This window comes from Uloborus diversus, chromosome 5, assembly GCF_026930045.1.
Source record: "Uloborus diversus isolate 005 chromosome 5, Udiv.v.3.1, whole genome shotgun sequence".
Taxonomy (NCBI): Eukaryota; Metazoa; Arthropoda; class Arachnida; order Araneae; family Uloboridae; genus Uloborus; species Uloborus diversus.
Window position 1 is genome coordinate 141752983 of NC_072735.1, and position 144179 is coordinate 141897161.

A 144179-nucleotide genomic window follows, 5' to 3' on the forward strand; every position below is an offset into this window, starting at 1 on the left:
TTTCAATTAGCGATCTACTAAATCAAAGATAAATATACCAAGTTTTATTTTCAAAAAAACGTTCAATTACACAAACGTGCAAAAAAAATTTCAATTTCAAATGCTCCAAGATTAGGTGTTTTGCTAAATAAGAAAATCTAATCTGTAATCCGTTTCGTTCCACACATTTTAGAGTACCACACTGTCAAGTATTCATATTGCTCAAAAATGAAGTCATGAAGCTTTTGTAGTGTTTTCAGAAAACGGGAGTTGTTAAAAGTTGCTTTTACACACCCCATAAAACGAAACCTTATAGCATATGAAACAAACACGATTTCAGATTAAACATTTGATGTGTAAGAAAAGGCACACATATCAAACATTCGTCAGTTGTGATTACCGTGTCTAATGTAACTTAAAGAGAATTTGAAGAACATTTCTAAGAACAGTCTTCTAGTTTTATATAGCTAAGTAATTAAATTGAAGAATCCTACTGTTTTAGTTTAACGTAGTGTAGCTTAAAATAAATATAATGGACCAAATCTTAGAATTTAAGAAGATTAGTATAATCTAAGTATTAATATGACATTACGACAGAATGAAAATTTGACAGCAGTTTTAGATTTTTTTCAAAGTGAAAAATATAATCCTTTACTAAGAATCGATTATTATTTAAACATAAAAAAGCTAAATACTCCTGCTATAGTGTGCTATTTCGATACTTTTCTTTAACATAGAGTATGTTAGTTTAGTATTTAACTAATTTTTCAAATCTTTACAACTTAAAACAACAAAAAATATTTTTTATCATACATTTTTCCACTCTTTTACAATTTTAAAAACTGAAGCAATTACTTTTCCTACCTTATTATATCAAATTATCTTAAGAACACATTTAAACGTATATACATATAGTTATTATAAATATTTTACTTTCTCAGTAATACGGTTTTATTGAAAAATAATTTAAAGCATAATAATTTCTCGAAAATGTGCTAGTTTAATGCAGAGCGTTTAAAATAAAAAGAACTCTATTATCGTTTTCAGGATCCATTATCATTTTTTATCAAAACACTTTCGGAACAGGAACGAATATAATTACATCTAAGTTATTTTTAAAGACAGAAATTACATTCTGGATGAATTTTAGGTTCAGTATAGCATAAGAAAAGGAAATTGAATTTTCTTCAAAGTAAAAGTTATAAAAGGATTTCATTTTTTTCGATATTTTAAAAGCAAATTTTGCATTTTTATAGTATAAGCAAATTTAATATTCTGTAGAAATTAAAAAAGTGTTTCTTGAACTCTGCCAACACGTTTTATTTTAAAATAGCGTTACTTTCATTTCTAACAACCTACTTGGATATTTAAAAAAATTATAAAAAATATTAATTCTTGACTTATAAGTAACGTCTTTTACGTATCTTCCTTTAAGCGTCAGTTCTGCAAAAGTCTTGACTCATGCATATGAAAATGAACGTAATTTTAACTTTATCTATGTGACACTGACCCAATAAATATAACTCTAAGTCGGACAGTTTTCACTCTACCCCAGCCCTATTCGTATTTTCTGTATTTTGTGGATAGATTAAAGAATTAGGGCTCACACACACATTGGCGAAGCAAAAAACTAACTTTATATATATATATATATATATATATATATATATATATATATATATATATATATATGTGGGACGTGCAGACTGGCTCGATGTCCTATGATATTTGGATTACGGAAAGACAATGGGTTTTTTTTCTGATGCTTTAACATATGGAGAAATTAGATGATTTCGAATTGTAATGATATAAAACCGCGGGAGCAGTGAGTTTTAAAATCTTTTGTATGAATTAATCTTCTCTCTCCTTTTGCCTTGCAGGTATGGGTGGGGACGTTGCGATTCAGCAAGTTGCTTTGAAACATTTTATTCAACTGATGCTATTTTTACGTTAATTCAATTTAAATTGATATCATCTTGTCATTTTTCAAAATGTATTATTAATTGTTTTAAAGAACATTTGTTCTATATTTACAACAACTTTTGCATTATACTTTAACAATTATTAGTTCTGTATCTATTGTGACTTTTGGTTTATAATGATATTATCTGGTTTACTTGCTGACTCGCGACGCGTTCCGAAACCTGTGAGGCTCTGCTGAGGGTATGTTGCTCCCACCCACTGACGAAACTTTAAGGAACAATTCATTAACCAATGATTTTTAATTTCATCAAAAATATATCTACTTAAACCTACTAACAATTTTTTAATAATAATTTTTATTTTAGTATACTTTTGGTTCACAACATGTGAATTCTCCCCTCCGTGGCATGTCACATACCTTGTGTGACTGTTTATGTTGCATATTAACCTGTTTAATTAAAAATATATACTTACTTATTATTTCTTTCACATGTGTCTAAAATACTAATTGTTTAATTTTTTAGCATTGTATTTTAGTTCGTTTTAGTTGGACAAGAAGTTATGTCGCACAATAAATTATCACCTTCCACAAAACGCCATTCCTCATTAACACGTAGCAGTAATGAAATCACATTTTATTTTCCATGATACAAGGGAGCTCCCTTGTTTATTTTCTGCCATAGTTGACGTTGTGAGATTTTTGTCGAAAAACAAAAAGATAGATTTAACTTCAAAAACTTCTCACCTCCATAAACTTGAATTTCAGGGATGTTCCTTAATGTAAAAAAATAAGTAAACATGTTTTGATATGCTTAACATGTACAGATTGTAGCAGCGAAGAAAGAAAATATTCCCCTGAAAAATATATTTATTAGGCCTATATTAATGGAAAATTCTTGATCTCCGTGAATCTTACCTCCGTGACAGCCCTTATCAATGTCATTATTTCTGAGGTAAAAATAAATGATGGAGGAGAAATACATTAATAATAGGCATTCTACCAAAATTATAAACTGAGAGCATATCCTCAAATTCACTTAATGCTAACATACATTTGAAACTACTAACTAAGCCGTACTTTAATATGGAGAGCCTAATATTATATTTCTACAAACCATTAAAATAGCTGATTGTTTGCGCAATTAACAAAATTGCTACCTTAATATTGAATTGGCTTCGATTTTTAAATATTAAAAAAAAATTTCTTTTTTTAATTTCTACGAACAAGGCTTTTTTTATATATTTATGAGTAAAATAATTTGTTCTTAGCTGGGCCATTGTTTATGGTTACTTCTAGTAAGTAACACTTTCATGTAAGAACGAAAAAAAAAAGAAAATGAGAGATTTCGAAATTGAAAAATATTTGCGTTCAAAAGTTACGTTTTCTGGAGAATGCTCCATAATATATATATATATATATATATATATTACATATATATATATATATATATATATATATATATATATATATATATATATATATATATATATATATATATATATATATATATATATATATATATATATATATATATATATATATATATATATATATATATATATATATATAGGGTGGTCCTTATTTATATGGGAATTTTTTTTCGGAATTCAACAAGTGACGCCCCCTAGTTTTGTGACACTATAATAAAAAGTAATCGGTGCAAAATTTGAGCTCGATCGGTCAATAATAACACGTGTCCCTATGACGTTGAACTTTAACACTTTTGATAATTTTCTCACAAATCTTCGAGTTTTTACTTCAGACCCCTTACATCGTTTCTCCTAGGTTTCCAAAATACTTTTACAACGAGGTTGCACTAAAATCAATCTTTTTAATTACTTCATATAATCTAAAGATTTTACATTGAATAAGAATGAAATAGTGCTTTAGAAACTGTACCTTATTCGTACGCTTTTCTCAATGTATTTCGATTGTGTGCATTTTGTTCCCAATAGCCTTGGACTGTCTGTAAAATACTAAATTGCTTTTGTGACTTATATTTGGTAAATTTAGTGGGAAATTCTTCGGTTAATTGTGCTCCTCTTTCAGTTGTATCATTCACAACTTTCAGCATTTTAACGATATCTCTTCCCTTTAAATAGCTTCCTTCATTTTGCCATGAATCAGGATCAAATAGGAAAACATCTTTTGGTGTTTGTAACTTATCAAACACTTTTATTGACTTGTAATTGATTCTATAAAGAGGGAGATCTTTACTAAGAAAGTATTCCAAATCATCTATTGTTATCTGAATTTTTTTATACAGTCATCAGTCACGTCTTCCTTTTCAGCAAGCATTGTTTTGAAGTAGTCTTTTTCTATCTTCAAAGTTAATTCCTTCAGCCAATACGGACAAAGCTACTAGTTCATTCCCTAAATACCATAAGTGATTTATGAATTTTCCAATCACTGCTTCTGCCGCATGTTTGTCGTCATTTTGTACACTGCTAGTTTTTCAGACACATTAATTTAAAGGCCTAGATTGAGTTGCTGCGAAAAACCATATCTTCATACGACATTATATGCAAAACAGCATTTACGGGCATTCTCTTCATGTGAGGTGAATATGAATTGTTTCCTAAATATATAAATATTCAAACAATAAATTCCTTTTGCTGTCCATCTGTCTCAGGCATAAGCTCCAGGTTGCTGAAAACATATCCCTGTAAGAGGTACGACTTCACCAAGAAGTACTATTACAAGTTATGAGAATTCTCTGGAATGTTTCTCAATTCCGCTTTCTACGAACAATAATATGTTATCAACTTCGTCTTTTAGAATTTAAGTGATATGTGTACTTGATTGAAATGTTATACGTTTTGAATACTGGAGATCTTTCCGCAAAATTTTGAAGCGCTTGAATAATGGAATATCAGTCTAGAGAACTAAGAAAGGCAAGAACTTCTTTAAAAACACTCTACAGTACGATTTCAAGTGCATGATGATGGCAATACAAATGTAATATATCACCGTTCAGCTTTTTCTCTAAAAAATTACATGCACAATTTATACGGTCGATATTATAAGCCGTTGTATCAAACAATACAGCTTGAACAGTTAGCAATAAAGAGTAATAATCTAAGATATCATATACAACTGAAGAAATATCTCAGGAATTCTGAGTAGCTTTTCAACAATGGGACCTGAAACTATCACGACGAGCCTATCGGCGTTTTTTTTTTTTACAGTTACATCTGGATGTAGCTTTGTATCCCAGTGAATAACTAAAAAAATTTAAATCTAAATTCATGAAATTTAATTTTACCTCTCGAAAATTTTCTCTTGCTCTCTTAAGGGATGTACGATTGATCACAAGGTCATTTGGATTTAAAGTTACTGCATCTACATAGGCTGTTAATAAACAGCATATTTTTCCCAAATATGGCATTTGTCTAACATTGATGAAATGTGAGCAGATATCAAAAGTTGCCAAGCTTTTTTGCGTTGTGGTAGATTAGATATAGAAAAAAGGTTCAACAGGTTAGGATAGATATCAATTTCGATTTCTAAATCTTGTGAATTGCAAGAAGAATTTGACGATAATAAAGAACTATGTACTAAAAAGGCGACAATTTAAAGTAAAGATTTTTACATTATTCCGATCTGTAATTTTTTTTAGATTTATATTTTAAGAATGCATAAACATTCAAGTATATTTATAACAAAAAAACAACAAATTAAAATATAATTGCTATTACTTATATTTATACCATTCAAACCTAGCAACCCTATATGCCTCACCTATTAGAACACAACATACACAGAAAATTTTCTAAATCAACACTCCGAAAGCCTGGAGGAGGCAATTTGTTGTTGTCAAAGATCATTCATTAATGGCCTAGGCCATTCATTAATGGCCCTTAAAATCTCTTGTATCCATCTTGGTGGAAATAAATGTCTCCTTGCCGCTTGGTTTGAAACGAGCGCGAATAGCGGTATGCCTGTCCCAAGGCCATTGGTGTACATGTACCATCTGTAATATGTAAAATTTTGCAGAATGAAAGTGAGAGAATGGTTGGTCTGGAAGTAGCAACATCTATTGAGGTTCAAAATTACTTTAAATATGAAACGTAAGAATATTTTTACATAAAAATGAGAAAATCCGCAATTTTTTCTTCGAAACTCAAAAAAGGGGGCCCTAGGGGCACGTGTTAATATTCATGGATTGACTTAAAATTTTGCATGGATCATTTATTTGTATAATGGAACAAATTGAGGGGGCGTCGCGTAAAATATTTACAACTTCAAAAATAAGGACCACCCTAATATATATATATATATATATATATATATATATATATATATATATATATATTTGATAGCAATATAAGGATTGAACAAGAACGAAGAATTCATTTAAAAGAAGGAAAAAATGAAAAAAATGAAAAAAATCCAAAATACCCTGGGCCTCATCAGGGGGTACCTCCCCATTATAAAAACAAAATATGATAGTGTTTCTTTATTTATATATATATATATATATATATATATATATATATATATATATATATATATATATATATATATATATATATATATATATATATATATATATATATACCACTTTTTTTTAACCTCTGTATAGCAACTGGTATCACTACTTTAGAAGTGGCATCAATACCAGACTGCTTCAGTTTACAAATATTTGAGGTTATTCCAATTTTAGTCTCTAGTGAGAAAGAACTTCTGCTGTGGTGAAGATATGTTTGTGTATTCTAGAATTATTTCTTTGAAAGTTATTGTGTCTGCTACAGTTAATACGTGAGTAAGTGAATTCCAGGGAAAAGGCGACATTACACTTGAATTTTAAAACTTAATATTCTGTCACTTGCCATATACCATTCTCGTCAGAAACAAATGAGTGTCTGGAATCTTAACTTGTTTTTCTCAATTAGTTTGATGACATCCAGAAAATCAAGGAAAAAAATCAAGTTCTCTTTTTTTTATTTTTACAGAGCAAAAAATATATCTTTTGTCACATAGTGTAATTTCAATAAACTTGTTATCAGCATATAATATTTTGGTTAACTTTTATCTTTTGAATGCCTAGTTACACCTTTTGGTAAGTAATTCAATTTTTTTTTAAACCATGAAATAGGTCCATTACTAAGGTGAAAATTTGATGTCCTTCCGTTACTAAAATACTACGTCTCGGTTAGTTCACCAAGAACCTATTGAGTACAGAAACTAATTTTTTTATGCAAAGCAGAATTATTTCCCACGTCAAGGAGGCATGTTATAATTTTAATGGATATTTAATTTATATGATTTTTAATGGTAACGGAAGGCCAAAAAAATACTGTAACGGAAGGACATTTAAATATAAACTGATACAGAATAAAATTTTAGAATGCTAGTGTAAAACAAACTATTGTTTAAAGTTAGTAGTCACATTTAAAATACATATAAGTAATATTTGTGAAAAAATTATGAATGTTTTTATTCATAAAATAAATTTTATTTAAACTTTAAAAATGTTTTATGATTTTATTTCTTCTATTGTACATGATAAAAAAATATGAAAACTACACTTAAAAGGTCCTAAGCGTGTGAAAATCAATTTGCTATGACATGTTTGTGATATGACAAGCCAATTCAAGCAGAAACATTTGTTTAAGAACTTGAAATTAATATTGGAACAGTACGATAATGAAACTGCTTTCAGATTTGTTGCCACAAGTCACAAGAAAGTACTGTTCAGATAATTGCTTTAACCACCAAACGTACTGCGAAGAGATCAGTAAATTCAAACATCAACTTTCAAAAAGACGGAGAAAAAAAGATCCAAAAAGATCCATTCTCATCCTGACACATAAAATATGCACTAGTTCAAACCTGTAATAAGTTATGTTATTGAATATAATAAATACTTCAACAAATCGAACGAGATTTCATTTGAAAGTCAGCAGGCTCTCTGTTATAAATAATGTTAAAAATGAAGATATTGCTGAATCAAAAACACCAAATCATAAGAGTATGCCAAAGGATTCATTAACGTTTGGACAAATTCTGTTAGTTGGATCGAAGGAAAAGAAATTAACAAAGAGCAATGTTGGACAGGTATTTCCTATAGAAGATGACGGAATAGAAATAACTTGTTTGAAAATGCATAATAACGTGGGAAGGATCTTCGTGTTTGCTGAGAAAGAAGATAAATGGTTTATGGATTATGATAACATTATTGAGTATTTAAAGAATTCATAATTGTAACAGATGGCTTAGGCATTAGATATAATTGATTCAAACTGGTGTATTAGCTGAATAAATATTTGTAAGTTTAAATTTTCCAAGTTTTATTGTTTTGGACTTCTTGTCCTTCCGTTACTCTTAACAAATACATAATGTATATGCTTAACATAATTATTTTTTAAAACTAGAGGTGGAATTGTAATGACTGAATACTCCTGCTCTAATTTTTGTAGAATTTTCCCTTTTATAGTTTAGTTGAACTTTTGGGACGAACATGATAGCGTGAAAATCATGTCGCAAAGATGTCCTTCCGTCGCCGTTTTTTAAACTTTATTTAAAAAAAAGTTACTAACAAAACATTTTCGTCTTTAGCTTTTTTAGCAACTTACTATGACATGCATGAAAGTCTATGCATCAGTTTTTGAAAAAAAAATATTATATATATATATATATATATATATATATATATATATATATATATATATATATATATATATATATATATATATATATATATATATATATATATATATATGCATGTATGTATTTTGATATGCTCACAGACAGAAATGCATCGATTTTTTTTGTAAAACTGTCCTTCCGTTACAACTGAAATTCACCAGTAACACTTATTAATAAAGCCATGTTGCTACATTTTGCGATTAAATTCCAGTATTTGTTTTGTACTGTTGTTTGATACAGTCAAAACTTTTTTTAAGAATGGGAAAGGCTTATGACATGCCCGCTAGAAAATTTAGGCAAATAAGAGCATTACTACTACCTTCCTTACATGTCTAGAAAGCTATCGCAAATATAACAGGCGTTTCTAAGTCAATAGTTGCACGCATCATAAGCTTAAAATTGACCAAAACAAATCGCTGAAAGCAGTTCGCGTAGACAAATGTGACAGAAAACGCACCATTGCTCCCTTGTACCAGTCGTAGAATGAGAGATTTTTCGGATATTTCACTCTAACAAAAAACATTCTTGATGGAATAGCTCCCTCAAGTGTCGTCGAACCCCGCCGGGGGGCACTGGTAAAACAAACTTTTTTCGACCAAAATGCTATAAGTGGAGTCATCAGAGAAGCATTTGATTAGTATAAAACATTAAACTAATCAAAATAATAACATTATTTGAAGTGAAAAAGGTGGCGCTTGAAACGAGCGCGAGCACTGAGACCACTAGTATATTGTACTGTTAACCATTATTTGTTAATAGCACTGCTTACGAATAGTACTTACACCATTCCACTCCTCAATCGTCCTTTTTTTTTTTTTTTTTTGGTTGCTTTGCCCACTGTATAAGTTCTTTCTCTGCCTCGGTGCGGCGTGTATTTTTTTTTTTTTCCTACCAATCACCTTCAGAGAGTTTTGGTGGATCTGGTGGAATCTTCAATGCCCTGTTCATTCATAAGTAAGATAGACTACACTCCTTTGAGATTTTTGAAGAAAATCTGTGACCGGTACGAGATAAGATAATATGTTTTCTGTCACATTTTCCTAAGTAATCCACTTCCAGTGGCAGGTTTTGGGTAATTTTAATTTTGATATATCCAACTATTGACTTAAAAACACCTATTATTATTGCAATAACTTTCTGGGTATGTCTGGATGGAAGTAGCGATGCTTGTATTTCCTTAACTCTTTCTGGGAGCCATGTTTGAAGCTTTGTCCATTCTTAAAAAAACAGTTTTAAAAATATCAAGCAACAATATAAGTCAAATATTGAAATTTGATCGCAAAATGTAGTAACATAGCTTTATTAATAAGTGTTAATTACGTATTAGCTATAGCAAAGACGAAAACTTTCCAAGAAATAATTCTAGAATATTTAATAAAACCTCACGACAACACAGTAATTTTTTTCTCATTAGAGACTAAAACTGGAATGACCACACATATTTGTAAAATGACGCAGACTGGCAGTATTGCCATTTAAATAATAATAATAATAATAATACTAGCAGCAATTCAAAATTTTTAAAAAAAATGTGGTTCATGGTTTATTTCTTCAAACAGTGAGCCTAAACTTGAGAATAAGAGAATTTGAAAAGAGTCTCTAATAATTTAGCCACCTTGTATATATATATATATATATATATATATATATATATATATATATATATATATATATATATATATATATATATATATATATATATATATATATATATATATATATATATATATATATATATATATATATATATATATATATATATAAAAGTGAAAAATATTGAAAAGACCACACCAAAAGTCCATAGATGCGCAAAGCAGCAAAACTAAAAAGCCAAGTAAATATAAAATAAGCAAACAAAATTTTAAATACTAAACAATTATATAAAAATAATGATGATAAAAAGGAAAATAGCAAATAGCATTAAATAGGAACAGATAAAGTATGAATCCAGAGCTCATCAGCCGTGGAGGATTCATTAATTATGGTCAAAAGACCAAAAATTTAACTATGAACTAGAAGAGAATGTTTAAGCTCCAGTACATGCAATATAGAATAACATTGGGCAAATGCACCGCTTGCTAAACTATAAACAATAAACAAGAGCTCAAACCTAAAACTAAAAGCAGGGGGTTTCGCCTCGACTAATTAGGAAAACAAGTTCCGATAATTAGCCTTCCACGGGACAGTACCTGCCAATAACAAAATTGTCTTATCTTGAAATCCATATAAAAAGAACCAATTCCGATGTTCAACATGATAGAAACTCCTTCCAGTTGTCAACGTAAAAAATAAAAAGTAAAATCATATCCAAAAGATTATTCCAGAACCATGCCAAGTCGTCCGTTTCCCACGTGTAAAAATCATCCACCCCGGTGATCCACAAAAAAAAAAATGGTTTGTCACGGTTGTATCATACATTTACACAGTTACACAGTTTCAAAAGAAGCGAAATGCTCATCGAAGGCATACTTAAGCAAATGTTTTCAACCAGATTTTTAGGGAAGTTATTATTAAAAAGTATGTTTTTGAGTACTGAAATTTCTTGATCAAATGCAGAAATGGTATTGCAAATTCCTTTTATACTGATAGCTTGCGAAACAATGATGCCAATAAAAACCTTTTTACTTAAGCAGGAGGAAAAATCTTGTAAGCTGTTAACTGTGAAATTAAACTCGCGCCTTTTATCATAGATTGTAGTGTAACAATTTGAATGAATTTGTGAGTTGATATCCAGGAAATTAAAGCTGTTTTGATTAAAACTAGTCTTTTTGAGCGTTAATGAACTATGATAAATTGTTTTGCTGAGTTCAGAAAAATTCGGAAAATTTATACACAATAGATCATCGATGTACCTGCAACAAAGAGGTGTAGAGGAAGGATTGTCAATTAAATATTTTCTCTCATAATATAAAAGAAAAAGGTTGGCTAATGTAGAGCTAAAATTAGCTCCCATTGCAATGCCATTAATTTGTAGAAAACATAAATTACCATTTTTGAAAAAATTATTGAAAATACAAAATTTAAAAAGACCAAGAAAAAACAATTCATTGAAATCAAGGGAATCCTTGACCGAATTAAAAAGTTCTGACACAGAGGAAAAAAGTTCAATGAGTGGGATATTGGTGAAGAGGTTTTCAAAATCAAATGTATCCAAGTTATTTATATCAAACATATTAAGTAAATTGATCACTTCTACACTATTATTAACAATCCAAAACCAATTCTTTTGTTAAAGTTTATGTTGTTCGAGAACTTTTTTGAGAAACTGTTCAAGTTTTACACTCAGATTTTTTCCGATGGTGTTGATGGCAGAACATCAAGAAATTTCAGTACTTCAAAACATACTTTTTAATAATAACTTCCCTAAAAATCTGGTTGAAAACATTTGCTTAAGTATAGCCTTCGATGAGCATTTCGCTTCTTTTGAAACTGTTTAACTGTGTAAATGTATGATATAACCGTGACAAACCATTTTTTTTGTGGATCACCGGGGTGGATGATTTTTACATGTGGGAAACGGACGACTTGGCATGGTTCTGGAATAATCTTTTGGATATGATTTTATTTTTTTATTTTTTACTTTGACAACTGGAAGGAATTTCTATCATGTTGGACTTCGGAATTGGCTCTTTTTATATGGATTTCAAGGTAAAATAATTTTGTTATTGGCAGGTACTGTCCCATGGATGGCTAATTATCGGACTTTGTTTTCCTAATTAGTCGAGGCGAAACCCCCTGCTTTTAGTTTTAGGTTTGAGCTCTTGTTTATTGTTTATAGTTAAGCAAGTGGTGCATTTGCCCAATGTTATTCTTTATTGCATGTACTGGAGCTTAATCATTCTCTTTTAGTTCATAGTTAAATCTTTTGGTCTTTTGACCATAATTAATGAATCCTCCACGGCTGATGAGCTCTGGATTCATACTTGATCTGTTCCTATTTAATGCTTTTTGCAATTTTCCTTTTTATCATCATTATTTTTACATTATTGTTTATTATTTGAAATTTTGCTTGCTTATTATATATATATATATATATATATATATATATATATATATATATATATATATATATATATATATATATATATATATATATATATAATAATGACTAAATGCAGCACTGTCTTAATGGTTTTAATTTCCAAAGTTGTATTCTCAAAACACAGTGGATGTTTTCATGACGGCTATAACATACCTCTTTTCATCTGCTGCAATTACATTTTTCATCTATAACCCTTGTACAGTCGAGCCCACTTAATAGAATATTGGTTAAAAGAATATACCGATTTGTGTAATTCACTTTCAATGTACCAAATCAATGTCATGTGTTATTTTGATTCCGGTTAATGGACTACCCCGCTTATTAGAATATATTTTCGTTTAAAAGTGGCTATTCCATTAAGCGGATTCGACTGTATTTGATAAAACCAATGTGATAGCTATTGCTTACAATGTTTTTAAGTAATAGATTCCACTATGTATGCCTTACATCGCAACAGCCACATTAAGACAACGTCCGTACCACTTCAGATTACTATCCTCGTGTCTAAATTACCCAGCATATGTATAAGCTCCCAATTTAAGAAATTTACAGTGTTAGTGTTAAATATTCATCACCCGTAAATGGAATGGTAAACGCAATGCACCATACCAAGTAATTATAAATACTGAGAAATGGCCAACCGCTGTTTCATTATCGTTTGTTAACTAGCTAAATTAACCTGCCATTAACATTCCCGCTTGTACACTATACATTCCTGCTTCGCTTAAGCGTGATCTATAGACTGGATATCAATGAATATAAGCACTCCGTAGTAAATCTGTGCAACTGTTCATATCACTATAGTAATGAATTATTAAAGTGTATGTTAAGGATTCGCAACATAGTAATCATCGCATCGCATGAAATTATTATCTAGTGAATATATAGTACCTCATATTTTAATCACATAATAACACAGCGCAGATTTTTTATAAAAATAATGTAGCTAGAAAATCACTTGCTTTAAATTTTGCTGCATTTTTTGTGTAACTACGTATGATACTTTTTATAACCAGGTACACTACGCTTTAATGTTTCTCTTCAGGGGTTTTACCAGAGATATCTCGTTTGACTTTTTTTTTTCCTAAATTGAAGACGATTGTAAAACAGGATGCGGGTGATTGAAGAGGGTCTTGGAAAAGAAATTAAAGAAGCAGTGTGCATGGCAGAGGTCACGAATAAGATTTTTCTATCTCATCCTACGCTAAAAAAAATATAGTTTTACTAGAAAATCTCTAGAAAAATAGGCTCCCAGAAAAACTTCCAGTAACTATTCAGCTTCCTGTTAAACAACTAAGTCGACCTTATTTAAAAAATAGCTGTATCGTTTCTAGAAACTTATGTAGGAGCCCAATTTCCTAGATATTTTCTAATAGGACTGCTGTTCATTCTTCGTGAACTCATTTGGCTGACAAATTATTGGATTTAATAACATTTTACTTTTATTTATGCGCTCCCCGGCTTATATTTATGTGTCCCTAAATGAGCCATTACCACCTTTTTTATCATCTTTAATAAAATATTAATTAGCAAAAGACGATAAGGATTTATACACTCCCCTTAGAGAGGCAAATTACAACCTCTAAATACTACCAACCTACAAACACTAACCTGCGTTATTAATTTATTAATTTTATACAAACAGCAATACTTATGGATGTTTACAGTACAGCATCATTTATCAGGCTTAACTGCGATCAAAGAAAGTCTGGATAAACGAAAATTCGGATAATCCAGTTAACATGATTATTATTAAAACAATAGACGCATTTTTAGTTGAAGCAGAAAACAATACTTTGTAACAAAATTACATAGGATGGTTTCGGTCAAACACTTTATATTTACTTTTCCGCTGCAGTAGTGTGGGACGGCCTTCCAAGCACGACGTGATGATTTTGAGATTAAAATAATTTATCGTACGCTCTATGCAGGAGTTTAACATTTAGTCAAAATAAAAAGTGAATGTTTAGCATATTTTTATAACTCATCTATAAAAATTTAAAATATTTATTTACATGAGCTTAAACTTTTCTTTAAAAAAATTACAAATTCGATCCAGATTAACAGGAGCTGGACAAATAGCATCGTTCTGCTTTACTTTATTTCAAACTAGTGGTACCCGCACGGCGTTGCACGTAATTGAAAACTAAAAGATCTTTTGGTTTACCTGTATATTTACAAATATTGTATGGTGAATTTCTCTCCAATTGGCTTGTCCATGTTACGGTTTCACGTTATGATAACTTGGTAATTTACTCGTCCATCTTATAATAATTTTTCTTGGGAAAATGTTCTGAAAATTGGAATAGAAAAAGAACAAAATCGAGTTTTCGAAAAATCGCTTCGAGGTGCACACCCCCATGCTACAAACTAACTTTGTGCCAAATTTCATTAAAATCGGCCGAACGGTCTAGGCGCTGTGCACGTCACAGAGATCCAAATATCCAGACAGACAGAGATCCAGACTTACAGCTTTATTATTAGTAAGGATGTTATCATTAAGGCATCAAGTGCAACATTCCTTTTATTTTTCGCAGACAATATTGTGTTTTTAAAGACAGTTTCACCTTACTAAATAGTTTTGTGGATAGATATTTTGCAATGTGCTTAATATCGGACGCTATAACTCATCAAATATCAGTCATTCTTTTAATTTCGCTTTCGTGAGCTTAGTACTACTCACGCACTTAATGTAGTGACACGTTATTTTCCTGCTCAAGTTATTTATAGCAATAGAACGCACTTATAAGCAATCATTCCCATATGAAATATGCGTATGCATTTATATTCATAGATTGGCGGTAGTGCGTGTACAAAATAATGTTCAGCAATGGCACGCACAGTAATGTGCATAGCGTTCGAAATAAAAAAAAAGTACGAAAAAAAGGCAAATTCAGTAAATATCGTTTCTTAGGAATATTGAAAGAAATATTCCAAATACATCCTGTAACGTAACAGATTTCAAGGAGAACATAAACAGTCATATACGCATGACATGCTTTAAAAAGCTCTGAGAAAGAAATAGTTTTAAAAGGTTTATACAGTGAAACCCTATTACAACGAATACCAAGGCAACGAAATAACCTTTTTAACGAAATACACCCAAACCTATTTTTATGCAGTGGATATGGACCGCATTAAAAAAAGTCTCATGTAGAAAATAACCCAAAAACTTACAAAATGACCAGAAATTGCTCTTTACACGAAATGAAAATAAACCAAATCATGATAACTTTGCCGAATAGTCGGACAAAATTTTTCGAATAAGGAAATTCATGGGAGGTCCCAGGGACCTCCCATTGGGGTGCTCGTGTCGTCACTTGAGAATACTACCTTGCACTCGTTTTATAAACAAATTCGTCACTTGAGTCCCAATCTGCTTGAAAATTTTATATACCGCTCAAAAACAAATCACGCAAAAAATAAAAAAAATCGCACGCAAAAACAAATCACACATAACCAGGTTTGAGTGTAAATATTCAGTCCAAATTAATTTTCATTACATTGCTTGAATTCCATTACAACGAAATTACCGTTACAACGAACAAAATTTGCGATCCTTTGATGTTCTTAGTAACGAGATTTCCCATATTTTCCTCTCTGTTTTGAATTTTTATTTGTATTAAACTATATTGTATATTCAGTAAATTACCGCCCATTAGCCACAGGGCTAAAGCAGAAATACATGGAATACACCGCCAGCTCAGTCATTTCCAGCCGAGGCCAAGAGTGCAAACAAACTGGTGCTAATACAGGATTAGCAGACCTGACGAGTGACCGAAGCAATGGTTCGGTTCAACTCGAAGATTGAACAAGGCAAGATAAAATGAAAATGGAAATGACTGAGCTGGAAATGACTGAGCTGGCGGTGTATTCCATGTATATTGTATATGTTTAATCCCTTTCTGACAGTGAATATTTAATTCAAGAAGTGGAACTCAGCTTTTTAAAAATGTAAATTCCCAACTCCAGAGCTCAAATACGCTACCTTGCTGTGATTAACAATACTAAAGAAAAATGTAAAACATTCCATTCCACGTGTTTTCTTTGAGGTAAATTACAGGCTTCAGACAGTTTATGGTGTGATGTAATTTCAGAAGAATAGAAAAGAAAGTTTCCCACAAACACAATGAAAAATTACTGTTATTCACTAAGCGTCACAACAAAAAAAAATTTGTTCGAATCGGACTATTCACTCAAAAGTTATTAGGGGAGGGGGGCAGACAAACAGACCGATAGACCGACCGACAGACATTTTCCCCCATCTAAATACTTTACTTTCCAATTTTTAAATTTTCGATATTTATTTAATTACTAGCTGCGTTGCCTTGCTTTGCGCGTCTACTTTGAAAATAAAAATTTTCACAAGTGACGTATATTCAACAATCAAGCATAAATAAAAAAAAAACATCATGCAAAATTTCCTCTCCAAACAATGACGACAGATATTAAACTACTTTTAAGAAATTAAAACAGAATGAGATAAATGGATTTAAAAAGCGTAATCATGGAAACGCAAAATAATATAAGTTTAAGAATTGAAAATGAGAAAGATGGAAATAAGCAATGGATTCAAAAAGCGTTACCGTGGAAACGCAAAATAAAATGGTTAAAAACTTGAATAGAGAACAGATTTTTCAACTTCATTTAATTCGCTTGTAACTTTTTTTCCAATGGAGATAGAGAGTTAAATTTTCGACCGTAGGTCGAGTAAAATCTGGAGTAAAAAAAAAGCAGTTCTTTTGAATGGTGTCAAAAAGAAAACTGTGGGACAATTCCTTCCCTTTTTATTGATTGATTTAATGGAGAAAGTAGTGCCTAAACCTTCTCAGAGCTTAAAGGAACAAATCGTGAAAATTTCAGCAAAATCGGCCGGGTAGTTCTCGAGTTTTGCGAGTTCAAACACGCAGACACTTTTTGTAGACTTCATTTTATACTATTACTATGTAGAGATTTTTTATTTTATTTTTTTTTTTTTTGACTTTTTTATTTTTTTATTTTTTTTTTCGATATTTTCAAGATGCATTAATCTTCTTTCATCCTTTTTTCTTCTCTCTCTGACTTTAACTGGGAAAGTAGGCTTAAAACGGAAAAAATATTTGTTTTCCTAACTGGAGGCAGTTTTCTGAACATAGTAGGTACTTTCATTTCATTAATCACTTCAAGTCAACTTTTGATTAGTATTTCGTTGTTATAAAGAGCAAAAATATAAGATATGCATGTTTGAAGAACTGAAGCATAAAATCAAAGTAATTAACTTGCTTTTTGTCGCATCATAATGCATTTTGAATGTAAAAAGAAGAACGTTGAAACAAGTCCTCATTTTATAATTCAATCTCGTTTCCGACGGTATAAAATTTATAACTTTTTTTGTTTCAACTTTTTTATATCCTCTTTGTGGATGATATGAACATCAGATTGTCAATCATCAATTTTCAAGATACAAGAAAAAAAATGTGTGATAAAATTTATTAAGTCACTTCGTTCTCCGCTGCACTACGTGTGTTTTTAACCACCCATGTGAAGCTAGTTCATTGTTACACCGGTTCCTGGCACAAAAAATGTCCATTCAACTGACTGGTCAATTTACAAACACACTTAAGTAGCAAATGAAGCAGACACCAGGGAATCAAAGGTTTTTATGGAAATTCGGACGCATTGAAGAAAGATGAAGACAAGGGTGAAGAGGTACACTTCTTCGTCCAATCAGTTATTAGTAACTTCAAAAACATATTTAAATAAATGACTTGGGTAAATTCCCTAATAATTTAGTTATAGTTGAGGCAAACCTAACCTGGCTCATTGTGAATTCTACGCAGATCCTTATTGCAACATTACAACGTTTCCAGATTAGATTTTTCCCCAGCTGTGATGAAAAAGGAAAATACAAGTGTAATGTTAATATTATTTTTCAACACAAAAATGCGAAACCAAATGGTTTACGTTTTCAAGCGCTCAAATTCCACTAAAGATGGCAGTTAAAGTTTAGTGCTCTCAAAATAAATGTCAGTATTTTGACTGAAAGCACAAGCTATTTTAAGGTAAATTTTCCATCCAATAGTTTTAGCTTCTCAATAGCTCTTTGGGTTTTTGTTTCTATAGAAGCTAAACATGGTAAAATATTTACATTAAAACAGCATTGTTTCAATCTTTCAGACAATACCTCTCTTTGACTAAGTTGAATGCTAAAAAAATAAATTAAAAAATTATTTCGCTCGTTTGGAAGAGGAAGAAAAGTGCCACAATACGATTTTTTTTTTTTTTTTTTTTTTTTGTCTTAAAGACCTTTAAAAGACGTTATCTTCTTTGGAAAATAATGACAGATTTTTTGTTTTAATATTAACCACTGGAGAGCACACCAAACTTACTTTTCGTAATGCAATTTGCCTGAAGAGTTCAACTTCAAATGCTTCTCCTGTAACAAGGCTGTATGCAAGCGGATGGTTTATAGGGTTCTAACCCCCTCCGAAATTTTTCACCCAAAGAAATGCTTTCCATTATTTATTGAATTAATTTTTTTATTTATTTTTTGGTGACAAAAATAATATTGTTGGTATTATTATTATTTCAATTTTATTTGGGAAATGAAATTAGTGTGATTGAAAAATTGTACAATCTGGTTGTTTGTTTATGGTAGTTCAGTGTAGTTATTGAGAAATTCATTTCTTATGTAACTATATGGCGTTTGTAAGAACAGCCCCTCCTTCCATTTAGATAACCTATTGTACCAAAAATAATTAGAATACATATGAAACCAAATTTGATAGACCATATAAATGTTTCAAAAAATATGTTTGGTAAAACCCCGTCCGAAACAAAAGTCTGGTTACGGCCCTGTCCTGTAAAATTTTATTTCTTCGTATTGTGGCACTCTCTTCCAAGTGAGCGATTTATTTGCCAAGTTTTTTTTCTTTAATAAAAACCACTAACAACATACCGAAATCTATTTTTAAACACCTCGATTACTACACCTAAATAAATATCTTTTGTGTCATCATATATTGATTCTAAATAAGTGTTTCCCAACTGATGTGTAACATAGAGTATAATTAAAGGTGATTGAATTCGATTACATCAATCGAAACCGAATACCTGTTCTGAAACAGTTTAGACTAGAACATTTTGTGAACACAACACAAGGTTTTAATAGAACTTGAGATTTGCATATATAGATGTGTCGCTCACGTAGATGTTTGCGTGACGCGTTCCTTGTGGATTCCCAGCACGTTGCCAGGTGGCTAACGATATTTCTCCCTACCTTAGTATGCAGGGGAAAGGTGTTGCCACCCTTAGAAGCACTAAATACGTTGGAAAATGCATCAAACTTTACCATCTACAGAGGTGAAGGAAACTTCGTTAAATGCTGAAGTGAATATTTTATCAGTTCAATATATTTCATCCATAAAAAGGTTTAAGATGTATTTTCAGTTCTAATCAATATGAGCTTTAAAAAAAGTTTTAACTGTATGAATGGAATTATAGGTTTTTTAAAGATATTATCCTTAAATATATAAAACTCATCTTAAGTGCCAGCAGCTTTTAAAAAGAAATTTGAAAAGAGCTAAAAGCAATAGTAATCTATAATTTGTCGATTGAGTGCTACAACTAGGTGCATTTGAAAGAAAAAATAATGTTTTACTTTACAACAAGCACGAATAAAATTTTTGTTCGAAAGGAGAGACATAAGTACTTAACATTAAAAATTTAGAGTTTTTCGCAAAGCAGGAGGAAAAAATCTGAATTGTAGTTGCCTACGCAAGTCTGGCCAAGGATTATACGGAATCGCCAAACGCCCAAGAAGACGAGTCTATCTGAATGTGAAGGAAAAATATAAATTTTATGCGCTTGTCCGCTCATTTGAATGTGAGTATTTAATTTAGAGGCTAACATACATCTGCAAAAGCTGACAATCCTAAAAACTAATAGATGCTTCCATTTCCACCTGTAAACCGGAAGTTTGCCTTTACATATCATCGGTGGTCAGACTGTAGTAGCATTCCCTGCACGAATTAATGTCGGTAATGGTGCACGAATCTGCCGTTCTAAAAAAATATTATCCCAAAGTAAAAGGCATGATAAAATGCATTACCAAAAGAAAACAACATCTGATACAAAAAGATTTCTTCGCAAAATGTAATAATGACGATGAATTTAACTAAAACTATTAGCTATTGATATTAAATAATTTAAATTAGTTATCTTTTTGCATCCTTAAACGGAAACCTTTTTGTCTAATGCAAATTTTTATTGTCTATATAAATATCGCATATTAAAAATCACAAAAAAAGATAGTTGCGAAATCACCATTAAAATTGCATAACAATATCATTGAGCAATAACGATTGCTAACTGCTTTTAGTTGATCATTAATGACGTTCCCTTAATTTTTCAGATTACCATGACGACCAGAATTTATCTATCTCGTTGTTTTTTGCCTGCTTTCACAGTAAAAGTCACACAAAGAAGAAAAAAACATAAGAAAAGGCTTAATGCATCTTGAAAATATTGCGAAAAACAAAAAAAAGTACAAAATAAAAATAATAATTAAATAAATATCGAAAAATTACAAATTTGAAAGTAGGGTGTTGAGATGGGGGAAAATGTCAGTCGGTCTGTCTGGCTGCCCCCTCCCCTAAAAACGTTTGAGTGAATAGTCCAATTCGAACATTTTTTTGGGGGGGGGGGGGGTTCGAAAGATCTCGACGAGGAAACAGTTCAGAAAACTTAACACCAGCGCCTACGGGAAAATTCAAGGCAATTCCGAACTTAGAGGCGAATTTGCTTCAAACAAACTTTGCAGGAAAAAGCTTTTGATGAAAAACATGTGCAAATACTTGTCCTAATCGGTCCATGCGTCTGCTAGTAATCGGGGAGCATAGTACATAAAAAAATTCCGACGAACTCTGTTAATTAGTATTGCCATAACATGAAATATTAAATCTAGAATACTTGTCAAAATTCAGAAACCAGACACCAGTTACGATATATTTATTAGGCAGTATAAATTTAATCGTCAAAGGAGGAGGGGATTTTTGTCTTCAATTTCCCTTGAATTGAAAACGAAATATATTTAGAAACTGAAATATTTAAAAAATGAAAAACTTTAATGACTAAATCAAACGTAGCCACAACGTATGAAATTTGAAGTTTCTTATATTTCTTCGAGACCCCTCATCAGATTCAGACAAAATTACCATGGGACCATCTCGAAAGTATACCCTTTCAAACAAAAAAAGAATTTTTCAAATCGGTCCAGTCCTCTTGGCGAAGTCAGAAAAGATATATAAAAATCTGCAAGACAAACACATAACCTCCTTTGAAGTCGATTAAAAACGAGTTAAAACTCTGTAAAAATTTGTTACTTAATCGAAAGCTACATATGCGTTACGTAATGTGACATAGTTGTATGTTTATAAAATATGATTAAAAACCCAAATCCTGTGGCACGACAGCCCGTGGGAGCCAAGGCCTACTGTGCCCAACTCAGTTTTCCTGACCAGGTGCTCTGGGATGCAAGGCAGATGTTCCAGTTACGTGGTCAGCCTAACGTGGAAACCCCAGTGTTTGGTTCCCAAGAATGCTTGGTACCTATTTTATCTACCCATTGAAGAGATGAACTGCTGAGTCAACCTCGCCCTACTCGGGGATAGAACCCGTGGGAGCTGGAAGCGATACAACTAATCCACTGGACTTCATAAAATATGATTATGAAACCCATATTTTAAAACCACACACTTGACTAAACTAGAAGATATTTTATTTAATTTAATGATCAAAAGAAACCCGATTAATATGAACCGTACGTAACAGCATTCTCGAACAAGTCCCCCTCTCCCTCCCCCCCCCCAATCGAAAAAAATAAACCAAAATCATAATCGGTTATTTGTTTCAGAGCTACAATGTCATACACAGGCACACATATACACAAATGTGAGACACACACAATGAATTTCTCAATATCCACTTCTTGCGTCAATAGTTTAAAGCTATTCACTGAAAGCAGCAAAGCATACCTATAATAGCACAAGCGAAAAAATAATTTCACATGAAATTCACTGCTCATCAAAATTAAAAAAAATAATAATACGTTAATGTTAAATTATAAAGAACAGTTAAGATAAAAGATCTTAGCCACTTAGAGCAAAATTCCTTACCCTGGCTACATGCAAGCTTCTTTAATTACTAAATGAGAAGAAAGCAACAAAAAGTACTCCCAAAGTCTTTTTTCAGAATAATTTTACATCGCCCTAAATAGCTTTCTTAAATACGGCATTCACTTGTGAACAAAAGTTTTATTTTCTCATTATGAGAATGTGTCCACTAAAGACAAAATCTCAAACACGAAACAAAGGAGAAAATAACGAATTTGCATGCTATTGTTTGAAAGTGCGCAATTACTTGGAAGAAAGTATCCACTGGTTGCCACTATTATCTCGTTTAACTTCTTTTCAAGAGAAGTTATCTAATTTAAATGCTTCTGCAGCATCTATGCGTGCGGGAGTTTTTTTAAAACATTGCTTCTAGTCTCTGAAATTGGGATTTAGTTAATTCTAACTAGAGGATTTTTTTTAAATTATTCTTAATCATGAATTTAGTTTTAGAAAGAAATCATAAAAGATAGATGTACAGTAAAATTCTGATATAGCGAACGTCTCTAGAGAACTTTTATGAATCATTTTTTCCAGAAAAAAGCGGATTTTCAAACAAACAAACAAACTTTTATTCAAACAAACTTTTATTCAATAAAATTTTTAATGTAAGAAATACATATTTTGCTGACTTGGTGTTGATACATTTAGAAATGACATGTGTTACAAATTAAAGCATTTTTAGGACAGACAAAACGTTTTAATCAGACTTTTAGTTCTTATAATGACGTATTTTTTGGTGTAAGTTTTCTTCCCATCAATTCTCTTTCATCTTTCGTAGCTATCATTAAATATTTAGCTAAGTTTGTTGTCTATCTACCTTTACCCGGGTACATCATCAGCAAAAGCTTTGAAAAAAACATCCATACTACACCAAGATGCAGCAGATATTGACATAGGAGAGGACATGACATTATGGTACTATACTTATGAAAAATTGGGCTTTTTTAAAGAGCTGTTGCACAAAAGCTTCTAAATATTATTGAAAAATCTAACAATGTGCTTAAAAGAAGAAATGCAGAATTTTAAAACTATTAAAGAAGAATCCGTTGTTTTTTGAAATTAAGACAACGTGTACAATTACAAAGAAGAAAATGTAGCAATTTTCTCCAAAACAACTGTAAATGAAACAGCAAGATTAAAAAATGCTTTTGATTTAAAAAAAAACGCTTAAGTCCCGTTACTTCCATCGTGCTGTAGCCTTGAATACAACAGAAAACTAAACATCCATTGATAAATCATTTATAATACCTTGCTTGAAAAATTGTTTTAGGATGGCATGTATTAAAAAAAGAGAAGATAGATTTGTATAACAAATACTAATGCCAAAATTAGTTTTATTAAAAAACTAGTGGTACCTGCATGGCTTTGCTCGTATTAGAAAATTAAAAGGTCTTTTGGTTCGCCTGTATATTTACAAACAATGTAAGGTGAATTTCTCGCCAATTGGCTTTCCCCATGTTACGGTTCCACGTTATGATAACTTGGTAATTTACTCGTCCATCTTATGATAATTTTGCTCGGGAAAATGTTCTTAAAATTGGAATAGAAAAATAACAAAATCGAATTTTCGAAAAATCGCTTCGAGGTGCACACCCCCATGCTACAAACCTAACTTTGTACCAAATTTCATGAAAATCAGCCGAACAATCTAGGCGCTATGCACGTCACAGAGATCCAGACAGAGAGACATCCAGACGGACTTTCAGCTTTATTATTATTAAAGATGAGTGATTAAAAGTAAGTACGTAAATGTAGTAGTCTCGATTTAATGTGATCGCGTTTTATGTTACCAATTGCAATTTGTTGAAAGAAAGATTCGGTTATAATTTTCTCTATCCATTTGCAGATTGAAATTATCGCTTTATGTGATGATTACATCTTCTAATATTATCCATTTTAGATTCAGAAATCAGGTTTCTGCTTTAAATAATCAGAAATGTGTTCGCTTACTAATGGTTTTGACAAAAAGGTTTTCATAAAATTAGAAGAAAAAAAAGTCACAGTAGAAATTTGTCAGACTATTGTAAGAAGAAACGGGGAACGACACTGATGAATCAAATGAAGAATGACCTAATGTTGAGCGATCTACAACAAATGCTGAAATGATGAATGCATTAAAGGTGCTCGGTGACTAAACTACGAGAAACTGAGAATTAAGCGTCTATGAAATGTTAATCTTTTGTTATATTGTCTTTACACTGTATTTGTTTCTAAATACACTGTAAACAAGTGAAACGTCACTGATTATTTCTATGGAAAAGTTTCGGAATTCCACTGGTTTTAATTAATTTCCTGCTAAAATATCAGTATCTTTGTTGAAACATTTTCTCAATTGCTACAAAATGCACGGACGCAGACTTCACGAAAAAAATTACTTTCTAGTTTAATTAATTAAACGTAGTCATTAAATATATCTGCATCAGTTTGCTTACTTCCAGTTTAGATTGACAAAGCTCCAATGAGAGCTAATAAGTATCTGTATTCCGTAACTTTGCAGACAAGTGAGATTTTTTGTACTTACTTGCAATTCTGTCTTAGCTCTGGCCATGGTAGTATTAATGCATTTGAGCTTTTTTGGTAAATCAGCAAGGTCTCAAAATCGTATTTTATCCCTACCTGAGTTTTATCTGACGAGTACAGACATGGCTAATTTAAAATTTCTGAATTTTTCAGAATGATTCCAGGACAATTTAAAGATGGTTATGGAATTTCAGCGGAAACCGTTCCTGTTTTTTGAAAAACAAGTTGATGGCACAAATTGAGCACATTAGCTACCCATTAGTTTCCAGGAATGTTTTTTTTTTTTTAACAGTTTAGTGTTCAATCTGTTTTGTATTCTTTGAACAGCTTGCGTTTTTTTTTTTTTAAACCTTCTGAATAGGATTTCCAATCCTGAAATCTCAATCCCAAATATCGTGGGATCCCTCATAATTTTTAGCGGGATTCAGAGCTAATTGAGAGATTTCCAATCCCGGATTTTTTTCCCATTCAAACGTTTTCCAATTTTTGCCGCTCATAAAACGACTATTTTCGAAAGCACCATCTGAAGTTTGAATGACCTTCCTCATATATCTGCAAGAAGAGCAGAAAAAACTGTCTCAAATGATGGATGGTGAGCTTACCACCAAGAACACAATAAAAATAGGGTATATTTTTCTGAAAATGCATTGGTATTCTTATTCAAGGTTTCAATTTTCATGCATTCCACAATGAGAAAATTTATAAACATTTACGAAAACCATCACTAAAATTTACAATGCAAAAAATTATGCTTTAGAAAAAACAGAGAAAGTGTATTACAGATTGCGAAACCCGCTGGAGTAGCCTGAATGCAATTTTGGAGCACTTTTGTAAGTTAAAAGAATGCATTTAAAACCGTTAACTTACAAAAACTGCACAATATATTTCTCCAAAGAAGATGAAAAACCTGCCGTTATTCATATATTTTGCACGAATATACACTGCTTGACAATTGCTAAGGAACAAATGATTTATGCAAATTTGTACTTCAATCACCTGGCCAATGGAAATAAATTCAAGTTCAGATGGCGTGGTAGACCAAGCCTCGTTATCTGTACAATAGGCAGTGCATACACAGAGTACAATAGGCAGTGCTCAAGATTCGTATGGAAATTCACGCTCTTTGGTTTTTTACGAAAATAGTGCTGGATATTAAAAAAGATTTTTCTCGGAAATTCTGTTTGATTATTGAAATACTTAAGAGTAAAATGTCAGTAATACATTATTTGAGTATCTACGATCGTGGACGAGCGGTTGGACGACTGGAAGCAGGTCAAAGTGTCACCACTGTGGCTGCTGCAATGGGTGTATCAAAAAGTGCCATCTCCCGATTAAAGAAGGCCCCTAAAGGTGGAAATGTTTTGCAAAAGCATGCCGGGGGTCGTGGTAGGTGCACCACACCTTCAGAGGATCGCTATGTAGCCAACGTGGCAAAAAGGAACAGAAATTTCACACCTGGACAGATAGCTGCAAATCTAACAACCGCTACCGGTACGCATGTTTCTGCAAGAACCATTTCACGGCGAGTAAATAATGTCGGTTTGTATGCACGGAAGCCCGTACGTTGCATCCAAGTACAACCACGCCGTCGTCGAGAGAGATTACGCTGGTGTAAGGAACACGCTGGTGGGATTGTCAAAATTGGTCTAGAGTGATGTTATCTGGCGAATCTCGTTTCAGTGTGGCAAATGATTCTGGCCACCAACTACTGTGGAGAGAGCGTGGAACACGTTATGCACAAAAATTTGTTTGTGAACGTGATCGGTACGATCCGGGCGTCATGGTGTGGGCAGGCATCATGCACAATGGCAGAACACCGCTTCATATTTTTGAATAAGAAAGCGATACGTCGCAAATGTATTGCAGAGCTGTTATGTAGGACCATGTTCATCTTTTTAGGGGGGCTGTAGGTCCACACTTTTTCTTTACGGACGACGATACACGGTCACATTGGAGCATTGAAGTGTCAGGCACACTGCAAAGTGAAAACATGCTACGTATGCACTGGCCTGCTTACTTTTCCGACTTTAATCCAATTGAACTTGCCTAGGAGTCTCTTGGCAGACGTGTTGCGCGAAGAACCGTCCCTCCCAGAACAGTACAAGAACCCAAATCCGCATTGAGAGAGGAGTGGGAAAACATCCTCCAAGCACTCCTCAATAATTAGTGGCGAGTCTGGAAAACAGATGTAAATTGTGCATCAGTGTCCCTGGTAATCTTACATCATATTAAGGTTCTCATTTCTCCATCATTCTGACCTTGATCATTTTTTTGTGGTTGTATGAAAATCATTTAAGTAGGATTATTTTTTTATTTTTGAGTTTTTACTTCATTGATGCAGTAATATCTGCATTATTTTGTACTTATAATAAAGGCACATCATCCCTACTATCTATATATTTCGTTCTGTTTCTTTAATCATTATCTATTCTTAACTATTACAAAAAACGTAATTGTTCCTTTGCAATTGTCAAGCAGTGTAGAAGAGGCGACCGAGAGATATTTCGATAAAACAGGGCAGTGCTCTGCTCAAATTTTTAAATGTCTCTTTAAAGTGAGAGGTAAAAATAGCGATGTTATCCAAACATTCTTAGGTGAAATCAAGCAGCATTCACCCCTTGCTGAAATGAGTCAAATTCACTGATACAATGATTAACGTGAATAAAGCAACAACGGTATTCTCAAAGCAAGTTAAATTGGATAGCAAAACACATATCCAATATAAATTGTTTTTGTTCGAAATTTTCATTCCATGAACAAAAGTCAAGCGCCAGGAAAAGAAAAATCTATAATTCACAACTTTTTCTATTTGACATTAAAATTTAATTTTTAGAAATATAAAGTCAATCCCGTGTGATTCCGTGATCTCGCGTGATTTGGTCCTTACAATCATGAAATTGAGCGGGACTGAATTCAGCGCGCGATTGGAAACCCTACTTCTGATATTTTGTCGTTAAAAAGACGAATAAGCGTACCTCACTTTTAAACATTTTGCAGAAAACCGATTTAAAGATTTCCAGTTTTCCTGTATCGCTTGAGAACCGCCACCAGCGTGAGGGACTGTAACTATTTTATTATTTATTGTAGAGATACGCCCATTGGTCACATTATGAAATCGACTTTGGACAATTATGTGGTGCTCATAACTCATTTTTCGACTTTTTTGAGATACGCCTATTCGTCTTTTTAGCAACAATTTAGTAGTAACTTCTGTTTTCGTTAAATAATAATAATATTGTTTTTCAAGATACCTACATATATTGGGCATATTTGAAACTTAGCCGCCTACGACAACCAGTAGATTAGCCGCTAATTCGTCAACAACTCGATTATTTGCGAGAAAGCACGTGACTTCAAAATTGAACAAATTAGTGCTAGTTTTACTGTAATACTTTATTTTTATACATTTAAACTTCCCCTAAAACTCTGGACAGGTATGTCTGCACAGGGGTTACACTTTCCATGTTAAGAACCCCTACTGTAAAGTACTACCATTTTTACTAGTACCGTATTTAATTGTCAAAAACTTGATATTCACTATATGTTTATAACACGGACAAACTTTACTTGAATATGTTTTTTAAACCTATTTCGATACTCTTCAAAGAAACAATCATTTATTTTATTTTTTAATATATATGCAGAAAGGAAAATGCGTATACCTTTGATAAAACAGTTTTTCTACAGCAGGTTAGAAAAAAAAAACATTGAAACTGAACCAAATTTTAGAGAAGCATAACGGAAAGAATGAAAATGAGTTTTACGCAAGTGATGCATTCTCTCTTCATTGTTTTTTGCTGAGTTTATTCACACAATTCTCGAAGCTCTGAGCTGAGTAAATTGCATGAGGTTGATAGCAGGTATATTTACATTTGAAATCACTCGTAATTCAAGCATTTGCGTGATAGATTAGCAACGAAATTCAGAAACGTTTCCCAGCAATCTATCGCTTGCGGATTCCGTGTGGTCATTCTCTCACATCCCTTCACTGATGGGAACGTTCGAGCAATTCGAGAAAAGTTTTCAATAATAATGGCATGAGTCGTGCCTGGCAAACCTGCTCAATAAATCAACGTTGCTTTTTATTTGTATTTTTAAATTATCCGGTTTATTCAAAATGGAATTTTTATTTGAGAATTGTATAAATTCTGTGCTGTATTTCAAAATGTTATGGTGCTTTTTACAACTTTAAATTTGAAAAAATAAAGTTTCATACACATAACTTTTTGAACTCTCAAGTTATGAACTTCGGGGTTAAATAAAGGTTAACGTTTATACAATTAGCGTTTAGTGTAAAAAAAAATATTTTCTGCCGGTATAATTAATTATTATAATGAATATGTTACATTCATTATAATATAAGTCAATTGCCAATAGTACATGAATAAGAAATGAACTCTGTATTAAGTAAAAATATAATTTTAATTAAAGACATTGAATGTTAGCAACAACGTAACAAAACAGGGTTACATGCTAGTTGAATTAGAGCCGCTTTATAGATAGGCCGACGCATCAGCTTAAGTTGAGCCATTTTGGATCGGATTTTTCATTGTTGCAGAGCTAGGGTTACCACAGCAAAGTTTCGGGTTTTGCCAAAAATAATATTTTGTTTAATAAACAATCCACGTGCCGCAAATAATCGCTCGCAGTGAAAATTCACCAAACGCAATAACTTGCCAGAAGAGACAACCACTCAAACACGCGCTCCGATCCAAAATGGCTGATATTAAGCTGATGCGTCGGCTCGTATATATAGGGGCCTTAAGTTGAATCAAATATTTCAGAAAAGGCGTAAGTCCAACGATTGAAACTTTTAAGGACTAAATAAATATCGTTTATTAGATTTATTATTTAACTAACTTCTACCAGAATTTTAATGACTAATATAGATATAATCAGGATCATCAGATCACCTTAAATTATGTTTCATTTCGTCACTGATATTTTTACATTTTATTTTAATATTTGATTTGTTCCTTTTTTTAGCCTAATTTCCCAGTAAAAACCAGAAAAAGAAGAAAAAAGCATGAAAAAAAGCATATTGCATCTTGAAAATATCGCTCAAAAAGAAAATAAGAAGTTCCGTAAACAACTAAACGAGCCTACTTTCCCATATACACTTTCTAGTATCTGATCAATATTCTCAAAAATAGCTAAAAGAACAAATTGATTCAAACATAACTTTTTAATATTTTAAACTAAGTTCTAGAAATAACATTTGCCTCACTCATCTAAAGAATCAGATTCATAAAAAAATATATAAATAAACAAACAAATATAACAGCAGCGTCTTTTAAATAAAGCTGTTAATCCACTTATTTCCATTAAAAAAATTTTACACTGCTGTTAAAAAGGGGAAAAAATTAAAAAAAGAAGCTCATTAAAATAAAGACATCATATCGAAAAAATTCGTTTGCTTTTCTCCTTGTTGCCAAAAAATAGTTTTTTAAATGAACTAGTGTGCTTTCAAAATTAGATTAAAGCAATAAAATGTCGACTTGGAGAAATAATTTTCATTGGCCAAAAAAAAAAAAAAAAAAAAAAAAAAAATCTGCTCATATCTTTATGCAGAAACATAAAGGACTCCGAATTTATTCGCAAAAAAACTGAACACCTAAATTAAACTTTGGAGTGAAAATAAAACCAATCATATTGGGAATAATGATTTCTCAGTAATAGCTGTGGAATCGGAAATTTGGCACAAAAGAGTCAGATTCGGGAGCCGAAGGTTTTTAATTCAAAGACTTGGAGTTGGAATCGGTCATTTTCCCTTTAAGTCCTGAACTCTGCCAATGTTTGCTGAGTCGGAGCCGGACTTATTTTGAGACAAAGGAGTCGGCGTTGGAGTCGAATTTCCAAGACTCGGAATCAGTCATTTTTCCTCCATGTATAAATTGTTGCCAAAGCTATGACGTCAGAGTAAGACTAATTTTCGAGCACAGGATTCGGAGTCAAGTGCTCTCAAGAGCTATGTGCAACAAAAGTTGTTTGAAGTAATTCCGCTTTTAAGTTCGGAACCTACATTGATATTCAGTTTTCGCGTAGGCGCTAATGTTAAGGGATTTCAACAGTTCAAAATTGAATGGAAAATCGTTCAAATCAAAAACATATTTTCAGTGCATGTTCTTCATAAAACCTTTTTTCTTACAAAGTGTTTTAAAGCAAACTCTCCTCTAAGTTCGGGATTGCCTTGAATTTCCCTGCGCTAATGTTGTTTTTTTTTTAACTGTTCGAAATTGAACGAAAAATTGTGCGAATCCAAAAGATAAAATTAGGAATGAGGTTTCATCGCCAAGATCTTTCGAACAAAAGAAAAAATGTTCGAATCGGACTATTCACTCAAAAGTTATTAGGAGTGTGGGGGAGACAGACAGACATACCGACGGAGAGATGGACATACAGACAGACACACCGACAGACATTTCCCCCCATCGTAATACCCTACTTTCAAATTTTTAATTTTTCAATATTTATTTTATTTATTTTTTCTTTCTTTTTGTTTTTTGCGATATTTTTAAGATACATTCAGTCTTCTTTCACGCTTTTTTCTTCTTTCTCTGACTTTTACTGGGAAAGTAAGCTAAAAACGTCAAAAATAAACAGATTAATTAAAATAATATCGAACAATTAAAAATTGGAAAGTAGGGTACTGAGATGGAAAAATGTGTCTGTTGGTCTGTCTGTCTGCTGCCCCCCCCCCCTTAATAACTTTTGAGTGAGTTGTCGGTTCGAACAAACTTTCAACAAAATAATCTTGGCTTGTAACAAACTATTACAATATTAGTATCAATTTTTGAAATTGCATGCATTATCATATGATTTAATCATCGACGGTATTTTTTTCCTGACTGGAGTAGACTACATGTGCCACTACTTAGTTGAAATAGTACCGTATATGTAGACAGAGTAAATATTTTACTACTTCACTATTCTCCACTAGTCCACTTTGCCCCACATTCCTCTTTTCTTGAGTTTTATCATAGGTTAAATTCAAAACTTTCTAAAGCTATGAAGTTTTTTTTTTTTTTCTTTTTTTCCTTAATTCGTCTGAATTAAAATGGACTATGTCATAAGTTAATTAAGAATGTTTAGTTTTAGTCTAGATGATAGTGTAATTTTAAAATACAAAAACACTTAGTCATTCAGACTTCTAATTAAGGAAAATAAACATCAAGTGCAAGTTTTATTGGCTCACATGTAATATTATATTTGAAAACACAACAGTTGATATTCTATAGTAAATAATAGTAAAATGTTTTACCAGGGCCAGGGCAAAACAAAACCCATAATGCTCATAAATCTCACAGAACGCCAGTAAAACTAGTTTAAATGCGGGATGGTGAGCTTCTGTGCTCGTGTGTGAGTCATAATTCAGTAGTCAATTCAGTAGTCTTATGAAGTACACCAAAATTCAGTTTCATTACCTCCGATGCATTTTAAAACTTCAATCTCATTGCATGAAATAACTCCCGAGTTTAGCTGAATTACCACAATAAATTGAAGAAGAAAAAAAATATCGCTGATTTTTTTGCCTTGTCTGGTAAATTTTTAACGTATCTCGAATAATCTGCCTAATGTTCAAAAATAATTGTTAATTGAGTAATGCATAAAATATTAAGATTACTACATAGAGTAACAATTTATATAACTACCTTAAACTTTCTAAGTTTAAGTTATTTCTAATTTTACGCGCTTTTGATCTTCTAAAGTGTATCGAAGCCTGGTGAATAAATGCCTTTAATTATGTTGCACTTTTGAAAATTTAATTAATTTACTTCTTTTCAAGTTATTTTCAAAAAAAAACTAAAAATGCAATGAAAATATTTTACATAAAGAAAAGAAAATGGAAAATCTTATTACAATATTCCGTACTTTAAATAAGCCTTCTTAACCCACACCCAATATCAGGTATCCTGTTACATAAATCAACATACTAGCTCCACATCTTCGACTTCGGAGCCGATAAAGCCTTCAAAAATATCATCTCTTGTTTTGAAAATCTTCATCTAGAAGCCGCGAGAGCAGAATCAATCTATCACCAACTGCAGCTGAAGGAGGTCAAAGAAGAATGCGCGCCCTGCGGGTGGAAATGTTCTTTGATCCTTGATCCCTGTCATTCGCATCCAGAGATATAATTACTTCTGACAATAGACGCGAGAATTCCTGTCCAGACGCGAACAGGAGTCGCCGACAGGTGATCAACAACCTGGTGTCCCGCCATTAGACAAATGATGGTAATGACTCAGAACATGCCCGATAAGCCCAATGTCACTTTTCAGGAATTGGATGTATGGATGTCTCTAATCTCCGTGAAAGCTACGAAGCTTTTGCATCATTAAATTATTCCCTTTCGTCTTAGACTTTGTAAAATATTAGGTAAGTGTCGAGATGACGAAGTCAAACACACTGGGTGAGATGGGTTTTATGCAACGAATGAAAGGCTTTGTAATATTGCTTGAATATGCTATGTGCAATTCATTTGTAGTTGTAAATGTTCAATATTGTGTCGCATGATCAAGCAGCTACGTCTTACTAGACGACAAAGAAATTAATAGTCTCAAAACTGTAATATAGTCATAGCTCTGTCTCTTGTATTGGACGTGGGTGTAAAATTTTAAATATTTTAATCGGAATCCAAGAACGTGTCTTAGACATGTTACATACATACGTAAATATGTATATGTGTGCGTGAATCTATGTATATAATAGAGAGGCTTATTAAAAAAAACACACAACACATTTGTCAATACATTTTTGACGGTTATTTTCACTATGTATTTATTCATTAAGTCATTTAGAATATTTCATGTGCAATGTTTTGCACAGCAAATAATGACTTCGTTTTGGTACAGTATTGACGAATATAGAAAGCATTAGTTCGCAAAATATTCAGAATGTAGTTTCATTAACAGACATTTTCTAACAAAGAAAATACTTTAACGTCGTTCGAGATTTCTAAGATCACTTTTATTTATGTCAAATGCAAGAAAAATATGAAGTAAACGATTATTAAAAACTATAAATAATATCATGACACCCATATTTTCTTTACATGCGATTCGTAAGGTCTTATCCGCGTAGTGACTGCAATACCGGTATACCGAATACCGGTAACTGAAGCGATTTTGTAATTTCGTAATACTGGTATTTGCTGCGGTAGAATACCGGTATTATCGGTATTAGCTAAAAATTACAAATAGTTTTCAATTAAAAAGTTTTCAATGTAACTAATTAGATATCTGCTGTTATTTCAAACATAAATTCCTTTTTCGATGAGACAGTACTAAAAGCAATCTACTGAAGTAAAAATTTGGCTTCAAGCACGAATTTAAAGAACATCAATGAAGAAAAGTAGCGGAAAGATTACAAAACGGTATTTTCATCGTTAGATGGTGTGATGAATCGCACTATTGTGAGTTTATGTGAACCATGTTTTTATTTTCTCCATTTCCTTGACTTGCCCTCTTGTGAACATTAATTTAAGTGTCATTGCGAATGTGTTTTTGCTATGAACAATTTATTTATTCCATATTTATTACAGTAATTATTTATGATATATTTTTTAAAAATATGTCTTAACTATACTGAATTTTGAGAAAAACTTTTTCTTGTTAGTGTAAGAAAAAAACAATAATTTGTCGTCACCGGAATTGATATGCTGTTCTGTCTCGTTATTCAGTTCTATAACAAGCGAGAAAATATTTATAATGACTTGAACATTAGCAAAGAGGTAAAGCATAAATAATTGAAATATATTTTTAGATATTTACATAATTGTAAAGAATTTCGAGGAAAAAAAACACGAAAATAAAATAATAAATAAAAAAACAACATCAAATTTATCGTAAATTGAAACCTAAAGATTAATAAAAGGCAAACACAAACCTATTCTGACCAAAAGGAAACCGTTGAAGATGATGTTCACATTGGAAAAGAATTGTCGCTCGAAGAACATTTACAATTAGCTATAAATAATAATGATTAAAAAAATACTCACAATACAAAGAAACACTCACATTCGGAAAAGTGATTTTTTTCAACACCAACAAGTTAAGGGCTGAGTTATTTGAAGATGAAGGACTTTCATGCAACTGCAAAAGGTGTGTGAGCATTATTAACAGTACCATCGGCCTGAGTAAATTCAGAAAGAATATTTTCAACTTCAGGAAATTTGTTCACTAAAATGAGTTCCAGGCTCAGTGACCATTAAATAGATCCATTATGTTAATTGCTATTAATAATTTTTTATTACGATATGCGTTCCTTCGTTTTATATTTGTTCCCAAAAATAAAATAATCCACTTTTTTGCGCAAAATAATAAAATATGGCAACGAAACATTATATTTTTGAATGTTTTTTGGGAAATTTCTGATACCAGCATTCCGGAATCACGTTAAAAAATACCAAATACCGGTATTGCATTTTTGGTCCGGTATTGCAATCACTAAATCTGCGTTTTGATGAAATTTAGACGAAAATAATTTCTTATCTGAAGCACAGTTCGTAATCTTTTTCTAAGAATTGACGAAGTACTAACATTTTTTTTTTCTAAATTTATGATACAGGGTGTCCTGAAAAAGACTGACTGTTTCGAAAAATTTATTATAGAAAAACGGTTAATGATAAACTCTTGCAGAAAAGTCATGTTGCAGGCCTTAAATTTTCCCCTCCAAAGTAGCAAATTTTAGTTCAAAAATTTTCCAATAGATTGCGCTGCAGATAGTAAGCTCGTGAATCAGAGAAAGATTGTGCATTACATCATAATTTTTCGAAAAAAAAATTTAATGAACGAAATTACATAATATTTTTTTCAAAATTTCGATTGTTGGCTGCAATCATATGTCAAAGTCGCAATCGAAGGAAAAATCGTTGAATTTCAATTCTTCGTTTTCGACTTACAGGCTTACTTTCTGCAGCGCCGTCTATTGAAACATTTTTGAATTAAAATTTGGAACTGTGTGGAGAACGGCCCACCACATGAATTTACTTCAAGAATTTGTTTTTTATCATTAACCGTTTTCCTGTTCTAAATTTTTAGAAAACAGTTAGTCTATTTCAGGACACCCTGTATTTTCAAGACACCTTCACAAATTAAAATACTTAGTAATCTCAGTTGCTAATGAAGAAGCTTTTCATACATTTATAACTCTGACTCTTTCATATGGTACTTATATCGGAGATACGAACTAGACGCTTACATTTTCTGCACTTTGAAAATCCAACGACTGGAGCCGGCTTTGAACCTGGGCTTTCGAACATAAAAAACCAACTTCATTAACAGATTTCAGCACCTTCTTACTTTGAAAATGTTTCGAGCCTTTTCTTGTTGGATCGTTTTGTGACATTTTTTTGAACTTTGTCAATGTTAAGGACCCAAGAAATAATTTTTACATTCATAAGGTACCTTTCTTTGTTAAAAGAAAATAAATAAATACATAAAAAATTAAAAAATTCTATCCATTCAAAGATAACAACATAGACGCAACTTCTCATTTGCGATAAACGACAAAAAATTTTAAACTGCTTTATCTACGGAGCGGTGCAAAATATTTTGTTGCGTTTGTTTATTTATTTATTTATTTACTAGAAAATTGCCCGTCATGGTATGACGGGTGAAAGTTGTTTCTACATTTGAACGAAGCAATTGACTGTTTGGTGATATTTTGATTGTTGAAAATTTTAACCCTAACACCAATGGGTTAACATTAAACTCTAGTAGATATTGTTAATTGTTTTATTTCCTTTCTTTTCCTAAAATGAAAGTCTTACCAGTAAAAGAGTTAAGTTACCGGATCGAGTTCAGCCTTGTCACAATGAAGCGTTTCCCTGCATAAATTACTAAAATATATTATCAAATTATCAAGAGGCGGCGCGGATTTTATTGTGGAAGCACTCGGGTTACTCGATCATCGGCTATTACTGTCTAACCACGGATTGTACGGAAAAGCAAACATCCAGTTTACACGCGGAAATGGACTCATCTATTAGTTTTCAGGGATGTCAGATTTTGCAGATGTATGTTAGCCTCTAAATTAAGCAGAGTCTCATTAAAATAAGCGGAATACGCGCATAAAATTTCTATTTTTCCCCTTTTTCAGATGGAGTCGCCTTAACCGGATGTTTGCCACTTCCATACAATCCGTGGTCAAACAGTATTTATATAAGGATTTGAAAGAGAACAACCACACAAACACTCATGAGGAATATCCAAAAATGTCCCAATTCATTGGATCTTGATTTTTGGGAATCTTTCCACATCCTGAGGAACCGTTCTAATTTAGTCAATGATCTTACTGCAATTCCCTATTTTTCTTCTGTGTGGACTCCTTTGTTAAAATTGGTTTAGTTTTTATATCATTTTTTATGTAAACGCCGTACATTTCTTACTTTTATTTATTTATTTTTTTTTTTCATTTTTTGCTTTCTTATTTCGTTTTGTGATTAACTAATTCCAATATGTTTATCCTTCACTTTGTTCTTAAATGCATTTCTCCATTTGATACATTGCTTTCATACATAGTTTTTCCCGCTGGTAAATTTATTGCTAATTTATTCAGAGTGGTTTCATTTTTGGACTTTTTGCATTGTTTATGGGTTTTCTTGGAAAATTTATTACTTAACGGTTTTTTTCCTGATGGAATTATATAATAAATTTTGCCTCCAGGTGTCATTTTATCTTTTTTGTTTTGTTTAATTTCTAGTTTTTGATATTTATACTATCTCCTGTTCCACCGTGTTGCTTTTCTCGGATGACTTTTCATTCAGAAGCTCACATTTCTTTGCATTGAAAAAGGTGTTCCTTGTAACACCGAAACACGTGTCTGCAATATTTTGCAATATTTGTGCTTTCTGACGTTGGATTACTGATTTTTTGAATTTTCAGCACAAAGGTATTTATTCGTTAAATTTTAAGAAGTTTAATTAGATGTTTTAACAGCAATATTATAATGATAAAATGATTAATTTAAGTATCAATATTATCTAGTCACTTTTCGAAATGTACAAGCTTATTTTTATTTTATGGCCTTGGTTTCTATACTGTTCAAACTAATATGGATTTTGTAATAAAATATTTGAAATTTTATCTACAAGGCAAAAATTATCCAAGCTATGAACCCAATTTTTACTTAATAAGAAATGTGTAACTGATATTAAAGTAATGTAATTTAACTATCACGAGTTACAATGACTTATACCAAAATTTTTATGTCTACATAAAATAAGATATCTGTTAATAAAATCTAGTTTTTTAATCACAAACTTTATTAATGTTGTCAAACAAGAGCTAGTTAATTAAAGCTCAATTTTAATTTCAGTAGGCTTGTTCTAAATGATTAATGATTTTCAGGGGAGACATAAAAACAGTGTTAAATATGCATTAATTAAAGATGCTATAATTAACGATGTGTTTATATTTCAAGTAAACTTTAGCTAACATCATTATTCAGTGTAATTCAGCTCTTTTCCTTTTTTCATTAAAATAATTGAATATGCATGGACGAAATTAATACCAGAGTTAAGATAATTTAGAATTTGAAAAAGGTAATTCATGTATAAATTTACATTTTTGAAAACAAGGCTAAATTGCGTTCGATCGAAGTGAGAAAGAAGTCCATTTTATGGCGTTATAATCGATTTTTATAAAATGTGAAGTTTTCGTTATTCAAAACGAAAGACATGTCATATTGCATTTTTTTCATACAATTTAGCTTATCTTTGGACACGGTTGAAGCGTGACTTTCATAAAAAGAATAACACATATATAACAGCATATTTTTCATTTTCCTCTATCCCTATTTGTTTAAATGAAGCAACAAAGCTGGTACAGAACCTGTCAATTTTCTGCTATGCTTGTCTCATTAAAAGAGTAACAGATATGTAATCACTTACATTAAAGTTTCTTGTATTAGAGAGCACGGTATTGATAATTTTGAAAAAACAATGAGCTATTCAGTGATTGAATCAGAATTATTATTTTTTTTTAATGTTGCTGACTAATATTAAGGAATTTGTTTTTTGGAATGTGTAAGTATGTTTGGATCGGCAATTTACCAAACATAATGTAAAATCTTTTTTCTTTAATTTTATTTTTAAATTGCGTTCACAGAAATAGTAAACCTAAAGTATACATACAGGTTTACCCGAAGTTTTGCCATTTTGCTACTTATGGGGATTTTTTCCTGGAATGAAATGAAAAAAAAAAAGTACTGTAGTACTACTGTTTGCATATAATCTCTACTTACCACCAATAAGTTCTTCTCCTCCAAAAACATGATTGATGTTTCCAAATGGTGTATTTCTTTGTTTATGTCTAGTCTATTTTTTCCTGAACGCTGTCTATTTCAGCCAAATTCGAGAACGATATTCGCTCTTCAAAACCGTTTTATCAATGTGAGTTTGTCCTCTTTTTATTTAAATTTCAAGCAGACTTTTCAAATAAATTCGCTAATGTGGTGACGATGAAATTCTTGTACTTTTATCCATTTAAACCAGATCAAACTGCCCAGATTTTTCTGCTTGATATGAATTTTGTTCTTAGCTTCCACGTTTTGTAGAACAAACTTAAAAAATGTAAATAAATAAAATCAAGAGCCATTCGGCACAAATGATTTTTTAGCGAGGGGTTTCAGCAACTTGCTCGCTGGTGCTCACCAACCCCCGAAGCTTACTTCGCATTCTTATTTCAATCGCAAAAATTTAAGTCGTCTTTCAGAAAGAATTAGACTAAAATACGCGTTTCGAGCTCTGCTTCGAATAAAATGAAAATTCCCCGTAGAAAATGGAATTCAAAAAAAGAGCTCATAATTAGAACGCAATCCCCTCCCACCCGAAGACAAAAATAAATTGAGATTAATATGCACAACCGAGATATTAAAAAGAAATGTACTTGCAGAGCTATAGGTGCTAATGGGCTCCTGAGCACTTCAAAACGATTTTTAAATAGACAGAAAGGTACTTGGGCACCCGAGAAGGAACGTTGGGGGATTTTCGAACGCCAAATAGTACCGAACAGTTCGAATTTTAATTTTCGAGCCCGAAAATGGCATTAAATGGCTCTTTCTACCCGAAATAATTATCCGACCAGTTCAAATTTAGCGCCATTTGAAAGTCCGCGAAAAATACCCATAGAGTTCACTCAGTTTCTACGAATTCCAAAAAAAAAAAAAAAAAAAATGCTTTGAAATCACCGGGAAAAAATTAAAAAGCACTTTTAATGGAATTAACTAATGGAACTCTATTTTCATATCGGAAAACTATCGTTTGCGTGATCTCATTTTAAATTAGTTTTCAGAAGGTTGCCACATTTTTTTCTCGACTGTGACTAAATAAAATAATAAAATATCGTTTTTGTTTTTAGGTAAAAACTTCCCCTTTTGATTATTATTTGGCGATTTATCTTCTTTCTTTTTTTATTTCAGTTGTATTTATGGAGGGTTGCGTTTAATTTATTCGGGCATTTTCGATTTGCCGTTTTCTTTCTTTGAGAATGATTATTTTTACGGGAAATGTTAGTTTTTTTTTTTTTTCTGTAATTGAAGCATGGTTGGTCAACTTGTGTCACTTGACATGAGTTCTATTTTTAAGATAGAGCGTGCGAAGTCGGGCAATGCAGCTAGTCAATAAAAATAAATCAGAGAATATATATGTTTGTATGAGTGTTTATATGTTCCCTATACAAATCCACAGTTTTCGTTGCATCTCGACCAAGTTTAACAGAGAGGTACTTGGGCACCCGAGAAGGAACGTTGGGGGGGGAGGGGTTCAAACGCCAAAAAAGTATCGTACCGTCCGAAATTTATTTTTAGGGCTCAAAAATGGCATTAAATGGCTCTTTTTACCCGAAATAATTATCCGACCAGTTCAAATTTACCGCCATTTGAAAGCTTGCGAAAAATACCAATATAAGTTTTTCGGTTCCTTCGAATTTCAAAAAAAAAAAAAAAAAAAAGGTTGTAAAGTCACCGACAAAAAAAAAATCAAAAGCACTGTTAAGAGTAATGGAACTCTATTTTCGTATCGGAAATTTATCGTTTGCGCGATCTCATTTTAAATTAGCGTGAATAAAACCAATCAGAAGGTTGCCACATTTTTTTCTCGACAATGACTAAATAAAATTTTGTTATGTTTCGAGGTAAAAATTTCTAGTTTTAGTTATTATTTGGGATTTATCCTCTATTTTTAGTCGTATTTATGGAGGGTTGCGTTTAATTTATTTGGGACTTTTTGATTTGACGTTTTCTCTTTATTTGAGAATGATTATTTTGATGGGAAATTTTAGTTTTTTTTTCTCTAATTGAAGCCTGATAATTCACATGCGTCACTTGACACAACTTTTATTTTCGAGGTAGACCGTGCAAAGCCGGGCAATGCAGCTAGTACAGTAATAATATTAAAAAGTCGCATGGAATTTTCCTTTTAAAACAGAAAAAATCAGTTACCTCGAACTCACAATACGCAAGCACAAGTAACCAAAACGGTTTGTTTGAACATACTCAGGACACATACAAAACTCTCTCTCGTAAATCTTACCAACTCCGCTCCATGAGCATTTTTTTACAAGTCAGGAAATACAAATGATTTCAAACTAATGAGCATATTAGGCAACCCCAACATTTTACTTTCTGGAACATTGTCTACGAAGATATTCCAAGCAGAGAAAGATGTGAAGAAAATGAAAGACGCTTTGGAAATTAATGAGTTAACGCTGGTACTCGCAGTGGGGATTGATAAATAGCGTTCTGATAGTTTACCGCTTACTTTAGAGACCGTTGAGGTATCAAGTGAAAAGTTCGTCTTTTTATGAAGTGGCTAATTTGTTCTGAAACTAATTTGCTGAAGTAAAATAAATGAGCAATCTCTGGAAAATGTACATATACTAGACGACAAGAGTTACCATTTTTAACTGTGTTGCAGAATGATGATAAACTCGTGTTTAATCCTTATGTACATGTTTTTCCTTTTTTTAAACAACTAAAAATATGTTTTTGTGGCTTTTAACGTATGTTCAAATCATGAGAAAAATACTTTTAAAAATCGGAGTTTATTTTAAGTATGGTTTATGGTAAAACAATCACTTGGTACTTTTGGGTTTTAACTGGAAAAAAAAACAAATAATTTACCATTAAATGTCCCAAAACATTGACAAAAATTGTAAAAATGCCTTACTATTTAAGTAATAGTAAAACTTAAGTAATCATGGAATTAAAAGTAGGCATTTTCAAGCGCACTAAACTATTAAAAATAAGTCCTACATCTGAGAATGTCGAAAAAGAAATATAGTTTTGTTTTTCGTCAGATTGGTGCATTTACAAGTTTAGAATTTATTTAATAGCATTTTCAGTATTTTCTTGGTCATTGGCAACTACATAGTTTCAATTTGTTCTTATAGTACTTAAGGGATAAATTAGGTATGTTGCCAAATTGCAACCCATTGCATTTAATCTATAATAGGATGTAAGATAAATGAGAGAAAGGTAGCCAATGTTTCTAAGGTGGACTTCCATCGAAAAGGAGAACGAAACTGATTTTGAATGACAAAACGGCAATACTGCATTGGATATCTGCAGCACAAATGGCATAATTTGAAGAGATTACCTTGATCTGTCACTACTGTGTGCAGTGACTGCTTTTGAGGAGGAGTAGTTCTAATTTTCAGGCAACAATATATTTTACTTTACACTAGTGGTACCCGCACGGCTTTGCCCGCAATAGAAAAATTAAAAGGTATTTTGGTTCGCTGTAGATTTACAAATAATGTATGGTGAATTTTCTCGCCAATTGGCTTGTACCCATGTTACGGTTATACGTTATGATAATTTCGTATCTCGCCAATTGGCTTGTGCGCATGTTACGGTTCCACGTTATGATAATTTCGTAATTTGTTCGTCCATCTTATGATACTTTTGTTCTTAAAATTGGAATAGAAAAAAAAAACACATCGAATTTTCGAAAAATCGCTTCGAGGTGCACACCCCCATGCTACAAATTAACTTTGTACCAAATTTCATGAAAATTGTCCGAACGGTCTAGGCGCTATGCGCGTCACAGATATCCAAACATCCTCCAGACATCCAGACAGAGAGACTTTAAACTTTATTAATAGTAAAGATGCGCCTAAACTCTAAGAACTTTGAGTTACGATAGGTTTCCTGAATTGTTGTTTCTTCCTCCTTAACCACATTCACTTCAACTTACTTTATCTCTTATCTTAACAACTCTCTTAATTTCTTTAAATGTTTATTTTAAGTATTTTACTTGTACTTTATTTGCAGTTAAAGTTTTATTTTAATTGAACATAGTATTTCTTTTCTAGAAGTAAAATACATTTTGTTTATGCCATTTTCACTTTTAAAAATTGATTTGATTTCAACACATGGGACACGCTTGGAACACTGTTCTCCGAAAATAACGCACAAGCTACGAAACTGTATTTTTTTTTTTAAATTAAAGTTTTGTCCTACAAAGTATTTTACTTGATCTGTATGACAGATAGGTGTAAAAGACAACATTAAAAAATGTAGTCAAATACACTTAACCAAAAAAAAACGAAAAAAACATAAAAACATAACTATAGCCAACTTTTGCTCACTTACTGTAAAAAGTCGAACTGATGACATCTTTAACTAAATGTTTCATAAGAGCCCGATTAAGTACATTGTTATGTTATCTCTACATAGTATAAAATGAAGTCCCCAAAAAGCGTCTGTTTGAACTCGCAAAACTAGAGAACTACCCAGCCGATTGCGCTGAAATTTTCACAAATTGTTCCTTTAAGTCCTGAAAGGGTTTGCAGACCAGTTCGAATAAAATTCGATGATTAGTTCTTTTTTTATTCCAATTTGCGTCCAATTTTCACATAAATCCTCAAATATGGCGGTTAAAAATTATTTGCACATATTAATATTACATATCGTTAGAAAGGGTAGAATTTTCCGAGTTCTACGCAATTTGATTGAATGCTCTAACTTTGTTACGGCGGGAGTTATTAACGTTTTTAGCTAGAATTTTTTTAGGCTTAGCTGAAATTTAGGCACCACTTTCTTCATTAAATACATCAATACAAAGTGAAGGAATTGTCCCACAGCTTTCTTTTTGATGCCATTGGAAAAAGCGACCTTTTCTACTCCTGATCTAACTCGACCTATGGTCGAAAAAAAAAGCTTTTATCTCAAAAGGAAAAAAAGTTACAAGCCCTTTTAAATCAAGTTTAAGAAATCTCGATTCTATTCAAATTGTGAACCATTTTCTTTCGCATTTTAATTCCTTAAACTTATTTTATTTTGTGTTTCTATGGTTACGCATTTTAAATCCATCTTTCTGGATTTAATTTCTTAAAAGTTTTTTAATATCTGTCGTCATTGTTTGGAAGGGAAATCATGATGTTTTTTTTTTATTTATGTTTTACGTCTGATTGTTGAATATACGTCACTTGACACAATTTTTATTTTCAAAGTAGACCGGGCGAAGACGGGCAATGCAGCTAGTAATGCATAAACGGCATGCTAGTGAAATAAATAAAAAAAATTTAATACTTATGAGTATAACGTTTTCTCTGCTTATAAATATGTCACACATGGACTTATGAGGAACGGAAAACAGTCATTTTGTCCCGCAGGTTACGAATCACATATGTCATTAAAAATAATACTCTAAACTATTAATGATAAATTTTTTTCTGCTTAACAAATTGCAAACTTATGTGCGATTTCTTCAGGAAAAAATTTCGTCACTACCCTTTAAAGCAATTCCTTTTTAATTAAATATATGAACCGTCACGTGTGGGACAAAGGGTTGACTTTTTCGTGGAATCGACGTGTACCACATGTTTTAATTTAGTGAAATTCATAAGTACATAAAAATAGAAATACTTGAAGCTAAAAAGCGAAACTTTGTTGCTGAAGACTTAAAAAAATATGGCATTCCCAAATCAGGAAACTAATCAATAAATAAAATATTCCCCAGTGATACAAATGTTTATCTTCGAACATGTCTCTTTACGGCATCCCCTGGTTTTTTTTATTTTTTACACGGAAAGTTTTCGATTGTAGACCGGTGTTAATTTAATGTTGCCCGAAAATATTTATTTTGCTATTTGTTACTTTATTAACACTACACTTAATGAAACATGCATGGGAATATTTATTGATTAAAATAATACACTATATATCTGGTCTGCTACCTTTCAAGTTGTCCATCACATTCATATCAAGTCTACCATCTCTTCACATAATTATATCTTGAAGGACACTTAGAAAATTCCAAAAGCCAGCAACTAACGTCTATTATACGATATCCATAAGACGAAGATAAAAGATGAATTTAAACATCAAACTTCAGCAGAGAGTAAGAAGCCCTAGGGATGATCCAGATCATATGAACTCACTATTTCCAGGAAAATTATCTATTCATACTGAATGTTACGAGACTTGAGACTCTTGTCTGGGTATTTTGACTTGCTAAAACATTTTAAGTTCTTCGATGACTGTCATATCCTGGGAAAATCGTAATAGCTAGAAACCCTCAGGACCTTTCGCTAACTTAGTTTTAAAAACTAAAATTCTTTGGAATAATCATTTCACTGTATAGTTATGTAATTTAATTTAGTGCTTTGGCAAATAGTCATTTGTTTACTAACACATTTATAATTTTTTTTAAATCTTAATTTTCATGATTATCTGCTTTAAAATAATTAACTTAAGATTTATGTGTGTTGATTTCAAAACTGTGTCGATTTTTAATCTACCAGCAGACTTGAAAACCATATGAAACTAAAAATAAAAAGTAGAAGTGATTAAGATTGAGTTTAATTCGATAGCGATTAACTAGGTTATTTAGTGGCTGACACTTTGTCTAAAGAGGACAAAATATTTATTTTGGTGCTTAAACTTCTAATATGCATTATATCCCAGAAGAAATATTAGTACTAAGTTGATTCTTTTAAAATGATTCTACAAAAATATCCATAAGACATTCGTTTATTTTATTTTGATTCCTAATTGAAATTATTATTATTTTCTTTTTTTTTAACGGCACTGTAGACACTAACCGCGTTAAATGCAAGATTAAATGTCGAAACTGAATTTTTCCTTTCAATTATTTAAGCTTATACAACCTTTGTCTATCATTAATGTTAGATAAAACAGTTTATACTCAAAATTAATGTGCAGTTAAAGAAATCCATACCGAGTCGCATTTACGGGGGGGGGGGGCAGGCAAGGGGAGCGGTTCCCCCGAGTGACACAGATCTAAGAGGGGGGGGGACACCCAAAGTGGACGGATGAGTTATAATGAATAAAAATATTTTTTTTACAGAAAAAGTTCCTCTTACATGTTCTTGAAATTATATTTTATCTATCAACTTTCAACGAAAATGGAACCCAATATTACTGGAAGGGCGCATTTGCCAATGCATTCAGAGCCAATTTTACTTTTAAATAATTCGTAATTTACACTTGTCTTTTAATTTATGCTGCCGTTACACCACAAGCATATTTTTAAAGAATGTTGCTTGTAAGATTGTTCGAGCTGTGAGTTTGTGTAAAACATGGGATTTTTCTTTATTTTTTCAGGGGGTGTGAAGAGGGGGGAGACCATAAAATAACGCTCCGGGGGCAACCGTACTAGGAAAACCACTGAATCGTATGCAAAAACCTTACACAATCGCACAGTAAAACAAAAGCATCACCTATTACTGATAAGTTATCCATGTTAACTGCAAAATACTTTATACATATGTTGATATCAAATAAAATTATTCTATTGTACTTAATAGCAATAATTTCTTACGCTTTTCATTGTGAACGACTTGGTCCAGTAGCATAAATTCAAAATAATGTTTTTTATTTCAGTTTCAAATATATGAATTGACATGTGTTACACATTTTAACATAGCAGTAATCTCAAAACCTCCTACTTGTTTTAAAATATTGTCTGTATTTGATTTTATAACATTATGTCATTATTATAGGGGAAATGAGGGAGCAATTGAAGCTTTAATCATGCATCGCAGTTATGGTAAAACAAAACAATAAAAACATCTTATTTTAGCAGTCTAAGAAAAAACACTATGAAATTTCTGATAATATTATTGATTAATTTTTTTTTTTTGGAAAATGAGTATTGACATATGAAGTGACGGATTCAGTTTTGTCTTCTACTTGTAGGCAAATCCGAAAGCTTGTTAAGCAAGCTGGACTGTTTACGATAAGTTCAAATTTCACAATTGATACATAAAAATCAACCAACATCCGAATTATTAGAACCAAATTAAATAAATAGTGCATTAATAAAATACTAATAATGTAAAATGTTCTTTCCTGCCATTTCTAATAAAAAAAGATAACAGTTTCAACTTTACTCATGAGGGCTGAACCAAAAGAGGCATCAAAGATTCATGGTTTTAACTTCTAAAACACCTCCCTCCAATATCTAACAATCCATTTAATAAAGAGAATTTATCGATCTAGTACACGAGCTCGCCATGATAATAAGCCAAAAAATAGCTGCAATGAAGTGTTTAACAACACAGATTTCATTTTCCATTCATAGCTATCATAATAATAACGCTCTCTCTCCGAAAGTTGTAAGAAGGGAATTAATATCCATGGATATAAATGTTCGGGGTGACCAGAAAGTAAAGGGAGAAGCGGCTTACTCCTAATTATGTTGGGATAAGTTAAGTGCGAAAAGCAACATCACCCCTTGCCTTTTCTAATACGAGCAGTTACTTCCCAGCTTTGGAAAACACTTTGAAGCGGCAAACGTGATGACCGGGGTAATGGCCCTGCTTCCTGCCAGTTAACCCGTTTTATGAGCAATTAGTAAGATAATAGCGAGCTCTAACTGCTGCCGCGTGGGGCAGCCTTGGAGCAGTTTTGCAAATGCGCTAGTGATTATGGGAATCAGTCGTCTGATTGTAAGGGGCTGGGGGGTGTTATGGAAGGATGAGGCCTACCTCTCGTCTAGAAGAATGGACAAAATAGCAGACAACATAAAATGGTTTAAAAAAAATATTTTTACGAAGCATTTAGATTTTATCAAATTTTGATGTGTGCATGAAAGGGGTAAAATTACAAAATGTATCGCCTACCATGCATTTTTTATGTCATCATACATGTTATGAATAAAATTCTAAATTTCGAAATAAAACGTAAGTAAAGTTTAAAGCATGTTTAAAAAAGTAATAATAGTAGAAATGTTTCAGGAAGTTGACACTAAGGAGCGTTTGCAAATGAAATACAAACAGCCGAATTCATGCGAGGAGAAAGGAACTCTAATAATACCCGTTTACATTGCAACCTTTAGTTGACCAATTCCACATTTGAACTATAATGTGTTTTTTCACTTGGTAAGCAGTAGCACCAAAATTCTACCTGCAGTAACCTGCTTTATTAACAAAGCAAAAGGGACTTTTCTTATAATGGTTTGAAAATGCATCCAATGAACCGGTTGTTTAGTAATTATAAATGGAATATAAATATATCAAACAGTTACGATGGATAAGACTAGCTTGTGACAGAACCGTTATATAGATTCTAGTCTCTATATATCTAGAGTTTATATAGACACTTTAGTATGAAGAAATAAGATATACTTGTGGAACTAATCAAAGGGCGCAAGTTCAAGCTTTTTTTTCTGTTTTAACAAGTAGGAGAACTTTAATGTTTTAAAGACAGAAGAAGTACTTAAGATGACAATTTTGTCTGTTGCTTTATTGGCATTTGGTTCACTCCATGTCACATAATCCAGGATATTTCGAAAATGCCAGCCAAAAACTTCGATTTTACTCAGATTTGGTGTACTTGTAGACATTTTGATGCTGATTATGAGAATACACTTTACTTATAAATTTCATGATATGAACAAAAGTATTGGGACACTTTTTAAAAGTTCACATTTTTAAGGATTTCTCAAGAAATAAGAGACTAATTGCTTTGTAACTTTTGTCACCTAAAAGTAGGCTTGCCAGATTTCTGAAATGTTCAACCCGGACAACGGGATACCCCCCCCCCCACCACGTGATTAAAAAAGGAACTAGGGGTGATAGTAAAACTTTATGAAGGCAGTAAAATTCTCAGAAACTATGAGGAAGCTCGACACCCTCCCCCCACCCCCTTAACCCTGTAAAAAAATTTGAAATATGCTAACAAAAACTATTGAAAAAAAATATTTTTTAAAAATACTTTTTCAGCTTTAGAATGTGTTGTCAGCACAAAATACAGTCGACGCTCGATATAACGACCATCTCCGTCCCAGAGAAAAAGGTCTTTATAACGAGTGGTCGTTATAAGAGGTATAAATTTTAAAAATGTACGCCGTCATCATGCATGCCCGAGTAAATGCCCAAATGTTTTTTATCATAGGAATTTTTAGAAAAGTAGTGTGCAAAATATTATGAGAGAATATTAAACAAATTTTAAAGTAGAAAATATAGGGAGGAAAATGTTACACACTTTCAGATCTGCTACTACTACCACAACAATTTCTGAAGATAAAACCAGAAACAGAGGTCTGCCTTTTTAGCAGACGTGATTTTTGCAAAACATTATTTTCTGTTTCAGATATAGGTGATAAATTGTGTTTCTCTTGCTTTCCAAAGAAACATTTAAAAGTCCCCCGAGAACCCCAAATCTTTAAAAATAGTAGATTCAAATACCAAACTACCAATACATCTGTCAACTCCCTTTTCTTAGGAATCTGGAAATTTCTCGATTTTTTCTCCCATTATTTTTTCTGTGCTAGCTGTGGTGAATGGTAATCTCCCCCCCCCCCACCCCCTCTAAAAGTTGGATTTGACATTGAAAACTTCAGGCAGATGTCCGTAAACAATAATCAATGTCATTTTAAGCTACAAATTTGTTTTATTGGAAAGAACACAAGAAGTAGCGTCCGCTGATTCGGTCGCTGTATTCGATTAGACGATACAGAACGGTCGTTATAACGAAAGCAAATTAACATAGAGTTCATAAGAACAAAGTTGGGACTTCTACCACTGGTCGTTATAATGGGACGGTCTTTATAATGTGTGGTCGTTATAATGAGCGTCGACTGTATTTGGAAACTTCGGATCACAAACACCCCTAGCTGGTTTTTAGCGTATTTTAGAGAGTAGTTCATTCTCAATGCTATGAATAAATACTAATAATGAACTTAAACCAGAAGAAATAATGAATGACACAAGCAGATTAATTAAAACATTTTATTGCTTGCATGTTAATATTTACTAGTGTTCACCCACTGGTCAAAATTCGACCACATTCATAAATGAATATTTGAGAAAACTTGTATGAATTTAACTATTTCCAACATTTGTATTTCTACTCTTACTCATGTTTACTGCATAACTGGAAACATACAATGTTTATACGTACATACAATACCAAACAGTAATAATTTATTCCGATTTTGCTTTTTATCTGTTGATCTCAAAATAAATGGATGAAAGAGGATATTTCGGTGATGGGGTCGTTTCCAAAATTTTATTTATTTATTTATTTTTTTTTTTTTTTTGAAAAAGCATGCTTAAAAGCAAAAGTTTTAACCATTTTAAAATGATTTGAAAAAAATTTAATATTTTTTAACAACTATTTTAATTGGTGCGCACATTGAAATTTATTTTTTACGCTTCTGTACATGACATCAAAAGCGATGAAATGACACTCACTGATGCCATTAGCGCACAGTACAAATTATCATAACCCGAAAACGCGGTTGACAGCAAAGCGTAAGTACTTAACGCAGGAATGGAGTCGCGCGCCAAAGTACAGCACTTGTAACATCATAAAGACCACGCCTTATTTCCAAAATCGGACATTCAAAAAGGTTTTCAAAAAATAACTGTTGAGAAAATAAATTTTTTTCTGTCTCAACATCATTATTATTGTTTTTTGCTTATTCTATCTATTTCAGAGACTAAAAGTAGTGCTTTTGGCTGAAGGAAACAACTCCATTGAGAAATAGGTGTGGTCGTCAAATTGTAGGAGTTGAATAATTTAATTTTGGACAAACATTTTATTTTATTATATGTAAGGTACCATGTTGCTTTGTGCTAACCCTATCCAAATTAATATTTCCCTACTCTTTGTTTACATATGCGAAGGAAAATCATTTTTCGCGCTGGCATTGGAAACAAATAATTTGACGATAATAGATAAAAATTACCAATTATCTAATTTTCGAAATCTTTCTGTATGAAATGAAGCATCAAAACTCAGTTTATAAGTAAAACTTAAAACTTCTGTGCGAACAATATTACTTATAAAACGTCAACTATTATTGAGTAAGTTGCTTCTTCGTCATTAGAAATATAAATTTCCAAGTATCAAATGAACGAACCTACTCGTGGCAGCATATAACTGTCCATTCAAAAACACTAAGCGTCGCAATAATAGAAATTTTTTTAAAGAAGGTCGTCTTTGTGATTTGTTTATGGTTAAGAGCGGTGCATAACTCGTGTCACTTTTCAACATTTTCGACCCTCTCCCCCCTTGTCACTATGTTTTCACTTCACTATACCCCCTCTTCCCTTTGTCACATGTCACGATGTTTTCATAAACGTTCCTATAAAAAAAAGGCTTGTTATGCCACATTCTCCCCATTGTATGCTCCTCTTGTCATGTATTTACTCTCCCTTGAAACAAACCCCTACTATTTTGTGAATCCCACCTTAAAGCGGGACTTCATTCGTGGACAGCCCCTGTTTTGCGGTAACCGTATGTGGTGATCGAATACATATTTCCCTACTCTTAATGTTATTTATAATATTTCCCTCTCTGCAAATAAAAAAACATTTCTCGCGCTATAATTGGTGCCAAAAATTTGATGCTAGTAGATAAAGAGCGCCAATTACCCAACTATCGAAATCTTCCCGAATGAAATGATCCTAAAAAACTCAAATTTTATGTAAAACTTCTGCATGAACACTACCTCTTTTAATAAGTTTAATATTATTGAGTAAGTTGCCTTGATCTCTGACTTAAGAATTATAACATTTTAAACAGTCAAATGAACGAATCCTACTTGCTACATTAAAAATTGTCCATTCAAAAACACTGGACGTTGCAATAACAGTGCAATTTTATTTAAAAAAAATCGTCTTTGTGATTTGTTTACGGTTTACGACAACTGACAAATGCACTTTTTAAAATTTTTCAACCCTTACCCCTTTGTCGCAGAGTTTCACACTTCACCATACCCCTTCTTTCCTTTGTCACATGTCACACTTTTTTTTCATAAACGTTCTTATCAAAACAAATCTTGATGTCCTATTCTCCCCATTGTATGTCCCTCTTGTCATTCATTTCCCCCCCCATTGTCACGAACGGTTACAATTTAATGAACCCCACCTTTAAGAGGGACTTCATTCGTAGTCAGTTCTTTGCAAATAGACATTCTCTACTCATTTTTTACGAATGCAAAAGAAAAATATTTCTCGCCCCGGCATTGGTACCAAAATGACATAAAGTTCGCATGGGCGCCCGTATGCAAAATTTTAAGGGTGTGCTCAAATACTTTCCCGATGTAACAGGAAATATCCAACGTTGTTTACCACAAATAAACATATTTCAGAATACACGTGTTTCGAGGTTTCAAGGAACCCCTTTTTCAATTCAATGGTGTGAGCTTCTAGATGTAAAGACACCTTTTACTGGGTGTCTTAACATCAAGAAGCTCACACCTTTGAATTGAAAAAGGGGTTCCTTGAAACCTCGAAACACGTGTATTCTGAAATCTGTTTATTTGTACTAAACAACGTTGGATATTTCCTGTTATTTCTCGGAACAAAGGTATTTATTTATTGCTTACTTTCCCGATGGTTTAGCAGGATATTCTTCCCATAGAAACCAATTTCAGTACATATTAGAGTTATTAAAATTTGACATATGTAATAACTTATTCATTAATGACTGGAGAAGAAATGGTTTTACATTTTTGCAAAGAAAAAAGTCCTAAAAGCAAGGAAGTTCTAATCTCTAAGGGGGGGCCTTGAGCCTCCTCCCTTGCCCCCTATATGAGCGAAGTTGAAAGTTCGTCAATTTCACAATAATAGAAGTCTTTCTGAATGAAATGATGCAGCAAAAATCCCATAATACATAAAATTTCTGTACAAACAATATTCTTTGTAAAAGTAGGCACGATCTTTGCCGTTAAATGTAAAATTTCTAACAGAGTCAAATGAACGAACTCTACTCACGGCAACATATAATTGTTCATGCGAAAGAGCTGGACGTCGTAATAATGCGCCAATTTTATCAGAAGTTTCCCCTTGAGATCTGTTTGTGGTGATAGCAAATGTATGTATTATTGAGAGTTGGAACTGAAAGTCGTTCCTCACTCCGGAAAATAATTTATTTAAATACTAGAGGACCCGACAGACGTTGTTCAGTTCAAACTTTGTAAATTGAAAAGTTAAAAAAAATCAATAAACTAGCAAGTGTTTGAACCGTTTTGTTGAAAAAATAAGTAAAAAGAAAATGATTTAAGCTGTGCTTGGTGCCAGAATGCGCATATTTATTACAACTTGATTTATCTAATTCCCAATGAGCAGCTGTTTTATTACCTATTTTTTTCTCCCGGACTTGATGACTTGTTCCTTCAGCCATACTCAAAGGATAAAAAACGTCCTCAGATATTGAGTGTAAAAAACTAACTACCCATCTAGAACAAACGGGAAATCCCGCTGCAACATCCCCTATGTGAAAAGAATAAAACAATCGAAAGGATATCGTTCAGAAAATTATAAAGGTAAACACAGTTCTCTAAATAAGGCGAAAATCACTCATCCCTCCCCCGCTCCCGATGTAAAATAAACACATTCTTCAACTAAAATGACTAAAAACTCTTTAAAAACGAAAAGCAATTATTTGCAATTTGAAATATATCGCCAAATAAACAAAAAATATAATAAATTACATTAGCAGTAGCTTTAAAATGTAAACAAATGATCACGCAACTCTACTGTTTATAGCCAAGCCACCACGTTACTGTAATCCAGCCGATCAGTGAGCGAAGCGAACTCCAACCGATTAGCGGTTCGATCTTTTGAACGAAAACTTTTAAAACTTCATATATTGCCTAATTTCTTCTTTCCATTAAAGATCAAGATCTTCCACCACTGATCTTTTGTGTACAGAACCACCTTATTGTAATTTATCTGGACGAAAATAAAATTTGTTTCGTCTTTAAATTCCATCATCTTTTCCTTTAATAATGTACTGATTAGTTTGATAATCCTTAAAGTATTCTTGACATTGGTGCCGAAACTCAGATGGATTTGAGCCGAGAAACACATGTTGCTAGGTGCGGTACTATCCGATCATTTGGTTAGGAAAACTTAAATCACCGATCGGGTCACATGGTTCAACTACGACTACAGAATACACGTTTTACATGAACCTTCCAGTAATTCACTTTAAAATATATCTCGGGACGTAAAATCGTTGCTTTCAAGAGATAAATGAAGGCTTCATTCTCTGTCTTTACGTTTTATCTATTCTCAATTGACATATCACAGTAGAAAATTTCATTACAAAAAGCAGAGCTGGCTTTCTTATTTTCCTTTGGCAACGGGTTAAATATTTATTTCAGTTTTCGCTCAACAATAGGTTAAAATAAATATTAATCATTTGGGAGATATAACCATCCAATGTTTAAATTAATTAATTCATTAACAAAAACGTTTCCGATTCTTTCAATCGCGCTTCGAAACCATGCTTGCCACAATTTAATTACACACAAAACATTTGATCAAAATCGGTCCAGCCGTTTAAAAGCCTTGTGGTGACAAACGTCCGCACAGAAGATTTTTATATATTAAGATCGCGAAAACATAGAAAATATTTTAAATGCCCGTAGTTACCCAAAAAGCCTCAATAATAAAAATAAATGCAAGAATTTTATTTTTTTATGCTCAAGCGAGGAATGGCAGCACCACAATATTATCCAGCAATTTCTTCACGCTGACAAGGTCGCGTGAAAAAGCAAATAAAAATGGATTTTCACTAATTTTTAATTGCTTCTAGCTCATTTTCTAGTCATCGTAGCAGGTTTCTGTTTTTTAGCCGTAAAACGGGGGGGGGGGAATGTTTTTTGAAGTTTTTTCCACGAGCTTTCCAACTATACCAAGCGCGAAGCATTAAAATGCATTTTTCGTGTAGAAAAAGTGGTTTAAAAAAATGAATTAAAACCTCATGTTTCACGCTTCCAACAATGAATTTCAACAATGGAAAAGAGATAAAATAAAAAATTTTGAGTTTCGCTAACTAAAAAACGCGTATAACTCTAGTGGATTTAGGTTATTGGACCTTGGGCGCCCTGACAATTTTTTCGTTAGGAGTGTTTTTTAAAGACTTTTCCAACCACATCAAATTCGAAAAAATTGGACCATCCTTTCTCGTAGACAGAGCCATTTAGGACGAAAATGCGTTTTTTATTAATATCTCCGTTAATTAGCGTTTGATTTCAAAAAATTTTGTTGATGACACTAATACTCGGCAATAGCTACTGAACAAAAAAAGAATGAAGGAAATCGGTTCACAAACAGAGGAGGAATCGGTACCGAAAGAAAACGGCTTGCCTATTAATATATAAAGATTAGTTACTTTAGTAAGAAGAAATACTTCGAATGAGGAACAAAAACTTGAACAATACTTACATGTATTTTTTATTCGCTAGGACTTTTTTTAGAAACTTTTTTTTTTTTTTTGGTTTTAATGTTGTGCTAAAAATCCTCCCAAGCTGATTTGATATTAATTTTACAATTTTTTGTTTCAAATGGCAAAGTTTTTTTCCAAAATAATCCTTCACATTTAATTGTAATTTAGACTTGATTGGTCATCTAATCAAATTTATCTTTTTCCGGGACTTGAAGTAAACCGGCCGGGACACCGGGATTTTGCCTAAAATCCGGGACGTCTGGCAAACCTAAAAGGTATGCCCATGCTGGCAGTTTCGAATAAAAGATAGATCACCTTTAAGTTTCGAGGATCAATAACAAATTGCAGAAATCAAAAATGCTTTTTTAATCTTCATTCATCGTAAATAGCTGATAATAAGCTGTAAATTCCAGAAATTAGTTAGCTTACCATGTTCAACTATTTTACACTAGCTGCGTTTCCCGGCTTTGCCCGGTACACCTTGAAAATACAAATTGTGTCAAGTGTCGTATATTCAACAATCAGGCTTGAATACATTTAAAAAAAAATCATTCGAAATTTCCCTTCCAAACAATGATGACAGATATTAAAATACTTTTAAGAAATTAAATTGAGAAAGATGGATTTAAAAAGTGTAACCATGGAAACACAAAATAAAATAAATTTAAGGAATTAAAATGCGAAAGAAAATGTTTAACAATTTGAATGGAAATGCGATTTTTTGAACTTGATTTAAAAAGGCTTGTAACTTTTTTTTCCTTTCGAGATAGAAACTTAGTTTTTCGACCATAGTTCGAGATAGATTTCGAGTAAAAAGTGTCGTTTTTTCCAATGGTGTCAAAAAAAAAAAAAAACTTTGGAGCAACTCCTTTACTTTTATTGATAGATTTAATGAAGAAAGTAGTGCCTAAATTTCAGCTAAGACTAAACAAATTAGAGCTAAAAAAGCAAATAACTCCCGCCGTAAGTAGGTTAGATCATTGAAACAAATTGCGTAGAACGCGGATAATTCTACTCTTTCCAACGATATATGATATTAATCTATGCAAGTAACTCCTCACCCCCCATATTCGGGAATTTATGTGAGAATTGGGCCTAAATTGGAATAAAAAAAAGAACTATTCGTCGATTTTTTTTTCGAACTGGTCTGCAAACCTTTTCAGGACCTTAAAGGAACAAATTGAAACTTTCAGCGAAATCGGGCGGTAAGTTCTCGAGTTTTACGCGTTCAAACAAACAGACGCTTTTTGGAGACTTCATTTTATACTATGTAGAGATACTTTCGAGAAGGTATCACTTATATTCACGAAGATATGAGCATTTCTTTCGAAACTACGAATTTTATTTGAAGGTTTTTGGCTCATAACACGTAAAGTTTTGCAACATAGGTTACCAAACTTTCAGAAAAAGAGAAGTATAATACAAAAATCGGATTTAAAATGTTCAAAATATGGACGTTTAAAGCAATTACTTCTTCACAGCGCATGCGAGAAATATAGCAATATAAACCTTTATAATCTAAACAAACTTTCCTCAACTCATGATAAATTTCCAGTTCAATATCTTAAAAATTCAGAAAATTATCAGAGATGTATTGAGTCAAATTTGTATAACTCTTGGAAAGGCGACAAATCGTGAGGGATCGTTCGCAAATAATCTATTTTCATCATGAACCACACTGAACTAAGGCCCACTTTACATACGAGCAGATGCATCAGTTTAAGATCGGCCATTTTGGATCGGAGCGCGTGTTTGAGTGGTTGCAAATTATCGCGTTTGTTGATTGTTCACTGCGATCTATTATTAGCGGCACGTGAATTGTGTACTAAATAAAATATTATTTTCGGCAAATTTTGCGATATCCGAAACTTTGCTGTGCTTACCCTTGTAGAGCAACAATGAAAAATCCGATCCAAAATGGCTAAACTTAAGCTCATGCGTTGTCCTGTATATATAGCGGCTCGACACTGAACGATTGCAAGTAAATGTTGCAAACATGCGCACGACCGACCCCTCACGACTCGTCTTATAGTCGTCGGTCTATAAGTATATTAGTCTATGTATTACGCTAAGGCCCCGGTTTATATGAGCCGGCGTATGAGCTTAAGATCAACCATTTTGGGTCGGAGCGCGTGATTGAGTGGTTGTCTTTTTTGGCGAGTTATCGAGTTTGATGTTTGTTCACTGGGAGTAATTATTAACGACACGTGAAATGTTTATTATTATTTTCGCCAAATTTGGCGAAACCCGAAACTTTGTTGTGGTAACCCTAGCAGCGCAACAATGAAAAATCCGATCTAAAATGTCTAAACTTAAGTTGGTGCGACGGCCTATAAGTATATAGCGGCTTACACTAAGGCCCCTATAATACAGGGTCGTTGAAGTAAATCCGGAATTTGCTTATTAACTGCTCTCTAGCGGTTGTTGAGTGCATATTTGCGAATAGGTTATCTAATGTGTAGTTCATATCGTCACGAGGCGTGCGCATATAGACACGTTACAACAAGCAACAACATGAGCCGGGAACAAGACAGAAGAGCAGCGATCCTTGAGTCCCTTCGTGCCGGAAAATCACCAAAGGAGATTATGGAGTGGTTATCTTCAGGTGTTATCTTCAGGTCAGTTGAGTGGATGCTTCAGAAGTGCCCACCGTCAGGCACACCAAATTTCCAGCAGCGGTCATAGTCTTTGGGGTTATCAGCAGCGAAGGGGATGTTATGCCACCTCATTTCTTTGAAGAAGGTCTCAGAATTGGAAACGGTAGTCAAGCCCTGGATAGACATGGTGGCCGCCGGAAGAGATTATGTTTTCCAGCAGCACTCAGTGCCAGCCCACAAGTCGAGAAAAACCCAAGCGTGGCTTCACAGTAATGTGCCCTACCACTGGACACCCGACTTGTGGCCACCCTCCAGCCCGGACTGCAATCCTCTCGATTACTACTTTTGGGGCGTGGTTGAGGAAAAGGTTAACGCAAAATTTCATAATACCAAGGACGCTCTGAGAGCCACCATTACTGAAGTGGTGCTCAACGTGGACAGGAAGGAGGTGAAACATGCATGCGGTCGGTTCCGGTCACGTCTTGAGCGAGTGGTGGCAGCTAACGGCGCACATACGGGTATTTGATCAATCTACGCGGCCAAAAGTCAATTTTACAGAATGTTAAATGGTTACAAAAAAATTAGTTGAGTCTGTACAGGACAGGTGTGAAAACATTACCCCGCCCCTCCCTCTTCTTGTCTATGCGCCATTCAGTCGAAATTTGATCGTCGCAATCGGTACATGAGTCAGTCATCGGCATTGTTCCATGAGAAACGCCAACTTTGTCAACGATTATTTATTATTTTATCTACTTTTCGCAAATACGTGTGATGGATTCTCATACAGCAGGTAATTATTGTTAAGATTAATTTGGGTTTCCTTTATTTTTGATAATTATTAAGTTGAAATTAAGTATTTCAAGACTTACACTTTTTTTTTGCTATTATTTTTGTTTAATTGGATATTAAACAAAAGTTAGATCATGCTATAAATCGTTATTAGTTCAAAAATTTAAAGATCTTAGTAACAAATAATCAAACAATTAGCCGCGGAAAAGCGCGGATAAGGATTGTATACATATTTTGAATGTTTTTGCTCAAAACAACTAAAAATACTTATTTATATTTAAAGCAATTTTCAAGACTGTATTTTGGTTGTAGGTTCCCAAGGCATCTCAGGGGTGAAAATTGTAACCCGTAAATACTTATACAATCGCATTCAAAAACTAAATTTGCCTAATTTTGAACAAAAAATAAATTTTCTAAGAGAAGAACTTCTTTTGAGTGAAAATTATATAGAAGACCAAACTGAAAGCTTGAAACACAATTTTGCGGCATTTAAATCACAAATCAAACAACGGTGGTCAAAAGCTCATAAAAAGGAAGACATATTTCTAAAATACAATCATTCATGGCTAGAAGGAACGTTTGAAATTCCTGTGCTTACACAAAGTCGACCAGGCCGACCACAAAAGTTATTTCAAAAGTCAAGTGAAAGGACCAAAAGGAGGAAGACTCAGGATGTTAGGTTCACTGTGGAAAGAGACATTATCATACATGCTTCCCAAGTTGAGTTGCGGGAAAGTGGTAAACAAGATGCTTCTGGTATACTCAAAGACATCACAAGCAATCCAACACGAGCAACAAAGTACAAAAGATCATTTTCTGAATCAAGAAATGAGAAAAAATCTCGTCTTACGCCATTAGAAGCATTGTCAATGTTTGTTGAAGCCGATTAAACTCGTCAACAATATGAAGTTATAAGAAATACTAATAAGAAGTTCTTTCCTTGTTACACCCTTTTACAGAAAGCGAAAAAAGAATGTTACCCACCTACAGAATCGTGCAAAATAACATCCACCAGTGCCGAATGCGATTTACAACCTTTGATTGATCATACTGTTACACGTTTATGTAACAGTTTGGAAGAAATTTTAACAAGATTGAATGAACACGAGCGAGAAAGTCTGAAAATTATTTGTAAATGGGGATGTGATGGCTCTCACCAGTCCCAATTTAAACAAAAATTTGAAATTGATGATGACTCAGACGCGAATATATTTCAGAGCTGCTTCGTTCCCTTGCGGCTAATTTGTGGCAAGGAACGCGAAAGGATATTATGGCAAAATCCAACACCTTCATCTCCACGTTTATGCCGTCCTATAAGATTTCGCTTCGTCAAAGAGACCATTGATATTACAGAAGAAGAAATTAGTTACATAGAAAATTCAAAAAAATCACTACATGCAACAGAAGTGAACTTGAATGAGAAGAAAATTTTAGTGAGTCATGTCTTCATCATGTCCATGGTAGATGGCAAGGTGTGTAACGCTGCAACTGGCACAAAATCCACAAATCGATGCTGCATATGCAACGCAACTTCAACTGAATTCAATCGGTTGGATGTAGCGAAACAAATTAGCTCTGAAGCTACAGAGTTTGGGCTTTCAGTATTACATGCTAGAATTCGGATTTTCAAAAGTATTCTCCACCTCGCGTATAAGTTGCAAGGTAAGAAGTACCGTCAGAGGAAAACCGAAGCGGAAAAAAAGATGGAAAAAGATAGAAAACTGGAAATACAGGCCAAGTTTCGAAAAGAAACTGGTTTGTTAGTGGACGTACCAAAGACTAATTTCGGAAATACCAATGACGGGAACACGAGCAGGAGATTCTTTGAAGACCCTAAATTGGCTTCAGAAATTACGGGTATCAGTTATGATTTAATATACAGATTAAAGGTCATACTAGAAACTATCTCGGGCGAGCATTTAATTGACTCTGAAAAATACGACATATATGCTTTAGAAACTGCTCGCTTATACGTCGAATTATATTCTTGGCATTCAATGACACCAACGATGCATAAAATTCTTATCCATGGGGCAATTGTGATAAAAAACGCATTGTTGCCGATAGGGCAACTTTCGGAAGAGGCCGCGGAGGCCCGAAATAAACATTTCAGGGCGTACAGGCAAGACTTTGCAAGAAAATTTTCTAGAGAAGAATGCAATAGAGACATTTTTAGTCGTCTTCTTCTTACTTCAGACCCTCTTCTAAGCAGCATGAGAATGGTAAAAAGAAGAAAACTGAACAGTTTTTTGCCAGAAACATTAGCTTTGCTAATGCCTGCGGCGATGCCTGATTCCGAGCCCTCGGAGACCGATGAATGATAAAAAATATAACTATCTAATTTTATAGTTATACTAACGTAACATTAACTAATTTTTTAATTATACTAATGTAACATTAATTAATTTGTAATTATACTATAATTATGTCAATAATAAAATTATAAAAAGATAATCATATTAATTTTTTAAATTTTATTTTTATCGTGTTTTTCTATTGTTACTTGGTTATTTTACAGTAATACATAGTTATGAATGAGACATCTTTTTTTTTCATTTGGAGTTGATATAAATCATAAAATAATTTTGACCGCGTAGAATGATCAAATACCCGTAATAGCGGCGGCTATATAGAATAATTTCTTTTTATAACATATTTTCTATAATATTGTTAAGTTGTGTACAAAATAAATCCTTTTTGTTTGCGTTATAAGAGTCTTAATACTTGTGTTCCATTTTCCGGATTTACCTCAACCGCCCCTGTATATAAGAGCCGGCGCATCAGCTTAAGATCAGCCATTTCGGATCGGAGCGCGTGTTGTTTGAGTGCACTGTCAAAAATGAAACGCTCAATTTTGACGATTCGGCAATCCTCGAGCACTATTTCGTAATTTTCGACGATCCTTTCGTCACCGAATCACGTGATATTTGACGAAGCCAGAAATCTCAAATTTTTCACGAAATTATTTCGTCACATTGCAGTGCATTCTGGAAGTTTTCGTTTCAATCTTGTTCTTGCTCGTTAAATTATCTTATCTCAATGATTCTAAAGGATTCATAAAAAAGGTTAGTATTTATTGAAATTTGTATGTGCAATGTGCCTTCTTTTATGTATTGTTACATTTTTGTTTAGTGTTGTGTTTGCATTTGTATTTAAAACACATTAAACTTGAAAACGAACTGTTCGATTAGGTTTAGAATTCTGTGTGTGTTAACTTTGAGTCGCCTCCACGTTAGGCTTAGCTAGCGTTGTTTTTTTTTATTTGTAAAAGAAAATGTTGATTCGTTGACATTTGTTTCCAAAAGCGTACATCCTTTATTTCGTTAAAAAAAAATTACAAACATGACTAAAGAGCTTGTACGAATTTAAACTTACAAAAAAAAAAAAAAAAACCTTCACCGTAGCTTAACTAACACAGGTGATAAATACAGCGCTTTTATAAAAGGCATAGAACTTTGAAGCTTTTACTTTCAACATGAAATATATTACATGGTTATGTGTTTTCATTCTTCTCCACGAATTTTACAAAAATAATTCTGTTAAACGAAGTATATTTTTTAGTTTAATAGTTCAAACTTGTTTCATTCTGCATTTTTATTTTCTTAAACAAATACTATATACCAATCCCCCAATATGCTTACCAGCTTACCCCACGTTCTTTATAATAATCTCTTTCTGCGGCAGATGTTTCTAGCAATAAGTGCTTGTGTTCATTATTTGTGCAGCCTTTTTTTTTTTACTTGCATAAACATGAAGTAAAGTGAATATCAATTTGATAAAATCATTTTAAGATAGAGAAAATATTAATTTCCATAAAGAACTCTATCTTTGTGCTTGATATTTCAGCAGAATATTTTCAATATTTTTTCAATTTTTCCACAAATTAAAATAAATTATTGAAGTGAAGTTTTAATGTTTAACCTCGATTTAAAAAGAAAAAAAAAAGATAGTATAGCATGTTTGAAAATTGTGATAACAATAATAAGCATTTTTTGTTGTTTATTTTCCCCACTTCATGCACTAAATTTATAAGTTTTTCTATGTCAATTTGTGTTACATGATTTGTCATAATTATGAATTTTTTCCATTATACATAGTTTCTACAGCCAAAATAAATGCAGCATTAATTTTATTGCCATATTTGGCGCCTCAAGATATTGTCAACAAAAAGTGAGAAATCCCGGTCTACATTAAATCAGACTAAGAAGCATTTTATAGATGAACTTCCAATAAATCCAAATCTTTTAGTTGGAGTTGTGATTTTGAAGAATATAAAGTAAAATGTCTGAAAATTTAACCGAACTTCAATTGAAAAATTGAAAGGATAATGAAAATGTATGAAAAATTAAAAGGATAATGAAAATATATGATAAGCTTTATATATGTAACAAGCTTTGCTCACCACAGTAGTCCCTATTTTCATTATATACCTTTGAAAAAAAATCCATTGATATCAGTCAATTAGTTCTCAAGACACAAACAAACAAGAAAATTCACTTTGTTATTGGGTTTCCCCTATCTTTGGCAACTCTTTTCTCTTGGCGTTTTTTATTTACTGCGTGAAAATTTCATATTTTAAAAATCAAATATGCTTAGTTAAAAGGTGATACTCCCTTCGTCTCCGTCCCAAACTAGTAAGTCGAGCTACGTTTGAATATTTTTGTACTAGTGATTGATTCTGATGATTTTATGATTTTGTTCGAATATTTTTTAAAGATTTCAAGGTACTATACTATCAATTAACAACTTTACTTGGCAACATTCCCTCTTAAAATCATTACCAGCTGAGTTAAAAAAAATCCGAAGTACACACGCCCTTAAGCCACGCCCAATTTTGTAAGTACTCTACCCCCAGTATAGCAGAAAAATCAGTTTTTTTTTCTACTAAATCCCTATCCATCAGCTAGAAGATAGCTTTATGTAACTACTAGTTAACTTATGAAATGGAGCGTGGCTTCGAGTGTTGGAGCCCTGGGTTTTTGACTCTAATTTGATAGTGGTTTAAGGAGGTAAAGCTCGGTAAGTAAATGTTGTTTATTGATAACATAGCACAATAAAATCTCTGAAAAAAGTGCAAATAAAATCATAATCACCAGTTTCAGTACTACTTAATTCATAAGTACTTTATCGGAACTAATTTGGGTAGGAGGGGGTACTTCAGAAAACATTCGTGAAGAAAATGGAACACGAAAATCGGAAAAAAACGGTGTATTTTGGTTATTGGTTAAAATAAAAAATAAATTTAAAAAAAATCACAGATCAACAATTTTCGCACCCTTAATTTTTTTTATAGCTCAAAAAAATTAAAATTCACGACTTGATGTGCAATAGAATTAACTCGTTTAATGGCTAAATAATGCTGATTCTCGATAAATTGAAGAAACTTTAATTCTAGAATATTATTCAGAAATTAATTTCAGAAACTGAGTGTCTAGCTGCCTAAATAAAAATTTTGTTCATCCGCTGTAAAAATAACACATTCTTGCAATCTGCTTGAAAAAAAAAAAAAAAAAACTTTCAACATCGAAATAATAATATATTTTGAAAAATATGAAAATTAAATCAGATGCTTTTCAAAGACACAAGCGAATCGTAGCTTTTTAACTTAAGAAAAAAAACTGAGATTTTAAAAGTAATCGTGAAAACATGTTTAATTTCAGAAATAAACTGCTGAATTTAATCGTAAAACTTTCCTCGAAATAGAAAAAAGATCCAAAGTGCATGAGGGCATACACCCATGGACTTAAACCTTTACTTATTATGTATATATTCTCTTTTTAAAACTTTTTTAGGATGGATCCAACATCACGGAGATAATCAGAACAAGGACAGACGAAGACTTTTTCATAATTATAACAATATTCTAAATGTTCATATATTATACATTGATTTCATGTTACACATGTTTGGAAATAAAAATAAAAACTTAGGGGTAAAAAGCAAAGGAATATTTTTATAATTATTTAACAAACATTACATTAAATTAATTTTACCAAAAGATTTATTTCACATCAGCACTTTTTTAAGATTTATATTTTCAAATACCTTTTGCAATTTTGGCAGAGAATTGTTTTCGAAGTATGAAGTATGAAATGCATGCAATAATAAAGTTAATGTATTAAACATAAATTTGGCCAAATAAACATTCTACATACAAGCAAAATTAATAAAACAAATAATTAATTGGAAAACGAAAAAGGTAAGGTTTTTCTTAAGATTATCTAATTTTATTTTCTGCATCTAATTTTTGAACAAATATGTACTAACTTAAAGTTCTCCATTTTATTGTACTTTTTCTTTGAAATTTGTGGTATAAGTTGGATAAAAATCTTTTTTTTTTTTTTCTGGATTTTTTTTATGCGATGCAATGAAGAAGAAACTTCTCAGCAATTTTCTCCCGAGCATATATCGATCTAACTGTGCATAAAAGTGGCACATGATTTATTTTTCCAGAACCCAATGTCTGCTGAGGAAATAGCACTTTTATATTCCCAGTAGGGGCAAGGGCGATGTAGGAATTTCTACATCGTGATGCATCGCCATCCTTACATCGCGATGTAGCGATGTAGTTCAAACAGTTTGAAATATTCTTTCCGCTTTAGGGGCACCCCCCTCAACAATTAGGGGAGTTTTCCTTACAAAAATCCAGGCTTTTGTCAGATCTTTTTCTAATTTGGCACATAGGTTCTTTAATCACATGGGGTAGTACCCCATATGAATACTACACCATGGGAAACTATCCTATGTGGATTTCCAGCATTAAAGGACATCTGTGCCGAATCTGGAAACGATCCGACGAAAACTGGATTTTTATAGGGAAAACTCCTATGGGGTTTGCCACACATAGCGGGACGAAAACTACACTATGAGAATTTCCAAACATCAAAAGACAAATGTACCAAATTTGGAACAGAGCAGACAAAAACTGGGTTTTTATAAGACTCCTCCCACAAACACACGTGGTTTCCCACTCCATAGCGGGACGAAAACGAGAATTCCCGAGCGTCAAAGGACATCTGTGACAGTTTTGGAAAAGACATGATAAAACTGGTTTTTTGTACGAAAACCCCTCATTTGGTGGTTGTCCCCCCATAGCAGGGCGAAAACTAACCTCCATGAATTCCTGAGCATCAAAGAACCTCTATGGCAAATTTAGAAAATATCGGACAAAAACTTTTTTTTATATAAGGAAAACCCCCAATGCGGGGTTGCTCCTCCCCCCCCCCATCATGTAGGGTTGAAAACTACCATGTGTGAAGTCCCGAGCATCAGAGGACCTATGTTCCAAATTTGGAAAAGAAATGATAAAAACTGGTTCTTTATAAGAACCCCCCGTATGGGGGTTGCCCCCCATAGCGGAAAGAAAACCACCCTATGAGAATTCCTGAGCATCAAATAACGAAACTCTGCCGAATTCGGAAAGATCCAACAAAAACTGGATTTTTTGTAGGAAAACTACCATAGGGGTTGCCCCCCCCCCCATAGAAGGCCGAAAACTACCCTGCGTAAATCCCCGTGCATCAAAGATCCTATGTGTCAAATTTTGGAAAGATCCGACAAAAATTGGATTTTTTCAAGGAACCCCCCTTTCCCCCCTCCCCTTATAAAGTGATGAAAACTACCCTGCGTGATTCTTGAGCATCTAAGAACCTCTGTCGCAAATTTAAAAAAGATCAGACAAAAACTTTTTTTTTAATACGGAGAACCCCCAATGCGGGGTTGTCCGTCTGCCCCCCGCCCCCCACATAGAGGGACATAAACGACCTTGTGTGAATTCCCGAGCCTAAAATAACGAACCTCTGTGCCAAATTTGGAAAATATCCAACAAAAATTAGATTTTTTGAAGGAAACCCCCCATTATGGGGGTTTAATTAGATACCATGGGGGGTTTAATCCGCAATGATTTGTTTTTCCTTTTTTAAGAAGTTGTTTGTTTGCATTTTTACATAAATAAAAATTTGCTTGACATATTTTATGTGCCTCTTTTTTTAACAATTACTTGTCTTCCTTTTTTTTTGATGGGGGGGGGGAGGGGAAGGCTGCAGGCCCGTTGTTTCAATTTTTTCCCAAATATGACAAAGAGTCTGTACTCAATAAAAATTTTACAGAAAACCAACTAAAACAACGGCCAGTAATGTGTAAAAACATGAATGTTCAAAAATCAAGACGGGAGGGGGGGGGGTCAATTGACCCCCCCTGACCCCGTAAATGACGGGCCTGTGAAAGTAACTATATGCAATAAAGTGGGAAACTACTGTGGTAAGATTCTGAATTTAGGATTTGATCACACGCACACAAATCTTATAAAATACAGTCGAACCTCGTTATAACGAACTTTAAGGGACCATTAAAATCGATTATTATAAAACGTGGTTCGTTTTATCCAAAAAACAATAAACAGTAAGACAAGGATTGCAAAAAAGTTCATTTCAGCAGTTATTTGTTTTAAGCGTGCTCGAATTAACGAGGTTCGACTGTATTCTCAAAAAAAAAAAAAAAAAAAAAAAAAACTAATGTGCTCAAAGGAAAAAAATAAATTTTCTTAAAAATTTACGAAATTAACGTCCTCATGTATGACGAAATTAATTTTGACGAAACTAATGCTCTCAAAACTACGAAAATGATTGTTAATGTGACGAAACTAGAATGAAGAAATATTTCGTTACATTTGACGAAATTCGCATTCTCAAACCACTAACAAAAGCAGTTTCTTCAATTTGACGAAATGTTCGCTCGGAGCATATCCCTGGAAGTGGTTTCGTCAAAAATGAAGAAAATTTCGTCAAATTTGAAAGTCCATTTCTGAGAGTGTGGTTGTGGTTTTTGAAGAGTTATCGCGTTTGGTAATTGTTCACTGCCTGCGATTATTAGCTGCACGTAAATTATTTATTAAATACTAGTGGTACCCGCACGACTTTGCCCGTTGTAGAAAAATTAAAAGATCTTCTGGTTCGCTTGCATATTTACAAACAATGTATGGTGAATTTCTCGCCAATTGGCTTGGGCCCATAATACGGTTCCACGTTATGATAATTTCGTAAACTACTCCTCCATCATTTTGTTCTTAAAATTGGAGTAGAAATAGAACCATATCGAATTTTCGAAAAATCGCTTCGAGGTGCACACCCCCACGCTACAAACTAATTCTGTGCCAAATTTCATGAAAATCGGCAGAACGGTGTGGGCGCTATGCGCGTCACAGAGATCCTGACAGACAGAGATCCGGATAGCGAGACTTTCAGCTTTATTATTAGTAAAGATAAAGAAAATATTATTAACGGCAAATTTGGCGAAACACGAAATTTTGCTGTGATAATCCTAGTTCCACAACAACGAAAAATCCAATCCAAAATGACTGAACTAAAGCTGATGCGTCGGCCTATCCATCACTACCTACAAGAAGACCTCATCAGTGGTTACTAGAAAACGGCCTAGTCAAATCCTTATTTGGCTGTTTAGCACTCTCAGCACTACTGAACAGCAGAGTTCACTCTGGATTTAGTGAAACTCCTTTTTAAGGTTAAATTAATCATGAAAATATAAAAGCATTTTAGTAATATTACATTATAATGAAGAACAAAAAAGAAATGAAAAGCTTTGAATTTTAATAATTTATAATAGATATATTTTACAACATAAAAAACAGGTGAGACATTTCGTTTCTTTTTCAAGTTATCAATGGCACGTTCTTTCCCGCAAATTGCATTTTTGCAATAAAAGAAATATCTGCAGAATATTTCAGATTTTTTTTTTACATTTTGCATAAAAGGAATTTTGATCACTCAATTTGTTGTCGTCATTTCAATAATTTTAATAGAATGCAGCGACCAACTTCACGAAAATTTGAAAGAATAACGCTAAAAACTTGTTTTAATTTAATTGTGTAAGATGAAACTTATGGCGCCAAGGAAAGTGAACAAGAAGAAAATATTTCACTCACAACTAACATTTTTTAAATATTGCTTTCTGCTTCATAAAACATTCATTTGATTATTTTGTGTTGCAGATAGTGAAGCATGATTTAAATAATTCCCTTGTTTGTTTCCATATTTAAGCAGAACGCATTATACATTCTTTTATTGTGATTGCTATTGCGTTACGTGAACGCTTCTACGGTAGTGGAGGAGAAATTTTAAAGTATGTCGTTCTTCTTTAAATATGAGTCTAAGATAGTTAAAATTTAATTTTTTCATTTATGTTTACTTCGTTATGATATTGATAACTAAGACATTATTTTTCGAATCTAATAAGACTCCTTAAAATCATACGGATATGATACAATGCGTTGCAAATTTTGGTTACTGTAATCTTGTTATTCCCTACGTTCTTTCTTATATATTTACTCAATTAAAAAAATAAAGAGCGTTAACTTAGAAAATAACTTTTTATTTCTCCTTTGATCAAATGTTAATATGTTGAGTGAACTGCTGTTCTCAAAATAATAGCTTTAGTATGTTAAGAGACATAAGTTGAAGCGATTTTCAAAATTTCCTCATCCTCTTTCGGTCACATGACGAAACCAGTGATAGGGCTTTCTATGTAGGAGGTGGTGGCCCATCCATATAGTGGCTCAAGATTACACTATAGTTGGGGCTAACCTAACCTTTGAACGTCGTAATGCTGTAACTAGGATCTGCGTAGCCTTTCACAATGCAGCCAGGTTAGACTTTATCCTTACTGTAGAAACATAAAAACTTTAGATGTTTACCATTGCTTAGTTTTCCGCTCCTTCTCACCCACGGTACTAACGTTACACAGACACCCAGGCGCCGCATTAACATTCAAGGGATCCAGAGTGTATCAGATGACTTTCTCGAGATTTTTCACGGGCCACCTTAGATGCTTGGTTTTTGAGGATGGCATAAAGAAATAGCCTACTTGCCCCAATTGCAACAACGCCCCCTTTTCTCCCCATCACATCCTCCAATGCCTGGGTTTTTCCAGAGAAGTGGCTGGGTCAATCCACTGTTTTTCTTGGACTTCTTGCACATCTTTGACCTCATGGATCTGGTCTAGTTTCACTAGAGCAGATGGGAATTAGTCCCACCATCACCAGTTTTCTGCGAAATTGATCGTGAATAAAGATAAATTATTACAAAGTTATTAAAAAATATTGGCAACATCATTCAGCTTTAAACTTCTTGCATACATTTCCTTATAGAATAAATATCTACGAAATTTAGTACAAATAGGAGATATAAGTAGGTTAAAATTATTTTTCTTAAAAAATTTAAAAATTTAAAATGGCTCGGGATAAAATGTTTGATCCAGCTTTCCAAAGAGCTTTTACAGAGTGTATAAACAAAGAGAATAAGGTAAACTTTTGAGATTTTACTTGGCACTTAATGACGTGTTCACGTTCTGCCTAAACGATAACTCAAAAATACCGTTCGAGTCCAGGCTATATTTGATCCTCACTTTTTATCACACTTTTATTGGGGATAAGGGGAGAACTATTATAACGTAGAAAGCTTGGCATGATTTCCAAATTCTCCGCCAAACTAATGAAAGCAAGGTTTTCATATGCTTGTCAAATGTTGCCAAAGACAATATTGCTGAAAGTTAAAATTTATTGTTTCATTTTATTTCATCATTCAGGCAAAAAAAAAAGTCACCAAATAATTTAACTAAGTCATCAAAATATAAAATAAACCATCAATTAAAAAAAATCCATTAAAATACAAATTAAATAATAGGGGAAAAAATTGGAGACAGCTAATACAGCGGTGGGAAATAATTTTCGCCAATTTGGCATGTTCTATGTTATGTTAATTCCCCCGGGATACTGCAATAATTGGAAGTTGGCGCGGAAGTCAGACTTTTGGACTGAATAATTTTACTTCTTTAAGCCTGTTGCGTTATGCCTTGATAACTAGTTGTTTACGTATTTAAAGGAAAATATTTTTTTAAACAGCATATAAATGCTTGCGTATAATTTCCTGTTTTTAAACGAGCAATTTTAAGTTTAATCAGCCCATTCACATAACTGGTATAGGAAGATTTTGTCTGTTAATACTCTGTTTAAGCCTAACATTCTATAGAAGATAAGATACCTAGTTAAACAGCATATATTACTTCACATTTTTTCTTGTACATGAATATATTGCAATTCTATGAACAGCAGTCATTTAAATGAAAGGTATTTTTCCGATTGGGTACGCTCGGTCGTACAGCCAAGGGGGAGTGGGAGACGTTTTGGGTGCAAAACCTCTCCTAAAACCCTTAGGTTTAACACAAAGGGTAGTTTACATACATATACATATACGGATAGCTACGACGAAAAACCCTGTTCAAGAGGTGATTTCTGGCTGCGCTGCTGGGTACGTCATTTTTCTTGGCAACTAATTAACTTCTCTTCTAACTTGACGCAAACTGAAAAATAACGTTTACTTCATGTTTGCTCTTCTTTCTCTAATTTTACTTTTTGATTGATTTTTCAATGTTTATTTATGATTCGATATTTTTATTTTTACTCTCTTTCCGCGTTAGTTGAATATTTAAAGTTGATTTATTGAAATATTTTAATTAAATTATCCATGAGATTTAATAAATTGCTATTTTGTTGGCAGAATATTTTACTTTCAATGGCTAAATTAAAACATTTTGGCAAATTAAACCGTCAGCCCTCTTTCAAAGCTTGTTTGTTTTAAAACTTCATTGAAAAGACGAAATTACGTATGGTATCGCCAAAAAAAATAGTTTCTTTGACCAGACATGACGACCATAAATAAAATAAAAAATAATTGCTACTGTATGACCATTGCTTACATGGAAAGGCTAATACCCGGTTTATAGGCGGAAATGGACGTATCTATTAGTTTATAGAGGTGTTAGTTGGTTTGTTTCAGATGTGCACTTTTGCCTCTTTATTATTTAGCCTTAGTTTTGTAAAAATTAAAATTTGTTCTTAGCAACATTTCTTAAATCCAAAGGATATTCAATCTACATGTATATTCGCAACTCCAGAGCTCGAATACGCTACCTTGCGCTGATTAACAATACTAAAGAAAAAGATAAAACATTCCATTCCACGTGTTTTCTTCGTTGTAAATTAAAGGCTTCGGACAGTTTGTGGTGCAATGTAATTTCAGAAGAACAGAAAAGAAACCCTCCCACAAATACGATGAAAAATTACTGTCATTCACTAAGCGTCAAAGCAAGTTATAAGTTACGGCATGCGTTTCTTTTACCTTTTTCATCCGCCATTAGATAGTGGCTGCAACGCCCCCTATAGTTTATTGGAGTTGCGAATTCTCACGGCAAAAATTAATTGATTTATTTATTCACAACAAAGTTTTGAGCTTACCATTTTGCTTTTACGCTCCTGAACGAAATGAAAATATTTTCTTTTATTTTTGTTGTTTCCATGGTAACTATTTTTGTTTCAGCTTATTTTATTTTTGAGAATGCAATAAATGAATAAAGCAATAGTGACATTACAAAATGACGCGTGCATCAAAATCCCATCGAATATTTTCCCTTCTCTCCTGCTAGATTCATTCAGGTGTAATCGTCTTTACTTGGCACATTGCCAAATTACATACAATCCGTGGTCGAACATTAGAATGGAAAATGCACCGTGACCTACTTATTGCACTAAATTACCAGAAGAAAAAAACCTTGTTTTACGAACACTAACCTTTCCCTAACGTTAAAACTATTTCAAAACGAAAGATTGAACGGAAAATCAGGTGAAAGGAAATTTTATGTCGGCGAAACGATGCGAAGGGGACACCAAAGTTTAGATCGGCTAGTCTGCGTATGGTGAAATCTTGCTTTTTAGCCTACTTTCCCAGTAAAAGTCAGAAAAAGAAGAAAAAAGCATGAAAGAAGGCTTAATGCATCTTAAAAATATCTCAAAAAACAAAAAAAACTCAAAAATAAATAAAATAATTAAATAAATATCTAAAAATTAAAAATTGGAAAGTAGGGTATTGAGATGGGAAAAAATGTCTGTCGGTCTGTCTGTCTGTCTGTCTGTCGGTCTGTCTGTCTGTCCCCCCCCCCTAATAACTTTTGAATGAATAGTCCGATTCGAACAAACTTTTTTTTGTTCGAAAGATCTCGGCGAGGACACCTCATTCCCATATTTCACTTATTGATTTGAACTATTTTTTGTTCAATTTTGAACAGTTCAAAAAAACTTAACATTAGCGCCTACGGGGAAATTCAAGGCAATTCTGAACTGTGAGGCGAATTTGCTTCAAACAAACTTTGTAGGAAAAAGCTTTTGATGAAAAACTGGTATATAAAATATCTTTTTGATTTGAACAAGTTTCCGTTCAATTTTGAACTGTTCAAATCCCTTAACATTAGCGCCTACGGGGAAACTGAAAGTCAATGTAGATTCCGTACTTGAAGGTGGATTTACTTCAAACAAATTTTGTTAGAAATAGCTCTTGACGCCAAATTCCAGACTCCGACTCCAAGAATTTAGAGGCACCTGACTCCGACTCCTGTGCCCGACAATTAATTGGACTCCGACTCCCCGACTTCAACTCTGACTTCGTAGCTTTGGCAAAAATTTATGGACAAATGACTAACTCCGATTCTTGGATATTCGACTCCGACTCCTTTATCTCAAAATGAGATTGACTCCGACTCCACAGCTATGGTTTTAACTGTGAAATACTTATTGTTGATATGACTTGTTTTTATTTTCACGCTAAAGTTTAAATTTAGGTATTCAGTTGCTGGCGAATAAACTCAAAGTCTTTTATGTTTCTACATAAGATATGCGCAGACGATTTTTTTTTTTTTTTTTTTTGACAAAGAAAATTATTTCTTTAAGTTGACTTTTTTTTTTGTTTTAGTAATTGCATTAATTTATTTTAAAAAATGTTTTTGGCAACAGGGCAAAAAGAAACGATTTTTTTTTTTTTTTTTGATATGATGTATTTATTTTAATGAGCTTATTAATTTTACTTATTAATTTTTCATTTTGAAAGCTATTAAAGATTTTTTTTTAAGCTAAAAATGTGTATTAGCTGCTTTGTTTAAAAGTTGCTGCTATTTTATTTGTTCGTTTTTTTTTTGGGGGTTTTTTTTTTTTTTTTTGATGAGTGAGGAATATTTTATTCCTAGAAATCAGCTTAAAGTATTTTAAAAGTATGTTTGAAGAAATTTGCAATTTTAGCTATTTTTGAGAATATTGATCACGTACTAGAAAGTAGTATGGGTATACGGGAAAGTAGGCTTGTCTAGTTCTAGACAGAACTTCTTGTGTTTTGATAACTCAGTGACGAACTAAAATGTCTCCAACATATCCGGACACAGTGAGACAGTACATTGTATCAGAAAGTTTTCTTTTTCCGGACATCAAACAGAAACGCAAATTATAATTTTTCTTTCTATTGCGAAAACATTTGGAGAAATTACGTAAAACGGCAGCATCATTGTAGAATTATAGATACTTGTACTTTGCTAGCTATTAAATATTACCTTAACTTCAACATGTTTCTTGCAGAAACTAAAATATGTAATCGAAGGAATGACTTTTTTTTTTTAAATCCAGATAAGAGAACAATTCCAATTCCAAGGAGTTCGAACACTGCCACATACAGATCGAATATCTCCAATGGATGACTCGCTCAGCAGTAATAGTACTTCGGAAGATGAAAGAGAACGAGCAAGACAAAGAACAAGAAATAATAAAGCTAGCTCAACCACAGTGAAAACAATAAAAACGCGAGGAAAATCCATAGATGGAAAAAAGCCAGGAAAGAAGAAATTATCAAAAAGACGATTAAGTGTGAACATCAGTAAGTTCTGGTTAAAAAACACATGACCACAACACCGGATTTTTTAAATGCATATTATTTACCCTAAAGTGTTATTATCCTTTCCTAGTTTTATCTTGGCACTAGTTAAAGTTTTTTTTTTAATATTTTTTTATTAAGAAACATGCATTTGTGCCACCATGAAATGTTTATTTAAAAGTGAATTATAAAGAACTAGTTTGAATTTTAAGAAAAAAAAAACGCTTCGAAGTGCAAACCTCAAGGAACCAAAGTAGTTTTATAAAGAAAATTCAAATCTATAAATGCAATGGGATCTTCTGGACTACATCTGGACGTAGGACAGACAAGGACACAATTTAACGCAATTTCTTTTACTATATAGATACACAAAGCATATTTGAATAAAATCACTTTTGTTTGCTATTGGAGTAATGCAAGTAAAATTGAAAGTCAAATTTTAACCTGTTTAACTCCTTATGTTCTGGTTAGTGCGTAAATAATATTACGATTCTTCATGACATTTTCGATGATTGAATAAGTAATTACCATTTAACAACAGGTGTGTTGGTATGATTACCTAGAAAACTCATTTACTTCAAAAAAAGCCAATTGTGAATGTTTATGTATATCTTCTCCAGCATAGAAGGAATGAAAAACGAAGAAACCAAGTAGTAATTTCTTGGAAAACCTCCAATATTAATAGAAACAGCATGCTTACCAAAATGTAATCTTAATTTCATCATTGCTTCAGGGACAATATAGCAACTGCTTCGAAATTCCTATAGAATTAGTATCTGAATAAATCAATAAAACTTCCTTGCGATGACACTACATTTTTTTTTTTTTAAGTCTCTACTAATAATAAAGCTGAAAGTCTCTCCTATATCTTTCGGTCCGGATCTCTCTCTGTCAGGATCTCTGTGACGCGCATAGTTCGATTTTCATGAAATTTAACACAGAATTAGTTTGTAGCATGGGGGTGTGCACCTCGAAGCGATTACTCGAAAATTCGATTTTGTTCTTTTTCTATTCTAATTTTAAGAACATTTTCCCGAGCAAAACTATCATAAGATGGACGAGTAAATTACCAAATTATCATAACGTGGAAATGTAATATGGGCATGCCAATTGGCGAGAAATTCAACAGACATTATTTGTAAATATACAGGCGAACCAAAGACCTTTCAATTTTCTACTACGTGCAAAGCCGTGCGGGTGCCACTAGTTACATAATATTTTAGTGTCAAATCTAATGCTTTGTCCAAGTGGTAGGAGTGGAGGGGGATATAAATTGAACTATCACTCTTTCTAATCCAAAAAAATCAATTAATCAATAGCAGCTCAACATGAGGCTACAGCTCTGTTTAGTAACCTAATCTTCGTGTTATAATCATTATGACAGTGTTTCTAATTAATACCTCTTATAATTATAACATTTGAAGTAAAGTAGGGAGGGCTTAAAATGTCTGTAAAACATATTTTACTTCCACGTTCTAAGTAAATTTCTTTATAATATTTCTAGATGTTACAAAAGATTTATTGGATCTTAAAAAAACATTGAAAAATAACCTCATCAAAACTTTTTTTTATTTCTCGATGTAAGCTCCAAAAACTATTTATTTGTCCGTCCTTGACTTTGTCGAGAAAGGCTACAGCGTTGCACATTTAATTCTATTTTTTTTCCACACATAGCTCCACACTTAGCTTTCGTGAATTTCTTTCTCGAACGTTCTCTGTTCTGTACTGTTATGATTTACTAAAATAATTTTAAGAAGTAAAATAACTTCTTTTTTTAGCGCTATAAAAAATGTTTCCTAAAATAAAATTTTTCAACACGCAAAATAAATAATGAACTAAATCATTTTTTTTTTCCAGAACGAAAAAAAAGTTCTGATGATGACTCTGAAATATTTTCGAAGTATTCTTTTCCAATCTGCAATCAATGCGATTTCGGATGGAAGTTTGGTTCTCGAAAATATGTTCATTGCCCCACCCATGGACCATACAAACAACAGTCTTCATCTTACTCTCGATATTAAGGAGTTGGTTTTCTTTCAACACAGTAGGTAAAGTTTTTTAATGTTTCCAAAAATGTTTTTAAATAAGGATAAAATAATGAAGGGTAAACTTCTTATTTTAACATTACTAATCGAAAACATTAGCGTAGATAGGGGGGGGCACCCTTGGCGAATTTAAGAAATTGCGGCCCCACCCCCTACCCCCCATCAGGATAACCCCGATGGGAAGTCACCGGAGGTTGCTCTGAAATCTCAAAAAAAAAAAAAAATTGACGGAGAATATTGGATTAATTGATTCGACATATTAGGAGACAGTATTGCAACTTTAATATCCTTACTAAATACTCGAATTTTATCGTTCGGTAAAATTTGGCTTTCATTTGGCAAATTGAGAATTTTTCCCTTCCAAAAAATGTTAGTTCTCTCCCAAAATTTCACAGCATTTCTCAGTTTCGTTTCGTAGAATTTCACGCTACGGGTAAACTTCTCCTCCGCCCCTTTTTTTTTTTTTGAGAATTAAGGATTGTCTCATTTTTTCCTAAAAGTAAAAGAACTTTTACTTTTATTCTGGATTTTGCTTTTGTATCTAGAGACACAGGTGCTGTGAAAGTTTCATCTTCCATATTTTCCGATTTTATCGAGAAAAAAATTCAATTTTAATGTGTGTCTTGCGAGATTTATTTAGACATGAGGTGCATTCTTTTTTCCTTTCCCTTCCGTTTTTTTTTTAAATATTTTACTCTATACTAGTTTTTGCCTTGTTTTTCGGAGGGGGGGGGATATGGACTATGTAATTATTAAATTACTATAACAAAATTATATGTATATCTGTTATCTTTCAGATGACGTCAGCCACTTGGAACACAAGACAAATGCAAACTTTAATTATTTTTAGCGTTAGTGTTATTCACTTGTATTTTTGAGCTTATAATTGTACATTTTCTAGTCTAATATTGCACATATGGGCTGCAGTAAAGAAACTTCGTTTGTGTCTTGTAATCTTCTGAAATACAAAGTCTTATTTTTGACAGAAATGATTGTTTTCGTGTGGACAAACTACAGAGTAACATACGTTTAAAATAATTTTAGAACTATGATAATGTCTACATTTTTCATTATCATGAACCTCTGTCCAAATATTTGATAGACAGCTTCAGACTGCCTTTTGAAACCTTCCTTCCAGAATACGTATCCCTTGGTGCGACAAATCCTGGGGGTGACATAAGGTCTGCCCAATCAAACCAAACAGAGCTTGGGCAGCGGATTCAGTCATTCTATCTGAGGACTGCAGTTTCGTGTTTTTTAGCACTCATCAGCCTGGAATAGGAACTAACTGAGCTGCAGGTGAAAACCTCAAAAAGAGCCAAGAGAGCCAAACAAACTGGTAGCTAATATAGAATTAGCACATCAGACGAGTGACCGCAGCAATGGTGCGGTTCAACTCAAAGATTGAAGGCAAAGCTAAGTGTTTTGAAGTAAGTTACCGTCCTAAGCCAGGGCTAAGACATAGATAGATAAAATACAGTTACTTCCTATTCCGAGCTGATGAGTGCTAAAAAGAACGAAACTGCTGTGGAATGAATGATCGGATTGAATGACTGAGCTGGCGGTGTATTTTATGTATCGCTGCCTTAGCCCTGGCTTAGAGCGGTAAATTACTCCAAAACTATTCATACGACGCAGTTACGTTGTGTTTTCCTGACTATACATTAATGGAAAAAAACTTCGATCACATGCCTCGTCACTACAAAAATCTACATTATCGAACGGATTCAAGCAAAATTCAACATAAATCTTGATCACTTCTTTGAATTAAAAACTGGCATTTTGAATTAAACACCGGATCATTCAAAACAATTTTAATAATCTGTCATTCGTAGATTGCAGTTTACTCGTTATCTATTACTATTTTAAGACTAAAAATTCGCCCGTCAACATATGACGGGTGAAAATGGCTTCTCTTCTTCTACATTTTAACGAAGCAATTTCCTGTTTGGTGATACAGTAAAACCTGTAAAGTTGACCACCCTTGTAAGTTGACCACCTATCTATGTTGACCGCTTTTGTCAGGAACGGAATTAGCCCTATCTCCTATAATGAAGGAAAACCTCTGTAACTTGACCACCTCTCTATCTTGACCACCTGTCTATCTTGATCACTATTGTACGCCAAATTTGGTCTGGAATATTGTAAAAATCCCATTGTAAAATGATCACTTGGTTAATTTTTTTAAACTTTCTTCGGCATATTATTTTATTTTATTGTTTATTTATTTATTATATATAATAATAATGATAGATTTTTTTTGATAACTTTCAAAGAATGTTTTAAGTGCTTCGATGACATACTAGCATTTTACTAACTAAACAGCAGCATAAAGTTTATGCTGCTCTTTATTCTCCAAACTTGTTTTTCGTTTGTTGTTCTATTTGAGATAGCTTTTTGTACTCTGTTCAATGAAAATGGGTGTCAGTAGAAAAGTTCAAAGTCTTTTCTTTCAGTTGCAATATGTTGTGGCAACACAGGAATTGTGCTAAAAAGAGCAGGGCTGGATCTATACATTTTGGGCCCCCTGCAACAAAATATATTGGGCCCCTCCCTAGTGGCCAGCAGTGTCTATTTGTGAAGCGAATAAACCTTAGTGCTAGTTTTTTTTTTTTTCTTTTTTCTATTTTTTCAATTTCTAGGGCTGTTAGCCCCTTTACGGACGCGGCCCCTCGCACTGTGGGTACGCAGATCTGGGCCTGCTTAATGAGTAATAAGTAAAGTTACATGTTTCTGGTGCAAGGGATTAAGAGATAGGACATTTTAATTTTGCCTTTATGAACTGGGAGAGTCGAGCTTGTTGCTTTTTGTGCTATAAATTTTAAATAAAAAGGTTTCAAAAAGAAAGTTAGTGGAACTTGATGTTAATAAAAAGTATGAAATATTAAAAGTAATTGAAAAGGAAGAAAGCCAGAGAAAATTAGCTGACACATATGGAATTTCTAAAACTACAGTGTCTAATATGGTTAAAAACAAGGGAAAAATAACAAAAGTATTTGAATAGTATTTTTAATTATTGTTTTACTTTCAATAATGTTAAACAATGAAAGTGGAGTTGAACAGAAAGAGTAAGGGTGAATTCCTCAAAAAAATAAATACATGGTGCAAGAAATGACAAAAAATAATAATTAAAAAAAACATTACCGCCCTTTATAAGTTGATCACCTGTCTCAGTTGACCGCCAAAGTACTGCACCGCGAGTGGTCAACTTACACAGGTTTCACTGTAGTTTGATAGTTGAAATTTTAACCCCAACTCCAGTGGATTAACCCTAAACTCCAGTACATAGCGTTCATAGTTGACCGCTTTTTCGTTTCTTCATCCCCCTGAAATGACCCAATCTTACCAGTAAAACATTTAAGTTACAGGATCGAGTTCAGCCTTGTCACGATAAAGCCTTTCCATGCCTGTTAAACATTACCAAAACACATTATCAAATTATCATGCCGCGGTGCGAGTTTCCTTGTTGAAACACGCGCTTTACTCGATCATCCGCTATTTTATGTATGAGGACATATTTCTGTTTAAATAATCTAAGTCAACATTTTAAACCAATACCCAGAATTGATTTGAAAAGTATTTGATTATACATAAAAATAACATTTGCATCGTATAAGTTAAGACTTAAAAAATCCCTTCTCAAAAATAGAAATAATTTTCAACAGAAAAAATTTAAAAACTATTTAATGTTTTTAATCACACGCTATTTTTCTTACAACAATCAAATAACTAAAACATTTTCTTTCACAGACTCTTCATTTTTCAATAAAATAAAGTAACGCATATCCTTCAAGAATTAAAAAGAAAAGAGACTTATAGAAAGAATAATGTACGTTTTAAGTTATTTTCTGCATGAATAAGCAAGAGCTTAAATTTTCAACTCAGCAAAAATACAGCAATTATTAATGCTTAAACTTCGACTAAATTCTTTAGATTATCCTAGTGAATCTTCATTTTTTTTTCTACAGGTTCAACAAAAATGTTGGATAAAAATATTTTAATTTACTCTTAATCCCTTGTTCGAATCTGAAGCTATTTTTTTTCCTGTACGATTGATGTATTTGAGATTTTTAGAACGGGAAATGTGTGATATAATTACTATAAAAGCTTAAATAGTGTATATTTTAGAGTTTTGGTTATTAACTTCCGTCTAAAGAACGTATTTTTATGTTTTTAAAACAGCGCTGAAGGAAGGCGATTCTAAAAAAATGGATGTACTTTTTTTGCATAACAATGTTTAACAAGTACATGATGAGATATTGGTTTACCCTACTTTTTGCCGACATTTTAAATTTTCTCCCCCTTTAAATGTATAAGCTTAAAAATGTATAAGCGGGTGCGGGGAGATTTCGTGTCGGCGGTGAAAAGTAGGGGACTCCGAAATTTTAAGCTATTAAAAAAGAGAAAAAAACTCTTGAAACCCAAATTCTTAATAAATCGTAACAAATACATATTTTTGAAATAATGATTTCACGTTTTTTTCCCCTATTAATGTGAAAGAATAACTTTCAGTGGAAAAAAAAACTTCTAATTCAAAAAAGAATTCTTTTAAACCATGAAAACTAACAAAAGCCGCATAGGGATGAAAAGTATGGCAATTTTCCGTTATAGGTATGTCAAGCTTAATGAGGTTGTTAAAACTAATACTTTTAGTCACTGAAATTGATAGAATAAGCAAAAAAAAAACATTTACCCAGAAAATACTTTCATTTTCCCAACAGTTAAGTTTTAATTAACTTTTTAAAGTGTCCAATTTTTTTAACAAGGCGTGGTCTTGATGATGTCACAAATGATGCTATTTAGCGCATCTTTCTTCCGCGTTTCCACGTTATGATAATCAAGAAGCGAATTAAATTGCGCACTACGCTTGCTATCAATTATATCGTTGCCAATACACGTGAGTAAAAATGCGAATTAAATATTTTGCACTGTGAATGACAACACTGAATGTCATTTCATCACTTGTGATGTCATCGGCGGAAGCGTAAAATACAAAAACGCCCCGATTTAAGTAATTTTTTAAAAAAATATTAAATTGAAACAAATTATTTAAAAAACGGTCAGATATTTTTAAGCATGCTCTTTCAGAAAAAAATACTTTTAAAATTTTGGAAACGACCCCATTATCAAAATCTTTTATATCCTAATACTGCTTTTTGAACAGTTGTTTATGTTTTAACCATGCAATTTCAGCAACACAATCATAAGCACTACGAGCTGAGAGTATATATATAGAAATTTGAGGGAGGAAGGGATTCTTCAAAATTGTGTTTAAATCATAAAATAAAGAAATTAAATTATAAAGACACTCTATAATGAGAAATTGAAGCCGGACGTTGAACCTATGGTGTGGAAAATTATTTGATTTCGAATGGCAGCAGCCCCACAACGTTTCCCACCATGAACTCGAATACCGTTCGGTCATCACTGAACTACCGTAGAACTTTAATCCCCTTTTGATGGAACTTATGCTCCCTATTTTCGGTATATGCTGTTTAAGTGCACTGTACATACGTTTAAATCAACAGTTCTAAATAAAATATTTTTTTCTAACCTTCAAAATGTGTTTGTCAAGTTTAAACTCCTGCGCCAATTTTTGTTAATCGATCCCAAGATCCTTACCAGGAAACCACACGATAGAGTAATAATGAAAATAATTTAAATAAGTAGCAATCGAAAGAGCATTGTAAAATACGTTACTTTACGCATAAACTATTTGCCCTCTTCTCCTCGTTATCAAAATACAGTCGGATCTGACTTACGCGAAACGACTATTACGCGAGTTTTTCATGAGTAATGAATTTTTTATTTCTGACGCAAAGTGCTCGCCTGCAACTTAAATTTTTTTTAGGAAGGAGCGGCGGAGGGTTAGAATAGTCTTCGTTGACACTAAATATTGGTTTCGTGATTGGACTTTTATCCCTTTAGCATCACTGAAAGCGGAAGTTCACACACTGTATTAGTCAAACAACGCTTTGCTTTAGTTTATACAAATAACCGCTACGATTTTTAACTTTTTTTTTTTTAATTTTTTATATGAACGTTTATAAAATAGAATAACTCCCAAACGTGCTTTTTCATCTAAAATTGGCAAAAGTGGAAAGAAAAAGCTGACCATTAAAGAAGAGGCCAAGATTATCAATAAGCTTGAACAGTTAAAACGTGCTTCGAAGGTAGCACGACAATTGGATATGTGTGAATCTTCGATACGGACAATATAAAGTCAAGAAAAGGAAATCCGTAAAAGTTCAGAACTTTTGATACTGAAGTCCGCAGAGTAGTGACTGAGCAAAATAATAACATCATGAAAATGGAAGCTGCTCTTTCATTGTGGCTTAAAGAGGGGTGCTCCCGCACTGCCCCCATAAAACATCATCTTCATCATTTTAAAAAATATACGATATATACTGTTCAATGCTATTATAATGCAGGCATGTACTTAATGTAAGTATTGTACTGCTTTAATTCATGCCTCTCATTGACCATTGATTTTGTGCTTCATAACAGTAATTTATGTTAAATGGTAACGCTTTTTCTGAAATACAGTAAGAAGTCAGTTTTTTTTATATATAAATGATACAGTAATATATAGTTAAGAAATAGTTTGAAACAACTTGATGGGTGTTAACACATGGGTGAAATAATTGGTTATGATTATAAAAATTTACTAAACATACGTTGCTCCATAAAGCGAAATTTCGACTTGCGCAAGGGGTCTTGCTACGCATCCCTCGCGTAAGTCGGGATCCGACTGTATGAGGTCTTAAAGGTAGTCGAAACTTCAGAAAAAAGTTGCCAAATTTAGCAAGTTTCAGTGAGTGATGAATCCCATCTTTCACACGATTTGAAAATGGAAGCAGGCGGTGAGTTTGCGTGATCAATTTTTCGCCAAGACTTTAAATATGCAGTTCTTTTTTTTTTCGGCAGCTATTAAGACTTTATGTCTCGATAACGGGAGTATGAGGGCAAATAACTTTTGCGTCAAAAATATGTCTCAAGATGCTCTTTCGATTATGACCTATTTAAACTTTTTCATTAATACACTATTCATGTAGCTAGCTTTGCGCAAAAGATCTTGGGATACATTTATTCAAAACATTGCGTCATTGAATCCGAACTGATAGTTTTTTAAACGTAGGTATTATTGCAAGTTTATGAAGCAAATTAATGAAATAACATAAATACATTAATTTAAATGCAAAACAACCCGCCAGCACTTTTATTTATCATATTCTCGCGAAATGACCACTAGAGCTCGACCGATGGCATTTTTTGGTCGATGGGCCGATGCCGATTGTTGGCCGATTGTTAAAAGATGGCCGATGGCCGATTATTTTTCTCCAAATGGCCAATTGCCGATGGCCGATGCCGTTGGCCGATGGCAAAAAAAAAATCTAACAGATATAAATTGTTAAGATTGTCAGGGTTTTAAAGGATCATTTATTTATTTCACTTTACTTCCTTTCTACGAATAGGGAATTGTAATCATAAAAGGAAAATCAGATTTCGACCGAAATTTTTGTTTTACGATCACCCAATTTAAACTTCACAAGTTTTTTTCGGCACATCTGTTCATGTATATGTACCTAAGAACATATAGATGACCGAAATATCCTCTTGTGATTTCTACATGCGTATAAACTTGCGTCCCTTAAAAACGTTATGAAATAGTAAGTTGAAAACTCATACTTACGTAGTATGATCTAAAAGTTAGAGGACTAGCTGTATAAAACCTTAACCTGAATAGTTCACATTACCGAAGCACATCTATCTACAAAATAGTCACCGTGAACGACTATGCACTTCTGCCAATGTTCGTAAAGCTTTTAGAAGCACTCCTGGCAGCCATTTTTCGCAACCTCCTGTAAGGCCTTTTGCGCTGCTGCTTTAAGTTCATCGTGGGGAAGAAGGCGATTTTCATGTTGAGGATGCACGGTTCGATTGGTCAATACTTTGATATGACAAACAAATAACATAACGTTTCATCGGACTTAGCTCCGTGTGACTTTTACCTGTTCCCAGCAACAAAAAAAACATTAAAATGGCTTCCAGTAGTATTTTTAAAAGTTATATGAACATTGGCAGAAGTACATAGTCCCTCAAAGTGATCCTTTGAAGGTGGGTGTGCTTCGGTAATGTGAACTATTCTGGGTAAGGTTTTATACATCTTGTCCCCGAACTTTTGGATCGTACTACGTACAATCTGTATAGGGTGTAGTTTTGCTTCTCCTTTTTTGACTGCTGTATGATGAAAGAGAAAGAAAACAATAGCAAAAAGAAAGAAAGAAGGAAAGATAACCACTTGATTTATTTTTTTAAATTGAACACATAACTAAGATTTCCGTAATAATGTAATAATGTATGGATTTAGGTACACTATACATAGTTTAAAAATTTAAATTATGTTGTTTAATCATTCAAAAAATAAATAAATAAAATAAAATCGTCAACAAATTACGCAATTAAAGTGGAAAGATTGCATGCAGACATTTTTTAGTCACCAAATTCAAGAAAAAGGGTAATAGGTAAATTACAATATTAAATCATAATAGGAATATTTTTTAGGACTCGACCGATGCATCGGCGCCGATGGTTCAACAATTTAGCCATCGGCATCGGCATCGGCTGCCGATGCTAACTTGCAGGAAACATCGGCCCATCGGCCTTAAAAACATCGAAAAGCCGATGGAATTGGCCGATGTTTTTGAAAAAAAAAGGACCTTTGTTGTTTTACTTTTTAATACAAAGTAAATGGAGTTATTGTTTTCAAACAAAATTGTTTACTTTAATTTCAGTATGAATTTCTATTTTAGTCACCCCTGAAAAAGTTTTTAATACTGCATTCAGGTACTAAACAAGTTAAGAGCCATTGTCTGTAAGAATCAGGCAGTTTTGAACATTTGTGATTGTTGACATTTTTAATTTTTTTATTTTCACATATTTTGTTCCTTATCATGAATGTAATGTAAATCCGAAATTTGAGCTTTGTCTGACTCACCGTTTTTGAGAAAACAATTTTTTTTTGTTTAGGGGGCGTGGCACATTTTTGCTGGTTTTTCAAATTTGCAGATTTTAATGTGCTTGTTGCTTGAAGCGTCCTTATAATGACATGGATTTTTTATTCCATATTACTATAAGATCTTGTTAGATACTGTTACAGCTGTCAAATCGGTGACACTACGAGGGCGACGCCCACAAACTCTGTTTAAAAATGACCGAAAATGAAATTTTTTCTATATTCAAGGCCAATTTTCTCGAATCGCCTTCATGATGACACTAACATTTTTAGATCATTTTCTAGCCACATTTACATACATCAAAAATATATATCAAAATCGGTGTCAATATAAGGACGAAAGAAGATATTGGAACTTTTATTCGATAAATTTCACAAAAACAGTAATATTTAGAATCTAATCACAACTGTCGCCCTCATAGCAGAGATCTGATACTACATTAGGTTGATAACCAACATGTTTGTCTAACATTTGCACACAAAAAATCGGTGTCACTCCTATTATTTTTGGAAATATAATCGTTCCAAGTTAGTACGTTATGGCGTTTTTTTTTTTTATATTTATTTACTTAATATTTTCACACCCAGATTTTTTTTTGAACATATTTATTTTTAATTTAATACAAAGAAGTGTACCTTATAACATAAACAGCTTTGGGCAGCAAGAGAGTCTTTTTCTTGAATAGAAAATGCCCGTTTTGATATAGGTACCAGGTGGATCTATTGTGCATAACATGTCTAGATTATTATACCAATACTCGTCTTGTTTTTCCGGCCAAACAAATTTATTTATTCCAATTGTTCTTGACATGCATTTGACCTAAACTTGCAAATGGTCAACTTCTACTATTTTTCTGGAATACCATGTTTTCCCATGCTTTAGTGCTACAAAATTAGCAGTTTTCAATAAAAGATGACCGTCTTTCTGAAATTGGTTAATTTGATTCTTAATGTTTTCTTCGTTTTAGTCTACGTTATCCTCAAATTCAGTTTCAGATTCTGAATGTTCACTTTCTTCAATATTCTCATTTGATGTATTGAGAATGCATTCGTTTTTTTCTTTCTTCCATCGAAAAAAAAGGGATAGCATTTGGTTCATAGTACAATATTCTGAAGCAACGAACAGTTTTTTCCCCGTTACGAACTGCATTTCTCATTAAGTGTGCAACTTGACAGGGATGTTGTTTTTTCCCAGTATTTTCACCAATCGTAAATTGTTCTTATAAATACTGCTTCTGCTTTGAAGTGAACTTGAACTGAGCTCGTAAAGATAGGGCCCACCCAATTTCATTAAATTGAACTTCTGGCAATGTAGGAGTATTTATTAGTTGAAAATTTGAAGCATTTATATAAGATGTTTGTAAGAGCTTCTCTCTATACATCTGTCGTATAAAATCCATTTGAAAGTTGAGGTCAAATGTATGTCAAGAACAATTGGAGTAAATAGATTTGTTTGGCCGAAAAAGCAAGATGAGTATTGCTATGATAATCTAGACATATTATGCACAATACATCCGCCTGTACCTAAATCAAAACGGGCATTTTCTATTCAAGAAAAAGACGCACTTACTGCCCAAAGCTATTTATGTTAAAAGATACACTTTTTTGTATTAAATTAAAAATAAATATGTTCAAAAAACTATCTGGGGGTGAAAAGATTAAATAAATAAATATTAAAAAAACGCCATAACGTACTAACTTCGAACGATCATATTTCCAAAAATAATAGGAGTGACACCGATTTTTTTCGTGCAAATGTTAGAAAAACATGTTGGTTATCAACCTAATTTAGTATCAGATCTCTGCTATGAGGGCGACAGTTGTAGTTAGATTTTAAATATTTGTGTTTTTGTGAAATTTATCGAATAAAAGTTCCAATATCTTCTGGCGCCCTTATAGTGACACCGATTTTGATATACATATTTTTGATGTATGTAAGTGTGGCTAGAAAATGATCTAAAAATGTTGATGTCATCATGAAGGCGATTCGAGAAAATTGGCCTTGAATATAGAAAAAAATTCATTTCCGGTCATTTTTAAACGGAGTTTGTGGGCGTCGCCCTCGTAGTGTCACCGATTTGACAGCTGTAACAGTATCTAACAAGACCATATAGTAATATGGAATTAAAAAATCCATGTCATTATAAGGACGCTTCAAGCAACAAGCACATTAAAATCTGCAAATTTGAAAAACCAGCAAAAATGTGCCACGCCCCCTAAACAAAAAAAATTGTTTTCTCAAAAACGGTGAGTCAGACAAAGCTCAAATTTCGGATTTACATTACATTTATGATAAGGAACAACCTATGTGAAAATAAAGAAAATTAAAAATCCCAACAATCACAACCTGCCTGATCCTTACAGACAATGGCTCTTAATTATTGCGTTGTTTCTTGCGGCTGGATGTACGTATACATCTTTTATAAGTCATAACTCAAAAATGGTAAGTTGTAGAAGGCTAAATTTTCGCATGTGGGATATGCGCACGTTACAGTTGTGCACTTCCCTTTTTATTTTCGATCGGGTGTTCTGAAAAGCCTATTAACTGATTTTTTGTGGCTATTAATTACTTATTTCAATGCAAAACTAATATAGCGTCTCAGACTGACGATCATTTGGTGATATATTGCAGAATTGGAGATTATGGAAACAAATATGAGATGGCGAAACCGGTTTTGTTTCCTTTTGTTAGATTCCCATTGAACCGACGGTAATTTTTCATTTTTCGATGTTTGTAATATGAACCACAGTAATGCAGTATTTTCTGTATCGCTTCGGCGGAGCTACAAGTTTGGGGCCCGTCGAAATACATTTTGTGGCCCTATTTCTCTATCACAGAAGTTATAAAACATTTATCATAAGCATTTTTGTAACTCCTACGGTGTCCCTACGGTTATGGGGCCTCTCGCGCAATTGCAACATTTGCTATATTTTAAATCTGCCACTGCACGTCAAAACAAACTCGGGTGCAAGTTTTCAAACGGTTTTTTTGCTCAATGTTTATGATTATTTTGAACTCTATTTTTTACGACTATTTTTTGTATTTCCGAGAACACTTGCGTGCCCCTCCTCCCACTCCCTCAATTTCTGAAATTAAACTCTAGTTGTAGTTCCGAGTAATTTAAAACTAACACTATTCATAAAGTAAGAGATTTTTTTAAAGTTTTATCTATTGTTTAGGAAGAATTTAGAGCACTAATGTAAGAAATTGATTAAAGACGTTTTGAATGGTGACATAATTCGGAAAACAAAGGGACTTATGAATTCTTTCTTCGGAAATGTTGGAGTAGATTCAGAAACTCTTCCGAGGCTTTGGTGGTAGCGGTTCTGTACTAAAAAAAATTAAGCCGAAGTTGGGGCCGAAGTTTGACGTTGTGAGTTACTCCAAAATCAGAAAGTGACCCCTCTAACCCACCCTCGTCGTTTCAAGCATTTCTTAAATATTTAGCGATTATTTATTTTGGTCAAGAAAAGTCATTTTGTTTCTTTCTTATACTTGTTTCACCTATATTGTGTAATGCGCCATCTTTTTTGCATCATTAGTAGCGATCGATTTTTTTTTCTGTTGTAAATAACTATTTTTATGTATTTTTATAAAATCAATGAATAAGTTATTTTCGTTTTCATCATATGTTTATAATATGTTATAGAAAAGTTTCAAGGATTTTCTATTATGCAATTTTTTAAATTTCAGAAAATTATTGTTAAATTGAAGACTTTAATTCGAACATGTTTGTAGTGCTTCATAAAAGATTAAACAATCAAATTGTTCAATATTACGTGTACAAACATCAGATCAAGTATAGTATATGTATTCAGTTATTAACTTGGTGTAAATATTGAGTTTGTTTATTGTAGCTACGTTTTAAGAACCTCGCTCTTTTCATGGCTATTTCTTTTTTCCGCAAAATTTATGTCAGTTATACATTTTATGAAAAATGCAAACTTTTCTATTCATAAGTATAAAAATATTCCTATTATGATTTAATATTGTAATTTATCTGTTACCTTTTTTGTTTAATTTGATGACTAAAAAATGTCTACGTGCAATCTTTCCACTTTAATTGCGTAATTTGTTAACGGTTTCATAGTGTGAGTCTTTTTTTTTTTTTGAATGATTAAACAACATAATTTAATGTTTTTTAACTATGTTTAGTTTACCTAAATCAATACATTATTACAATGTTACTGAAATCTTAGTTATTTGTTCAATTTAAAAAAATCAATTGGTTATTAAACAGTCTCTTTGTTTTTCTTACTTTTTTTTGGCTGTTGTTCTTTGTCTTCCATCATACAGCAGTCAAAAAAGGAGAAGCATAACTACACCCTATACAGATTGTACGTAGTACGATCCAAAAGTTCGGGGAACCAGCTGTATAAAACCTTACCCTGAATAGTTTACATAACCGAAGCACATCCACCTTCAAAAGGTCATCTTGAGGGACTGTGTACTTCTGCCAGTTTTCATATAACTTTTGGAAACACTCCTGGAAGCCATTTTTCGCTACCTTCTGTGATGCAGCTTTATCTTCTCCTGACGGAAGAAAGCAGCATCCATGCAAATGTTTTTTTGCTGGGAACAGGTAAAAGTCACACGGAGCTAAGTCCGACGAAACGTTATGTTATTTGTTTGTCACATCAGAGTATTGACCAATCGAACCGTGCATCCTCAACATGAAAGTCGCCTTTTTCCAAACGATGAAGTTAAAGCAGCAGCGCAAGAGGCCTTACAGGAGGTTGCGATAAATGTCTTCCAGGAGTCCTTCTAAAAGCTATACGAACGTTGGCAGAAGTGCATAATCGTTCAAGGTGACTATTTTGTAGATAGATGTACTTCGGCAATGTGAACTATTGACGGTAAATTTTTATGCAACTTGTCCTCGAACTTTTAGATCATACTACTACGTACGTATGAGTTTTCAACTTACTATTTCATAACTTTTTGAGTGTCGTAAGTTTACGCCCATGAAGACATCACAAGAGAATTTGCGATAATTAATTAAGGAAGCGTTCAAAATGGATATTTAGATCATCTATATGTTCTTAGGTACATATGCATGTACATATGCGCCGAAAAAACTTGTGAAGTTTAAATTGGATGATCGTAAAATAAAAATTTAGATTGAAATCTGATTTTTTTTTGGGGGGGGGTGAGGGATTTTAATTCCTTATTCGCAGAAAGGAAGTAAAGTGAAATGAATCAATGATCCTTTAAATCCCTGACAATCTTATCAATTTATTTCTGTTAGATTCTTTTTTTTTTTTTTTTGCCATCGGCCAACAGCATCGGCCATCGGCAATCCGCCATTTGGAGGAAAACAATCGGCAATCGGCCATCGGCCGTCTTTGAACAATCGGCCAACAATCGGCATCGGCCCATCGGCCAAAAAATGCCATCGGTCGAGCCCTAATATTTTTATACTTATTTAAAATTTATGAGTAGAAAAGTTTGAATTTTTCATAAAAGCTATAACAGGGACATAATTTTTTTGCTGAAAAAAGAAATATCCATGGAAAGTCGAGGTTCTTAGTACGCATCTACAATAAACAAACTCGACATTTACGCCAATTTAATAATAACTGAATACATATACTACTTGATCTGATATGTTTGCACACATTACATTGAACAATTAGTTTAATCTTTTATGAAGCCCTATAAAAAGGTTCTAATTAAATTTTTCAATTTAACAATAATTTTCTGAAATTTAAAAAATTGCATAATAGAAAATCCTTGAAACTTTTCGATAACATATTATAAAAAATATGATGAAAACAAATACATAAAAATAGTTACTTACAATAGAAAAAAATCGATCGCTATAAATGATGCAAAAAAGATAGCATATTACGAAATATAGGTGAAACAAGTATGAGAAATACAAAGCAAAATGACATTTCTTGAGCAAAATAAATTCTCGCTAAATACTTAAGAAATGCTTGAAACGACGAGGGAGGGGGGGGGGGTCACCCTCTGATTTTGGAGAAACTCGCAACATTAAAAGTCGGCCCCACACACAAACTTTGCCCACATTTTTTTAGTACAGAACCGATACCACCAACGCGTCGGAAGGGTTTCTGAACCTACTACAACACTTCCGAAGAAAAAATTCAGAAGACTCTTTGATTTCCGAATTATGTCCTATTCAAAACGTCTTTAATCAATTTCTTACATTAATGTTCTAAACTTTTCCTAAACAATAGATAAAGTTTGAAAAAAAAAAACTCTAATTTTATGAATGGTGTTAGTTTTAAGCAACTCGGAAGTACAACTAGAGTTTAATTTCTGAAATAGAAGGAAGGGGAGGAGGCTCGCAAGTGTTTTCGGAAATACAAAAAATACTCGTAAAAAATTGTGTTCAAAATAATCATAAACAATGAGCAGAAAAACCCATTTAAAACTTGCACTCGAGTTTGTTTTGACGTGCAGTGGCGGATTTAAAATATAGCAAATGTTGCAATTGCGCGAGAGGCCCCATAACCATAGGGGCACCGTAGGAGTTACAAAAATGCTTATGATAAATGTTTTTCAACTTCCATGATAGAGAAATAGGGCCGCAAAATGTATTTCGACGGGCCCCTAACTTGTAACTCCGCCTAAGCGATACAGAAAAGACTGCATTACTGTGATTCATATTACAAATATCGAAAAATTAAAAATTACCGTCGGTTCAACGGGAATCTAACAAAATGACACAAAAACAGTTTCGTCATCTCACATTTGTTTCCAAGTTGTCTCCAATCCAGCAATATTTCACCAAATGATCGCCCAGTCTGAGACGCTATATTAGTTTTGCATTGAAATAAGTAATTAATAACCACAAAAAATGAGTAAATAGGCTTTTTAGAACACCCGATTGAAAACAAAAAGGGAAGTGCACAACTGGAACGTACGCACATCCACCATGAGAAATTTTAACCTTCTACAGCTTACCATTTTTGAGTTAGGACTTATGAGAGACACATACGTACATCCAGCCGCAAAAAAACAACGCAATAATTAACTTGTTTGGTACCTGAATGCAGTATTAAAAACTCTTTCAGGGATGACTAAAATAGAAATTCATACTAAAATTTAAGTAAACAATTTTATATGAAAACTATAACTCCCTTTACTTTGCATTAAAAGTAAAAACAGCAAAGGTCCTTTTTTTTCGAAAACATCGGCCAATTCCATCGGCTTTTCGATGTTTTTAAGGCCGATGGGCCAATGTTTCCTGCAAGTTAGCATCGGCCGCCGATGCCGATGGCTAAATTGTTGAACCATCGGCGCCGATGCATCGGCCCAGCCGATGCATCGGTCGAGTCCTAATGACCACGTTATCGTACCCCGTCCAAACCACCGCAAAAAAATCTATCAACCACAAACAAATTTCCAATTGTTATTATACATTTTTGTTTTGGTGTTGATTAAAAAGCTAAACCCACCAACCAACAAACTAATATATACAAGACAAAGCAAATATAAAAAATGCAAGTGCATAGTGAAAAAAAAAACGTGCTAAAAAAGGGTTCAACTGATGACAGAGGTGAAAAAACAAAGTCTCGAAAACCTGTAAGAAGAGTTTTTAAAAACCCGAAATCCACTAATTTTAGCTTTCTAGAGTTCAACTTTGAAAAAAATTAACACAGAAATTGCTACTAATCATTTTTATTTTTCGAAGCAATTAGAAAATTTGTCCGACCAACCATAGATCTGTGCTGGCAACAAACCAACAACAGAGCATTTATAATAAAAGAAATTAATAAGTATATGCTGACATACTTTTTAAAAAAGAAAAAGCCAAAAATCTACGCTTACGTAAGTTTAACCCTAAAACTAATTTGTTACTTCGTTAAGGAAAATTACCTTTATCTCTCTCTCTCTCTCTCTGAGTTTGCGTACCTCTCCTCGGCATCACCAAGTTAAATCTTTTTTTTTTTTTCTAAAGTTTTCAAAATGTAAAAAAACAAAACAGATAACAATTTAACAGTAAACTTATTAAAAAGGAGGTTAAATTTTCTTCTTTAAAACAAGAAGAAGTGTATCTCCCCTCCCCTGCCACGCACCCAAACATACGATTAACACTATACTAGTATCACGCCTCACCTGAGGATTAAATTGAGAATTATTTTTACCTCATATGTTTTCTTCTTTCCTCAGACCAAGTCTTTCTTTTTAGATCATAACTTCAAAGTGTACTTGATTAATTAAATATTTGATATGGAAAGTTGTGATTCATTTCATCCAATACCCCTGCACCAACCTTCAATTTCGGAAGGAGGAAAATAGTTTGCCCCAAGATCATAGCAAAATAATGTTTTCCCCATGTTGGTTTAATGTTTTTCCATTCTTTTCATACAAAGCTGCAAATAAATTAAAGTATTAGATCATATGTCTGTCCACACATAACTGTCTTTCTATAATATCTGGAGTGCAGCTGTTTTTTTCCTTTCTTTATTGCTTGTTTTCTTTTTAATTTCTGTTGTGAAGAAGAGTAATGCAACGATATCTATCTATACGTGTATTAAAAGCAGTTATAGATCAAACCAACTTTGCTCTTTTGAGCATAACCTTCCATATTGTTAAGCTTCATTCCAGATTGCTCCCCCCCCTCACCCTACCATCCCACTTTCCGAAAAAAAAGCTGCAAATGTGAATGGTCCTATTCCGTGATGTTCCCATCAATTTTTCTGAGGGTATGCTCCCAGTTATCAATTACGCACAATATGTGTATGCATCATATACATAATATGTCTAAAAAGGTTTGAGAGAAAACGGTGTATGTGAAGCATACCCCTGGTTCTATTTGTCTGTTAAAGTTTTCCCTACTTTTAGTGTTTGTGATCCCTCCCCCCCCCATTTATAAGCCTCTGCCATTACTGATGTTTGTCAGATTTTGTTATGCTTATTACTCTTACGAACATGATTTTTTTTTTAAACAAATTTGAAAGAAAAAAAAGGTTAAAATTGGTGATGCGGGGGGAGGGGGGGTCTTACTATTCTACAGGTTTATGTTAGCTCATTTCAAGCATAGTCATGCCTACATACTACTCTCAAGACGAACACCCCCTCCCCCCAGTGAGAGAATCCCATATTTAACTAAATAGAATCTGAAAAATATCATTATTTCTTAAGTCAAATTTCATTCAAAAATTCATAAAAATACGATCTTATTGAAATCCCAATTTGAAATTTTGCACAAAAAAAGATAAAATGCACAAAAAGTTTTGAGATTTTTTAAAAAATAAGCAGTACATATTTTCTGAGAAATTTAAATTTTACATTTAAATTTAAGTTTTCAAAAATTAATTTTGATCTAAATTAGTCATGTTGCATATCATCTTAAACAGCAACTAATGTACTTTAAAATGCTTTTTACCAAATCTCTCTATATATATTTGGTGCTGAGTAATTGTCCATTTTATGTTCAAGCATGCATGAAAAGAGAGTTTTTCTAAAAATCAAAGTTTCACAAATTAAAAAAAAAAAAAAAATAAGAGAGATAAAAATCTAAAAACTTGGACTTTTCATGACCTTGAAGGGTACAATCGAAGAGCAAAATTTCAAAGAAACACAAAAATGTGATGAAAAAACTTTGGATCACTTGACATGGAATGATCGTGTTTCTTCCGCCAACGGCATTGCAACTATAACTAATAATAGTGGTGTATAAAATAGCGAATTCACTGATCGAGTAACGCTCTGAACAATAAAACTCGCGCCAAAGCATGATGAATTGAAAATATTTTTTTGATAATGTTTGATATTCAGGGAAATAATTTATTTTGACAAGGCTGAATTGGATCCTGTTTTACTGGTAAGACTCTTTTTACGAGAATGAAGAAACAAAAAAGTGATCAACAAGTAAACACTTCAGTTGGAATTATTAAATACTTAACCAGATATGTTTCGTTTGGTAGCCAATTTACTAGGGTAAAAATAATCTTATTGGCAAAATTTCAAATTTCTAAGTAAAAAATTAAAAGAGTTATGACACGTCCAATATTTCGGACATACATTTTTAAATACACATTTAAGATTTAAAAAAAATCGATGAAAAATCAAACAAACTTTATTATAAAATGTTCTCTCATGTATTCTACACATTGTTCAAAAAAAATCGTTTTGCGCATATCTTTATGTAGAAACATAAAGGACTGCATACTTCTCCGACAAACATACATAAATAAAAACTTAGTTATGAAAACAAAAACAAACAATATCAATAATAATTATTTCAAAGTAAAAACCATGGCTGCGGTGTCGGAGTCAATATCATATTGGGGTAAAAGAGTCGGAGTCGGAAATCAAAGGTTTGAAATAAATGAACTGTCAAAGTTTTACTAATTCAAAGACTCGAGGCCAAATCGTTCATTTTCCCTTAAAGTCCGCAACTCTGCCAATGTTTGCGGAGTCGAAGTCATTTTGGGATATAAAGGGGTGAAAGTCGAAGAATGTAAAATTCCAAGAGTCAGAGCCAGTCATTTTCCCTATGTGTCTAAATTTTCACCAAAACTACAGAGACGGAATCAGAGAGTCAGAGTCCGACAAAGTTTCTGGTACAAGAGTCGGAGACGCTTCCCCCATTATTCTAGGATTTATGTTTTAAACAAGGTTTTACTCAGTTTTATTTTCCCATATAAATATTTTTAGTCATTTACAGCAAGGAAAAATTTATATCCAATAGTTACATTTAACATCTTGGCTTACTAGCATTTGCTTCTAGGAAATATATTTTAAACCAAATAAATGTTCACCAATAAAGAAAAAAATAACCTGACGAGCAAAAGCACATGTAATTAAACGCCCAGTATTCATCTTACATTTTACAAGTTGTAAAAGCAATTATCGCTCAAAGTTGCTATCATCTTAAAACTTCAGAGGGAAAATAAATATTTAAAATTGTTTTGGATAACAAGTTAGGAATTTTTAATCATCATGCTCATTTTTCATTTTAAGTAGCTTCCGGGGAAATATGAGAAGCTATTTCCAAGGTATGTTCTCCCATCGTTTAAAGGAGTAACATCTGCTGAAAAACATTTAACCTTTACACAAGAATTAATTTGCATATTTTGTCCTAAAAGCCAAGTTATTTGTCCTACGGTTTGCGTGTTCTGTTTCGTTTAGTGGTATAAGTGCGCCGAAATTATTTTAATTATTAGAAGTCAAGTTATTTCTAATAATTAAAATAATACACCGTTGGCAGTTAAGGAGAAATCTTTTGATCTTATACAGGATAATTAAAAGATGCTGCTCTTAAAAGACTAACGTGGCGTACGTTTAATGTGATTCAAGTAGGGACTCATTGGTTTTGTAAATGCTTTGCTACTGATAGGACAAAACGAATTATAATAAAATAATAAATTAGCATAACATTATAACTATGTATATATTGTATTTAAAAAACGCTGAAACATATTCACAACTGAAGCGCTCGAATACGCTACCTTGCGGTGATTTACATAACTGCCGAAAAAACTAAAACATTGCGTTCCACGTGTGTCTGTTAACGTAAACATAGGCAGTTTGTTATGAGTATTTATTAACGCATTCGATGTGTCTTGGATTGCTTTTAGCAATAGAAAGTGTTTTAACCCTTAATGGTATTCTCGAGCTCCTCAAAATAATGTTAGTCTTTATTATTTCCCTCTAAAAAGTGAGTGACTGTCGTAAATGGCGTGAAATCCTGAACACAAGAAAACTGGATTAACAAACTTCGCATTTGCAAGTCTATTCGAAGCATTTTTTTTTTTTTTTTTGGAACAGGATAACTTTATACCAGGTTTTTCTTTTTTTTTTTTTTTTTTTAATTATTTTCTGTGAATTTGTAAGTTTTTTTTTTTTTTTTTAATCTTAAGATCAAAAGAAGGATAGTATGCAAAATATTTTCCTGAATATATTATCGTACAACGGAATGAAAAATGTTTAACGCTGAGAATTTTCATCGCCAAAATAGTGCGATTATAGTTTAGGGTTATAGTTTTAGTATTGCGCAAGCAAAGAACACTTGGCGAGATTTTGCATGTCAGTTGTAAACAATTTTTATTTTTTATCATGTGTGGATTAAAATGGTAAGAGATAACAGAATTCGATAAGTTTAAAGAAATAATGGAAGATCAATTAAAAAGAAAACTACCGCCATGTATCCGCGAGAATTTTATTAATTATGCATGACAGAACTAAATCATAATTCAGAAATTAGAAACATACGAAACCGAATGTAAAACAATTAGCGCTAGCCAAACAAAACAAAGAACTTTCATCTTCCTCTTTTGATAACACTGATGAACAAAGGTTTATTTACGTGAAATATTTATAGTGTTCATATGGCTTTAATAAAAATGTAGTTTCATCAAGAATTGATCAATTTCGAATTCAACATCGTGGAAATGGCTGCTTACAACTACGAACTACAAAATTTGTATTGATTTCTAATGTTTAGTAATGCTTCTTGAGTTCTCATTTCTTTTTACATGGGCCAGAATATCCACAAGACTTTGAAAGTTGATTTAAAAAGAATAAAACAAAAAAAGTCATGCATACAAACAAAAATTACTAGGATTATTAGCTATTTTACGCCATAGCGTAGATTTTCTACGCTACGGCGTGCGTTTCTTTTACATTTTTCATCCGCCATTAGACGGTGGCTGCAGTGCCCCCTATAGTTTGTTGGAGTTGCGAATAGTCTGACCACCGATGTGATCGAAAAACTAACATCTAGTATAAATGAAAAATGATCAAGTAAATTTTGTGCTACAATACGATTCAAGGGAAAAACCGAAGTAAATAAGACACAAATTCTCAAGAAATCACAACCTTTAGCTATTACAATGAAGCCTCTTCATCAGTGCAAAAAGCTCACAAGAAAACCGGAAAATCATGACTTTTTTTTATTGAGCAATCACGATTGCTTATTGTTCTCACTTGACTGTTTTTGGCTTCCGTGCCTTTTTCAACTTGGACCAGGCCTGCAGCACCACCGTCCACCGGCGGCGGCGCTGCTGGTCCTGAGCACTGTCCCCCGGAATCCACTTTTGCTGGGCGGTGGCGTCCATGTCCTACACACGCATGCTCATGCACAGTCGCCTACGCGCGCACGCCTTTACACACATACACACGCCTACGTGCACACACGTAAGCCTACACACACACACACACACACAACTATATACACGTACGCACCCAGGAGGAGGGACATGCTTGGGCGGGGGAGTCATTTCTAGAAACAATAACTCTAACCAGTAGAGTCTTGTCGCAACTCGTGATTGCGAAAAACATAATTTGAATTCAAAGTTTCGGAATTCAAATTAGAGTTATTTTTTTTTTTTTATCTTTTAACTACTTATCGCCTCGCAGGAACTTATTGTCTTCTTGACGAACTAAATCGCCCCTTTGGAGGTGATCGCCCCCGGGTTTGCTAACCACTGTTATGGACAGTTTTCAAGAACATTGATCGGTGAAATGTCCAAAGTTCGCGTATTTTTCAATGCGTATAGGTGAAAGTAGGAAATGTATATCAGTAAAAAATATATTTGTTGATAAAGTCTAAATGAAACAATTATTGCCAGAACTAATGAGACCGGTGGTAAAATTTAAAAATATTGGAGATCCAACAAAGTACAGAAGTTCCAACAAGATGTAAAAATTCCAATAATAAATAAATCAAACATGAAAACAATTAAACGTTCCATTAAACTGTAAAATAATGTACCACATAAATAATCAGTGTATTTAGCAACATCATATATTTCGTTAAATTGTAAAATAGTCCTCCAATATCATTTTATATCTCTTGTCTCGTCAACCCCACCACGTTATCGTTACTCCGCCGGACTCTCGTCATACTTCTGACATTGTGCAAAAAAGTTGTCTATTCTGCTTCAAGATGCATAGTCAGCAACTCCAAAGAGAAGATACTATAGCTGGGCAATCCTAATCTGGCAGTGTCTTAATTCTGTGATTAGGATGTGCGTGGTCTAGGTTAGGTTTGTCTCTACTATAGAGAGAAATCGCTCTGTTCCAGTTTGGCTAGTATTCAGAAAACTAGAGCAGTGGACGATATTTTCTTAGGCTTTTCACATATTATTTGGCAGCAACAGTTGCCGAAAATGGTAAAATTACAGTAACTGAGGAGCGCTAAATTATCTTAGTGACGAAGGATTCTTTCCCCCGATTGTGACAACCCTACAACAGTGCTGATTCATTATTCTCAATTCCAGTGCTCGAATATGCTACCTTGCGGTGATTAACAATACTAAAAAAAAGGTAAAACATTCCATTCCACGTGTTTTCTTTGGGAAAAATTACAGGCTTCAGACTGTTACGCCGGCTCTACACTCTCCAACGAGAGCCCAAGACAAGACAAGGGGTAGAGTGTGGATGGGGAACTCGGCGCCTCTTGGTGTCTCTCGCGAATGTCTCGCGTTGCCTCCAGTAAATGTCGGTAAATTGTTCCCGAGTCAAAGGAGCGCGAGAGGCTACTGCAGCGCCATCTGTCCGCCGCGCGGAATTTGCTTTGTTTTGGTTTTCTGAAAGCAAATCGCAGTTCACCATGTCTAATAATTAGGTTTGGAACAACTCTTTGGAGTTGAAATTTTTGGAAATTTTTCAAACAGAGCCTATAATTTGGAACGCAAAGCACACAGATCATAAAAATAAGCAAAAGGTTTGATGCATGGAATCGCATTTCTTCTGGCTGCTTCTTATGTAAAATGACCCCTTGTTTCCAAATACGACCACCTTTCCCCCATCTCGGCCCCCTTTTAGATTTTCCCCCACCCCTTCTTTAAATAAGAGCCATTTTTTTAAAACTTGGAGTGGGAAAAGAGCATTGCAATAACCGTAAACATTACCCTGAATGACTAGAGATGTGCAAAGCTCAAAATTTTGTGCATATGTAGCGACAAATAAAACTTGCCCCCCCCCCCAAATTCAAAAATGGGGGATTTTCTACAAAAATCGGTACGTGTAGAAGGAAAACGGAGATCATATTTGGATTCAGGGGGTCAATTAGCAGAAGAATCAGGCGAAATAGCCTCAGAATCATTTGAAAGTTTTTTTTGCTGCGCAGTGTGTTTGGGGGGGGGGAGGAGTGCCCCCATGTTTTCCTTTTTGCCACATATGCACAAGATTTTGAGCTTTGCACATCTCTTACGGTTAATGTTTACAGTTAATATAATGCTCTTTTCCCCTTCCAAATTAAAAAAAAAAATGACTCTGAATCAGAGGAGGGGTATGGGAAGTTCTAAAAAGGGGGGCGAGATGGGGGGAAAGTGGTCGTATTTGGAAACAAGAGGTCATTTTACCTTAGAATCAGCCAGAAGAATGTCTTTTCGAATGAAAACCTGCGATTCAACTCGTATGCAACGTGCGACATGCACAAGACACTTTTTTTTTTAATTTCTTTTACATCGCGAAAAATTTTTTGGATATAGGAGTCATTCATGGAAGAGAGTCTTATACTCTCATTCTGCACTTAAATTTTTTTTCAAACATCTTTTTTAAAAAAGCAGAATAAAAAGATCGTTTTTCGTTATTTTTCTAATATTTGGGGGGGGGGGTATACACCCCAAGTCCCCCTTTTTGCGATCGGTGTCCATAATCTTGAACTTTGAACTTCTCTTGCCCATCAAAACTATTATTAGCAGTTAATATAAAGCTCCTTTCACCTCCAAAAGAAAAAAAAATACTTGCTCTAAAACTAAGGAAATTTTTAAAAAACTTGGGGGGGGGGGGGACTTTAATAAAATTGCGACGTATAGGAGGAAAACGGAGGTCATATTCGGATTCAGGGGGTCATTTTACATAAGAATCAGACGACAAAATGTCAGAAGCATTTCGAAGGGTTTTTTTTTTTTTTTTTTTTTCCCGCACAGTGTAATTTAATGCTATGAAAATCATGAGTACAGGTCTTTATATTTTATTTTTATAACAAAATTGTATAATATTGTGGCCATTTTTGGTTATAATCTTAATTTTTAAATTCACATTTGTTGTCATAAAACAGTTTCATAAAAATAGCGGATAAACATATTTGTCAACCACCATCTCTTCTTCCTCGACTTCTTTTTTTGCCTTCTTGGTGTTGTAAATGTGTAGGTAGTTGTATGTAAAAAGAATACAGGCACATCGCAAAATCTGCATCTACTTCGTGGTCCATTTTGTAAACAAACAAGCGGATTGACAGTTGAAACGCGCGCGAATGCTCGTGACATCACCGGCTTCTGCGCGCGCAAACACCTCGCCCGAGAGTGTGAACGGCTCTCTCGTTCAACGCTTCCCTCGCCATGACGTCACAAATCTCTCGACAAAAAAACCTCTCGTGCTTTTCAGGGAGAGTGTGGAGCCGGCATTAATGTTGCAATGTAATTTCAAAATAATAGAAAAGGAAGTTTCCCACAAACACGATGAAAACTTACTATTATTTATTAAGCTTCAAAGCAAGTTAGACAGTGTCTGCAGCGCCCCCTATAGTTTATTGGAGTTGCGAATTTGCTAGGCGAATGAAGATTTTTTTTTATCCATGGAATTATGTTTTTTTTTTCTCAAAGGTAATTCTTTTAAAAACTGGCAACACGTTTTATTTTTTAAATTTTTAAAAGTTCGAAGGATTGTGTACTTTTGAATCGTGGAATGATTTTAACTTTTTCGTGCTTTACTTTTATCGGAATTTCCACTAGCATGTGATTTTAATTATCTTATTTAGTTTGATAATTATTTTAAGTCATACATTTAAAAGCTATTCTTTTCAAATGTTTTAGATAATTGCTTTTCGCAGTAAGTACTCTTAATTTCATGTTTTTAATTCCATTTTAAATTTAAGGTTTAACTGTTATCATAATAACTGATTCAATAAGTTTGAATTAAAATTTGCAATTATATTAAAGTTGTCGGAATAGATCTTTTAATATGGTTTCATCTGTTTAATAGATAATTTAAAGTTTTGATTAAGCTTTTATAGTAATTATGACGTTTTCTGTTTCCTTGACGAACTAATATTAATTTGAATCTAATTTTAAATTACGCTTTCAATATTGTTTATTTTTGTTAAAAATTCAAGTTACATTCTACTGTGACATTCAATGTTCCTGATGGTATGTTTTATGAATTTGGGGAGGGATAATTAAATTTTTCTGGAGCTTTCAACGTTGATTCATTTACTTTAGAACGTTACAGTCAAGTGATCATTCTTGGACAGTTTTAAACTTTTACCTTTAATAGCATATCAATCGTATGTTTTCCATTCTAACAAAGTATTCTATTTTTAGGATGTACCTTTGTACATCCTTCATGACAATGTGTATATGTGTAGATATGTATCTTCAAAAATTAAAGAAAAAAACGTTCACTGTCCCAAGTTAGGGATCCCCCTCCCTAACTTGGGACACTTAACATTTTGATCTTTCTTTCATCTAATGTGCAATAGATAATAGTTTAAGGCAATAACTCATTTTAAAGAAGTTTATTTTTCAGCTCAAAAAAGAAAAATACATCATTAGATAAGAAAAATATAATCTTGAAAACGTTGAAGGATTTCAGAATGTATACTTGCCCCTAAAAGTATTAAATGTTACCACCAGTCTTTTTAATACTTTTTGAATGTAATATTTTTGCATTCTCCGCTATATTTGGAAGCATAAAAGCAATTGACAAACCCAAATAATTCTTAATGCAGCTGATTTTTAGCTCTCTATGTTCCTCATTTCACATCTTTTCACATTCATGTTCATTCCTTCATAATACACGAAATTCACAACAAATAAATGTGCATCATCTATGCTTTAAGACTCATGTTCATTACTAGAACTAGCATCATATTTTGGCAAAAAGGCTTTTTCTCATTAATATACTTGGTCAGGCGTTAGTATTTAAAGTGTTTTTTTTTTTTTTTTTTTTTTTTGTAATTACTACATTTTTCTGTTTACTGCCATGTTATAAAGCGGTTCGGAACGGGTCTTGCCCAAATCACTAGCAAAAACGTTTTTTTTTTTTTTTTTTTTTTGACAATCCAGTAGAATTGATTTATTCTCAGTTTCACCAACAGTTCGAATTTCTTCCTCCCTTTAATATATCAAAAGTTATGATTGAAACTGAGAAAGGAGGGGAGGGGATCGGCAAAATTCGAGAGACACCATAGAATTTGAGCTGCTTTTGAAACCAAAATACATTTTTTTTTTTTTTGAATTTTCATATTCTAAAACCTGATTCTAGTACATGCAAATTGTTTTTTTTTCCAAGAAAAAATTATTGCTTTGATCAGTCACGAAAATGTACTTAACTAAAACCGCCACACAGATCTTTCTCAATGTAAATAATAATAATAATAAACTTATTATACGTTTCTTAGTACTGAAGTTTATTATTTTTATTATTTTTTTTCATATTGAGAAAGGTCTGTGTGCAAATATTTTTCTCTTGGAAACCGAAAAAAGACCAATTTAGCTTCACCATAAAATCAGTTATATCTTGTAGTTTTTTATCACATATTATTTATCATCTTCTTCCTTTATTAATAGCTCTTTTAGGTAAGCCTTTTTCCTAAATAACTTTCCCCTCTTTATTGGGGAAGAATAATGACTAACATTAATTTTCCTTTCAGTGTCACTTTTTTCGCCTTTTAAAAAGTTATCTACATTCTAGAACAATGAAACGTTATTCATAATATTAAGATAACATGACATAACTGTTGTGATGCTAAAATACAGCTTTTTGAAATTGTATCCATTTTTTAACAATCTTTTACTTGAATTATGGACTTTTCTGCATTCAAATGAAGGAAAAACGGTTTGAATTTTAGCTTTATCTTTGTTTAAAATGTTACATAATATTATTTTTAAAATGGGAGAAAGAAAAGGTGACACGCTAAATAAGTAAAATATTAGCAGTAATTTAGACCAATAAATTTACAATATGTAACTTTTTTTCTTCCCTTACTATGTGCCATTCGAAACTTTCCTATTTTCTAGACAGTTTCTATTGAATTTTAAAATAATTTTTAATTACGAAACTAATTGAGGCAGTGAGAAGCAAATAGATGTAAGAGGACATTTTCAAGTGTTGAATAAAACGACTTTAAAGACAAAATCCTATTTAGGCTAACATTGATTTTTTTTTTCTAAATCCTGCTACACAGCAGCACCTACCATGGCTACCAGTACTATATCTTGCCCCAAGACAGACGAGGGGTTCAAATACCTTTTGTACTGGTTCTCTCCAAGTTTTTTATTTTTGCCACTTGTATCCCTTTGCTTCTTACTGACTCAATTGTAAATCACTAAAATAATTGTATTCTTAAGTTTTTATTTTTAAAGTATTTATTAAGAGCATATTTTTAACCCCAGAAGCAACAAGGAAAGAGTTTTAAGTTTGACGTGTTTGAGTGTGTATCTATGTGTCGTCTGTGGCACTGTAGCTTTTATACCGATAAGTCAATTTTGATTTTTCGTTTTTGTTTGAAAGGAGACTTGGTCGAGCGTTAGATCTCATCTTTGTAAGATTTTACATAGTGGAGGTATTAATTAAAAACCTCCAAAACTAGCACTTTTTCACAATTTTGGAGTGAAAACTTACTCTGGTGGAATTTGTTACTTCAAAGTTCAATAAAACAGGAATGATACAATATGTTTTTGATTGCTGTTGTTAAATTTTAAATATATTTCTAAGGCTTTGTTTACGTGATTGGTAACAATTTTATTATTGAGGGAGAGGAATCCATCGATGTGTAATAGTAGCATTTTGTAGCTCAATGGAGATCAGTGACTTGAATGTTATTTTGTTGCCATTTGATATTCGTTATGAAATAAAATACATTACAACCTCGATTTAACGATTGTCAAGGAACTGGAAAAGTTATCCTTAAATCAAGGCTACCGTCAAATCGAGGAACATAGACATTTAATGCAGTCAAATCCGGACCAGTGAAATGTATCATTAAATTGATGAAACCGTTGAATGGGGTATCGATAAATCGAAATTATGCTATACTTGTAATTATTTTTAGTACTTAATATCAAGACATCGAAGCGAATTTTTAATTTTTCCGCTTGATTCAGTTTTTGTAATAGCAAAACTCGGTAGATTGTGATTTTTCCCCCCTTATTTTCCCGTGTTGTTTTGAAAAACAATCAAAAGTTTTTAAATTTATGTGTATTCTCGTCTACGAGGTTAATTTTAATAGGAGGTGAAGCAGTCGGAATCGGGTGTTTTTTCTTTTTTAAATTTCATATAAGTTCTTGTTAAAAAAAGAATTATACCAGTTTAATTTAAACATAGTTTTAGAAATATGAAGAAATAATTGGGTTTCTTGTGATCTGTATATATGAAGTAGCTTGTCCTGACTGACAATCAACGCACTGCCAAACCTACTGAGGCTAGAAAGCTGAAATTTGGAACATAGGTCAATTTTATGACGTAAGCGCGTGCTAAGAAAGGATTTTTCGAAATTTCGATTTTAAGTCGGTGAAACGGGATGGGGAATGTTCTGCACTCATATGCAAAATTCTCAAGAACGGGCGCGAGTTCAGGGTCGAACCAGGTATTAAAAAATTCGAAATTTTACGAAGGTTACGAATATTTCAGCCTCATCCACGTAGGATGCTAATTAACGGAGATATTGAATAAAAACTCAATTTTATGTTCACTTGAACATACGTCAATGCCAAAAAATGATCCGATTTTTTCGGTTTTTGTACCGTTGGAAAGTCCGAAAAAAATAAACATTTCGAAAATATACGCAATGACTAGAACCGCGGACATCGAAAAATGACTACAAAAAAGTTAAGCGTTTGAAGTAAAAATTAATTTATTGCAAAAAGGAATTTCTTCCTCCATTTTTTGCACGAGGTTCATTTTAGCTTGAATAAAAACTGAATGATGCTATTTGTTGCTGTGGTGTAATCCACATTCATTCAGTTTCTTTTTGTTTCGATTTCCGGCGCCGATCGAGAGCTGTTGGCTGAATCCTTTCTCTGCGCGTGCTGGAAAGTTTATGATGACGTCATTGATTCGCATTTCTGAGGTCACTGAACTTTTAGCCAACCGCAAGAAAGTTTTGGTTTTGAAATGATTTGTATTGGATAGGGAACCGCAATAAATCGGTTATTTGGATGATGTAATTTTTCTTCTAGAAGCTTCCATGAAATGTTGATAAAAAGGCCACGCAACGTTTTTTTAGGGGGAGATCATATTTTTTGCTTGCATCGGAACGCCGTGTTGAAGAGCGAAGGGTTCTTGGCCCGATTCGCTCGGCCGAGTATGGCTCCTAAGCGGTCATTTAGTTCGGTGTGCCTGTATTTGATGAGTGATTGCTTCGCATTATGTTTTACTGCTGTGCCACGATGATTTAATTTGCTGTGACCACATGTCTGTTCTGCCACTGTTTTGTGCGTTTGTGCTGACCATGCTTCCCGTTTGTAATGTGAAAAAGTTGGGACAATAAATCGGTTTTGTTCACGAACTCTCATGGATTATTCTTCGTTTGGACTTTCAGCTTTCCGTTACCCGGCATGAGAACTTCAGATGTACGTGAGTACCCTTCGTAAAATATTTCGGTCTCAGTTCATGTTTGTAATGCCAACTTCTCCATTTTTATCATGTGCTCTTGTAATGTATATTCATATCAATGCGGAGTTAGAGTTCTCCCATAACAATAAGAACGTTTGATCGAGCTGTCAAATCAAACTATTAGTGAATTCACTTTGTCGCGGGGTGAATTCACCGTTCTTGGGTTATGCTGAAAAGTCTTTTGTTTATTTAAACGCTCACCACTATACGGATTCACGGGCCGAACACAAGTTCTTTGAATTGATTTTCTTAGCCTGTTCCCCGGCCTTTCCCCACACAACTACGCGACATTTTTGGTGCGTGACCAGTCCCATCTTTGGCGTGGTGCCAGTTCTTTTTCTTGTGAAACCGAGCTCATAAAAAAATAAATAAATTTGTGACACTTGATATTATGGGAATGAACTCTAACGCTCAGTGGAAATTGTTTGCTTGTACATCTACTGTTGAAAAATTGTTTCTTGTTGAAATTTATGTCATTCTAAGTCAAGTGAAATTTCTGGTTGTGCATTAATTTTTCTTTGACCATGCCTGCTAAAAGAAAAACCCGTCAGGTTGACCCAACTTTGTCAGCCGTGTCCAACACTGTTGTTAATGCTAGTGTGACACAAACCCCTCAAAATGCTGCATCTTGTAGAACTTACAGTTCTGGCAGATCCCCATTCATGCTCAATGTTGCTAATTTTAGTGGAGATCCCACTGAAACACAATATTTTGTAGAGCAGGTTAAAGATATAATTAGTGTTAATTCGTGGTCTGAAAAAAAAGGTGTCTTGTACATTAAAAGTAAATTGTCAGGAGCAGCACTTAAATATATTTTAGAGACACCAGATTTAAGGTATTCTGACTCGGTTACAAAAGTAACTGATGCATTGTTATCATTTTTTAAGCCGGTGGTTAATACTTATTCTATGAAGGACTTTCACTCCATTAACATGGAACAATCAGAGTCAATTTTGAATTTGGCTCACAGAATAAAATTAATTACCACTAGTGTTTTCAAAATTAAGAATCCTGAATTTCAAAATGAAATAATGTACCAAAAATTGTTGTCTACCATTCCGTCAGACTTTAGAGTCAAAATTCTAGAACTTGACATCAAGTCATTTGACTTGGCTGTAAAAAAAATTGAGGAATTGCAAAAATTGAAAGATGATGTTAAATCCTATGAGAATCCTCAATTTTCTGATGAACATGTTTTGGCACTACAGGAAAAAATTGTTTCGCTAGAATTGCAACTGGATCAAAAAAAAAGGGGTGTTCAGTCTAAAGCTAAACAAAATGATGGTTATCCAAAACAAAAATTGTTTGCTTCTCAGGAGCATTTGGACACTATTCCTAGTAATTCTGCTTGTGAATCTAAACAATTTGAGGTGTCGTCAAGACAATTTCCTCAAAACCGTCAATTCAGAAAACTGTTGTGCAGATTTTGTGGTAAAGCTGGTCATGTGCAAGAAAGATGTTTTGTGTATTTAAAACAAATGAACAACAGTGCTCGATTTCAAAATCGACGACTTAGGTCTAATATTTCTCGTGGTCGAAACAATTTTTTCAGCCAATCTCATAATTCAAATTTTGAGCCCTTGGGCCGTTCTGATTATTTTGAAAGACCTGTGTCGGGAAATTTTTCTAATACTGATAATCAATCGAATTCTAGAGCCATTAGATATAATTTCAGAAATGAGAATTATCGTCAAAATCAGAGGTTTAATAACAGGTTCAGAAATCATCAGGTGAACTGTCTGAGTTTTTCGAGAATTATAAAAGATAAAATTCAATACAATGATATGGGTACACAGTATTCTCCCATTAAGTGTGTTAATGCTTCCCAAACATCTTTTGTGTATTCAAACAATGAATCTGACCCACAGGCATCAGAAAAAATTTTGTCTTTTCAAAATTGTGCACCAGTGGGAACCTCTGATCATCAAATTCAAAATAGAAGTCTGTTGGTACAAAACCCAGAGCCCAGATTTCACTTTCCACAGCCAGTTCACCATACTGCAGAGTTTTTGCCTAATTACAATTATAATTTCTGTCCAAACAAAGACAAAAATGTTGTTAATTCTTGTCCAGGTGGTAATTCAAATGTTCGTATGGTACATGATGCAAAGGACATGAGTTCCTTGTGTACTGTAAATCAAAGCAATGTCATGAATGCCACACAAAATGCTAACATGAACTCTAATGATCTGTATCATAATTGTGGTGTTGATTTTCCTGTACCTCCTCCACCTGGTTTTCATAATTTTTCTGAAAAAAATATGTCTTTTACACCTCATAATATTCTCTTTGTACCACAACCACCTATTTTCAATAACTCGGTGCCAAATTTTCATAATGTAAACCCTTCTGGCCAAAATAATTCTACTCGTGGTGGTAATGTGTCAGATATGACTCGCTCTAGTGGTCATACTTAATCGAGACCTGTTCAAAAATCCACCGGTGTCATTAAAATTGGCAAAACTCTTGCAACTCAAACTTCTCCTGTGAAAAATAAGTCGTCATTGTCGGTTGAAGCTCAGGAATTTATTCCTGCAGCTCTGGTAAATGTAAGATTACAAAGTTCACATCATGAGGACTTGTCAAATAAGTTGCCATTAGTCAAAGTTCAAATTTCTAATTTGTTTTTTCCTTTTTTAATTGATTCTGGAGCTAGTCTTAGTATTTTGAGTGATGATGTTGTTCAGAAAATTAAACAAATTGTCAAAATCAAAAATTTAGGAAGAAGAATAACTGTATCCACTGTGAATTCCAGTGTAGATTTTATTTCATGTGTAGAATTCTCATTTAAAATTCAAAGTAATTTCTTTCGTCATTCTTTCTACACTATGAATATCAGAGATAATTCTCCATTTGTGGGAATTCTTGGTTATGATTTCTTAACTAAACATAACATGTATATTCTCCCTAAAGAGAATGTATTATTTTATGACGGTAACAAATTTCCTTTGTTGAGGAGCCCTCATGAACTTGACAACAATGTAAACTTGTGTAATAATTGTAGTGCTTACACATCTCCCAGTTTGGAAGCAATGAATAGAGTTCAGGTTTTTTCTAAACAGTTTGTTGAACCAAAACAAACTGCTCTCATTAAAGTTTTTGCTCATGGGAAGTTAGACAACAAATCACATTTTTTGTTTACAATTTGTGATTCGGTTAATTCAGTTAAAATTGAAGAGTCGATAATTTCTATTGATGAGGATCCGAATGGGCAGCTGTGCAAGAAAAATTCTTTTTATCTATACGTTGAGAATCATTCTTCTCAAAAAGTTCATCTCAATAAAAACATGACTTTGGGGCACTTGAGTCAAATTGACCATATTCAGGAGATTGAGAATAAAAATAATGAGCATTCACTGAACTTTATTCAGGCGTCTAATGAAGTTGTGCAACTCAGGGAAAAAGAATTTAACTTGGAAAATTTTAATTTGGCTCATTTAAAGGATAATCAACTGTCTGACATGCAAAATTTGTTGAAAGAAAATACACAGTGTTTTTCAAGTTCTTTGAACTCTCTCGGTCATTCAGACAGAATCAGAGTTGATTTTCAATTCACTCATGATTATCCAATTAAGGCGCTTCCTTTCCCCATACCTCAGAGTCTTCAAGAAGAAGCTAAAAATCAGTTAAATCAATTACAAGAGGCTGGCGTGATTTCTAGGAATTTATCTAACTATGGTTGCCCCTGTCTCCTGGTGAAGAAAAAAGATGACGGATCAGGTGTACAAAAGTACAGATTGGCCTTAGACTTAAGACTTTTAAATGCCATAATTGTTCATTCATCTTACCCGCTTCCGAAGATCCATTCCCTGATCAACTCATTGTCAGAATATAAATATTTTTCAACTTTGGACTTACATGCTGCCTATCATCAAATTGATTTACCAGAAGAGTACCGAGACAAATTTTCCTTCACTACACCTTGGGGTACTTATGCTTTTCACAGAATTCCTTTTGGCGTGGCCAGTGGAGCGAGCATACAACAACATTATTCTGACACTGTTTGTGAACAAACAAACATGGATGGAATCTTTAGTTATCAAGATGATTTGATTGTAGCTTCAAGAACCTTTGATGAGATGAAGGTTAAGCTTCAGAAACTGTTTTCAGTCCTTAAAGACTTTAACTTGACTCTGTCACCGAAGAAATGTCATTTTTTCATGGACAAAATAGATTATCTGGGATTCCAGATTTCTCAACATAAAGTCTTGCCAATCTCGTCAAATATTGTGAAAATTACTTCCTTTCCTCCACCAAAAACAAAGAAGCAGCTGAAGCGTTTCATTGGTATTTGCTCATATTACAGAACACTCATTTACAAATTTTCTGATTTGATTCATCCACTGAATCAGTTGACCCATCCTAAAGCAGTTTTTAAATGGACAGATGAAGTAAATGAGTGTTTTCAAAAATTGCAAGAAGTGTTTTTCAAGAATCCATATATTGTTCAACCGAACTGGAATGAGAAATTCTATGTGAACACAGATGCAAGTGGACTGGCAATAAGTGGTGTGCTCTTGCAAAAGAGGGATGGTTTGTTTATCCCAATTTCTTTCTTTTCGAAATTGCTTTCTCCAGCTGAAACAAGGTATCCTGCTATAAAGCTAGAATTGATGGCAATTGTGAAGACTCTCGAAGCATTCTTGTCATACATATTTAATCGCCACATCTTTTTATTATGTGATGCCAAAAGTCTGAAATTTTACAGTAAAAACTCGTCTCCTGCATCTTTAACTACTCGGTGGCTAATGACTTTATCTGAATACAATTATTCCTTCTTACATTTGGCTGGTGAAAAAAATTTATTTGCTGACATGCTCTCTCGCACAGACCTTACAAATCATCAAGTTGATATAGTATCAGATCCTTCTTTGTTACGTGATAATCGAATTAACCCTGTTGTTGACACAACTTTCGATAAGGGGGAAGTTTTACCGGAAATTGTTGAAGTGTATGAGGATATACTGGGAATTGTGTAAACACTGATGGTCCTGATCAAAATGTTAATTTTGTTGATAATGTACAGAATTCTGGTACACTTTTACAACATTGTGTTAATGTGTTGAGTTTAATTGATGTTGGAGAAAAGGAGAAAGATCCTTTGTTGCAAGTAACTCAGTCGACAATTTTAAAAGAGCAATTAAAAGATCCTAAATTATCTGTCATTTATAATAATATTCTTAATAGAGTTGCTCTTGAGAAACATAACAAATTTTGTATCCATCCTGAAACTTTGGTTTTAATGATGTGCAAAAGTAATTCATCTAATGATGATCAGGAAAATTTGAAAATTGTCATTCCTGATTCTTTGAAAGCTAAAGTTTTAAGTATTGCTCATCATTCACATCTTGGCATAAATAAGACTTATGCATTTCTAACTAAAAATGTTTATTGGGAGAGAATGTATGTTGACTGCTTAAATTACTGTGCTAGTTGTACCAAGTGCATTCAGGCTAAGCCTCATCGTATAAACAAAGCACCCTTTCAGGAAACCTTTTCACCTGTTAAATGCAATCAACTAGTGACACTCGACATCGTTGGACCCCTCGGCAATAACAAATATATCTTAACTGTCATTGATGCCTTTTCGAGACACTTAGAGTTGTATATTTTGAATAATATAACTGCTGTGTCAGTTGCTAAGTCTTTCTTTAAATACGTCACTTTGTTTGGTAGACCTGAATTAGTTTTGACAGATCTTGGTCGTCAGTTCAATTGTGAACTATTTGCTAAATTTAATCAGCTTTTTAATATACAATTAAGGCACACTACGTCGGCTAATGCCCAAGCTAACACTCTGAGTGAGAGAGTGAATCTATCCATTAAAACTTCGATTAAAGCTTTGCTAGCATCAGGTCTTGATTTTGATTATGCTGTTGATGTTCATAAAGCCTGTTATAATGCGTCCACACATTCAACTACTGAATTCTCTCCTAATTTAGTTCATTTCGGTCGAGAATTATCATTAATTACAGACATTGTTAATTTTAATATTAATCCATCTTTGGATTCGGCTTTTGAATTGCACAAACTTTTAGAGCAATTGCAATTTGTTTATCTGGAGGTTTACCAGAATTCTGTAAGTAAGAAGTTGGCACAAAATGAGACCCAAAATTCCAATTGTAAATCTCGAAAGATCAACGCAGGCGACTGGCTGTATCTTAAGTCGAAAAATAAGTTTCGTCCATCCTTTAGTGGACCTTTCTTTTGTAAACGTATAGTATCTCCTGTTCTTGTGCTCATTCAAGAACTGAATAATAAAGCGGCACCTCTGAAAAAGATACACATCAACCGATTGATCAAGGTCCAGAAACGTCTTCCTTATCTTCAAGAAAATCAGTTGCCAAACGATGATGTTGTTCAGCGTCCTGATTCGCCTCAACCGTATCAACTCCCTGTTCCTGATGAGCCTGTTGACATACCCGTGTTGCGACCACCTTCACCTGAAGTGAGTGTCGATCGACTGGATGCTGAGCCGCCTGTTCTGTCGCCCCATCAGAGTCCGAATGCTGATGCTGTGCCCTCTGCTTGCCTTTCCCGAGATGCCAGTCCCTGTGGGGATGCTCCAGTGCCTCCCAGCCCTCGAGCTTCAATTCCTGATCCAGACATGAGATGTCCCTATCCGTTAAGAAACCGCCGTTAGTGCCTCTTCTTGTGTCCATGCGTGCTACTGCCTTGATGAGATCTGCTGCCTGCCTGATGTTTTGGCTGACCTGCCCTTCAGATGTGATCGCCTGCTCCCAATGATGTGTTTGACTGTGTCTGAACCAGCTGCTGATGAGCCTTTGGTGTCCTCCTGTCACCTGACGTTGTGCCATGCCTGTTGACGTCCTCATGTGGTAGCTGACGACATTCTTTTGGTGTAACACTCTCACGAACTTTTTTTTCTTTTTCAGCAAGAACTTTTAAATTCAAAATTCAAGATTGACGAAAAAAAATGAAGAAAATTTGGACTGGTCTCCTGAAAAATTCAAGTAAAATTTTTGTTCTTCTGGAACTTTCTTCAATTACTCTCACGGTCAAGTATTTGTAAAAATTTTTTTTTTTTTTGTCAAAATTTATTCTTTTGCATTGCAGTACTTTCTTGGTAGGTTTGGAGTTCCATGTGCATGATGAGTTGACCTATGCTGTGGCGGAAAATTCATTTTGGCTGCTTGTTGAAATTGTAAAATTTTTTTTTTATGTAAATCATGGTTAGGATAACTCTTTACACAAACAAATATTGGTTAGGGAAAATATCTTTTTTGTTTCAGTTTGTTTTCTTTTAACAAAGAAAAAAAAAGTATCAAGGTGTTTTTTTGAAAAACACAAAATTTTTCCTTTTGATTTTGAAAGTTGTTTTGTCCCATTTTAAATGTTTTTCAGAAGTTAGTTTGTTGCTTTCAGTACAAAGAGTACCTCTTCTTGTGATGCAAATAGTATGCGGGCTGGATGAGATCATTTCTGATCATTTCGTCATGCATGGTTGGACTGCTGTGCAGCCTCAGAATCGTCTCGAGAGGTCAAAATTGTCAATGCAAATGCAGTTTTCGATTGTGCATGCAGTTGTGTTTGGTTTTGGTTTTCTTGAAAGCTCTGCTTGTCCATCGCGGCCGTACATTTTCTTTTAATTTTGTGAGTCCCCCTTTTTTCATTGGAACCGGCACTAGTCCCCGCATCTCAAGAATTGTTCTTTCTGCTTTGTGCAGCTTTCACCAACGTCTTCTGATTTGTTTTTTTCGACAAAGAAATTTTTTTTGTTTCATTTTTGATCATTTGTTTTTCATTGAAAAATTTCATTTGTTTTTGATTTTCGTTTCTTGTGTCAGGATAGTGTATGGAGCATTATGAAATTTGACAGCCATGTGGGGTTATATATATAACAGAGTGATTGAATTGTTTTCAAGTGCTGTATATGCTGTTCTTGATGCATTGATGTAAATATTTGACTTGTGTATTGTCACTTTTGTTTGCCCTTTTTGCAGGTTGACTGGTTGAAATGATTTGCTGAATGTGAAAGGTTCATTTGATAGTACTTCTTGGTTGGGTTTAGCCCTGTTGAAATTGGTGCACCTACCTAATGATGTTGCTTTCCTTCCTTTTTCCCCATTTTGGTGTTGTAGAGGTACATTTTTGGCTATCTAAATTTGTTCAGATCTGATGCCTTTTTTATTTCGACCTCAAAATTTCACAGACTTGGAAAAAAAATTTTTTGTACAAAATTGATTTGTGAAGTGAAGAAAAAAATCTTCCTTCGTGCCTCATTCAAAATTGTATTCTTCTTGGAGTACCAATTGAATGATGTGTGAAAACTTGAAATGAATGATTTGAATGATGGGCATTCTGCGTACACATGTATATTTGCTTTGTTTGTTTGTGAAATTCCATTTTTTTTTGAAGTGAATTTAGAGCATGCAAATTTTTTTTTTTGTGATATAATTGAATAGTTAACATCTCTGATCAGAGTTAATGCTGTAAATGTTTTTTTCTTTTGGTTGAAGTGTGTACACACATTTTGAGTTTGAGATCCACTAGTGGTTGTAAATATTGCAGAATTGAAATATGGCCATTTTGTATATTTTGTTTTGACTGGAATGAAAAGTTTTGTGCATTTCTCAAGTGAAAATTTTTTTTTTTTGATTTTGATTGAAAGTTTGATGCACCCATGTTCTGTGTTAGCTGAAACACTGTATGTATAAAGTGAATTGCATTTGAATTATTTTGATTGCATGATGTGTAAATATTTTGAAATAATTTCAAGAAAATTTTTGAAATGGAAGCAAGGTTTTTTTTTTGGAAATAAGTTTTGAATTTGATATTGTGAAATAACATGTCAAAAATTTAATGCATCAAATTTTTGTTGTTTTATACTGGTTTGAAAAATGTTGTGTATCCTTGTACATATGGAGATGAACGAAAGTGAATTTTTTTTTATTTGGATACAATTGAGAGCCTTTGCAAAATTTTTTCTGGCCTTTTCGTGGAACCTTTGAAAAAGAAATTTTTTTTACATTGTTTGGCCATGTTGCTCTCTGTTTGTTTGTATGGCATTTTGAAAATTTGTATGGTTGGCCATGCTTGATGACATTGTACATATTTGATTTAAAAAGAAAATTTGTGGCAACTTTGAAATTTGAAGAGTTTGGTTTACTGATGCTCTCTTGGGAAATTTTCAGGCTCAATTGGAATTAGTGAAGTTTGAGGCTGTTTTGCCATGTTGCAAAATTTTTGAAAATCTGAGCCTTTGTAAATAGTTGTTTTCCCAATGATTCTCCTTTTTGTGTGGCACATTTTTTTTTTAGAATTTGAACATTTTGGGTTATGATGACTCTGATGCACATTAATTTTTTTTTGATCTCCATCTTCAGGCAAAATTTTTTTTTTCACACCTGCTCTCAAAGGCAACTTTACAGCGTCTGCTGTGTGCCTGTGTCTATTTGTACTGGTTGTACTTGACGTTTTTTTTTTTGGCTGCCCGGAATTTTTTTTTTTTTTTTTTTTTTTTTCAAAACTTTGTCAAGGGGGGGAAATGTGGTGTAATCCACATTCATTCAGTTTCTTTTTGTTTCGATTTCCGGCGCCGATCGAGAGCTGTTGGCTGAATCCTTTCTCTGCGCGTGCTGGAAAGTTTATGATGACGTCATTGATTCGCATTTCTGAGGTCACTGAACTTTTAGCCAACCGCAAGAAAGTTTTGGTTTTGAAATGATTTGTATTGGATAGGGAACCGCAATAAATCGGTTATTTGGATGATGTAATTTTTCTTCTAGAAGCTTCCATGAAATGTTGATAAAAAGGCCACGCAACGTTTTTTAGGGGGAGATCATATTTTTTGCTTGCATCGGAACGCCGTGTTGAAGAGCGAAGGGTTCTTGGCCCGATTCGCTCGGCCGAGTATGGCTCCTAAGCGGTCATTTAGTTCGGTGTGCCTGTATTTGATGAGTGATTGCTTCGCATTATGTTTTACTGCTGTGCCACGATGATTTAATTTGCTGTGACCACATGTCTGTTCTGCCACTGTTTTGTGCGTTTGTGCTGACCATGCTTCCCGTTTGTAATGTGAAAAAGTTGGGACAATAAATCGGTTTTGTTCACGAACTCTCATGGATTATTCTTCGTTTGGACTTTCAGCTTTCCGTTACCCGGCATGAGAACTTCAGATGTACGTGAGTACCCTTCGTAAAATATTTCGGTCTCAGTTCATGTTTGTAATGCCAACTTCTCCATTTTTATCATGTGCTCTTGTAATGTATATTCATATCAATGCGGAGTTAGAGTTCTCCCATAACAATAAGAACGTTTGATCGAGCTGTCAAATCAAACTATTAGTGAATTCACTTTGTCGCGGGGTGAATTCACCGTTCTTGGGTTATGCTGAAAAGTCTTTTGTTTATTTAAACGCTCACCACTATACGGATTCACGGGCCGAACACAAGTTCTTTGAATTGATTTTCTTAGCCTGTTCCCCGGCCTTTCCCCACACAACTACGCGACAGTTGCCATTTCTTGCTTGAGTATAGCAAAGTAATTTCTTGCAATTGGTTTTTAACGAGTTTGAGTCTTTGTAGTAGCAGGGCATTTAAAATATATTCCCTTTTGATTAGGTTTTTCCAAGGAGATGTTTTCATGTACGATTTTAATGGATGCCTAGTCTTTAAAAAAATCTAACTCTTACTGGTTTTGTTTACATTATTTTAATGGGTGAATGATATATCTTGTTTTAATGGCGATACTGAGGAACTATTCCACACGAGGATTTTAAAGAGCCTTCTCTTTGAAAACTGTGACCTTTATTATATCGGAGACATGTTTTTTTTTTCGTTGTAGATACTTTACGGCATATTATTAATCTTGGCGATTGTTTTTGTTTAGCTTATTGTTAGCATGTTTGATTATACCGAAACGTAGAAACTATTTATTTGGCGAAACCATACATTATTTTGTCACCGTGCTTTTTTTTCCTTGAACAAAAAACAAGGACTGAAACAAAACTAATAAAATGAAATGTAATTTTCTAAATAATTAAACCAAGCCATTTAAAGTAAAAAGTCCTCAGTAACCGAGCGGTCTCAGTGACTGCTTGACATTGGTACACTTGAGGCGAGGGGGGGTCCGACTCCCACCCTCGTTCCGGTTGTATTTTCCGTTCTTTGTGATGTAAATTATTTCATGTGTTGTTTATATGTGTAATAAAAATATATCATGCGTAAGGGAGGCAAAACACTCAGATTGTAGTCCTCATCAAAATAAACCTGTGCAATTTAGCACTTAAAGAAAGAAAAAAAAGAAAGAAAAATGACCATTAACATGTAAAATTATTTGCTAAATGATTCGAGTCATAAATAAAAGCGAACGTTCCATTAAAATAGAAATTAGAAAACATGGAGCTGGCATGACGACGATGTAAGCATATTTTTCAAATTTTCTTACAATTTACGGGGTACGGGATACAAGATTTCCATTTCGTAGTAGATATACTCTGTTTTTTAATTACGTTGTTTTTCTGCTGGGTAATTTTCGTTTAAACATTTTCGTTAAAAACATTGGATCGCTAATCGGTCGGAGTTCGCTTCGCTCGCTAATTGGGTGGGTTACTGTAGCGCGGTCTGTTGGCGATTTTGGCCATAAGCAATAGAATTGCGGGATTTTTTTACAATTTAAAGACTACCGTTAATGTAATTTTGTTACATATTTTGTTTATTTGGCGAAATATTAGAATTGCAAATAATTGTTTTCAGTTATTTAGAGGCTCTTTACGCATTTTCGTAAAATAAATTGATTATTTTACATCAGAGGGGAGAGGGGGATTCCTTTTAACTACGGAACTTTTTTTCTTTGAACATATTGCTAATCGATTGGAGTTTTCATCACTCGCTAATCGGTTGGGTTACGGCAGCGAGGTCACTTGGCGAGTTTGGCGATAAACATAGATTTGCGGAATTTTTTACTTTTAAAAGCTATTGTTAATGCAATTTGACGCTTTTTCCGTTAATTTGGCGAAACTTTTTTAATTGCAAAAAAATATATATCCGCTTCACTTGCAAAAATGCTGGGTTCCGGTATCGCGGTCGTTTGGCGAGTTAGGCGATAACAATAGTTGGGAAATTATTTTAAGTTTTAAAACAACTGTAAATGTGATTCAATGTTTTGTCGAATTGTTTTGAATTCCAAAGAAACCTTTGTTTGTTTTTAACCGAATGAAATACGACTTTTTTTTTTTTTTTCTGACGACGATTTTCGAATGTTCCACGGGATTTTTCTTTTTTTGTTTGAGAGATGGGATAGCTAATCAATCGGAGTTTGCTTCGCTCACTAAGAGCTGGGTTACGATAGCGTGGTCACTTGCCGAGTTTGGAAACAAACAATAGAGTTGCGGAGTTATTTTATATTTGAAAGATACTATTTGATGTCTTTTTGGTTATTTGTTGAAACATTTCAAATTGCAGATAAAAAGCGCTTCATTCGATAAAGAGCAGGGTTATGTTAACGTGGAACCTTGGTGCGTTAAGCGATGAACTATACAGTTGGACGATTATTTTGAGTTTTAAAGCTTCTGTAAATCTTTTAAAATGTTTTGGCTAATTGTTTTAAATTCCAAAAAGTCTTTGATTTTTTTTTTTTTTTTTGAAAAATGATTATTTTTTGCCTTGGATATTTTTTACTCAACGGAATTCCTTTAAATTCTTAGTACGGGCATCGCCGGGCGGGTACTGCTAGTCTATATATATAAAAATGAATGTTTGTCTGTCTGTCATCCATGAACTCAAAAACTCCCCGGCAGATTTGGCTGAAACTTTCACCGTTTGTTATTTTTGGTACTGGGAATGTTTATAGACCAGTTCGAAAAAAACCGATCGATAGTTCCTTTTTTATTCCAATTTAAGTCACAATCCATTGGATAAATACGAATAAATTATCGGCTGCAGAAATTAATTCGCGTGAAAGATCTCATTGATAAGAAGTTAGCTGTTGCCATTTTTCTTGAGTTTGAACAAATAAATTCTTTCTTTATTGTTTAATGACTTTTCATGCAACGGGGGGATTTAAAACTTTTTCTATTTGATATTTTTAGCGATTGACTGATCTTGCAAACTGCGTGAGTACAAAATTTGAGTATAGTCACGGCTTCACTTTATACCTGGACCGATTATTATGTAAATTGCTATATATATATGTATTTTTCCACGGAGAAGGTGCATAATATGCTCATTGAAGACACTCGCCACCAGGTAGCACTGCAGAGTAGCAACTTCTGCCCCGTTCCACCGATTGTCATGAAAATCAGTATAATGATGTATTTTTTTGTTGGCGTAGCAACGCGCGTCGGGTACAGCTAGTTGTATATAAAACAAAATTAGCAGAAATCTTTTTAACTAATGAAGCTTATTTCTTCTTTTGTTCTTGTGTCTCCACTTCTTGTGATCATATTCTGGTCAGGAACATTATTCAATGTAATTATTCTGCGTGATTTGCAATGTTTTTTAAAAATTTAATTTTATTTATTTTTAGCAAAGTATCTTTGATCAATTTTCATTTAATATCATTTAAGATTCACAGCTCTAGTCAGAAACAGTGCCTGATTTACTCTAAACTTTACAATTTATTTTGACACTTGATGTTATGAAATTAAATTTCGCAATTAAATTTTACGTCAGAATAAACATAACATACAAAAGTAAGTTAACATCAAATAAACACACTGAACTTGAAGCAAGACGCTTTCCTTACACATCATATTCTAATACTTTAAACCAAAACTCATGGCTCTAATTTTAACATTAAATAAGATGAATCTATCTCCTTAAAGTGAGAGCCTTAAATTGTCTTTCCTTTCATTTTTTCCAGCAAGTAAAAATAAAAAGAGGATCGTGAATACTCCTCATAAATCTAAATTTATGCAGCCATTAATGAAAAGACGTGGAAATGGAGAACATTAATTTCAACTGGAATGTGGTCTCTCGAAATGTTTTGGCTAGCATTAAAGAAATAGAGAATTTTAAAATAAATATATTTAAAAATGTTTTTATGAAAAGGAATGTGAGATGAACTTCAAATTGGTATATTTCTCAACATAAAAATTTTACTGCTTCATGGATAAATCTTAGGTAGCCTTTACAAATATGACGTTTTGACTAATGATATTTTAAACTTTTTTACAACTAAAAATGTCTTAATATTTTAACATTAGGAACGAATTAATGCAAAATAGCTTTCATTTGCATTTTTTATGCATCTTACGATGTATTTTTATTTCATACTCTTTCATTCTTTTTAACTACCGATTTATGCTTATTAACTCTAACTTGAGTATCTAACTAGATAGATTTTCACTTTCTTATATAAAAAGTTATGTCGTGCTCTTCTTTTTTCTTTAGCTGTAATCAGACTATCTGTTTTACACCTATTTATTTCAGTCGTTTAAATTTCAATGACACATTATACATGTATTTCTATCATTTTATTATTAACTCATAGTTCAATTCATTTGTGTGTCAATTATTTTTTTAACCTCGGTCTCTTGTTACTTTTGAATGCCTATACTTATTTGTCGTGGGCAGAATTAAAGTGGCGTAAATCACCCTCACATAGTTTCAAGTAAGTGAAAGTTTTATAATCTCGTCTGTAAAAAAAAAATGGACTAAATAAATTTTAATTTGGAGACCAGGTTTTGTATTTTAACATAAGTATTTTTTAGCATCAACTGTAAAAAGCTAAATTTGGGGAAACAGTTTTTTACGCCAAGATTTTCGCTTTCGGTGGTTCCTTAAAGAATTTTGGTTGTGGTACTTTTCACTAGATTTAATGATATTTCTCCTATCAGAAAATTCTTGTTGCTGGTTCAATTATAGTAGCATAAAACTGATTTATCTCGTTTTCATTCTCACCTAAAAAGCAGTTTCGGTTAGTGGTCTACTTTTAGGCGCCACGTGACTTTTTTTTTCCTTTGCAATGGGGAGGCTTTCTTTAGACAAAAGCAGGGGCGGACTGCCCAGGTCGGCTAGTCGGGGATCCCCGACTGGACGAAATGCCGAGAGGGCCACTTCTAGCAATTTTTTTATTGCACTTAATACATTTAAATTCACACAATCATACATTTAAGATTTTTTGAAGAGTAATAATTTCTTTTCTCTTTGTAGTAAATAAAAGTAAGGTTTCAAAGAAATTCTGGAAGGAGATCTGTGGCGGACGTGGGTCCAGGAGACCCCATAGCACCTACAGCCTTGAAATTTTGTACAAAATTACTTCGAGCCCCGGGGATGTGCACCCGAGGTTTTTTTTTTTTTTTTTTTAATTCGAATTAGTTTTTTTTTTTTTTTTTTTTTTTTTTTTTTTTTGTAATTAACTTTTTAAGCTCAAATTTCACGTGAATTGCCCATTATTGTCAATTAAAGGGATGAAAAATTACTTTCACATATTTATATTATATATCATTGGAAACGGTGGAATTTTCCGCGTTCTACGCAATCCGCGTGCTAAACGCTCCGCGTTCAACTACCGTTTCAATGCTCTAACTTAAATGGGGAGTTATTTGCGCTTTTAGCTCGAACTGTTTTAGGCTTAGCTAAAATTTAGGCACTACTTTTTTCATTAAATCTATCAGAAAAAAGCAAAGGAATTGTCCTACAGTTTTCTTTTTGACACCACTGAAAAGAGCGGCTTTTTTTTACTCCAGATCTAACTCGACCTATGGTCGAAAAACTGAGCTTCTATCTCCAAAGGAAAAAAAGTTACAAGCCGTTAAAAGTCAAGTTCGAATAATCCTCATCTGCATCAAAATTATTGATGTTTTATCTGGCGTTGCCATAATTACGTCATTTTGATTCGCATGTTTCTTCTTTCCCTTATTCACAAATTTTAAGGGTTCGATTTAAATGGAAAATCTTAGGCTCAACTCAATTCAAGCCCCGAGTTAAAGAGCAGAATATATTACTGGGGCCGTGGTAACCTGATCGGTAGAGTGTCGGATTCGGGGCCGGAGGGTCCTGAGTTCGAACCTCGATGGTCGAAGATCCACCGTCGTCATTAAAGGGGACTGGGCGACATTAAATATGCTCGTGGTCTCAATGTCCTCCAAGTGAAACGATACCTCTGGGGGTGCTAGCACCAGGTAGCTATTAGCTCCTGGACTAGTTCTAAATTCTCATTAACTGTTCGATCCGGTGATGGTGCTGCCATCTATCGGTATAAAAAATAATGGAAGCAAGGCACTTAGTATGGAGTCCTCGACATAAATACAGTTATAGTCAGTTGTGACTCGGAATCGGAATATATTACTGAGACCATGAATGTAGAAAACTGCAGTTTTGCAATGCTCAGGAGCCTCTAGCCCTTACGGCTCTGCAAGTTGGTACAAGTTATTTTGAAACCCGGGGAAGGGGTACTTTTTGATTCAAAAAAGGGAGCTCATAATGCGTTTTTAATCTGTTTCTTTTTAACTGACGATTTAGATCTTTGTGAATCGAATAAGATTACGAAGCAATGTTCGGTGGTTGATGAGCGTCAGCGAGCAGGGGTCATAGCCCACTAGTAATTAAAAAAAAAAAAACTGTAATTCGTTTATTCTATGTGAAAAAAAGTTTGGAAACAGTTTTTTTTTTTTTTTTTTTATCTTGAGCAAGGACCAAAGTAAATAGCCGAAGTTCATACGTGCAAATGCTTTTCTCTCTTATCAACTTTCTTTCTAGTTTTTTAGAGCTCTGGGGGCTATGGCTCCCACATTGAGGAAACGGAAGGAGGCCAGAGAAATTGGGGCTCAACGCGCCCAGAAAAAGTTCCCGGGAAGAAAAAAAGAGCGTTAAAAACTTATGTTTATTCGTCTATTAACAAAAATTGAACGGACCTGCACCATTAGACAAAGCGACTCCGGCCCTGCTATAAATGCGTGGGCCATGCTTTGGGGTCTTGATACACGAGCAGGGGCATGCACCGGGGGGAGGACACCTGTTGGCCTGGTTCCGATCCTGAAGAAGTTCCGAGATTTTTTTAAATGTGGGGTGAAATATATGTAGGAACGTAGGGGTAAATAAGATAGAGGGGGCCCAGAAAGGTCATTTGTGGCGGGCCCTAAAATTTCTGTGCACGCTCCTATTCACTGGTTGTGACAGATTCAATTAAATGCTGTCAGTTGGCAAGATATTTAATTGGTCTATTGTAAATTATCACTATACGAGTATTTTCATCTCAGAATCGCATACAGGAAAGCAAATCTGGATTAGGAAAAACTGAATCTGAAGCAGGACAAAATTTCGACTTAGAAGATAGAGCTCCTGAACATAGGCAGATTTAGGAAGGGGGGGGGGTGCAAGGCTTTTTTTTTTAAACAACATTAGTTGTAATCAAGGCCAGATTTATACTTAATGGAATACCTAAGGTATTTCAAGTATGAGGTCCCTTTGTAGTCTTAAATTCACCAACGATAGTCTTAGGTCTACACTGTAAAAAATACCCGTAATTTCAGCTGGTTTTTCCCGTAAATTTGACTGTTTAAACCCGTTTCGTTGATAAACGGTTTTTCCCCCGTTCTATGCTTCAGCTATGAACGGTTTTAAACCGTAATTTTGTCCTTGTATGGTAAAAGACCGTTATGTTGACGGGTACTCTCCAAAACATTTACGGTTTTGCACAACCAACCCAGCTGCCGGTAAAAACCGTAAATTTTACGGATTTTTTTTACAGTGTACAGTTGAGGACTTTGATGCAAGAACGGTGTTTAGTCCAAACTTTTTTTTAAATTTCTTTTTGCGTGTAGAGAATCTAGTCCGATTGGTGCAACAACGGGACACAAATGTAAGATCAGACCTCTGCTTTCAAGTAAATAATGGGGGAAAGATACAGTGTCCTTTCTACCGGACATTGATGTTATTTGTTGGCCGTACGAAAAATGAGTGAGTCTGGACTTACCTGGTTCTTGGTTCTAGCATCAAGGCCTTCAATTGTGTTTTTCAGATTTAAATACCGAAATATTGCCAATGTCTTCAAACCTTCGCCATTCCCTTAAAATTACCAAACATAGCTTAAAATTTCCCTTTTTGAAATTTTCGTGGGAGAACCCCGTAACCCTTTTATCTGCACTATAGCCTAAAATTGATTTCAGTTTTAGAACAAAATGCCCAGAGGGAACTAGTGTTTCTCCCAGACGAAAAAATGGGCAGTGCGCTTTCAGATAAAAGGATACTTTTTAAGAGAAGTTTTGTAAAACACAAAAGGTACTTCTTTTACTTTTTGGTTTTTTAGGTACATACAAAGTTTAAGCGTTTTCGATAGTAATTATTTTAAAAATATTGAATAACTTTTTGATGTTTAGTTTTAAAGGTAATTCAGAAAACATTCAAATATATTCTAATCAGAAAGTTGTGGAAAAGTTATTGACTGATATTTAATTCGGAAGGAGATTCACCGGATTCCCTATAGCAACTAAATGTAGTTCAAAATTGGGTAGAGTATACTTCAGATTTTAAATGCTTCCAATTGTGATCACTGTCCATCCTTCTCTCTCAAAAGTGACCAAAGATAGTTTTACGTTCTTTAATGGTTCAAAGTCGAAACGTTTTCGCAGAGAGCTCCCGATGCTTCCCAGTCCCATTATTTTTACCAAGGGTAACTTGAAATTGCATTTCTAAAACTTCCCATTTCGGAGAATTTCTGGGAAGAACTCTCGACATTCTATTGTAAACAAATAAGATTAAAATAAACTTCGATTTTGAAAAAAATAAAAAATGTTAAGAAAACAAAATCGTGGGGGAACCCATTCTTTTTCCTCTTCTCGAAGTAGCATCCTTCTTTCAAGGCACATAAAAAATACGTCAGTGTTAGCTTTATTTTACGTTTCACAATTTTATTTGCTTATTTATTTATTTTTGAACTTTAAAACTTGATTTAGAAACTTAAAAGAAAATAGGAAATAGCGGTAGTTAAATGTCTTTGCTTGACTCAGAAGAATCAAGATCCGGTACAGGTTAATTTTATTTTTATTTTTTAAATTTAATACAAAGGTGGGCCAAAATACTCTTTTGCCGACTGGGACAAAGTCAGCCAGTTCGCCTCTGGTCAAAAGTACTACTTTTAGTCACTGAAATTGGTTGAATAAACAAGAAAAATAACTTGGACCAAGAAATATATATATATATTCCATTATTTAACTTTTTTTTTTTTAATACTTTATTTTCAAACCTAAATATTTTGTTGTTTGACGTCGCAAGTGATAAAAGCCATCTAGAATCGGAGCGCGTGGTTGTCTTTTTTGGCAAGATATCGCCTTTTAATGATAGTTTCACCTCGAGCAACTTATTAGCATAACAAAAATTACTAAAAAGTTTAGTATTATTTTATTATTTAGTATATTGTATTATTTAGTATTTAGTATTATTTTATTTTAGTATTTGTCAAATAAAATATTCATTTAGCGAAGTTTGGTGGTGTTTTGTAACTTTATTTCTGGTAACCCTAGCGATTTGCTCACTTGCCATGCCAGCGGCGAAAATGAAAACAAAGGCTAAATGTCGTTTAAGATTTTTATTTATTTATTTATCTTAAGATGGAAAATAAGTCAAAATTAAGGAAAAAAATAAATTACCCCATGTTTTTGACCAAATTTTTTCAGAAAACGAGCTGATGTGTGCATCACATGACTTCCTTTTACTCCAATTTAATGTCATTTTCTCATTATTGGCAGTTTTAACATGATTCAATAGTTTCCTCTCTAAATACCACCAATAATGGCCAAATTGAAACCAAATTAAAAAAAATTAAAGAAAATAAAAAAAAATCGCCAAATTTGTCACCAAGTTAGCAACAAAACTTGGCGACCAAAGGACTGGCGAAATATCGCCAAGTGTCAGCCAAATTATAACACCACGTGATTTTACATCGAAATTAACAATGATTTCCCCCAAAAAAAAGAGCAAAAGGCCCCCTTTGGAGCATACGAATGTAACCAAAAAAGAAGGTGCATAACTAGACCCCACTGGGAGTCTACATACCAAATTTCAACTTTCTAAGTCATTCTGTTCTTAAGTTATGCGACATACACACACACGCACATACAGACGTCACGAGAAAATTCGTCGTAATTAACTCGTGGATCGTCAAAATAGATATTTCGGGTGTCTGTTCGTTCCTAGGCATATATCCACGTGTGGTTGGGGTGAAAAAAACTGAACATTCATTTGGGGGTGAGCAAAATGGAAATTAAGGCCGATTCTTGGGTGAAAATTTTTTCGCGAATACAATACTTCCTTTTTTGTAAAAGGAAGTAAAAAATATATCTTTGAAAAATGGGAAACAACCCATTTGTTGACCCTAATTGAAGAACAAAAGATTAATTTAAATCCTTGCTTATTTCAATGTGTAACATTATGACTAAGCCCAATACCATTATAGCCTGTTCATTGACATTTAGCTTTGTATTTGTCAAAATAATATTTTTATTGCATTTTTTTCTTTATATTTCCTATGTTGTCTGTATATATAACAGTAATTTTACGTGCGTTTACCCTAAGATATTGAAAAAGTAATATGTGCCATCTAATGATTATGATAAAGCATAATTTAAAGATGTTATATTGTTTTAAATTTGAAGTCGATGCTGTGAGACCAGAATTAATTACCTGAAAATAAAACTACCAACAAAATATTAGTAATAAAAAATCCCCGAAAATAAATCCCAAAATGATTTAAAATATCTACTTTGAAGTTAAGTTTTAAGGCTTCTTTCATTTCACATATTCATCAAACTCGGACACTTGAGGCTGAAATTCAAACGTGTTTGCATTGCATTACCGCCGTAAAATTAAAAATTAAAAATTTACGCATGTGGAGGTATTGAACCGAATGCACGACGCGTTTTCTATCCTTACCACTGTTGATAAAATTTTCCCACATGTAATAATTGCAACAAGATGATTCATACAAGAAATAATACAATCGTTATCACACATACTTTTTCTTAATTTGACGCCAAAGAAGTGATCATATTTGCATTATCGCTATATCTGAAGCGAATCATTCCCATCGGGAGAAATGAGCTTTATACATATATATATGTTTTATTCATTTATTTGTTTTACTATCATCTCAATTTTTGTGCTTTTGTGATCACTGTAGCCACGTTTTTTCATGTTTTTTACTTTTAAGAGAATTATTTCTAGCTTTACAAAATAATCAATTGATTGCAAGTGCTTGGTTACTGAAATGCTTTTTATGCTATTTACTGAAATATTATGGCGTTAAAGATGCTTTAACTCCAAAATTTCCCCATTACTTGCAAACTTTTTTGTCTGTCATTCATCGATTACATATGCTAAGCGATTTTAAAGTTATATTCTCACACTTTCTAAAATCTTGTAATAGTTTTAATATTTTTTTTTAAAATTGTATCACATTGCAGTCTTCCTAATTTTTAACCTTGAAGCAATTTTCTTTTAGAAATTACCTTCTTCAAATAAAATAAATTCTTATACCTTTTCCAAAGCCTTTCAGAGAAAACCAGAAATGGCAAGGAGGAATTGATAACTTTTAATTAACAACCTTGTATGATTGTAATCAAATGTTACGTTTTCGGAAATTTTCTTATTACTCCTTTCACCGTCACGTGCGGGACAACCAGACTATAATTTCACCAATGTTTTGTAGTAGATCTTGACATTTTAGTTAAACAGGAGTAAGCACATTTTTTTTTATCATTTCATTAGATACAAAGATACACCAGACATTTTTTTTTATTTTTAAATCATATTTGTTTTTAAAATTTTAGTTATTTGCATGATTTAAGTGTGAGACATCTAAAGGCACCCTTGTATTATTTGCTGGTAATAATTAGTGCTATTAATATAAAAGTGGCGAGGTAGATTATAAGTTCTGAAAGCTAATGCTTCAATGTAAAGAATATATATCTCATTTGTTGAGAAATAGTAATGTAAGCCGTTGAAAAAGTCATGTATAGAGCCATTCCGCGAAAACCATAAGTTTTTTTTTTTTTTTGCACGTGGACAGGTTATGCATACATTTTTTTAAAAAGTAAAAAATTTTAAAAGCAATGATCAGCTTTTAGTTTAAGAAATTGCATATACGTTTATGATTTCTTAAAGAATAACATTTTGTTCATTACCTACTTAAATAATTATTTTTAATGAAATATATGAGTTATCACACGCAAGACTAAAAGAATCGTTTTTCGTGGAATGGCCCTAATTTGGTTGTAAAAACAGTGGTCTAATATTTATTTCCTGTGTATTTTGTGGAGTAACGATTTTGTCACAAATTTACTCTCTCAAATATATTTTATTTAAAAAGAATAATTATATTTTATTTTAAAACAGTACATTATGACAGTAGAATCTCAATGTTTCCAAGTTCTTCAAAAATATGTACTGAATCATTGTAGCCCTTTATTGAGGCTTGTTATTCAAAAACCATTAAAATTAAAATGGATCTTGTAACGGATTTAAAATGTAATTAAATACTCCACATTTGCGTAAAATACGAAGTTTTAGCGTTTATTTCTTTCTCTTTAAAAATGAAAGAACTTCTTAGAAATAAAACCAAGATTTGACTACATTAAACCTTTTACTTTTCTTAAAAATGAGGTTTTATAATTTAACCTCAAAACTTGCAGAACTATTTAAATGCAAGTACATTACGAGCATCAAAATGAAATGACAAAGATAAAGCAGTTTTGTGCTGGAATCTTTCAACATCAAAGAATTTTACAAGAGATTATTTACCACGTAATTATCTAGTTGAAGCTTAAGTTACCATAAAAAAATCTTTCAAAATGAAGAGGATTAATGACAAAGTTTTTTCCTGCGTCATTTTTCCTTATGAAATGAAAATGGGCCTCTATTCATTGTCACGCGGTAGAAGTTAGTTGAAATTATAATATACTTTCTAAGTGAAAGAATAATGTGGAAATTTCTGACAAGGTAAGTTTAGTTGAACTATGCTGACTAATTTTGACAAGTGACATATAAATGTTTTGGTAAATTTGTGCAGTTCAAAATTACCTTTGATTTGCAGTACGTTTGTTTTTTTATACCAACAGATATAAGGATAATCAGAAATAGTGGACATATATTTACAAAAATCATATTTTGGAAACTTTTGCACACATAGTCATAAGTAATACATGAATGCAAAGATAAATGTACAGTAGAATCTCGTTTATCTGGATCTCCGTATTTTCCGGATCAAATTTGTAGATTTGAATAAAAATTATGTTTACAGAAAATTTTAAATTATGATAGCTAAGAACGTAACTTTAAGTTCGAGGAACAATCGCTTTTTTATTTTGGTTAAATGCTCCTAATTTTGGCTCCTGCATATTTTCTACCATAAATTTTGATACAGTACAAACATCACTGCAGTTGAACAACAACAAAGGTTTATTTTCACTGTGCTTTGTTCTAACGACACACGTGTTTGAACCAGAAGTTGGTAGACTAATTCTTCAGTTTAAAAAAATATATATTTATTACATAATTTTTACTTTCTTCTATATCTAATATATAGAAGAAAGTATTGGATTCGTGCAAATTTTCGAATTTCGAATTTTGACGGATTCGAACGTTTTGAGGTGTGCTGAGTCCATTTCGACCATTTTTGGAAAATGTCTGTCTGTCTGTGTGTGTGTGTGTATGTGTGTGTATGTGTGTCACGTCTGTGTGTGACCAGTTTTTTGTGGCCGCTCTACAACAAAAACTACCGCATGAAATCGAACGAAATTTAGTACACATATGTGCCCCTATGTGAACTTGTGCCCATTAGTTTTTGGCGCGAATTCCTCCAAGGGGGGTGGAGCAATGGGACGTTTTTCGAGTTACGCGTGCTTGCTATTCCTCAGGAAGTAACTGGCGGAATCAAACAAAATTTGTTCCATATGTTGGTATTAACAGGAACAGGTGCTGATTCAATTTTGGTGTCAATAACTCAAACGAGGGTTGAGCTATAGAACGTTTTTTGTCGTCAATTGTGAGTGCTGTATCTCAAGAAATAATGAACGGAATGAAAGAAAAATTTATCGGCAAGTAGCCCTTAGTGAGTATAAGAACTGATTTTATTTTTGTGTCAACAGCTAAAAAGGGGGTAGCGCAATCACCCGTTCTTTTTTTCCATTTTGAGTGCCCTATCTCAAGAAGTAATGCTACGTTCTGGTTGAAATTTGGAATATATGTGAATCCATATGTAAACAGGCTTTGGTTCAATTTTGACGCCGATCGCTCCAAGAGGTGTTGATTTTTTTTTTTTTTTTTTTGCGAATAAAAATATTTTTATTAATGCAAAAATAAGAAAGATAAATCGTAATAGATTGTCGTCTGCGTATTTCTCGTGATTTTAATTGTACGGAAATGATAGGAAATATTATCTCAATGATTTAAAATTTTTAACTGTTGCCATCTTATGTTTGTTAACAAATAAAATATTTGTAATTCATTCAAGCAAGGCTTTTAAAATAACTTTCAATTTTCGCTCTTTGCTTTGCTTTTGCAATAATTCAGACATTGGGATAGTCGTCAAGTTTTTGCATGTGTAATTTTGTTTTTGTTGGGAATATTGCTTCCTCGTCAAGCATGGGGAGGGATCAGAAAAAAAAAAGAAAAAGAAAAATATAGAAGAAAGTTTCGTGATGGCCACAACATACTAGTTGTCTTTTACGGCGTTTCGACAAAGACATTGTTTATAAGCTCTCGGTGCCGAAAACACTGCAAAACATTCAAGAAGTATAATTCCTAAAATTGTGGAACGAACTGTATTATATGTCAGGTGATGCATAATAACTAAAGGCTCCAACATTGATCGTTTGTGTTTGAACATTTTTTCAATGTTCTCACACATTGCACATTTATGTAAGTGTTTTATTCGATTAAATTATTCACGTATCACTTATTGCATTATGCGCAGTAATGTCAAAAGTTATTTTTTGAAATCGGGTCTATCATTTCTGCTTACTCTGTATACGTTGGTAATTTATAAAGCATTGAAGGTATCCAATACCGTAACTCATATGATTTTTAAAAAAATGCATTTGTCCAAGTTTTGCAATATGCGTGTCTGGGTGTGCTTTTTTTTCGGGGGGGGGGGGATAATGTGCATTGTATTTACATTCCATAATTGTCGATGAAATATCTTATACGATAAAAGTTTTTTTTTAATTTTATGTTCCTTTACCGAACTAACAACTTCGAAACTGACAACTTAATTTGGCATTCTTACACTGTGCATGTCCTTTGCCCTCCCCCCCCCCTCCTTCGCTCACCTAAAGAATATTTTTGTTGTTATCTTAAAAGTATCATAAGAGAAGATCTTTTTTTTATGTTTATACGTTAGACTGATTTTAAACCTATACGCTTGTTTAAGTTTTAAAACATATGTTCTAAAAGATCACTTCATATTTCTTCTAAATAGGCCGCTTCATTGAATGGCTGGTCGGCTAGTGCGTAATCTCGCAGATCACTAGGCAAAATCATACATCAAATAGCATCAAAAATGTGCCATTTATTTCACATATGAGGCTGTGAGAAGCAAAAGGATGTAAATGGCAAAATTAAAAATTTGCAGATAACCAGAACACATGGTAGGTGAACCTTTCGTCTGTCTTGTGGCAAGAAATGGTACAAGTAGCCCTGTTAGTTGCTGCTATAAAGCATGATTTAGAAAAATAATTCAATGAAAGCCTACCTTGGATGTTATCTTTAAACGCGTTTTACTCATAACTTGAAAATGTCCACTTACATCGCTTTGCTTCTCACTGCTTCATATGGTACACAAGTAAGCTTTATTTTCAGGGGTGCATTTAGAAAAACGCAGTTCCAGGCCAATCTTACAATAGAGTTGAAAATACGAAAGATTTACATTTTCCTGTTAAGTTCTATTCAGTCCAAATTTTGAACTGAACTGTAATGTATCTTTTTTAAATGTAACGCAACTTTAAAATAGATAGCAACAAAAGCGATGCAGCTATTTTCTTTTCGAAATTTGCTTTAACTCTTATCTGGTGAGGTGAAGTGATTTACTCCATAAAATGTTGACTTTTATAATCAAATGTTTATAAACATGTCTTTATAAATGTCTCTGCATGTCAGAACCAGAACTGCTTCATTTTATTCACATAAATAAGTAATGTAAAATCCATTGGAAATGAACCTACTTTTATTGTTAGATTTTGTGGGGTTGCACAAGTAATTTATTTTTTGCGTTTCATACACCCCCTCCACCTTTACGTTACACAAAAAGTCACTTCACGAATTAATGTCAAGTGTTTACAGTATCATGTATTAAGAATATTCACAATATGCAAATGATCAAGTAAAATTATTAAAATAAGGAAGAAAATTTAACATACTTGATGAACTTTAAAATGCACGATTCTGTTTCAAACTAAATGATGATGCCCCGATAGATCGAAACATCTTGTCCGACAATGAGTTACGCAAAATGGGGGAACTAGCTCATGAACAGAACGCGAAAACAACTTTTCATTTCAAACTCACGTAGTCATACGTTCCAATTCCAGCAAAGACAAAGCGTTATAATGTACTCAATAGTTGACTCCAAATATAAATATACGTATGATACTTCGCTAGAAAACGATAGATATACAATTTTAGTTCATTGATTTATTGACAATATACATTTCGAGTTCCTGTACTTGGTCACACAGGACCTAATTTTAAGTCTCTTATCTGAAAAGTACGTTCTAAATGCTTCCCCTCGCCCAATTTAAAAGATTCAACTCATTTCTTCTTCTTTGAGCGTAACGCTAAGGTTTTATTTGATGAGGACTACAATCTTAGGAGATGTTTCGTCTCCCTTACATATGTTATACATTTTATTTCATATAGTACAGAACATAAAAGAATTCACAGCACAAAGAAGTGAAACATCCGAAGCGAGGGTGGGAGTCGAACCTACCGCCTCAAGTGTTTCAAGCAGTTGAAGTTGAAGTTGAATAAGAGTCTTCAGACTCCTGGTTGGTGAGAGGGCTGCGTGAAAAACGCCTTGCCTCTGCTAGTTAAAAGAAGCGAATATTGAATCAAGGACATTGATTGTTTCTAGCAATTGCTCTGACATTCGGCAACTGAGTCCCCTTCAACTCATTTCAAATTTTTTACAGGATGAAATTAGGCTGTCTTGAGGCACTGTCACTAGCAACATACCATGATATCCTTACTCTAGTGACTATTCTTATTCGCTATGTGGCGCGATTACCAGTTAGAATTGTGTGTCCGGGTCCTCAGTGGCTAAGTGGTCAGGGTGTAGGCTTTGCTCATTTGAGGCAGTGGGTTAATCTCTCACCCTCGCTCTGGATATGGTCAACTCTTAATAACTCAAGTGCCAAGGGACTAGCTAAAACCTTTGAGTTATTGTTAGTTAGAAATTTGGAAAGTTCCACCTTCCTTCTCAAGAAATTAGTACCTAAAGAAAACTTCAAGATAAGGTAAAATAAATTATTTGTAATCATTAATCTTTCGTATTGTATCACAATAAGGAAGACGATGTATACTTCGGTTGCGTTCGGAAACTGGTTACCTGTGGAAACCGCATGACTGGTCAGATTGGGGTTATGAGGTCACTGGTATTTTTCTGGTGAGCCAGGTGGAACAGTTTTGCACTCGTGGTTACAGTTCGGTTAGTCCAGTTCAGCAGCAGATGACCCTCCAATCAAAGATAGTGTAAAATTTGAAACGTGATGGGATTGGTAAAAAAATACCATGTTATCTCACAAATTACGTCGAGACTATAGGGAGAATTGGGTTAGACTGGTTGCAACTGGATCGACCGCTAGAGAGTTACAGCAAGCATTTCCGTTTGCTGGTAAGTGACTTCTAATAACAAGGAGAATTTAAAGTTTTTCGTACCAGAGCGGTTGCAACAAATATTATTATGTAATTTTATGTCCGTGTACTATCCCAATCCTACCTGCCTGAACCGTTGTCTTGATGCACTGCTTACGTTCGACGAACACGACCGGTAGCGACCGGTTGGTTAATCACGTGACAACAATGACGTCAGCGGTTACTAACCGGTTGTTCACGAACCAATGCTTCATCAAACGCTTTCGGTTGATCACCGGTTACTTGCGCAGACGAATAACACGCAGGTGAGAAATACTTATAATTGGTCAAAAATGTCATGTGGCTCTATCAACCAATGAACCATCTTAAGTTGCGGTTGACCGGTAGATCAACCGGTGAGGCTCATAGAACGACATCGGAAGCAACCAGTTAACCGGTAGCTATCAAGAACGTTGCAGTCGCCACCGGTTACCTCACCGGTCGACCGGTGAAGTTCGTCGAACACAAGCACTGATTCTTACCGGTTCCTTAGGTGTTATTTCCTTCATCTGTGTGTTGTCCTGCAGTGAGTTGAAAATTGGAGTGCTGTCGTGCAATATTGGAGATTCTCGGTTGAAAATAGAATAAAGGCTTTGTGTTAACAAATTAACTCAAATGTACTTGTGAAGTGTTGTCTCTAGCAAACATTTTCCAGAAGTTAAACAAAAATCGAGTCGTTTCAGTACGAATCAGAAATGGAAAAAAAAAAAACATAAATTACCTTTAATGTTTTGCAAAACTTATTTACTAAGGAAAATAATGAAGTGTCAGACGAATAATGCAATCTTGATTGATCCAGTTAAGCTGTCAAAAAAAAGGAAAATGTGTGAAACTCTAACGACGTAAGATTTTTTTTTAATTATATTTTTAATTGCATTTTATCTTTACATATTCTTTTTATTATTTCACGTGCATTCAAGGTATTTTAGTAAAATTTGTGCACGCTATTTAATATATTAACAGTTTTACTATTGCTTTTGAAATCGCTTTTTTTATTTTACATGCGCTTTGTGTTAGTTGAATTCTTCGTATGATTCATTGTTTTTTGTTAAAAAAATCTGTGTTTATAAATTTTAGGTTTTTTTTCTTATAGGAATCATATACTTTAATAGAGTAAAGCACAAGCGGAAACAAGTAAAAAGTTCATTCTAATTTAAATAAAATACACAAAATTATGAAATGGGAAAAAAAAAATAAATGAAACTTTTCCGCTGTGTATTGAATGGTTTTTCTTAAACTGTCTTCATTAAAAAACAGGTTAATTTCCAAGCATTTAATTCTAATTGTCACAAAAATTCTTAAAAAACTTCTTTACCTCTAAAACTGAGAAAATGCCAATATATTGGTCAAAAAATTACTTATATTATTTCGTTTCAATAGCAGTGTTATATACAGAGTGGTCAAAATACCAGCGTACCTGTCTTTTATTTTCATTGTTATGTTAGTTTAGAGCAAACGTTTGTTATACACAGTTACCTTGAAGTCTAACGAGTAATAAGCACCGTTAGAACACCGTCCATGTCGTGATCCAACTAAATTAAGCGCTATGTTCTTGCAGATGTTTTGTGGAGCTTCGTGGAATCGGGGATCGTTAACCACACAACATGTGCAAGAACATGGTGCAGAATTCAGTTGTTTTACGACATGAATGGTGTGCTACCGATGCTTATTACTCTTGAAGACTTCAACGTAACGGTGTATAGCAAACATTCACCCACAAATAACTTAATGTTGAAATCAAAATGGGGTTCATCTCCCAGCGGCGGATACAAAGCTATGATCATGGGGGTTTTCAGCCCCCCCCCTTCCACCAACCGTCGACAATGTTATATGTTCACATTGTGTTCAAGCACTTGATGAATAAAATGTAAAAAATGCCTTAACTATTTTTAAAGTAAATATTTGAAATATTGCTTTTATTTTCATTACTTACGCAATTACTTAGTAACGTTCATGCTCTACCAAATGCGTTATTCCTGGCCGATTTGGTGCTTTTTATTGAGCTCCAAGCAACTTCAGAAATGTTTAGTACCAAAACCGTAAGTTAGTTCATTCTTCAGCATGATCCCCTTACCTAAAATTGTAGTATGTGTCCGCCCCAGGGCACACAAACTTTATAACCACTTTGTAGAAGAATATTTCAAATGTTACCAAATTGAATCGGCATGTTGTTAAAATACGACCACTAGTTTATAAGTATTCAACACAACCTTAATAAATAATATTTCAGAATGTTTATTGTGAGTCTTGTTATCAACTATGTATCAAATGAATGCTCTTTTTGAAACAGGTTTGCGATAGTTTTTCATGTTTAAGACAGTGATCCAAAAATAATCTCCTCAAAAGTATAGAATTGAAATCGGTTCACATGTCAACAAAATCAGCACTTGGGACTGAAATGACATAAGGAATTTGTTAAAATAAAATCCAATCGTGCTTTAGAGTGAAATATCTTTCTTGCGGAGAAATATTTCTCTTTTTAGGATATATTGCACATTAAATTACTAAAGAGACCAAGAAATATTCAAGACTCTAAATCCCATAATTCCACATCTCCTAACAAAGCAGTCCTGACATAAATTCCAAGTAAATCCGTTTCTACGGAGTTGTATCTACATGATATTTTAGGACTTTTCTGTGAAGAATACGTGAGTTATACGAATAATCCGACTTCAATTCAATAAATTATTAAGCTGTCGCCGCGGATTCTTAAATTTGAAAACTTAATGCTAAATAATGCAGAGGTGAATGAAAACCGCATCGCAAAGTTTGCTGAAAGTTTTCCCGTTGAAATGGATTGAAATTGAAATAGTTGTCATAAAATGCGAATGCAATGCTTGGCGTTAAAATAGAAATCGAGTCTATGTTTAATCAGTTGGAATTAGTAAAATATACCTTAAAATAGAACAAGATATATCTTCAAATAGAATGAGCCTCAAAGTATACTTCAAAACTTAGAGAATGTGATTTTTTTTACTACTTATAGAGAACAATATATTTGAATCATTGTTTTACTTCTTAATCCTTCATCGGGAAAGCGATACAAACTATTAAATAAAATGAATGAATTACCAACGTTGCAATGCGCAAAAATTGCAAACTACTGCAGACACGTGTTTCGGGGTTACAAGGAACTGCAAATAACTGTGAGCTGTTGGATGAAAAGTCAACCGAGCAAAGGGTAAACTTTCTCATCCTTTCCTTGGATGACTGTTCATCCAAAAGCTCACACTTTTTTGCAGTGGAAAAGGGGTTCCTTTTAACCCCGAAACACGTGTCTGCAGTAATTTGTGATTTTTGTGCATAAGTACAATTCTTGTAAAAATAGGATTTGTTAGTACTTTTAGTTTTCATTTTGAAGATCATTTAATTACGAACAATTTTTAAATTGAACAGCATTCCATAAAATAATAATCATTTTTAAAAAAAATACCTTATTTCATCTAAAAAGGGAGTATTTCAGCCCTTTAGAAAAGGTTACAAAGTAAAACTTAAAAAACAAATTAATACCGTATTACTTTTGGTGGAAATTATAAATTAAAGATAAATGTATCCTTACAAATACAACTCAAAGGACTAAAAGCATTCAATTACGGCAATGTTTACTTATGCGTACTGAAAATGCAAACGCAGTTTGCCGTGAAAGAGATCGTATTTGAAGCAGAAGTACCTTTCACAAAAAAATATCTACGAATAACAGAGATCGTGACTTCGAACTGTCAGAAAACACCTCTAAGTGGTCACGTATTGCTGAGTATCAAGTAAAAAGCCAAAACTGGTAAACTGAGTTGCTTTTCTTCATAGATTCGAATGTTCACTTCTCTTCCAGAAAGGCCCTTTTAATCCTGCTTTGTCCTCTTCAAACATTCAGTCACTTTTTTGCTGATGCTGTGCTTCATCAGGTTTAATTTTAAATTTTAAACTTTAGATTCTGCCCCTGAAATATTTAAAGAATAAATTTCTTACGGTTTTGATGGTCAATAAATGTTGCAATTTTTTATTGTACAATATTAATAATTGCGTTTTCTGAAGTTTGAGGATTCACAATACTACATGGAGCATATTCAAATTGGTTAATATTACCCATGAACCAAATAAAGAAATGGATCTGTGCAGGAAAGTAAAGAATATATATTAACGTTAAATCACAGAACTTTGCATGTAATGAAGCAGGTGTTTCGTGTTTTCAAGTTTTCTCTTTTTCAAGGATGAAAATTGAGATTTTGGGTATAAAGTCACCCGATAAAAAGATTTTATTGGATGAATTTACTTATTGGATATTTACATCCAAAAGTTCACTTTTCCACATTGAAAAAGTGACTCCTTCTAAACTTGAAACAGTTGTCTGCAGTTTTATGCAAATTTGGGCAAATTAACGTTGTTACAATTTCTTTTATGTGAACTGTTTGTTTGTTTTTAGCCCAAAGCAGTGTTAAGAAGTTTTGCGTGAATTTGTGGAATTAAGATATTTTAAGGGAACCGTGGACCTTCCAAACTCCTCAAATCGGTCAAAAATATGATTTTTTCATTCCGCGGAAGTAACAATATATGAAGTGTGCTGAATCTTATGAAAAAAACCGCTTGTTGATCTGATGTTTTATCGCAAAATTATATGCGTTTAAAAAAATAATAAAGAGAGCGTGTTTTCGATTAAAATGGCTGTAAAACATGTAAACAAAGTCGAAAAACTAAGTAAAACTAAGTGTCAAACATGTAAACTAAGTTTCAATAAATTCTTACATTGGTATTAATGTCAAATATTTAGTCATCGTGAAAATATCTTTTGGGAGGTATTGAAATATGAAGATCATGAAATGTATGTGAAATTAGACTTTGACGTCATTTATGTCGAAATGAAATTCGATTCTGACACAGATTGAAAAAAGCTGCATGCGACTTAATTTTTGTTCGATATGCTTCAAATTTCAGAATACGATACTTTGGTAGTAGTTTGATAAAACTGGGTATGCATTAAAGTTTAAGAGAATTTTATGTTGCTTAAAAATATTAAAGTTTTGATTTTTATGCAATATTCGCAACAAAAACTATTGCTTTACGCGAAAAAAAAAATACTGTGCAGTTAATAATGGATCAATCCTTAAATAGGTACCCAAAGTTCTTGGGAATGTTCTGTTCTCTAATAAAATGCAAATTGTTTGAGAAAAAAGCAAAAATTGAGTCGCGTGGAGCATTTTAAAATTTGTCTTTTAAATTTCAAAATTTTTAATTCCAATTAAATTTTTATTTTGTTGCATTTTTTTTTTTGCTTGATATTTTGCGTGCTAATAAACTTACTAATTTTTATGCCCAGTTTCACATTTAAAAATTAATAAATAAAAGAAAAAGCTTTCAAGGTCCACCGTCCAAACAGTTCAAAGCAAGACGCGATTCTTGAAGGAAAGTTTATAGCTTTTGAAAATTTGCATGCTGTTTTAAATGAACAGAATATTTGTTAATAGCAAATAAATTACGTTGAGAAACTTAGAGGAAGGTTGTGCAAAATGACCACTCAAACGTATTTTTTTTTCATTGTTATTTTTGCCTATTTTTGATCAAGAGAAACGTTTAAAATCCTATATAAAACATATTTGGAGATAGATAATCTCCTACACGGAAAAAAAAATGACTTTACTTCCCTTAATAAATATTTTAAGAAAAATATCTTCCAATGTAAACATTTTGATTTGTAAGTGGGGCAATCGTATTTATACCAATAGTAAATTTTAAAAAAAAACGAATAAAAACTGCAATTTAAACATTCATTTATTTCAACCTTTATTAATGATAGTAATAGGTTCCATCTCCAGCTCGCTTTGCTCTTTAACCTCGTTCACTTCATGTGGCCTTTGGATAATATATTTCCCTATAAAATTGAAAACAAACTTCAAGATTTTGTGAATTGATATTTCTGCTACCGTTACTGCATTTGATATCAAAACTTATGACAGTTTTCTATACTAGTACACATGAAAGTCAAAGCGATTGAAAATCTTTAACTAAAATATTTAAGCTATTCATGAAATAGAAAAACTTGAAAATATATTTTAGAGAAAATGAGATAACATGTTAACTTCTACTGTTTCCAAAGAGAACGCATTTTACATAGTTATAAGTAGGTAAACTTTATGTCTGAGCAAAAATTCCTAATGCAATTATTTCACAAATGTTATGATAAAGCAGCTTCACTTAATACAAACATAAACAACTTCTATAAAACCCCGCTGTTGAGACTCAATATGCTAAAGACGCTAAACTCAAATCAATTGAATTTCATTTTTTCGTATGAATATAAATTATATAATAATAGAAAATATAGTAATTCATTTTGGCGGAATGGAATGCAATATATATTTTTGCATTACGCAAATACAAATCATTAAAATGCAAATACATTTTTTTTTTTCTTCTAAAAGATGAAAAAAAGAACATTAATGAAACCATTGAAGAATAATTAATTTTCCGTAAAGGTGTTTAACATTAGTGACTACGAAAAGATTTTTTTTTAAAAATCCTTTATTTGCAGTAAAATATTATACATATTTAAATATCGTAAATGTATCTTTTTTTTTTAGGGACAAAGTTGCAAGCAAAAACGTAAATAAGTCTCCTCTTAGACTTATGTCATATATAGAATAGGACTCATTCAGCGTCCTATTCAATTCACACATTTCTGATTCAATTTACATATTCTGAAATTTTCTGGCGTTCTGAAGGCATAATTACCTGGGAAACAATAAATGATAAACAATTTGCTTATTTTTCTTCCTTACAAAATGTTTGCTTCAATATAAATTGTTCTTGTAAAAATCTTTAGATCTAAGTAAAAGGTAATACCTGTTTGAGAGAATGAATTTAATATTGTTTCCATAACAATTAAGAGTTATCTTTAAACACTAAGAAAATAAACTCAGTTTTAAGTAATTGTTGCAAATGTTAAACTTCTAGAAAGGTTTATTTGAAATAACTTGCAGCCAAAGCCAATTGATTTTTTATATATAAATTCCTATTATTACGAAATTAAAACTTTTCTCTAGAAAGACAGTTTATACTCGTATAATTCTCAGTAATTTTTCCGCACATCTAAAACTCCATCACAAAACAAAAAGCTGAAAAGTATTTTCAGATTTTTTTCCCCCACGGAAAGTAATTTTTTACGGCTGAAGAACGTTAATGTAGTTAACGATAAGAACTTCCACTTTCATCTATAATCTGAATATAATGATAATGAGAAAAAACGATTTTATCCTCAAGTCATCAAAAAGAAAATTATTTTTCCTAACGCGGGAGGAAGTTGCGCATGTTGATAACGGGGGAAAAAACACGCTTTGTGATAACAAAGACAAAACATTTGCATACCTCATTATCGAATACCTCAGGCAAACTGAGCAATCAACAAGAATATAGATTGCAAAACACTGATGCATGTAAACTACAATGCTTAAAATTTTTGTTTATTTTTACATACACTCAAATTGCTCAAAATTCCGTGCAATGAACAGAAATTAAGATGTTTTTTGAAAATGATATTCATTGTGAATTGAAGCTTAAGATTTTGTTAGGGAGCATTTGGCAAAATGAAATTATAAAATGGAAAAATTTTACTCAGTTTAAATGCCACCATTCTGGCAATACTTTAACTATCTTATTGAATACCTAGCTGAGTTTTGTCTTAAAAAAATACCTTTAAGAGTATGAGTTGTTTTCAAAACTTGATTCTCATTATGTAATATTTCGTAAAAATCAATTTTTTTTAAAACAATTAAAATCTTGTTAGTTTTTCTAGTACTAATTACAGTACAATTTAGTGCAATTTATGAAGTACTAAAAACCGAATTCATATATGTATTGTTCGGTAATACATATACTCTGCCGGATTTAGACTTAATGGTGCCCTAAGCTTTTTCATGTATGTACCCCCTTTTGCAGTCAGAGAAAGTACAAGCCTTTTGTTTTCACTTCTTTTTTTTCGTTTATTCTGTGATATAGAAACATGTTTTTTTTTTTTTCTCGTTTTTTAAATTCTTCTACTCCCTTTTTTTTCGTCCGTAGGAGAGATGAGTGATACAGTACGACTTTTGTGTTGGGTATGGATATTCCCTTTTTCAGGGGGCTGAGGGTTTCTTCGTCAGGAAAAAGTTTACAAATAGACGTGAAATTCTACATTTCGAGGTCTTATAAAAGGTAATTGGGACCGTATAAATATCAGAAAAAAAGGTTTAGAAGATGTTGAACAAAATTCTAATTCAAAAGGAAAAGCAAAAGCTCACCTTTTTATTTCTGTGTCCAACTTCCTTTTATTCCCGGGTGTTTGAAACTCCTTTGAAACCGTTCTGTAACAACATTTGTTAATCCAAATATTAGTTATGTAATAGCGGTAAATCACTAATGCCTATGATTAACTAAGCAATTTATTCTGTTAACACAAACTAATATATAACTACAACTGATTAAATCACAACACATAACGGAACAATTATTACAAACAAGACATTTTTGCTACTGCACTAGAGTTTCTTTTGATTCTCTGAAAGTTCTTATTACATAAGTTCACTGCTGGTGTCACAGCGTCTGGCCTTGACCCCGCGATTGCGCAATTGCCTGTGAGGATCGCTTTCGCAATAGAAGGTATACATTATTTTGCAAGTTAAGATAAATTGAAAGAAAAATTGCTTGTTACTTCGACCACAAATCGTTGGCACTCAT